The following is a 144,179-nucleotide window of genomic DNA, read 5'->3' as shown; positions in this document are numbered from 1 at the left end:
AAGAATACTGGAGTGGGTTGCCATATCCTTCTCCAATGCATGAAAGTGAAAAGTGAAAGTGAAATCACTCAGTTGTGTCCGACTCTTTGCGACCCCATGGACTGCAGCCCACCAGGCTCCTCTGTCCATGGGATTTTCCAGGCAAGGGTACTGGAGTGGGTTGCCATTGCCTTCTCCTCAGGTTAGTAGAGTTCCCTTCTATTTCTAGTTTGTTGAGTGTTTTTATCATTAAAGGGTGTTAGATTTGGGGGTGGATGTTTTTTCTTCATTTATTGAGATTATCATGTAGTTCTTGCCCCTTATTCTGTTAACATGAGATATTACATTGATTGGTTTTTCATATATTAAATCAACCTGTGTAAAGTTTCAGTTCAGTTCAGTTCAGTCACTCAGTCGTGTCCAACTCTTTGCGACCCCATGAATCGCAGCACGCCAAGCCTCCCTGTCCATCACCAACTCCCGGAGTTCACTCAAACTCACGTCCATCGAGTTGGTGATGCCATCCAACCATCTCATCCTCTGTCGTCCCCTTTTCCTCCTGCCCCCAATCCCTCCCAGCATCAGAGTCTTTTCCAATGAGTCAACTCCTCGCATCAGGTGGCCAAAGTACTGGAGTTTCAGCTTTAGCATCATTCCTTCCAAAGAAAGCCCAGGGCTGATCTCCTTCAGAATGGACTGGTTGGATCTCCTTGCAGTCCACGGGACTTTATCCCAGGATAAATTCATTCACTTCATTGTGGTATATAATCTTTTGTATTTGTTGCTGGATTTGGTTTTCTCATATTTTGTAGAGGATTTTTGGATTTTCTATCTATAGGAGATACTAGTCTGTGTTTTTTCTTTTTTTCTTTCTTGGCCACACTGTGAAGCTTGTGGGATTTTACTTCTCCATCCAGAGACTGAACTTGGGCCTTGGCAGTGAAAGCCTGGGGTTCTAACCACTGGACCACTAGGGAATTCCCTGGTCTGTGGTTTTCTTTTCTTGTGATGTCCTTGTCTGGTTTTGGTATCAGGGCAGTAATGGTTTCATAAAATGAGTTGGGAACTACTCTCTCTTCTGAATTTTTTGAAGAGTTTGTGAAGAATTGATATTAATTCTGCTGTAGATGTTTGGTAGAATTCACTAGTGAGGGCACCTGAGCCTGAGGTTTTCTTTGTAGGAGATTTGACTACTAATTCTATTTGTTATAGGTCTGTTCAGATTTCCATTTATTCAAAAGTCAGTTTGGGTAGTCATGTCTTTCTCAGAATTTTTCAGTTTCATGTTGGGTATCTAATTGTTTGGCATACGATTGATCATGTGGTTTTTAACTGTTAATATGGCAGATTACATCAATTGATTTCTTTAATGTTGAACCAACCTTGCATTCTCAAGATAAGCCCCACTAGCTGATGGTATATTATTATTTATTGTTGGATTTTATTTGCCATTATTTTGTTTAGGAATTTTTTGTCTTTGTTTATGAGGCATATTGGTCCATGGTTTTCTTGTGCTGGCTTTGTCTAGTTTGACTATCAGGGTAATAGTGGTTTTACAAAATGGGTTGGAAAATGGTTCTTGCTCTTGTACTTTCTGAATAAGGTTGTGTAAATTAGTATCTTGTGTAAATTGGTATCTTTATTAATTATTTTTCTCTTGATATTCTACACATGTGAAAATGTTGCTGCATCAGAAGAACTTCTAAATACTCCTGCTTTCTACAGTTTTCTCTTCAGCCCTTGAAAGAAAGTCTGTTCAAACACAATGCAACCTTATCTCTTATTTTCTAAACCTTTTATGAGAGAACTGGAAAGATTGAGACTTCTTTAAAAGTCTAATGTTGGTTATATTGGCTAAACATTTTAGTGTACTATTATTTTTCCATTTTTTGGCTATTTTTCATACATAATAGGTAACATAAAGGATATGAAAAATGTGAAATATTTTCTGTATGTATTGTATATATAAATACGTTTGAAGCATGGTTAGTGAAATCCTGTGAATGAATGGTCTAGTGTAGGACAGAGAACTTCTTTTAGTTAGGTTATAAGTATAATTTAGTAGGTGTGTGTGAGGGATCAGTTTAGTCATTTCCACAGATCCCTTTTATATCTTCAGTTCAGTTCAGTCACTCAGTCGTGTTTGACTCTTTGTGACCCCATGAACCACAGCATGCCACGCCTCCCTGTCCATCACCAACTCCTGGAGTTTACCTAAACCCATGTCCATTGTGTCGGTGATGCCATCCAACCATCTCATCCTCTGTTGTCCCCTTTTCCTCCTGCCTGAAATCTTTCCCAGCATCAGGGTCTTTTCAAATGAGTCAGCTCTTCACTTCAGGAGGCCAAAGTATTGGAGTCTCAGCTTCAACATCAGTCCCTCCAATGAACACCAAGGACTGATCTCCTTTAGGATGCACTGGTTGGATCTCCTTGCAGTCCAAGGTACTCTCAAGAGTCTTCTCCAACACCACAGTTCAAAAGCATCAATTGTTCGGCACTCAGCTTTCTTTATAGTCCAACTCTCATATCCATACATGACTATTGGAGAAACCATAGCCTTGACTAGACAGACATTTGTTGGCAAATTAATGTCTCTGCTTTTTAATATGCTGGCTAGCTTGGTCATAACTTTCCTTCTAAGGAGTAAGCGTCTTTTAATTTCATGGCTGCAATCACCATCTGCAGTGATATTGGAGCCCAGAAAAATAAAGTCAGCCACTGTTTCCCCTGTCTTCCCATCTATTTGCCATGAAGTGATGGGACCAGATGCCACTATCTTGGTTTTCTGAATGTTTAGCTTCAAGCCAACTTTTTCACTCTCCTCTTTCATTTTCATCACGAGGCTCTTTAGTTCTTCTTCACTTTCTGCCATAGTGGTGGTGTCATCTGCATATCTGAGGTTATTGATATTTCTCCCAGAAATCTTGATTCCAGCTTGTGTTTCCTCCAGCCCAGAGTTTCTCATGATGTACTGTGCATATAAGTTAAATAAGCAGGGTGACAATATACAGCCTTGACATACTCCTTTTCCAATTTGGAACCAGTCTGTTGTTCCATGTCCAGTTCTAACTGTTGCTTCCTGACCTGCATACAGGTTTCTCAAGAGGCAGGTCTAGTGGTCTGGTATTCCCATCTCTTTCAGAATTTTCCACAGTTTATTGTGATCCACACAGTCAAAGGCTTTGGCATAGTCAATAAAGCAGAAATAGATGTTTTTCTGGAATTCTCTTGCTTTTTCCAAATTCCAGCAGATGTTGACAATTTGATCTCTGGTTCCTCTGCCTTTTCTAAAACCAGCTTGAACAACTGGAAGTTCACAGTTCACGTATTGCTGAAGCCTGGCTTGGAGAATTTTGAGCATTACTTTCCTAGTGTGTGAGATGAGTGCAATTGTGCGGTAGTTTGAGCATTCTTTGGCATTGCCTTTCTTTGGGATTGGAATGAAAACTGACCTTTTCCAGTCCTGTGGCCACTGCTGAGTTCTCCAAATTTGCTGGCATATTGAGTACACCACTTTCACAGCATCATCTTCCAAGATTTGAAATAGCTCAACTGGAATTCCATCACCTCCACTAACTTTGTTCATAGTGATGCTTTCTAAGGCCCACCTGATTTCACATTCCAGGATGTCTGGCTCTAGGTGAATGTGAGTGATCACACCTTTGTGATCATGTGGGTTGTGAAGATCTTTTTTGTACAGTTCTTTTGTGTATTCTTGACACCTCTTCTTAATATTTTCTGCTTCAGTTATGTCTCTACCATTTCTATCCTTTACTGAGCCCATCTTTGCATGATATGTTCCCTTGGTATGTCTAATTTTCTTGAAGAGATCTCTAGTCTTTCCCATTCTATTGTTTTCCTCTATTTCTTTGCATTGATCACTGAGGAAAGCTTTCTTATCTCTCCTTGCTATTCTTTGGAACTCTGCATTCAAATGGGTATATCTTTCCTTTTCTCCTTTGCTTTTGGCTTCCCTTCTTTTCACAGCTATTTGTAAGGCCTCCTCAGACAGCCATTTTGCTTTTTTGCATTTCTTTTTCTTGGGGATGGTCTTGATTCCTGTCTCTTGTACAATGTCATGAACCTCCATCCATAGTGCATCAGGCACTCTATCAGATCTAGTCCCTTAAATCTGTTTCTCACTTCCACTGTATAGTTATAAGGGATTTGATTTAGGTCATACCTGAATGGTCTAGTGGTTTTACCCACTTTCTTCAATTTCAGTCTGAATTTGGCAATAAGGAGTTCATGATCTTAATGATTGTAATTCAGATTTTGTAGTGGGTGTGTTGTACAGTCAAAGGTAGCACCTACACTTTCTTCCATGTATATGGTTTATGTCCAGAAAAGACATATTTGCAGAAATTTTGCACATATCTAGACCAACTGTTATCTCACAGATGAAGAAATTAAAGTCTAGTGGGCATTATTAAGTCAAGGATATATCCATCATAGATGAGAAAAATCTGATTTCTTAAATCATTTAAAAAAGATAATATACTAGGAAACACTTTAAAATTTTATTCTTTCATGTAATGTTTTTAAGTGTTTATATTTCTGATTCATAAGAAGTTCTATAGTATTGCCCTCAAAGTGATTTTCTTCTCTTATTAACAGTATCAATATGAAATTTACCAGCTAGGAGAAAGTTGGATATTTTTTTCTTTTGCCAGTTGGTTCTTAAATAGAGCTTCCAAGTTCCCTGTGGTAATCCCAGTCTTGACAGGATACCCTTTGGGCTGAGTGATTCAGTAAACCAAGACCAGCTTTCCTCCCGCCCCCACACAGTCTGCTGCAGCAACAACATTCTCCATCTTCTGGCATTGTTTTTCCCATCATAAACCAGTCCTTTGGGGACGAGATATCTCTTCAGAATGTATATTCTCAGGTTCATATAGCCATTGAATCCTGGACACGCATATTATTCGAATACAATTATGGAGTGAGGCAAGTGGGAAATTCCTTTTAGGCAAGGATCCACACCACAACCCAGGTTTAATTTTAACCTCCTAATAAGACTCCTTTGAAGGACACACAAGAAGAGCTATGGCCAGGATGTCATCTGCCTTTTTGTAACAGCTTGCTTCTAACATAATTAGTATTTCATATGACAAATTCTTTGTAAGATCTAAAATCTCCCTTTAAAGCTGAAAATCATCCAAGTGTTGTTTTAACTAGTTGTAAATAACTAGTACTAAAAAAAACTAAGCTGTATTGGGTTAGCCAAAAAGATCATTTGGATTTTTCTGATGATGTTATGGAAAACTTGAATGAACTCTTTGGCCAACTCAGTATTATGTTCAGCATCAGAGAGTCATCAGCATGTTCCATTAAAGAGTTTCTTTTTTTTTTTTAAGATTATTTATTTATATGGCCGCATGGAATCTTAATTGCATCATGTGGGCTCTAGTTCCCTGACCAGGGATCAAACCCTGGCCCCCTGCATTGGGAGCTCAGAGGCTTAGCCACTGGGCCACCAGGGAAGTCCCCATTAAAGAGTTTCTAGTCTTCCTTGTGTTTCCACAAATACTTGTGTTTTATTTTGCTAGCATCTCATACCCTGCAGTCTTCAAAAAACACGTATAGTTATCTTGTCTTCTTCACTTTGTAGATCATATATGCTTCCCCTTTAAGCTTCCTTACTGTTACCCAAGTGTAATGATATTCTGTGTTTCTTTGAATAAAAGTGGTTTGAATAAAATACTAGTAAAAATTATTAATTCATTTATTTAAAAAAACTTTGATAGTGGTGGTGTATTTGTGGTCTTTGCACGTGAATTGAATAAAAAGTTTTGTTAAGCTGTGGGATCTGCAGAAATCCTTGACTTCTTCAGAGCTCTTGCATCCAGATGCTTTTAACCACAGGCAACAGGTTAAAAACACACATGTCAGAAACCCACAAACCAGAAAGTGATGACAGCAGGCAAAGTGGAAAGCTGTAAAATTTTTATCATCACATTTGAAGTGATCATGTTGCTAATTAATGGCAAAAATTCAAGTTCTAACAAGTGGCAGTTCCAGTCTGTGTTTAACCTTGCCATTTTGCTTTCTTTGTTGGGCTCTTCTTTACCCTCCCCCATGTTTCCCTGCTTTGAAGTTCTTAGGTTACTTCTCTTATTCTCTGATTGGTGTAAACCTCTTGACCTTGATCTGATCCCTTCAAAATTCTGATCAGTCAACTCTCCTAATGAGCAGCTGGTTTTCTGTTAGTTGCTATGAACATGAGGTAGAAACACAGGCCTTTGCACCTTCATGCAATGATTAAGGATCCAGAAAGGCAGAGTTGTTGATGGACCTCTTCCTTGCAGTCCGGCTGTTTCTGCTGTTGCTGTTTCTACTGCTTCTCTTCCTTCTCTTGCTCCTCCTTCTCCCCTCCCCTCTGTACCCCTGCCTCCTCTCCTCTTCCTTCCCCTTCTTCTTATTCTCCTTTTCTTCATTTTAAGTTTCCTGGAATTAGACAAAAGAACAACACCAACAACAATTTTTTAAAAAGAGGCCTAGAAGACTGCCCTATTCCAGTTAGTTTTAGGGGCTTTGAAAGAGAAACCAACCTGTGTTCTCTTAGGTTTAAGAGAAGAACTTGTTTGTTTGTTTCACAATCCTAGATTAAAATTTGGGATCCTAATGAAACTCCACTTTTCACATATTCTTTCTTTCAGACTTTTCAAGATGTCAAGGTTGGTAGTTTTTAAAAATTTGGTCTCAGGTATTTACTCTTAAACATTATTAAGGACCCCAACAGTGAAAAAGAAAAATGTATATTATGAAAATAGTTTCACCTCTAAAAAGGTGAAGAGATCTCTAAGAGTATGCCTACCACATTTTGAGGGCCACTGTTTAGAGATGTTTGTTTTGCACCAGAGAAGTTTTTGGGATTCTGTCTGAACAAAGGAAATCAAGAAATCAGTCTCAGGGATTGCTTCTAAGCTTCTTAATGTCTCTAGGGTTAGCTGACTTGAAATTTCCTGAGTTTTTCAAATGCAAACCACCCTCAGTGCAGGGACAAGATTGAAGGTGATGGGATGAAGATGAATACACCAGACTTTCCCATAAATCCAAACAGAAATATAATATTGTGCACTTTCTACAAAAATTTTAAAAACTACTAACACCACCCTTATGGCAGAAAGTGAAGAGGAACTCAGAAGCCTCTTGATGAAAGTGAAAGAGGAGAGTCAAAAAGTTGGCTTAAAGCTCAACATTCAGAAAACGAAGATCATGGCATCCGGTCCCATCACTTCTTGGGAAATAGATGGGGAAACAGTGGAAACAGTGTCAGACTTTATTTTTGGGGGCTACAAAATCACTGGAGATGGTGACTGCAGCCATGAAATTAAAAGACGATTACTCCTTGGAAGAAAAGTGATGACCAACCTAGATAGCTTATTCAAAAGCAGAGACATTTCTTTGCCGACTAAGGTCCGTCTAATCAAGGCTATGGTTTTTCCTGTGGTCATGTATGGATGTGAGAGTTGGACTGTGAAGAAGGCTGAACACCAAAGAATTGATGCTTTTGAACTGTGGTGTTGGAGAAGACTCTTGAGAGTCCCTTGGACTGCAAGGAGATCTAACCAGTCCATTCTGAAGGAGATCAGCCCTGGGATTTCTTTGGAAGGAATGATGCTAAAGCTGAAACTCCAGTACTTTGGCCACCTCATATGAAGAGTTGACTCATTGGAAAAGACTCTGATGCTGGGAGAGATTGGGGGCAGGAGGAAAAGGGGACGACAGAGGATGAGATGGCTGGATGGCATCACGGACTCGATGGACGTGAGTCTGAGTGAACACCGGGAGTTGGTGATGGACAGGGAGGCCTGGCGTGCTGCAATTCATGGGGTCGCAAAGAGCTGGACATGACTGAGTGACTGAACTGAACTGAATCCAGCAATCTAACAGTTCACCCAAGTCAACAGTGAAGTGAAAGAATAATATTATAACTACCCATATTTCATTCACAAGATTCATATTTCCCTTCATTTGTTTTCTTTTCCTTCCTTATACACACACATACACACTTTTTTCCTGAACCATTTCGATGTTGCAGGCCTATGACTTTTCACTCTATATCAGAATGTGTCTGTAAAGAAGAAGTACTCTTCTACAAAAACCTGTTGGGCTTAATGTTGATATGATAATATCATCCAGCACAAGTCCATAGTAAAATTTCCTCAGTGTCTTTGACTCCAGGCTCTGTTTAAGGATTCTGTGTAGCAATTTGTGGCCAGTTATTATGCTTTGCAAAAAAATGTTTACATTTGAGAAATACAAGAGAGAAAAAGCCATGCCTAATCCTATCATGCCAGAACAACTTACATGACCATTTTACAGATTCATTTTCAGGATTTATATAGGCACTTGTTGTTCAGTTGCTCAGTTGTGTCCAATCCATTTTGACACCATGGACTGCAGCACACCAGGCTTCCCTGTACTTCACCATCTCCCAGAGTTTGCTCAAACTCATGTCCATTGAGTGGATGATGCCATCCAACCATCTCATCCTCTGTTGACCCCTTCTCCTCCTGCCTTCAGTCTTCCCCAGAATCAGGGTCTTTTCCAAGGAATTGGCTCTTCAAATCAGGTGGCCAAAGTACTGGAGCTTCAGCATCAGTCCTTCCAATCAGTATTTAGGGCTTCCCTGGTGTCTCAGACTACAAAAAATCTATAGGCAGAGTTTTACATAATTGCAAAACTACAGTACGTAAGATTTGGTATTGTTTCTTTTTAAATATCATTATGTCAAACCATTTCCATATTGTTTTGAGTCTTAAATAGTATCCAGCCATTAAAATTATTGAAGAACAAGAGAGCTGCTGTAATTTAGCCATTGTCCTAGTGTGAGAAGATATCTGTGATTTCTACTTTTTTAAAAACTTAACTGTATAGTATATTGTTTATACTGTGATTAAACTGTTGGGAATAGTTAGATAAAAAGAGGGTAATTGAGACTGGGAGTAGAAAAAAGTGAGGTAGGCTAGAGAGCAGGGAGAGAATTTTTGTAATATAGCCTTTGGAGGGAGAAAGGCAGCTGAAACGAGATGTAACTTTGCTCTAGAAAGGTGATATAAACATTCAGGAGGTAGGGAGTGAAAGAGAGTTAGTTAGGTCAATGGCCTGTTTTGTTCCCCTTGGATTTTACAGGAAGTTATCATGATTACTTTTCATACTATTCAGGGGGTTCTCAAGGCAAGAATACTGAAGTGGTTTGCCATTCACTTCTCCGGTGGACCATGTTTTGTCAAAATTCTCCGCTGTGAGCCATCCCTCTTGAGTCACTGATTCTTGAAATGTCGATGTTCACTCTTGCCATCTCTTGTTTGACCACTTCCAATTTACCCTGATTCATAGACCTAATATTCCATGTTCCTATGCAATATTGTTCTTTATAGCAAAGGATTTTACTTCCATCATCAGTCACATCCACAAGGGCATTGTTTTCACTTTGGCTCCATCTCTTCATTCTGTTGACTAAAAAAGACATACAACTTGAGAGTTGTTCAAGTTAAGTTTTATTTGGGGCAAAATGAGGACTATAGCCCGGGAGGCAGCATCTCAGATAGCTCTGAGAAACTGCTCCAAAGTGACAGTTCAGTTTAGTTCAGTTGCTCAGTCATATCTGACTCTCTGTGACCCCATGGACTGCAGCATGCCAGGCCTCCCTGTCCATCACAAACTCCCAGAGTTTACACAAACTCATGTCCATCAAGTTGGTCATACCATCCAATCATCTCATACTCTGTTGTCCCCTTCTCCTCCTGCCTTCAATCTTTCCCAGCATCAGGATCTTTTCAAATGAGTCAGTTCTTTGCATCAGGTGGCCATAGTATTGGAGTTTCAGCTCATCAGTCCTTCCAAAGCACACTCAGAACTCGACTCTCAAGAGTCTTTTGCAACATCACTGTTCAAAAGCTTTAATTCTTTGGTGCTCAGCTTTCTTTATAGTCCAACTCTCACATCCATACATGACTACTGGAAAACCCATAGCCTTGACTAGACAAGACCTTTGTTGGCAAAGTAATGTCTCTGCTTTTAAATATGCTGCTAGGTTGGTCATAACTTTCCTTCCAAGGAGCAAACGTCTTTTAATTTCATGGCTGTAATCACCATCTGCAGTGATTTTGGAGCCCAAAAAATAAAGTCTGTCACTGTTTTCACTGTTTCTCCATCTATTTGCCATGAAGTGATGGGACTGGATGCCATGATCTTAGTTTCCTGAATGTTGAGCTTTAAGCCAACTTTTTCACTCTCCTCTTTCACTTTCATCACAATGCTCTTTAGTTCCTCTTCTCTTTCTGCCATAAGAATGGTGTCATCTGCACATCTGAGGTTATTGATATTTCTCCCGGCAATCTTGATTCCAGGTTGTACTTCATCCAGCCTGGCATACCCAGGGCTGGACGTCAGGGGCAGCGGCCGAGAGGAGCTACCCAGTGCCCGAGGTCAGGGCGGCGGCTGAGAGAAGTTACCCTGCGCCCAAGGTCAGGGCAGTGGCTGAGAGGAGCTACTGCGTGCCCGAGGTCAGGGGCAGCGGCCTAGAGGAGCTACCGCGTGCCCGAGGTCAGGGGCAGCGGCCTAGAGGAGCTACCCTGTGCCCGAGGTCAGGGGCGGAGGCCAAGAGGAGCTACCACACATCCGAGGTAAGGAGCAGCGGCTGCGCTTTGCTGGAGCAACCATGAAGAGAGACCCCATGTCCAAGGTAAGTGAAACCCAAGTAAGAGGGTAGACACCAAGAGACGGGATTAGAGGACAGACAGACTGAAACTACAGTCACAGACAACTAGCCAATCTGATCACATGGACCACAGCCTTGTCTAACTCAATGAAACTAAGCCATGCCTTATGGGGCCACCCAACATTGAGGGGTCATGGTGGAGAGGTCTGACGGAATGTGGTCCACTGGAGAAGGGAATGTAAACCACTTCAGTATTCTTGCCTTGAGAACCCCATGAACAGTATGAAAAGGCAAAAAGATAGGACACTGAAAGATGAACTCCCCAGGTCGGTAGGTGCCCAATATGCTACTGGAGATCAGTGGAGAAATAACTCCAGAAAGAATGAGGGAATGGAGCCAAAGCAAAAGCAAAACCCAGTTGTGAATGGGACTGGTGATTGAAGCAAGGTTTGATGCTGTAACGAGCAATATTGCATAGGAACCTGGAATGTCAGGTCCATGAATCAAGGCAAATTGGAAGTGGTCAAACAGGAGATGGCAAGAGTGAACATCGACATTCTAGGAATCAGCAAACTAAGATGGACTGGAAAGGATGAATTTAACTCAGAGACCATTATATCTACTATTGTGGGCAGGAATTCCTTAGAAGAAATGGAGTAGCCATCACAGTCAACAAAAGAGTCCAAAATGCAGTCCGTGGATGCAATCTCAAAAACGACAGAAGGATCTCTGTTCGTTTCCAAGGCAAACCATTCAATATCATGGTAATCCAAGTCTATGCCCCGACCAGTAACACTGAAGAAACTGAAGTTGAACAGTTCTATGAAGACCTACAAGACCTTTTACACCTAACATCCCAAAAAGATGTCCTTTTCATTATATGGGCCTGGAATGCAAAAGTAGGAAGTCAAGAAACACCTGGAGTAACAGGCAAATTTGGCCTTGGAGTACAGAATGAAGCAGGGCAAAGGCTAATAGAGTTCTGCCAAGAGAATGCACTGGTCATAGCAAACACCCTCTTCCAACAACACAAGAGAGACTCTACACATGGACATCACCAGATGGTCTACACCGAAATCAGACTGATTATATTCTTTGCAGCCAAAGATGGAGAAGCTCTATACAGTCAGCAAGAACAAGACCAGGAGCTGACTGTGGCTCACATCATGAACTCCGTATTGCCAAATTCAGACTGAAATTGAAGAAGGTGGAGAAAACCGCTAGACCATTCAGGTATGACCTAAATCAAATCCCTTATGACTATACAGTGGAAGTGAGAAATAGATTTAAGGGACTAGATCTGATAGATAGAGTGCCTGATGAACTATGGAATGAGGTTCGTGACATTGTACAGGAGACAGGAATCAAGACCATCCCCAAGAAAAAGAAATGCAAAGTAAAATGGCTGTCAGAGGAGGACTTACAAATAGCTGTGAAAAGAAGGGAAGCCAAAAGCAAAGGAGAAAAGGAAAGATATACCCATTTGAATGTAGAGTTCCAAAGAATAAGGAGAGATAAGAAAGCCTTCTTCAGCGAACAATGCAAATAAATAGAGGAAAACAATAGAATGGAAAGGACTAGAGATCGCTTCAAGAAAATTAGAGATACCAAGGGAACATTTCATGCAAAGATGGGCTCGATAAAGGACAGAAATGGTATGGACCTATCAGAAGCAGAAGATATTAATAAGAGGTGGCAAGAATACACAGAAGAACTGTACAAAAAAGACCTTCATGACCTATATAATCATGATGGTGTGATCACTCACCTAGAGCAAACACATCCTGAAATGTGAAGTCAAGTGGGCCTTAGGAAACATCACTACAAACAAAGCTAGTGGAGGTGATGGAATTCCAGTTGAGCTATTTCAAATCTTGGAAGATGATGCTGTGAAAGTGGTGTACTCAATATGCCAGCAAATTTGGAGAACTCAGCAGTGGCCACAGGACTGGAAAAGGTCAGTTTTCATTCCAATCCCAAAGAAAAGCAATGCCAAAGTATGCTCAAACTACTGCACAATTGCACTCATCTCACACGCTAGTAAAGTAATGCTCAAAATTCTCCAAGCCAGGCTTCAACAATACTTGAACCATGAAATTCCAGATGTTCAAGCTGGTTTTAGAAAAGGCAGAGGAACCAGAGATCAAATTGTCAACATCTGCTGGATCATAAAAAAAAGCAAGAGAGTTCCAGAAAAACATCTACTTCTGCTTTATTGACTATGCCAAAGCCTTTGACTGTGTGGATCACAATAAACTGTGGAAAATTCTGAAAGAGATGGGAATACCAGACCACCAAACCTGCCTCTTGAGAAACCTGTATGCAGGTCAGGAAGCAACAGTCAGAACTGGACATGGAACAACAGACGGGTTCCAAATAGGAAAAGGAGTATGTCAGGGCTGTATATTGTCACCCTGCTTATTTAACTTATATGCACATCATGAGTACCTCATGAGAAACTCTGAGCTGGAGGAAACACAAGCTGGAATCAAGATTGCTGGGAGAAATATCAATAACCTCAGACATGCAGATGACACCACCATTATGGCAGAAAGTGAAGAAGAACTAAAGAGCCTCTTAATGAAAATGAAAGAGGAGAGTGAAAAAGTTGGCTTAAAGCTCAACATTCAGAAAACTAAGATCATGGTATCTGGTCCTATCACTTCATGGCAAATAGATGGGAAGACAGGGGAAACAGTGCCTGACTTTATTTTTCTGGGCTCCAAAATCACTCCAGATGGTAACTGCAGCCATGAAATTAAAAGATGCTTGCTCCTTGGAAGGAAAGTTATGACCAAGCTAGCCAGCGTATTAAAAAGCAGAGACATTACTTTGCCAACATAGGTCTGTCTAGTCAAAGCTATGGTTTCTCCAGTAGTCATGTATGGATGTGAGAGTTGGCCCCTAACAAACCTGAGCACCAAAGAATTGATGCTTTTAAGCTGTGGTATTGGTGAAGACTCTTGGACTGCAAGGAAATCCAGCCAGTCCATCCTAAAGGAAATCAGTCCTGAGTGTTCATTGGAAGGACTGATGCTGAAGCTGAAACTCCAATACTTTGGCCACCTCATGGGAAGAACTGACTCCTTGGAAAAGACTCTGATGCTGGGAAAGATTGAAGGCAGGAGGAGAAGGGGACGACAGAGGATGAGATAGTTTGATGGCATCACCGACTCAAAGGACATGAGTTTGAGTAGGTTCTGGGAGTTGGTGATGGACAGGGAAACCTGGTGTGCAGCAGTCCATGGGGTTGCAAAGGGTCAGACACAACTGAGCGATTGAACTGAACTGATCATGATTACTGCTGCATTTATGGAACTTGTACTGAAAAGGGAAGTTTTCCATTTACTAGGTGATGCTGCTCCTGCTGCTAAATCACTTCAGTCATGTCTGACTCCTAGCGACCCCATGGACTGCAGCCTTCCAGGCTCCTCTGTCCAATGGATTTTCCAGGCAAGAGTACTGGAGTAGGGTGCCACTGCCTTCTCCATAGGTGATGCTAGTTATATAACTAAAATCTATAGGAAGCTTTTTTAAGACTAGGAAGTGGGATCATTTTTGTGAATACAGTATATTTTCATTATTTTAGATTTCTTTTAACATAATAACCCAGGTGAGAATGCTAGGTTAAAATATATATATGGCCCTTTCTGTTTCAATCCACATTGTCAAATTGTTTTCCAAAAGAATAGTAATAGTTTATTTACATACCCCCTCATATCCATGGACTGTCCTCTGTGTACAATTACCCCCCAGTGGGAATTTCCATTTTTAATATGTAAGAAATGATTCCTCATTGTTTTAATTTGCATTTCTGATTATGAAATAAAATCAATAGACATTTTTTATTCTAGGTTTGCTCTTTTCTTTCTTTTTTTAAAATTTAAATTTATTTATTTTAATTAGAGGTTAATTACTTTACAGTATTGTGTTGGTTTTGCCATATATCAACATGAATCCGCCACGGGTGTACATGTGCTCCCCATCCTCAACGCCCCTCCCTCCTCCCTCCCTGTACCATCCCTTTGGGTCATCCCAGTGCACCAGCCCCAGGCATCCTGTATCCTGCATCAAACCTGGACTGGCAATTCGTTTCATGTTTCCCTGGTTGCTCAGAGGTTAAAGCGTCTGCCTCCAATGAGGGAGACCCAGGTTCAATCCCTGGGTCAGGAAGATCCCCTGGAGAAGGAAATGGCAACCCACTCCAGTATTCTTGACTGGAGAATCCCATGGACAGAGGAGCCTGGTGGGCTTCAGTCCACAGGGTCACAAAGAGTCGGACACGACTGAGTGACTTTACTTACTTACTTACTTATGATATTATACATGTTTCAATGCCATTCTCCCAAATCATCCCACCCTCTCCCTCTCCCACAGAGTCCAAAAGACTGTTCTATACATCTGTGTCTCTTTTGCTGTCTCGCATACAGGGTTATCGTTACCATCTTTCTAAATTCCGTATATATGCATTAGTATATTGTATTGGTGTTTTTCTTTCTGGCTTACTTCACTCTGTATAATAGGCTCCAGTTTCATCCACCTCATTAGAACTGATTCAAATGCATTCTTTTTAATGGCTGAGTAATACTCCATTGTGTATATGTACCACAGCTTTCTTATCCATTCATCTGCTGATGGATATCTAGGTTGCTTCCATGTCCTGGCTATTATGAACAGTGCTGTGATGAACATTGGGGTACACGTGTCTCTTTCAATTCTGGTTTCCTCGCTGTGTATGCCCAGCAGTGGGATTGCTGGGTCATAAGGCAGTTCTATTTCCAGTTTTTTAAGGAATCTCCACACTGTTCTCCATAGTGGCTATACTAGTTTGCATTCCCATCAACAGTGTAAGAGGGTTCCCTTTTCTCCACACCTTCTCCAGCATTTATTGCTTGTAGACCTTTGGATCACAGCCATTCTGACTGGTGTGAAGTGGTACCTCATTGTGGTCTTGATTTGCATTTCTCTGATAATGAGTGATATTGAGCATCTTTTCATGTGTTTGTTAGCCATCTGTATGTCTTCTTTGGAGAAATGTCTATTTAGTTCTTTGGTCCATTTTTTGATTGAGTCATTTGTTTTTCTGGAATTGAGCTGCAGGAGTTGCTTGTATATTTTTGAGATTAGTTCTTTGTCAGTTGCTTCATTTGCTATTATTTTCTCCCATTCTGGAGGCTGTCTTTTCACCTTGCTTATAGTTTCCTTTGTTGTGCAGAAGCTTTTAATTTTAATTAGGTCCCATTTGTTTATTTTGGGGGCCTAATTAAAATTAAAAGCTTCTGCACAACAAAAGAAACTATAAGCAAGGTGAAAAGACAGCCTTCAGAATGGCAGAAAATAAATTAAAGAATATCTGTTCTTTATTCATTTTATCATTATGGTAGTGCTGTTTCTCACCAATTTGCTTGTTGTTTTTTGTTTTGTTTTGTTTTAAATGTAAATATTTTCTCTAAGCCAGTCTTTTCCCATAATAACCCTACTCTTATTATTATTATTTTGCAGTATAATCTGTTGCTGTTTTCCTTTGTATTTACTTCTAAGCTTAGGAAGTTATTGCCTCAGAGATCTGGTAAAGTTCCATTTGAAAACATGCTTTGTCATATAGTAAGAGATAAGGGAAAAAACTTTTTTCCAAATTATCAAGTCATCATTGCTATACTATTTAAAAAATACATTCTCTCTTTATTGTTTTGTGATATATTTTATTATAAATTATTCCATATTTGTCTGTTTCTGGGCTATCCAATCTCTTTTACTGATGTAAATAATTCTTATAGATGTTTAAGCATGGAGCATTTTCTTTTTTTATTACACTTTAGCATTTTTGTAAGTGGACAGTAGATATGTGATAGATCAAAATATGAATTGATCTCAGGCAGAAGAGTTGGGGCAAAATAGAAGAAACATTATTTTATATGGGTTTTTCTGACCACTTGGTCCTGTGTAGTTCTTGCAACATTTACTTAATATATTTCTTTCAGTGCTGCTTCAAATTTTATTTCAAAATTGAGGGGGAAATTTTGAAAATAAATGATAAAATGAATAAATTATATTTGTCTTTGTTATAGGTGGAATTTAAGGAAAAATTCTGATGATTATGTTTATTTGGGCAATCTCTTGTTATTTATTTATTTACCTATCCATCTATTTGTTTTATTTTTATTTGTGGTGAATAGTCTTTCCCCAGTAAGACTGCAGCTCTTTTGATTACAGAAGATATTCCTTTCCTTGCCATCGCACTTAGTACTGTGTTCTGTGTATTGACAAATATCTGAGTTTAATAGGAGGGTGGGGCCTTTAGCATAGATGTTATGTAAGGAATTGTCACCTTCTTTTAGAATCAGTCATCCCCATGAAGTCAAGAGAGGCAATAAGGCATAATGGGATAGGAAGTTTGTGTGGTAGCCCTGACTCCAACGCCAATTAATTACCTGTTTGGACCTCAGTTTCTTTATCAGTAGAATGAATTGGTTAGCTTAGTGGCCCAAATGTCTTTCCCATGCTCATATCCTGTGATTCTCTTTCTATGAGATTTTACCACTAAGAATCCTTGTATCCACTGTGCCTTCTAAAATAAGCAAAATGGAAAAGACAAAATGAAAACCAGAGCTTAATTACAATTTTGCTAAAGTATAGTTCTAGAGAACTATAACCCTGATTTGAATTTTAACTCCATCACTTACTGTAAGCTGTACAACCTTGGGGAGGTTGCTTTACCTCTGAAAGTTTCCTTATTTGCAAAATAGAGGTGATAAGATGGCAGAGCCTGCCTAATGGTATCCTTGTAAACACTAAGTGGGATGATGCGTCTAGATATTCACTCCCTCTCTAGTAATCATGAATATGAACTATGAAGATGATGAAGAGATTGAAGAACAGTTAGGTCTCAGACAAGCAGAAATGAGAAGAAATAATTCGCAGAGCAAGTGTTAATAATAAGGGTAGGATCGAGTTTGGTCTGTGTGTGAGCCCTGAAGAAGACGGCTAGTTTAGACATTTACAAGTGGGAAGTAGCAACCTCTCTGTGGTTTTGGCTGGTGATGCTGCCCAGGATGACGGAGCTGTCATGTGGGGATCACATACCATTCAGCTGGATCATGTTGGTTATGGTGCCAGATTGGGCGCCAGCAAAGTCTGGGGAAGAAACAGAGATGCGGAAAAAAAGTTTTTTTGTTTTTTGTTTTGAAAATTGGCTGCTTCTGTGTCCTAAAGATCCTGTGTCTGCTTATCCAAGAATTAACTGGAGGGAAAGGAGGAAGGCTTGGTGTGAGCTGGCTGTGCCTGTGTCCCCAAGCAAGTTGTATGAGAAGGGGACATAATGTCTGATTTGGGGCCTCTGTGTGTCAAACACGAGTGGGAGTGAGGGTTGGGTACATGTGGCCCTGTGTCCGGAGCCTCTTACTAACTCTTCTATCTTCCAGGGATGGTTCAGGCTCTTGCTGTTATTTGTCAGGATCCCCTGAGAACTATCTCTGAGTATGGTGAAATGAGTGGGGAATAGCAAATGAACTGCCGGAAGTCTCCAGTCAGATGACAGAACTAAGATGTAATCCATGGTAGAGTCCTTCCTCAGAGTCCTTATTTTGGCTCCTGGGGCTAAAATTGTAAGGCTTGTAGAGTAAACCTAATATTAGAAGCTGCATCATCGTGTTTTTCTTTCTGATAATTAGCATCTTTGCTGCTATTACTTGTAGCTAAGGATCATCTCTCTAGTCAAATTTTGCCAAAAAGCTCAGCCGTCGTGGTGAGTGGCCACCTCAGGGCCCACCAGCACGGCCCTCGAGGCTCCCAGAGCCCAGGCACGGGCCTGTATCCGCAGCCACCCTGTGGTCATCTTCAGCAGGTCCACGCGCAGATGCTATACTGAGGTAAGACTTTAACCTCAGAGGGTGGTGACAAGTTGCTGAATGAGAGAAATTCAACAGACATTTGAGCTCAGCTGTAAAAATTGGATTTCACCTTAGGAAGCAGGTATGTGTAAGTGTAACTTGCTTCAGAGTACTTGGAGATTGTTGATTTGAGAACAAAATATTGCTTCAGTAATCTTTTTCTTAGCCCTTGCAAAATCCTAGATGTTGTCAGGTAATCAAGATCAGGGAAGATAAGGTGGGGGAGTTAACCAAACTGGGTAATTTGCTGCCCTTTTAGATATGTCAATAGGGAATATTTCCTATGGAATTGTTATTTAAGGTACTCCTAGTTTGGATAAATATCTCTTTATGCTTTGGTTTTTTATGGACAAAGAATGAACTGTGCTTCCTATTTGGTTCATGATCTTAGATTATTAGAAAAGGTCAGTGATCACAGCCGTGGGGAGGATTAGTTTAATCCTCCTCAAATTAACTACAGATTGAAGTTGAGAATTTAAAGACAGACTTGGTCAGGTGCTTAATAGGAAGGTTGAGGGCATTTAAATATCACTGAAGTTTAGCTTTAAATTATACGCAGGGTAGCCCTGAAATTAGATACAGTGGACTCTTAAGTAAAGGTAACTGGCCATCTGTGCAGGTAATCATTAAGTTCAGTTTTCCCTCAGCTTATGTATCTCTTGACTTATTTTCCACTTCTCAGAGAGACTGAATTCAGAAGCCTTTTTTTCTGGAAGCCTTATGTAGAGACAGGCTTCTTTGTGTGTGTGTGTGTGTGTGTGTATGTGTGTGTGTGTTCTCTTTTTCCAAATATAAACGAAGGGAAGGAGGGCAAGCAGTGGACACATTTAAAGTAGGCAGGACCTTTCATCTTTGTTCTTCACCTTAACATAGTCTGCTTCATTGTCACCTACGGCCTCATCCCTACTGACGCCGTATGACGCCCTTTGTGTGGGACATATATCAGGAGTAGGGTTGCCCAGAGGTAGGAGGCATAGGTCCCATCCCTAGAGGGTTTATTCAAGCTGAGAAGGCAGAACATAGGCTTAGAAAGAAATATGATCTAAGATAACCAATGCTATTAATACATTCTAAATGATTAGTATAGGCAGTAAATGGTAGAGAATTTTAAAAATGACTGGGTCTTAGAAATCTGTTGCGTGACTCCTGCCCTCTGGAGGCTCAGTTATCAAGCTCTGGAGATTTTTTGAAATTCTTCTCCCTTGTTTAACCTTTAAAATGAAGAGCTGAGACTAGTTGATGATTAAGATGATTTTAGTTATGAGGTGATGGGGTTGTCTAACCTTTTGTGTTACCAAATAATGGTTAAGAGCCTGAACTCTGAAGTCAGAGTTTGGATCTTGGTTCTATATCCTATTAGCCATATGACCTTGGATAAGTTATTTACGTATTGTGCTTCAGTTTCCTCATCTGTAAAATATGGATAATAGTACTATTTGAGAAGGTTGTTGTAAAGGATTAAATTAATAAATATTTATAAAAGCTATAGAACATGCCTGACACATAGTAAATGCTATTTAGTGAAAGTGAAAGTGAAGTCGCTCAGTTGTGTCCAACTCTTTGCGACCTGTGGACTGTAGCCCACCAAGCTCCTCTGTCCATGGGATTCTCCAGGCAAGAATGCTGGAGTGGGTTGCCATTTTGCTGGTTAAATAAGAGAGTGTTAGTTACTCAGTGACTCACTCTTTTCGACCCCATGGACTGTAGTCCACCAGGCCCCTCTGTCCATGGGATTCTCCAGGCAAGAATACTGGAGGAGGTTGTCATTGCCTTCTTCAGGGAATTCCAATGAGGAATCAAACCCGGGTATCCTGCATTGCAGGCAGACCAGACAAACTATTTGCTCTTCCTGTTTTCCTGTCAAGACTTAAGACCTGGGATGGTGATCTTCCTTTGGTCAATTCTGAATCTTAGGAAGATGGCAATTAACAAATATCAGTCTCAAGCACAATTGACCCTATTAAAAACTGGTTTCTTATTCTAATCTAGCCTCTCCCTGCATACCTCCATCCTCACGCTGGTAGAGCAGAAGGAACAGCTGAATGAAAAATGCCTCAGTTTTCTTTCTGTAAATGTCAGTTTCCTCAACAACAGGGTGATGACGGCAGTGCCAGCTTATCTACTACACCTGTAAAACACACAGCTTCATTATGAGGCCCGGATAATTTCAAGTCTATGGAAAAGTACTTGGAAGCCTACCAAGTATGTTTTTATTAGGAAGCCCTAAATAAAATTATACATTTTAATAAGTGTGCAAATACTTATTAGTGTCATTATCTGAATAATTTCTGGGTATACCAGGCCTTCTGGACAAATGTCTTCTGGTTTTACCTTGACAAATACCAGTTCCTTAGCTTTTTAGAATATATATAATACATAAGCTGTTTTCATATTCACACCAATTAATATGGAAATTAATTTTCAACGTCTTTGGCCATGAAGGATGGTTGGGTACCTCTCTTGGTAAAAACAGTGACTTTCTTCTGAGAGGGGTACAACTTATATATTTGGCTGTTCACATTTGTTTTTTAAAAGTTTGCCTTGGAACAGTATTTCCCCAGGTTATTTTCTTCAGCTTTTATTTTTATCATCTCATTTGACAGTTGTGATGTGAGTGAGTCAGAGTGGAGAAACTTCATTTTTATATTTGTACTTGGCCTGATTGATTCATATTTCTCTCTAGGATGAGTAATGTAATTTGCATTAATTCAAATGGGGAAATACCCACAAGGAAATTAAATTCTACATAAAGTTATATAGAAGTTCATTTCCTGCTTGTTGCATAACACATCCTTACTATGATCCTACTGTGAAGTGTGGGTTTTATAGATACACCACCCCCCTGTCCGATCTTTTTAGAAAATATGATTTTTGTTTCAGTGGGCAGTCGGAAGTATGCAGTTGGGATTAGCAAATGATGTTTCATTATAATTTATCCACTGCTTGATATCTAGATCCACTGCCATTTTCCCATGTGGTTATTTTACAGACAAAATTTTATCACTTTCTAGTTTTATTAATAAGAATACCCTAGAAACTGGTACTTCTGATATTCAATACAAATCTTTAATCTTATACTGAGGAACAGTGCTTAAGTTTAATCAGAGTTAAAATAACTTACAAAATAGTTTCTTTTTAAAAAAATTTCTTTAAATGTTTTTGGTTGCCCTCAGGCTTCTTTTCTGTGCACAGGCTTTCTCTAGTTGAGGCAGGAAGGGGCTACTCTGCATTGCCGCACAAGGGCTTCTCATTATGGTGGTTTCTCTTGTTGCAGACCATAGGCTTTAGGTACACGGCTTCAGTAGTCGGGCATACAGGCTCAGTAGTTATGGCTCATGGGGCCCTAGAGCTTGGGCTCAGTAGTGGTGGTGCACAGGCTTAGTTGCTCTGTGGCATGTGGAATTTTCCTGGATCAGGGATTGAACTTGTGTCCCCTGCATCAGCAGGTGGATTCTTATCCACCATGCCACCAGGAAAGTCTCAAAATAGTTTCTTGAAGTGGGTTCATGGGTACTCTGAAATTTAGAGAGTATGTATTCTATAATTTTGCATATCATGTTTTGATAATTTTAGAATTTTGATAATTTACTTTTAGAACTTGCTTTCTAAATCTGGAAAACTTTTTGTTGTTGTTTTTGTAACAGACTGTAAATGGTTTACTTCTAAAACTAAGCAGATAAGGAAGTCTTAAGAGTCTATACTTTTATGTGATAAACTTTTTATTTAGTCTTAGAAAATGAGCATTAGAGTATTGAATTGACTTTTGTCCAAGCAGTCTTCCAGCTATAGCTTTCCTTGACCTTTCCTTTAAGTCCCTCTTTATATACCCCATCATTCTTTGAAAGGATTCTTGTCTTTTTAAATGTATGCTGCCAGAGAAGCTGGATTCAGACTGGGACACAGGTGCTGTTCAGAGAAGTGTAAGAGAAAGGCCACTGAGGTTGTGTGAATGAACTCGTTCTCTCATTTTTATCAAAATGCTATATTTAGTCCTATAGAAATGATAGACATCTTTAAATGTACTTCTGTATGATAGAAAGCCTACTGTTTTAGTAGTTACGTGAGAATGGGACAAGAAGACATTCTCTTTCTTTTAATAGGTCAATTTATTTTTTTATTTTGGAAAAAAATGGTCAAAAATGGAGACTGACACACAGTATCTCAAAAAAAAGTCCTCTTCTCCAAACCTTTATCTTACATTTCCTTACCTGGACCATAAGAGCCTCTCAACTGCTGTCTTTACCTGTGATCTCATGTGAATGTCCTTGCCTCTTCACCCTTCATCCCCCCTCAATTTCAGGAAAGTATTCAGACTCACAGAATCACTCTATGCAGCTACCACTAGGACTGTGAGCCTGCCAAGGCAGAGGCAAGATTTTCCTTAGTCATTCTTAGTCGGCCTGAATGTACACGTGCACTGAAGTCATCCTTGGATGGACCGTGTGCTGCGTGCTCTAGTTGTTCCAACAGCTGGAAATATCTCTAATTTAAGAAGATATTCTCCTCTTTGATGATTTCTATGAACTCCAGGCGAAAGTGGTAGTCTTTTTCATTTTACGCTGGAGGAATGTGGTTCTACACTTTTCTGAAGTATTAATAACAGGCGATTTGTAACTGGTATGTAAATGTAATTTTAAACTCTCTTTTATTCAGTAATTTCAAAGTTATTTAGTGGTAATTTTAAATATTAGTGAAATGTAAGCACCTTGGAAACAACAAGCTCTGAACTTGACTCCAGACTCTGTTAACATGCCTTGGACAAGCGTGCATATTTTTTACCTGTAAAATTGCAACAGTGACACCAATTTTATAGCACTATTTAAAGAATCAAATAAAATAACTAATAAAATGCCCCCGCAAAAGTTTTTTAGCATTATAAATTTGGCACATGTAACTCTTATTCTTCATGTAAAATTTTAAGTTTTTAATCTTGCTCATATGACTTTTGTAACAGATTTGTTGGTTAAAAGTTACTTGACCAAAAAATAAATAATAAATAATACTTTGACCATAGTAGGATGTGTTTTTTTCTCAGGTTTGCACATGTTTTGGAAACATTAAGTATTCCAGTGCCTTTTTAAACATGGTTAGTACTAAACCCATTTTATTGTGGAGTAGACTGAGTCACTAAATATGCAGAATATATTTTATGAAGGCACACAGGTGAATCACCGAAGACAGAAGAGAATCAACAGACTTCAGATACTCTTAAATATCTCACTGTCAACAGGGAGAATCTTGTTGGTTACATAAAAACGACTAAAAATTGTTCAGAGGAGAAGGCTGCTTGAGGAGGAAAGTAACAAAGTGGGTAAGAGACTCTACTGTTGGTTATAACTTTTTTTTTACATTTCTCCCTTTGTTTTTCAACTTCTTCCAGGTAAAGAAGTTATTTAAATCTATATCTGTTCCTTATTTTTTTGCTTGAACTTGATCAGGTAGGTAAGATTCTGTTTAATATGTAAATTATATCTGCTGACTGTACATTTTATTTAATCTATTGTGTCTGGCTTTTATTTTTATTCCTCAAGGTTTTTGTTGTTCAGTAATCTCTTACCAATTGATTCCTCTTACCTCTTAGTTCCATTTAGACAGGGCTTTCCACTAGGACCAATCCTATTTACCTTTAGTCTTTAGTTTATTATAGCTTAGGTATTACTCTGAGTTTCCCATTGTTGGAATCATTATTTCTACTAACCTTGAATCTAGTTACAAGTACAGCATATGCTAGTTTTATGGTAACTTTATTATTTTTGCAAATTTGCCTCCTTCCTGGAAAGTCATACCAAATAATATTTTTAACTAAATATAAATTGAGATGTATTCAGAAACTGTGTTAAGGACATATAAAGACCAGTGATGATAAAGATCCATGAAAGGGGCCATTGGAAAATAGTTGCATATGGCTAGAAATCCCAAGGAAATAAAGGTAGAGTAAAGTAGCCTCTTCCCAGGACCATGGTCTCAGTTTTTTGTTTATGGGTCAGAAAATCCCAAAGACTCAGTAGTCAAGCATTATGAAGAATCTGATCAAGAAGAATCTGATCAAGTGCACAGCATCATCATTTCTGTTGTAAAAAGGGGATCCCTCCAGGTCAGGAAGTATAGGTAGGTAACCTTCATTCCTAGTAGCTTGGGGAAGCAGTCCTAGGTATTTATAGTCTCAGCCCAGTCTCCAAAGGAATCAAATGACAGAGAAGAGACTCAGCTAGAGAGAGACATGGTAATTAGGATAGAGACCTCATTTCTAGGATCAGGAGGTAGTGGTGGGGCGGAAAACTATTACTTGATGCTTCTAAAGACAAATTTCCTAACACAGAACCAGATAATAGCTGTCACTTACTGAGTGCCTGCTGTCTCACAGAGACTGTGCTGGGTTTATACACAAAGTCACTAATACTCACAGGAACTCTTCAAGGAAGTTATTATCTATCATTACATTTTACACATGAGGAAATTGAGTCCCAGAGAGGTCAAGTAACTTCCCCCAGATCATAAAAGTAGATCTGTAACTCAGACACAGGCCTGTGTAATTCCAAAGTCTATGTTCTTTCCATAATACCATGTTATCTGTCTCTTCTAGCATGACCTTTCTATTCCTCTATCAGGGAAGACTCTTGCCCCTAAACACTCCATAGTATATGAAAGGAAATCTCAGTAATTAAAATTTCATTTGGGCCAAAAAGTAGCCTTTTTTTTTTTTTGAAAAAAAAATTTATTTCTATGCTGAGTCTTCAACGATGTATGTGTGCTTCCTCTAGTTGAGGCGAGTGGAGGCTACTCTTTGTTGTGGTGCGCAGGTTTCTCATTGCAGTGGTTTCTCTTGTTGCGGAGCAGGGGCTGTAGGCATGGGGGCTTCTGTAGTTGGGGCTCATGGCTCTAATGTACAGGCTCAGTAGTTGTGGCACAGAGGCTTAGTTGCTTCATGGTACGTGGGATTTTCCCTGCTCAGAGATCCAACCCCGTGTCCCCTACATTAGCAGGTGGATTCTTAACCACTGGACCACCAGGGAAGCCCCCAAAGTAGCCTTTTAAAAATAAAAGTTTTCTGGGAAAGTTAAGTCACGTGCAGCTTGGTGTGAATTAGGAAAAAAGTAATTAAACTAACAAGATAAAGCAAATGAACACATTAATTAAGGATGGGAAAATAAGGGAGGTAACATTGAAAGAGAATGGGCAGGCTGAATGTACCAAGTGGTTAGGGGGCAGGAGTTGGAAGGCAGGGAGATTGGCGAGTGTGCCAAAAGGTGGCTGGGGATCAGTTAAGGCAAGCTTCAATTACTCTGAAATTTTAATTCTGAAGCCACTAATCAGACAGAAGCTCTTTTCTTTTGTTGTATAAGTGGCAATAGATCTGTAGATCCCTGCTGGGAGTTTCCACTCACCCCTTGCTAAAGTCCTGTCTGAGAAAATCTGAAGTATGTGAATTGGGATATGTTGAAACTGTCTGTAGTTTAAGAATGGGAACCTCTTACTGGATGGTCCTTTGTGTCCTCACTTGTTAATTTGTAACACATTAAGAAGCTATCTTCCTTCTCTTTTTCACAGTCTGGGCAGTTTGCAGGGACAAATCAGAATTTGTAAAGTCAGCAATTCTTAAAATGTGGTCTGCAGACCTCTGGTGGTGCCTGTGAACTCTTGTGGTCCTCAAGGTCAAAACTTTTTTCATAGTAATTTTGAGATGTTATTTACCATTTCATAGTAATGTTGAGATGTTTTGACATTTTCATGGATAGTGCAAAGCAATGGTGGGTAAAACTGCTGATGGCTTAGCATGAATGAAACTAGGGGTATCAAACTGTACTAGTTTCTATCATATTCTTCACCACCACCACACGCACAGTGAAAGAAATGTCAATTTTACTTAAGACTAGCCTTGATGAAGTCATAAACATTATTAACTTTATTAAATCTTAACCCTTTGAGAATAGATCTTTTTAATATTCTGTGTGATGGGGAAAGTATGCATAATGAATTCTCTACATGAAGTATGATGAGTTTCTCAAGGAGAAGCACTTATGCAATTAATAGTTTGACTTGCAAACTGAACTAGCAGCTTTTTTCATGGAACACAATATATACTTGAAAAAATAACTGACAGTCAAACTATGGTTATTTGAACTTGAGTACTTGGCAGATGTTGGCCCCAAAATGAATAAAATGAGTCTGTCTCTTCAAGGATAACAATTGACAGTGTTTGTTGCCAATGATAAAACTGAGCTTTCACATGAATATTAGAATTTGGGAAGTTGTATCTGCCATATGAACTCAGTAGCTTTTTAATACTTAAAGACTTTTCTGGGACTTACTGGTGGTCAAGTGATTAAGACTGTGGACTTCCACTTCAGGGACTCTATCCCTGGTCAGGGAACTAAGATAAGGCATGCAGCTTGGCCAAACAACAACAACAAAAAGTGCAACAGGGAACTCTGCTCAATGTTATGTGGCAGCCTGGATGGGAGGGGAGTCTGGGGGAGAATGGATATATGTGTATGTGTGGCTGAAACTTTGATGTTCATCTGAAACTATCACATCATTGATTGTTAATTGGCTATCAGTTCAGTTCAGTTCAGTCGCTCAGTTGTGTCCGACTCCTTGGGACCCCATGAATTGCAGCACGCCAGGCCTCCCTGTCCATCACCAACTCCCAGAGTTCACTCAAACTCACGTCCATCGAGTCCGTGATGCCATCCAACCATCTCATCCCCTGTTGTCCCCTTCTCCTCCTGCCCCCAATCCCTCCCAGCATCAAAGTCTTTTTCCAGTGAGTCAGCTCTTCATATGAGGTGGCCAAAGTACTGGAGTTTCAGCTTTAGCATTATTCCTTCCAAAGAAATCCCAGGGCTGATCTCCTTCAGAATGGACTGGTTGGATCTCCTTGCCCAAGGGACTCTCAAGAGTCTTCTCTAACACCACAGTTCAAAAGCATCAATTCTTCGGTGCTCAGCCTTCTTCACAGTCCAACTCTCACATCCATACATGACCACAGGAAAAACCATAGCCTTGACTAGACGGACCTTAGTTGGCAAAGTAATGTCTCTGCTTTTGAATATGCTATCTAGGTTGGTCATAACTTTTCTTCCAAGGAGTAAGCATCTTTTAATTTCATGGCTGCAGTCACCATCTGCAGTGATTTTGGAGCCCCCAAAAATAAAGTCTGACACTGTTTCCACTGTTTCCCCATCTACTTCCCATGAAGTGATGGGACCGGATGCCATGATCTTTGTTTTCTGAATGTTGAGCTTTAGGCCAACTTTTTCACTCTCCACTTCCCAACACAAAAGAAAAAGTTTTATAAAAGACTTTCCTGATGAGGTTAGTGGTACTATTTATGAATATAATTATTAAAAAATATTCTGTGTTGAAATATGCCAACATCTGGAAGATTTGTGTAACTTAGTGAATGAATATTTTCTTAATGATCAATATATGACCTTACAAAGTCACTCGTGGCTAACAGAGCCTTTCAAAGTGTAAGACAAATGTGATAGAGTATAAAGATGTCATCCACATAGTTTCTGATTCCCCCTTGAACCTAACCTTTAATCAGCCACCACTTGTTGAGTTTTGGTATAGTATCAAAAAAAAATATCCACAATTATCTAAAAAAAAATCTATTAAATATTTATCATTTTCCAACTACTTGTCTTTGTGAGGTTGGATTTTCTTCATACACTTCTACCAAAACAACATATATCACAGTATAGTGAATGAAGAAGCAGATATGAGAATCATCTTTTTTTAAACCAAACACTTAAAGAAATAGCAGAAAATGTAAAATAATGCCAACCTTCTCATTATATTTAAGAAAATATAGTTATTTTAAATTAAAATGTTAAGATGTAATGGGTTTATTATTATTAATTTTAAGACAATACATATTTTTTAAATGTTTTAATTTCTAAATCAAGTAGATATTAATAAATGTAACCCATATAAACAAAAATTCTTTGGGATTCTCAACAATTATTTAAGAAAGTAAAGGGTTATTGATGCCCAGACTTTGAGGTTGTGTGTTCCAAGGCAAGGTGGAAGTGTGAGCGTTAATCCAGTCAGTTAATCTGGATTCTGTGAGACTTACTTGTCTGCAGCATAGGAGGAACACGGTCCAACATGTTGGGAAGGAGTGGGCTCAGAACCAGTTGCACAGGAGAGTTATGTGATCTTGTCCATGTCTTCAAGAAGCTTGTGATTATGGAGCTGAAATTGCTGATGTGATCTCTTAAGTGCTGGTTTCAAAAGATATAGCTTCTTATCTGTTTCTGCTTGACCCCACGAAGAACCATAGGCATGCCCTTCGCACTGGTCTTGGCTCCCTAACCCATCCAGTGCCTGAATTAAGAGTAGATTCTCAAATAATTAGAGGGCCAGTTGATAGTCAGGGGTATTTGGTATAGAATCAGATGGGTGCATTTATTCATCTAGCATGTTTCCTGAATGCTTGCCATGCTAGACTCTATACTAAGTGCTGGGAATACAGTAGGGAACCAAGCAGGTGTGTTATCTGTTCTTATGAAATTTACTTGTTTTTATTTTCCCTAGAAAACACCCTTAATCTTCCTTTAGAATTGAGGGCCTGTGGCAGCTAGTGCTGTGTACTGTCTAACTGGATTGGTAATAGAGTGAGTTCTGGTGTTTGCAGTAAGTACTATCAGCTCTCAAAGAAAATCAAGAAGGGAGGCAGGGAGGATTCTCTGGAGAAGGGAATGGCAACCCTTTCCAGTATTCTTGGAAATCCCATGGACAGAGGAGCCTGGTGGGCTACAGTCTATGGTGGCGAAAAGAACCTGCCATGAGACTAACACTTTCACTTTTTTTTAGATGAATTAAGGGTATTACTTGAGAACAACTGTCAAGGTGAACTCAGATCTGTCAGGGTTGGTATTGGAGAGAGGCACTGAGCATGGGCAGGCACAGCATTAGCATCTGTGTGTGGGTGGTGGGAATGGTCACAAATACCGTCCTCCCTGTGCCAGAGGCTCATGCATGCTCTCCTTTTTAATCCTCAGAATACTATCTGTGAGGTGCGTAGTGGCACCACCTTCATATGAAGAGGAAGCAAAGCATAGAAAATTATTGATAGAGAGGATAATTGACTTGCTAGTAAACACATTGGTAATTCCTGGCCCCTCCTGTCTACTTCCTCTGCTTCCCTCCTCACAACCTTTCGTGACTCACCCTACCTGCCTTGTGTGTGGTGTTCATAGTACGGATATCATGATAGGTATTCCTAGATGTGAAGATGGCTGTTGTAACCGGAGGTTGTGCAACCTGCCACCGTGACAGCTGTACCTTGGCTCTTCCTGTGTGGGAGCTGCCACTCACAGGGCTCACTGATATACGAAGTCTTGTAACTTGGTCTCGGGTGTCTGCCCAGTGACTTTGATATGTGTAGCAGACAACATCAAAGTAATCCTCTTAATTTGGTCTGGCAGCTGCTGCCATTCTTCAGCTATCGATGTAGAAAGCAGATATAAAGTCTGAGAGGACATGAGTGACAGTTTGCCACAAGTACGGATCTGGATGCTGTATGTTACTAGCCCAGGGGTTCTGAGATACGTCACCCTTGTCCCTCCAGGCTGCTTACAGAAAGCATGGCTTTAATGCCTTCAGCAGAAGGGAGAGGAGCTAACATTTGAGTTGCATTGATGAATTAACATTCCCTTTTCATGCCAGTGTTTCGCATCTCTCTCTGAATCCTCACAGTGACTTTGTGGGGCTGCTGGGTTTAATTCTGTTTTGCAAGTGAGGAAGCAGATGTTCAGCATTTTAGTAGCTTGTTCACCATTGCTGTGTCAACCCTAGGCCTGTCTGGTTCCTCATTCACTTCTTCAGAGATGCTTTTCCTTAAACAAATAAAAGCCCCATACAGGGACTTTCCTGGTGGTCCAGTGGTTAAGACTCAAGGCTTCCAGTGCAGGTGGTGTGGGTTTGATCCCTGGCTGAGGAACTAACATCCCACATGCCGCCAAAAACAAACAAAAATAAAGCGAGCCCTTTACAGGCAGAGGTGCCCAGGCTAGTTCAGATCTCACCACTTTGGTAACTGGTACGTATTTGTTCAGCAGATGTGTTCTGGGCACCTGTTTACATGCCAAGCACTGGCAGGAGAGGAGATGAATAAGGCACAGAATTGTTCTTTTTTAAAAATATATAAAAATATATATAACATCCTTCTTTGTCGCATGTAATCTTTTTTTTTAACATTTATTTATTTATATTTATTCTTGGCTGCGCTGGGTCTTCATTGCTGCATGCAGGCTTTCTCTAGTTGCAGTAAGTGGGGCATACTCTGTTGTGGTTGCAGGCTTCCCATTGCGGCCGCTTGTCTTGTGGAGGACAGATTCTAGGCTCTGGGCTCAGTAGTTGCAGCTCCTGGGCCCTAGAGCACACGGGCCTCAGCAGTTGTGACCCACTGGCAGAGCTGCTCTTCGGCACGTGGGATCTTCCCAGATCAGGGCTCCAACCCCTGTCGCCTGCATTGACAGACAGATTCTCAACCACTGGACCACCCAGGGAAGTCCCACAGTGCAGTTCTTTAAGGTCATTTTTCTCATTTGTTTCTGTCTCCTTTCTGAAGGCTGTGGAATCACAGAGTAGCTGTGATAGGGTGTTGGATAGGTGTTCTCCTGGTAGAAAAAAATAGGAAGGAATTGAAGGCCATAAACAAAAACAAGTTAGAAAACATCATGACTTGTTCATTTAGAGTGACCATACTAAGGAGGGTCTGATGGAGAAAATGATGAGAGATTAAAGTGTAAAAGTAAAGAGACTATCAATAGGAAGTGGGGAATCTCTGGGAAGTTTTTCTGTTTTTTATGAATGAGACTTAAATTTTATCTGCAGAAATGTTCATTTTAGAAAATTTAAGAGACTGTAGTATAATAAAATACAAAAATTACATATAATTATATCCAGAGATAACCACTATTAACATTTTTTGTGTATCTCTTACGTATCCTGTGTACTGTTTTGTTATTAAAGTATTTTGCATGTTATTACAAGTTCTTAATAATTTCTCCATTGTTATATTCCATGTAATATTTTTATTTATCCATTCCACTGTGGTTGGACATTTTCTGTTGACAATTTTTTGCTATTATGGAATAACAGGTTAGAAAATATTTTTCTTCAGGCATAAAATTTTTGCTGAATACTTAGAATTATTTTCTTAGGATAGATTATTGTAATTAATTTCTGAGTCAGAGTACAAACATTTCTAAAGTTCTAGAGCCTTTTAAATAATGTGTATTAATAACTCCACAAGTTCAAGTGGTCCTTAGGAAGCATCACTATGAACAAAGCTAGTGGAGGTGATGGAATTCCAGTTGGGCTGTTTCAAATCCTAAAAGATGATGCTGTGAAAGTTCTTCACTCAATATGCCAGCAAATTTGAAAAACTCAGCAGTGGCCACAGGACTGGAAAAGGTCAGTTTTCATTCCAATCCCAGAGAAAGGCAATGCCAAACAATGCTCAAACTACCACACAATTGCACTCATCTCACATGCTAATAAAGTAATGCTCAAAATTCCCCAAGCCAGGGTTCAGCAATACATGAAACATGAACTTCCAGATGTTCAAGCTGGTTTTAGAAAAGGCAGAGGAACCAGAGATCAAATTGCCAACATCTGCTGGATCATGGAAACAGCAAGAGAGTTCCAAAAAAACATGTATTTCTGCTTTATTGACTATGCCAAAGCCTTTGACTGTGTGGATCACAAAAAACTGTGGAAACTTCTGAAAGAGATGGGAATACCAGACCACCTGACTTGCCTCTTGAGAAACCTGTATGCAGGTCAGGAAGCAACAGTTAGAACTGGACATGGAACAACAGACTGGTTCCAAATAGGAAAAGGAATATGTCAAGCAATATGTCAATATGCTATATATTGTCACCTTGCTTATTTAACTTATATGCAGAGTACATCATGAGAAACACTGGGTTGGATGAAGCACAAGCTGGAATCAAGATTGCTGGGAGAAATATCAATAACTTCAGATATACAGATGACACCACCGTTATGGCAGAAAGTGAAGAACTAAAGAGCCTCATGATGAAAATGAAAGAGGAGAGTGGAAAAGTTGGCTTAAAGCTCAACATTCAGAAAACTAAGATCATGGCATCCAGTCCCATCACTTCGTGGGAAATAGATGGGGAAACAGTGGAAACAGTGACAGACTATTTTTTTGGGCTCCAAAATCACTATGGATGGTGACTGCCGCCATGAAATTAAAAGATGCTGGTTCCTTGGAAGAAAAGTTATGACCAACCTAGACAGCATATTAAAAAGCAGAGACATTACTTTGCCAACAAAGGTCTATCTAGTCAAGCTATGGTTTTTCCAGTAGTCATGTATAGATGTGAGAGTTGGACTATAAAGAAAGCTGAGCACCAAAGAATTGATGCTTTTGAACTGTGGTGTTGGAGAAGACTCTTGAGGCTCACTTGGACTGCAAGGAAATCCAACCAGTCCATCCTAAAGGAAATCAGTCCTGAATATTCATTGGAAGGACTGATGCTGAAGCTGAAACTCCAATACTTTGGCCACCTGATACAAAGAGCTGAATCATTTGTAAAGACCCTGATGCTGGGAAAGATTGAGAGAAGGAGGAGAAGGGGACGACAGAGGATGAGATGGTTGGATGGCATCACCGATTCAATGGACATGGGTTTGGGTGGACTCCGGGGGTTGGTGATGGACAGGGAGGCCTGGCGTGCTGCGATTCATGGGGTTGCAAGGAGTCGGACACAACTGAGTGACTGAACTGAACCGAACCACAAGTTCAATGAGTTTTCCCTGTACTTGGTATTAAGAAATAGTAATAATAGTTTCTTTAAAATTATTTTTTTGTTATACTAACCTAGTAATGATATTGTATTGAATATCTCTCATATGTGTGAGCTATCTTGTAGTTCTTTTTTTGTAAGTCTTTCATATTCTTTGCCATTTTTATTTAATTGAATTATTGGTCTTTTCCTGTTGACTTGTAACTGTTATATGTGTAAAGAAAATTGGCCTTGTATCTCTGACATGTTGAAATTGTAATACTGGTTTTGATTTAAAATTGAATCAAAAGCTAGGCTGAAAAGTGTTGTACTTAGAGATAAGTTGTTACAGACATGTGGTGAGGGAGCAGTGGTATTCAGTGTGATAAATACATCGCTCTGCCTTCAAAAAATTAGTTTTTGCCAATTTGAGGGGTAGAAATGTGTCTTTATTTCAGTCTGTATTTCTTTGATTATTAATGTGTAAAAAATTTTCCATGTGTTTTATTATATTATCTGAATTGTCTGTTCATGTTTCTCAGGTAACCCTTAAGTAGAAATTTCTATGAGCCACTGCTGTAAGCACTTCAAGCGTTAACTAATTTAGTCATGCTGTTCTGTGAGATAAATATTACTGTTATGTTCATTTCACAGCTAAGGAGATAAGACACAGAGACGTTAGAGAACTTGCTCAACGTCATACAAACAGTAAGTGATAGAGCTGGAACTTGACACTAGGGAATGTCTCCAAAGGCCAGGCCTTGCCGAGCTGCTCTCTGATCTAACCTGTGCCTATGCTCTTATTGGTCATGGTTCTCCCACTAACTTCTATACACACGCATGCGCACACACACACACACACACACACACGCACATGCACATCTCACACCAGGGCAGTTTTTACTCCTGTGTTAGCAGAGTTGGACACGACTGAGCGACTGAATTAGCACTAGAACGAGCACTGGTTTCGGAAACAACCACTGCATGGGTTGGGCTGTTCATGTGTGCTCTGCTTTTACATAAGTGGGTCAAGAGGATGGAGACTGGTGGTGGTATAGAATTCACATCAAAATCCATCCATATATAACTTCTATTCAAGTAAATTTCTGTCTTGGAATGAATGCAAGTAGGGAAGCTGATTATCCATTTAAGAAAACAATATACAGTTTATAAAAAAGAATTTCTCTTAAGTAGGAAGTAGAAAATCTATCTTTGTATTATGCAAAGATAATGGCTGGCTTCCTATCATGGCGAGTGGCACAGCGTTACTCCTCTTTTTGAGTTGTTAGAATTAAATAGGATGTTTATAATGCATCTAACATGGTGTTTAATTAATGTCCTCTTCTCAATGTGCTGAGATATGCAAAGGATAGATTAAGCTTTTTATAAGGCAAGTAAATCTCTTTTTAATTGCCAGATATACATTCTTGTAAATAGTTAATTCTTTTAATTCTTTCAACAGTTGTTGGAAGGCCTGCTTTTGTACATAAAAGACGTAAGTTCTGCCTTTCATGGGCTCATGGTCTATTGTGGCGCATTAGTCATCACAAGTAGAGGACTCTGCTTCTCTGAGCTTTTGTTTCTTCTTCTATGAAGTGATGATGTAGTGAGGTTGTATGTAAAATGCCCATACTGTTCCTGACACATAGTCAGTGCTTAGCAGTAGCTGCTGGTTCATGTAATATTATGCAGCCATTAAAAATGATTCACATAGAATTTTTAATAATAGTAAGGGGAAATTTTCTGTATTATAATGATTAATGAAAAAATAGAGTGTAAAGTAGTGTTTATAGAATAGTCACATCTTGCTTCAAAAAGTATATGAAAAGACCGGAAAGAAATGCGCAAAATGGGAATAATCACTTAAATATTTGTGCATCTATCTTGCCATGCTATAGGTACTGAGGAAACACAGGTGAATAAGAGCTGATTCTTCCTTAGGGGAACATTTAATTTATTCTGGGGGAACCTTTTTAGTAGGGGAGACAGATGATCACAATCCAGTATTGGCTGAGGTATAGGTATAGGTCAAGCTGCCTTGACCTCTGCTGTGAAGAGAGGGGATGGTGGTATCAGTCACTGAGAAAGGGGACGCAGTTTAGACTAGGAAACATGATGACTTTTGTTTTGGACACATTGTGATTGTACAGCATGGATATATATAGGCTCGTGGGTGTGTAAGTCTAGATGAGCAGGAGATAGAGATTTGGGAAGGCTTAATCGCCAGGTGAGGTTTGAGGCTGTGAGAATAGCCGGAGACACTCAGGGAAAGTTTGCAAAGTAAAGTGACAGTTAGGTCTTGATTACATACAGACGTGAAATTTTGAATAATTTTGTTTTCTTCCTTTGCTTTATTCATTTAAAAAATTCCTACCATGTAAATGTGTTTCCTATAATGCACATGTGTGTTGATTAGAATAAGGTTTGGCTACACGTGACAGCAGACCTAAAACAACAGTGGCTTAAAGTAGATCTAGGCTTATTTCTCTGTCGCCTAAGAGAAGTTTAGATAGACGTAAGGAGGTCCCACCAGGCCATTCTGAAGGAGATCAGCCCTGGGATTTCTTTGGAAGGAATGATGCTGAAGCTGAAACTCCAGTACTTTGGCCACCTCATGCGAAGAGTTGACTCATTGGAAAAGACTTTGATGCTGGGAGGGATTGAGGGCAGGAGAAGAAGGGGACGACAGAGGATGAGATGGCTGGATGGCATCACTGACTCGATGGACGCGACTCTGAGTGAACTCTGGGAGTTGGTGATGGACAGGGAGGCCTGGCGTGCTGCGATTCATGGGGTTGCAAAGAATCGGACACGACTGAGTGACTGAACTGAACTGAATACGTCCAGGGTTTAGATGGTACTCTACTATGTTGGAGACGATACCGAGTCCTCCTGTCTTTATGTTCCACAGTCCTGAGTGTTTGTCTTCTATCTCACATCCTGAGATGAGTGCCCCAACTCCAATCATCAGTTGGAAGAAGAGTTGAAGGATGACATGTCCTTTACATTTGAGAACAATTTCTGAATCTTGCTCCTGACAGTTCGCTTACATCCTATAGGCCATAATATAGTCACTTAGCCATATATTTGTTGAAAGAAGATGGGGACATGAAATCGTTATTTTGGGGAGCCTAAAATCAAGAATCTAGTTAGTGATACTAGTAACATCTAGGTTTTGCCTTTGGAAAAGCTGAGGTTGGTTTGTCTGAAGGAATTAGTACAATCATTTCCATATAAAACATACATCCATCTCCTACTTCAATCGTAATAATGAGGTACCATACTAAGGTCAAGATGGTAGTAAGTTGGAAAATACTTTGTCTTCTTAGAAAGGCCAATGACCAAACATTGAACCAGAGGCCTAGTAAACTCACTTAATGGTTAACATTGAACCCTGTCAAGATGAGGAGGTCATCTAGCTTTGTAACACAGCCTCAAGAGAGTTCCTGAGATTATTGAAAGATTGTTAACCTGTAGATAAAGGAGTTCAGAAATACTTTGGTCTGTCCTTAGAATGGAAAAGTTGGTCTTAATACATCTGAGGTTATAAATGAGATGTAGGTCACTTTTAATTCAAATCAGGCTCTGGAGTATTATTTACCAATCAGGAAGATTCAAGGTTGCTTTATGTGTGACCACACACCTCCACCAATGACTGGTCATCAAGTGTCTTGGGATTAATATTGATAATAAACTGTATGGTACTTATTTCATCTGTAAGATCTAAAAGCTGTTTACAACTATTAATTAATACATGACCCCTTGACTGGTGGTGAGGGTGGCTGATCTCTAGTCTTACAAGATGAAACGTATGAGGAACTTCCCTGGTGGTGCACTGACTAAGACTCTGTGCTGCCAGTACAGGGAGGATGGGTTCACACTCTGATTGGGAAACTAAGATCCCACATGCTATGTAGCCAAAAAAAGAGACATCTGATACCTGACTTCAGTAAAGCCTGTTCCTCCTGAGGTTCTGCTGGCCAGTTGTTTTCTCGGTTAAAAATGTTTTCTTTCCTCTAGAATTGAAATGGGACATCATGAGACCTAAAACAAATGGGGTGTGGAAAGGGAGTGTTTGTGCTTGTTCCAGTGTCTGTGCAGTATGCATGTGTGTACATGTAACACAAAATGTATGGACTGTTTTTTTTTAAGTTCCTCATATCTTTTCATTTTTTTTACCAAGTTGGTTGAGAAAATTATGTTTTTCTTCTACCAGGGAAAGAACAAGCTCTGAGCCATGAGAATGGATGACTACGAAAAATGACATGTGTAACTATATACTGCTAATTAAAAGATGAATAGGTTACCCCCTTGAATTAAGTTTTATACAGAGTCTAGTGTAACACATTTTAAACAGTTATTGTGGGAAAATCCTAACACTGAGGACTTCCCTAGATTTGTGCCATGCCTAAAGGACATAATGATGATAAGAACAATTCAAATATTGAATACCTATACCACATTCTGAGCCCTTTACATCTACTTACTTATCTAATTTCCACAACTGCCACATAAACTGCAGGTACTGTTTCTTTTTTTAAAAAAAATCACCATTTACAGATCAGTAAACTGAGGCACACAAAGGTAATGGAAACTTCCTAAGGGCATGCCACTTGTCAGCAGAAATGCCAGGTTATGTGACGTCAGAGGAGGCTCCCATAACTATTGCTCTGTACTGCTTGTCAGTAGAAAGCTGACCGAGGCTACGGGACCAGCTCAGATATTCACAGAAGAGGAGACCGAGGCACATTTGAAGGCAGAAGTGCTTAAATATTAAATAGTCCTGGATACAAGAGAAGGAGGTGATGTTTAAGGGATGTTGTGTTCCCAGTACCATTTGGAATTAGAATAGGTCATGGGGCTGTGGTAAAGGTGAGCTTTACTGTTAAATCCCTACCCTTCTGAGATTGCAAAGAAGTCTGGATATAGAGAGCTGCTGTGCAGAGGAACTGTAGGAGGGAAAGTAGTTTGTACCTGAGGACCTTGAACATTCAGGTGTGTGCTGGAACTGGTTCTTACTAGGTCAAGAGAGCCATGGTTAAACATCCAGGGCTTTTGCAATCAGGTTCGTAGCTTGAAATCAGCCTAAGTGGGGAGTTTTTATACCATGGAAATTGGCAAATGCTCCAAATGAGGGCTTCCCCCCACTACCATCCAAAGCTGGTTTCCCAGGACACCTTAGACTCTTTTCTCTACTTCACTAACATTTGAAAGCCTGCCATTCTACCAGGTGAATTCAAACCTCGAGTGAGTGCCTGCTTGCTATGGGGAAGGCACTGTGCCAGGTACTAGGGGTGCAAAAACCAGCCCCTGAGTGAAAAAGACTGTGGTGGAGAGAGAACATGGGGCCTGTGTCCTGGACTAGCTATCAGACCTTTGGCCACTAACTTATCCTTGGTTTACTATCTGCAAATGGAGGTGATGATACATCTCCCAGAAGGTTATTAAGATGATTAATGAGAACATGACACGTGAAGCTCCCGCCAGAGAGGTGCTCAGTAAGCGACAGTTCTGAGAGTGGCAGCCATGTAAACAGAAAGCTTTAATGTAGCTTGACGTAAAAAATAAAGATGGAGTGACTAATGCTGTGTTTGATCAGAGAAGGCTTCACAGAGATTATGGTCCCCCAAGCAGGATTTCAGAGTTTTCAAGGTAGATCTTTCATGGATGAATTCTGACCTGATTCTTGTCAGAAAATTCATCCTTTCTTTTGTCTCTAGAGCATGTTCCTTTTGCCTCTTTTTCAGCCCATACCTCACTATACATTACTGAATAGTAAGACAAACAGTAGATTTAGAAATAGGCACACCTAGATTTATATCCCAACTTCAGCACACTTGCTTTGTGACCTTTGGCAAGATTCTTAACTTCCTAGAATTTCTGTTTCTTATTTTATAATATGGTGTAATACTTGGATTATTGTGAATATTAACTGAAAATGTAGGGGACAGAGGCATACACTGAACTGCCTTGGGAACCCCAGACTGACCCTAGCATTTATTTATTGTTTCATCTCCCCTTACATTTCAGCATCTCATGCAAAAACATGCCGTTTCTTTTCTACTACTGTGTCTTTATACATGATTCCCTCTGCCAAGAAAAACTCAGTTCATGAGGCAGAAGAGCATCATGGTAACAGCCAAGGGCTGGGTATCGGCCTCAGCTCTGCCATTCATTAACGAGGTGACCATGGGAAGATGATTTTTGTCTCTATGCCTCAGTTTTTCCAGTTGTCTGTAAAATGGGGAAAATAATGGTATCTCACTCATCAGGTTATTATGAGGATTAAATTAGCCATATAAAAACCCAAGTCTATGCCTGGTACATGGTAAGCACTGAAAACCTCTCAGGACTTCATCCCACTCCCATTCCTACCACCTTTATTATTCCTCCAGATATAATTCAAATATCACCTGCTTTGTGAAGTCTTCTTCAATTTCCCTACATCTTCATTCACTTGCCCTCTGTGAAGTTGATGGACCACCACTTGTTTCAGGTACACTTCCTAGGCATATTGCAGGTGGTATTTTATCCAGATCACCCATATGTTCTTATTTACTATCCCAGCCACCCTCTGGGGTTGATCAAATTTTCAAAGGTCAAATTCACCTTTATAGGAGAACTGAGAATCTTTGATAGCTGACCCTGTCATGTAGAGACTCTCCCCTCCCCTTTTCCTCTTAAAAAAAGATTGAATCTACAAGTTAACTAGTCATATCCCTATTGTACAGATTGAGTCTTTCAACAAATAATTATTTTAAAATATTAATGTATTTATTTGACTGCACTGGGTCTTAGTTGGGCACATGGGATCTTTAGTTGTAGCATGTGGGATCTAGTTCACTGGGCCCCCTGCATTGAGAGACCTGAGTTTTGGCCACTGGACCGCCAGGGAAATCATTCAAGAAATATTTATTGAGAAGTTACTAAGTGTGGGCACTGAATTAAGTGCTGGGAAGACTGTGGGGGACATAAATAATCTCTGCCACATGTGGCTATTTACATTTAAATTAATTAAACATAAATGAAATTTACAACTCACATCTGTACTTGTCATATTTTCTGAGCATTAGACAGGGAGAAATCAAATGGAGATGCTGGGAATTGAACCCAGGGCCTCATACATGCAAAGCATGTGCTCTACCACTGAGCTACATCCCCAAGTGCTCTAGTTGTGTTTTATTTGTTCAATAACTACATGTGGTTAGAGGCTATTGAGTTGGACAGTGCTGATACAGACTATTTATATCATCACAGAAAGTTCTATTGAACTAAGCTATTCCAGAGGGGAGGCTGACATTGATCAAATATCCATACATGAAAATATAACTGCAACTGTGGTAAATACTAATCAGAAAGAATACGTGGTGACACAGCATTTCAGAGGGCAATTTGGCAAGACATGTTTGAACTAAGATTTGTTGAGTGAGTTAGCAAAGCCTATAGTTAGATTAATTAAAGAGATTGAACTTTCTTTGCTACATCTACTGTGGGAATGAACCATTCTCAGCAATCAGACTATTCCAGAAAATGCCAACGTTACTTTGAAGGCATGCACAGTTATTGTGAAGATTCCTAAAGGCACCCTGTGAGACTTCAGTCACATCAATGTAGAGCTCAGTCTCCCTGGAAAGAAAAAGAAGGGGCTCCAGGTTGATAGATGGTGGGGAAATAGAAAAGAATTGGCGACTGTTTGCACTATTTGTAATCACGCACGGAACATGATCAAGGGTGTAACACTGGACTTCTGTTACATGATGAGGTCTGTGTGCACTCGCTTCTCCATCTATGTCAAGAATGTTTCTCTTGTTGAAATCCAAATTTGGGGAGGTGAAAAATACATCCCCTTGGGGTTCAGATGAAGCAAGGTGTTGCTTGTTCAGTGTCTCAAGCCCAGAAAGATGAGTTAATTCTTGAAGGAAATAACACTAAGCTTGTTTCAAATTCAGCTGCTTTGATTCAGCAAATGATAACAGGTAAAAACAAGGATATTAGGGACTTCCCTAGTGGTATAGTGGCTAGGAATCCCTGCTCTCAATACAGGGGGTCTGGGTTTGATCCCTGGTCACGGAACTAGATACCCCCATGTCTAACTAAGACCCAGCACAGTAAAAAAAAAAAAAAAATTATTATTTTTTTAAACAAACAAGAATATCAGAAAATTTTTGAATGGGATCTATGTATCTGAAAAGGAACAGTTCAGCAAGCTGATGAATAAGATCTGAGTGGTCTGGCTACAGAAACAGCAAGATGCCAGATGGTTTTTCAGACTCATTTGTGGTATTTAAAGATGCAATAAAAGCTCTTTTGATTTGAGGGTGGAAAAAGAGATTGAAAAAAAGGCTAATGGCTAGGGCATAGAGATGGAGAGATTTGGGTGACTCTCCAAAGAGGTAGAAGGATCGTAGAAGACCTTGTAGAAAAAGGGTGAGAAAGCTGAGAGGCTTAGTAATTTGACTCTCTAATCAGTGATAGAACCCAGAATTGACTTAAGCCTGTGCTGCATAATGGATGTATATTCAAAGGACTTTACCTCTGTAATTTACAGATCTCACCTTGCTACTTTCCTTTTTGGAAATCACCAAATTTCCCTAGATTATTTCTTCACCAAAAATTATGCTATAATAATTTCCTTCTTAGACAAAACAAACCCCCAAAAACCCTCCTACATCCCTCTTCAGCTACTTTCCCATTTTTTTTTTTCCTTCTTCTGTTTTTACAACAAAACTCCTTGTAGCTCAAGTGGTAAAGAACGTGCCTGCCTATGTAGGAGAAGCAGGTAACTCAGGATCAATTCCTGGGTCAGGAAGATCTCCTGGAGGAGAAAATGGCAATCCACTGCAGTATTCTTGCCTGGGAAATCCCATAGACAAAGGAGCCTGGTGTGGGCTACAGTCCATGGGGTTGCAAAACATGACTGAGTACACACGCGTTACCTCCGTGTCCTTTTTTCCTTTTTTTCTGTTTCTTGTTGAACCTCCTCTACTTAGGCTTTCCTCCTCCCTCACACATCCTTATCATTTTCAATGAAGTCAGCAATGACTTTGCTGACTCAATCCTTATCTTGCAGGATTTCTTAGCAACACCTGATATAACCGATCTTCCTCCTTTTTGGAGCACATTTTCCTTGGCTTTTGATTTACCACATTCTCTTGGTTTTCCTTCACTGCCCTCCAGCTCCTTCTCAGCCCCCTTTGCTGGACATGTCTCCTTTGCGCTTTGCCAGGGCTCAGTCCTGGATTGTCTTCATTTCTCCAAATACATTAACTTACTAGGTAATTTTATGTAGTCCCATGATGGCTGATTTTATGGTACCCAGTTGTTTGATCAGACTGATACCAGTCTAGATATTGCTGTGAAGGTGTTTTTTTTTTTTTTTTGACATGATTAACAGCAAAATCAATAGACTTTGAGTAAAGCAGATTACTCTCTATAAAGTAAGAAAGCTTCCTATAATTAGTTGAAGGCCTTACGAGAAAAGATTGAGGTCTCCTGCAGAGGAAAACAAATTGGGCCTTCACGCTCAAGACTGCAACATTAAGACTGCTGGAATTTCCAGCCTGCTGGCCTGCTCTATAGGTTTCAGACTTGCCAGCCCTGACATCCTGAGAGCCAGATACATCTCTCTCTGTCTCTGTTGCTTTTGTTTCTCTGAAGAACCCGACATTATATACAATTCTATATCCATGGCATTAAGTATCTTTTATGTTTGACTTCCAATTTTTATTTCTAACCCTGACTTCTCCCTTGAATTCCAGATTTGCATACCAACTGCCTACTCAAAAATCTCCATTTGAATAGCAGTAGGTCTCTCAAACCACACCATGGATTTGTCTAGAACTATTGCTTTCCATCTCTCCCATCTTTTCTCCTCTTCCCTGAGCATCCCCACTTTTAACTAAGGATTACCTCCATCTATCAGCCAAGGTCAAAACCCTGGAGTCATCATTGATTTTTTTCTTTCTTTTACATTCCTCATTCCATCCATTTGTAAAACTAATTAGCATTATCTTCAGATAATATAGTCTCACCTCACTAATCCAAACCTTCATCATCGCAGCTTGTACAATCACAGTAATTTCCTGACTGGGCTGCGTTCCTCCGCTTTTGAGTCTCTATCTTAGTCTGTTCTCCACACAGCAGAGCAATCCTGTAAGGGTGCAAATTAGATCATTTCTCTCTCCTCTGTTGTGACACTTTGGCTTCTTATCATATTAAGAATGAAATCCAAAGTCCTGACTATGGCCTTTGGGATCCGACCCCTGGCTACTTCTCTGACCTCCCTCCCTACCACTTTCTCCCTCACTCATTGAATTATAGACACATTGGTTCCTTTGCAGATCCACAGGCAAATCAGGCAGTCTCCGTGTTTAGGAGTTTAGTATACCCTGTTTCCTCTGCTTAGAAAGATTTCCCCCTTAAGTCTTGCTCCTTCATTTCACTCTGGTCTCTGCTCCCATGCTGAATATTTAGATCTTTCCTGACCTCTCTATGCTACTGTATTCTCATGGTACAAAGAATTCGTTCCAAAAAGTTTTTTTTTTTTCCCCGCTCCTGTGAGGGGAGCAGTGAAGTTAGGCTGGTAACTACAGGGATTGGGCATATGGGATCATGGGAGATTTTAAAAAATGGGAACACTACAGTGTGTTCGTGTGATGATGGGAATGATCAGGTGAGAACAAAAAGCTGATGATGCCAGAGAAGAAGGCTAATTTGAGGAATGAAATTATTGAAGATTGAGAAGTCAAGAAAACATGAAAATCCAAACACAAGTGGAGAGGTTGGCCTTCATTAAAACAAGGATGAAGGCAGGGAATATGCCAGCTTGGTGGTTGTGTTGGAAATAGGTGGGGTTCTTTCTGATTATACTATTTTCTTAAAGTAAAAAGCAGGTCATGAAACAATGGCAAAGTGTAGGTGTTGTTGACTTAAAAACAGAAGAGTTGGAGTTTATTAAGTTTTATTCAGGATCTTATTGAGAACTATAGCCCAGAGACAGTGCTCGTGATGTTTTTTTTTCTTTTGGCTAGGAAGTCAATCGTGTGTGTGTGTGCTTAGTCGCTCAGTCATGTCCAACTCTTTGCAACCCCATGGATTGTAGCCTGCCAGGTTCCTCTGTCCATGGCATTCTCCAGGCAGGAAGACAGGAGTGGGTTGCCATGCCCTTTTCCAGGGGATCTTCCCAATCCAGGAACTGAACCCAGGTTCCTGCATTGCAGGCAGGAGCCACCAGGGAAGCCCAGGAAGTCAAGCATACGTCTTAATAAAAGATTACTGCTAATCACAAAGGACAGGTAGCTCAACTTAATGAGTTTAGTGCTTATCTAAGTGTGGGAAGATGCAAAAATCTAGGGTCATTGAAATTCTTCCTGGGACATGCCTCTAAATGTTTAAGGACCTGTTTATCCAAATCATAGAATGCTTCATCCTGCTTCCATCCTGAATTCCTCTCAGGTTTGTGGGCAGTTGAATTGGGTTGCAACTTAATCCTTATAGAACTGAGTGTTGCATATCGAGGAGGGGAAAATTTCCCAGTCTGACTCTCTTGAGTCCTTGTGGCTGGACTAATAATAAAATTGACACAAGACAGATTAACAGGAGAAAAAGAAACAAATTTTAATTCATGCCCATGGAGCTCCCAAAGAAATGGGATCCATGAAGTGGCCAAAGGAGGCAGCTTTTATATTTTTTTAGACAAAGAAACAGTACATTTGTGAAGAACTGACAGGACAAAGAAACTGAGGTTCTTTGTGCCCAATTAGTGGCAAATACAAACAGAGTATGGGCTTGGGGTATATTAAGTTCAGTTCAGTTCAGTCGCTCAGTCGTGTCCGAGTCTGCAACCCCATGGACCGCAGCACACCAGGCCTTCCTGTCCATCACCAACTCTTGGAGCTAGCTCAAACTCATGTCCATGAGTCAGTGATGCCCAAACAGGTTTGCTTCTATAGGCGTCCTGGCCCCACATTCCCTATCTTTGGTGATAAGGGTGTCCTTCTGCCTCCAGGTGCAGGAGTGTACTTTCACATGAGTGACTTATTTCTTGCTCTCAGAGGGACAGAAAGGAGAGTCAGAGTGTTCTTCTTGCCCTGGGGCCATTTCTTTATTTTTGCTGTGCTGTGTCTTCTTTGCTCTGCGTGGGCTTTCTCTAGTTGCAATGAGCGGGGGCTGCTCTGGTTGTGGTGTGCGGGCTTCTCATTGCAGTGGCTTCTCTTGTTGCAGAGCACAGGCTCCAGGCACGTGGGCTTCAGGAGTTGTAGCTCATGGGCTTCGTTGCCCCTGAGCATCTGGAATTTTCCCAAATCAAGGATCAAACCTGTGTCCCTGGCATTGACAGGCAAATTCTTAACTACTGGACCACCAGAGAAATCCTGGGGCCATTTCTTAAGTAATTAGTTAAAAAGAAAAATCAGTGTTGAGGCACATTTTGGGGTGGCGTAACCTGGTCCCCAACTTGAGCAATGCTCTTTATTTTCCTTTGTTCACCGTGTGTTAGAGGTTTGGTATGAAAGAGTCACTCTGGAAATTGGGAAAACAAATATATCAGTGATACAAAGGACTGCTGGGCAGCTTTGGAGGCACATTGAGATTAGTGGCCTTGACTTTAAAGTGAAATTACTTTTAATTTCGTGTTTTCTCCAGCTATGTTTTCTGGTTAAGTAGGGTACAGAATATGTGGATATCTAGATTTAACAAGGGTGGCCCTTGTCAAGTCAGTACAGTTGAGGACTTTGGACCTTATTTGGAGGTTCCTAGAGAGCCACTGAAGGTGTGAACAGAGAAGATTTGAGTGTCAGAAAGGGGCTCCAGCTCAGTGTGTGTTTGTGTGTTTGTGTGTGTGTGTGTGTATATGTGAGAAAGGCTTATTGAGGAACAGTAGTTTATTGAGTGCACTAGTACCCTTGATCAAACACTTACGTAGACCCATTAATAGTGTGCTTAGACAACAGCTCAGGAACAGAGGGTCTTTTCCAGCATTTTCTGCACACTTACTATATATATCAGGTTCTAGGAGGGCATATCAGAGACGGCAATGGCACCCCACTCCAGTACTCTTGCCTGGAAAATCCCATGGATGGAGGAGCCTGGTGGGCTGCAGTCCATGGGGTCGCTAAGAGTTGGGCAGGACTGAGCGACTTCACTTTCACTTTTCACTTTCATGCATTGGAGAAGGAAATGGCAACCCATTCCAGTGTTCTTGCCTGGAGAATCCCAGGGATGGGGGAGCCTGGTGGGCTGCCGTCTATGGGGTCGCACAGAGTCGAACACGACTGAAGTGACTTAGCAGCAGCAGCAGCAGGAGGGCATAATAAATAAGGCAAGATTTTGCCTTCTTAAAACTCTGTTGGATTTAGATGGTTTGTGTAATTATTTTTAGGTATTTGGGGACACCTAAGAGGGAAGGAATGATAAACACTCAGGTAGAAATCAAGCAAGCCCTCCCAGAGGAGGTGATATTTCAAATGAGCTTTGAGGGAGGAGGCCCTTAGGGAGGGAAGATAATTTTAGGCAGGTGGAATAACAGCAACCCAGTCAACAGAGGCAAGATGTACCACTGGAACAAATGCTACCTAATGAGAGATGGGGGACGATGAGGCTCTTTTCCCATTAGCCAGCAACTAAATAGAACTAAGGCATTCTCTGTATTTCCTGACAAGGATAAGATAGCTGGGCCTGGAACTGCAGCAAGAATCGTTTGAAAGGAAAGTGAAGCTTTTTTAAATAGTGATTAAAAAAAAAGAAACATAAAAAGTAACTACATGGGGCTACTCTTGGGATTTGTGTTGTTAAGATAATCTGCCCACTTAAGAATAGTGTGAAGGGGACTTCCCTGGTGGTGTAGTGGTTGAAACTCTGTGCTTCCAGTACAGAGGGTCATGGTTGCCTGCCATGTGGCCAGACAAACCAAAAACAGTGTCAAGTTAAAAATGCCTTATCTAGCCTTTTCTGGTAATTCTGTCTGTCTGTCATAGAAGGCTCTTAGAAGTCAACCTTTATCACTTGTTTTTAGCACATTAAGTTAAATGATTTTCAAGTCCTTCTGTATCCTAAAACATGCTTTTGAAATAAACTGTAGTTTCTAAAGATTTTTAAGAATGCAGAGTTATGACCTTGGTTCGTGGACTGTTTTGTGTAGCTTAAATGAAATAAGGCATCAGTTCAGTTCAGTTCAGTCGCTCAGTTGTGTCCGACTCTTTGCGACCCCATGAATCACAGCACGTCAGGCCTCCCTGTCCATCACCAACTCCCGGAGTTCACTCAAACTCACGTCCATCGAGTCCGTGATGCCATCCAGCCACCTCATCCTCTGTTGTCCCCTTCTCCTCGTGCCCCCAATCCCTCCCAGCATCAAAGACTTTTCCAATGAGTCAACTCTTTGCATGAGGTGGCCAAAGTACTGGAGTTTCAGCTTTAGCATCATTCCTTCCAAAGAAATCCCAGGGCTGATCTCCTTCAGAATGGACTGGTTGGATCTCCTTGCACTCCAAGGGACTCTCAAGAGTCTTCTCCAACACCACAGTTCAAAAGCATCAATTCTGCAGTGCTCAGCTTTCTTCACAGTCCAACTCTCACATCCATACATGACCACTGGATAAACAATAGCCTTGACTAGATGGACCTTTGTTGGCAAAGTAATGTCTCTGCTTTTGAATATGCTATCTAGGCTGGTCATAACTTTTCTTCCAAGGAGTAAGCGTCTTTTAATTTCATGGCTGCAGTCACCATTTGCAGTGATTTTGGAGCCCCCCAGAATAAAGTCTAACACTGTTTCCCCATCTGTTTCCCATGAAGTGATGGGACCGGATGCCATGATCTTGGTTTTCTGAATGTTGAGCTTTAAGCCAACTTTTTCACTCTCCTCTTTCATTTTCATCAAGAGGCTTTTGAGTTCCTCTTCACTTTCTGCCATAAGGGTGGTGTCATCTGCATATCTGAGGTTATTAATATTTCTCCCGGCAATCTTGATTCCAGCTTGTGTTTCCTCCAGCCCAGCATTTCTCATGATGTACTCTGCATAGAAGTTAAATAAGCAGGGTGACAATATACAGCCTTGACATACTCCTTTTCCTATTTGGAACCAGTCTGTTGTTCATGTCCAGTTCTAACTGTTGCTTCCTGACCTACATACAGATTTCTCAAGAGGCAGGTCTGGTGGTCTGGTATTCCCATCTCTTTCAGAATTTTCCACAGTTGATTGTGATCCACACAGTCAAAGGCTTTGGCATAGTCAATAAAGCAGAAATAGATGTTTTTCTGGAACTCTCTTGTTTTTTCCATGATCCAGTGGATGTTGGCAATTTGATCTCTGGTTCCTCTGCCTTTTCTAAAACCAGCTTGAACATCTGGAAGTTCACGGTTCACATATTGCTGAAGTCTGGCTTGGAGAATTTTGAGCATTACTTTACTAGTTTGAGCATTGTTTGGCATTGCCTTTCTTTGGGATTGGAATGAAAACTGACCTTTTCGAGTCCTGTGGCCACTGCTGAGTTCTCCAAATTTGCTGGCATATTGAGTGCAGCACTTTCACAGCATCATCTTTCAGAATTTGAAATAGCTCAACTGGAATTCCATCACCTCCACTAGCTTTGTTCGTAGTGATGCTTTCTAAGGCCCACTTGACTTCACATTCCAGGATGTCTGGCTCTAGATGAGTGATCACACCATTGTGATTATCCGGATTGTGAAGATCTTTTTTGTACAGTTCTTCCGTGTATTCCTGCCACCCCTTCTTAATATCTTCTGCTTCTGTTAGGTCCATACCATTTCTGTCCTTTATCGAGCCCATCTTTGCATGAAATGTTTCCTTGGTATCTCTAATTTTCTTGAAGAGATCTCTAGTCTTTCCCATTCTGTTCTTTTCCTGTATTTCTTTGCATTGATTGCTGAAGAAGGCTTTCTTATCTCTTCTTGCTATTCTTTGGAATTCTGCATTCAGATGCTTATAGCTTTCCTTTTCTCCTTTGCTTTTCGCTTCTCTTCACAGCTATTTGTAAGGCCTCCCCAGACAGCCATTTTGCTTTTTTGCATTTCTTTTCCATGGGGATGGTCTTGATCCCTGTCTCCTGTACATTGTCATGAACCTCATTCCATAGTTCATCAGGCACTCTGTCTATCAGATCTAGGCCCTTAAATCTATTTCTCACTTCCAGTGTATAATCATAAGGGATTCGATTTAGGTCATAACTGAAAGGTCTAATGGTTTTCCCTACGTTCTTCAACTTAAGTCTGAATTTGGCAATAAGGATTTCATGATCTGAGCCACAGTCAGCTCCTGGTCTTGTTTTTGTTGACTGTATAGAGCTTCTCCATCTTTGGCTGCAAAGAATATAATCAATCTGATTTTGGTGTTGACCATCTGGTGATGTCCATGTGTAGAGTCTTCTCTTGTGTTGTTGGAAGAGGGTGTTTGCTATGACCAGTGCATTTTCTTGGCAAAACTCTATTAGTCTTTGCCATGCTTCATTCCGCATTCCAAGGCCAAATTTGCCTGTTACTCCAGGTGTTTCTTGACTTCCTACTTTTGCATTCCAGTCCCCTATAATGAAAAGGACATCTGTTTTAGGTGTTAGTTCTAAAAGGTCTTGTAGGTCTTCATAGAACTGTTCAACTTCAGCTTCTTCAGCGTTACTGGTTGGGGCATAGACTTGGATTACCATGATATTGAATGGTTAGCCTTGGAAACAAACAGAGATCAATCTGTCATTTTTGAGATTGCATCCAAGTGCTGCATTTCGGATCCTTTTGTTGACCATGATGGCTACTCCATTTCTTCTGAGGGATTCCCATATATATGGTTAATACAGAGCTCAGCATTGCAGCCAGGAGTAAATGTTAAGTTTTCTCCCTTAATCCCAGCTTTCTTTCCTTCACATTTTCCATTCTTTGCTCTCTTAGGTCAGCTTGTTTCCTGAACACTTATGTGCTAGACCCATCCTCTCTTCTCAGGACTCCAGAATTGTCGTGGTCCATGCACAGGTTGGAAAAAAATTTCCAGACATTACACAGAATGAGAGGGAAATAAAGTTTATTAGAGTGGGAGATGCTGTTAGAACAGTGGGCCAGCTCAAGCAAGAACTGACATTGAACAGGGGTCCTTAGTCCACTTTTATACCCAGGGTACAAGGAGTGGGATAGGGGTCTTGCGGTTCATTTGCTGATTGGATGAAGCACATATACTGGGTGGGGAGAAGAGTAAGGCAAACACCTTCTCCCTGTGGGGTAGGAGGGGAGGCAGGTTGTACGGCTCAGGGGGATCTGAAATCCATTAATAGTTACAACATGGGGGAGAAATGACAATAAGGGTCTGGTTTTTCCGTACCTGCATTCCAAGACCCTCCTTGGTTTTATCTGCTCTTTCGTCTTTGGGTCACTGCAAGAATCAGGTGAGACATGCACATAAATAACCACCAAACAGGGAGAGTGTCAGCTTAGCATCTTGTAGGGGAACAAAACTTTTCACCCCAAAATGTGTCTCTTTGGTTTGAGGATTCTTTGGGGTCAATTATTTTTAAGAAACAAAACCTCAGGAAGAACTTTTTACCTTGTCCCCTTACCGGCCAACAGGGCCTATTCCAGGAAAAACAGTTATCATCATAGAAAACTTAAGTATAACATGAACTAGGTGTGGTAGACTGGGGGAACTCAGCAAAGCTTGTTTGATTGAGGTTCTCTCTGGGGCCTACTGTGCCTGCGTGAGTGTGTGCTCAGTTGGTCCGACTCTTTGCAACCCTATGGACTGTTAGCCCGCCAGATTCCCCTGTCCATGAGATTCTTCAGGCAAGAATACTGGAGTGGGTTACCATGCCCTCCTCCAGGGGATCTTCCTGACCTAGGGATCAACCCCAGGGATCAAACTCGCATTTTTTTTGTCTCTTGCATTGGCAGGTGGAGTCTTTACCACTAAGCCACCTGGGAAATCTGCATGCCTGAACAAATGTTTATCAGACATTTGCTCATTTTCTTCTTCCTGTAAATTTCCTTGCACTTGTAGTCCCAAACCCTTTTACCTCATTCTTCTCTGGGACAGTGTACAAGCTTCAACCTGCCTAACTTTTCCTTGGACCTCATATTCTCATGTTAATTTTGTACATATGTAATTAAATTTTATGTTCTCTTGTAATTTGTCTCATGACAATTTAATTCCTAGACCTCTAAAAGAACCTAGGAGACTGGAGATAAGGTTTTTTCCCCTCCCCCAAATGTATAACGTGTGTGTGTTTGTGTGCATATGCATGCGTCCGCATACATTCAGACTCCGAGAGGCTTCACTAAGCCTCTGCCTTGCACTGGGAAAGGGTCTCAAAGGAGCAAATTGTGGCTTCATGGATTCTTTAGAGACCAGCAACCCTTTCACCTGAGTGTGCTTCAATCAGGCAGTAACCATCACAGTGGGAAAGGCATTCAGTTATTTATTTATTCAGCAAATATTCATAGCCACCTACCAGTACCAAGTACTGAGTAAGAATTTGAGTAAGAGCAAGAAAGTATGAGAGAGTGTGGCTCAACTGGGCAGCTGGCTGCAGGTGGCTGGCGTGGCTGGAGTTAAATATACTCTTAGTTTTCCTTAAGACAAACATGACTAACCAAAATCTGAGTGGGATAAGGAAGAAGTATTGGAAAGCAAAGTTATGCTTGGTAAGAATTTGTCACTTTTCAGAATTAGTCAGGATGGACTGGTAGTTTCTTTTAAAAGACACATCACTTCCTTTACAGAATCACCACACTGACTAATCCATTACCATAGGGTGATGGATCCCAAACTACTGTTCACTAGAATCATTCAGGCAGTTGTAAAAACCCTCAGATGCCCAGGTCTCAGCCAATACCAGTTATTAATACATCAGAATATTTGGGAGTGTGTACCAGGTGTCAGCATTTTTAAAGTTCCTTGCCTGATGACAATCGGTAACGAAGTTCCAGAGTCACTGCCTGAGGGCATAGTCCAGTTCAGTTAAGGCACACTGTTTTGGTTCCGGTTCCACATATTTCCTTAAGTTGCGTTTGCACCTTTCTTGGGTTGGGGGCGCTGTGAGCAGGAAGAGGATGTGCTGTCACCCAATTAGGAGATCCCACTTTGCTAAACCCATCCGCGTAGTCGACAGGGCTGCACGAGGAGTGGATTTTTGCTTTGTCATTCTGACTCTGGCGGTTTGCCCGCCCATTTAAGAGGCGGGCGTGGCTTCTCGGAGCCACTGGGAACCCGCGGACCTTTCGCTCAGTTTGCTCCAGTCCCGCACTGCATCCGGAGCTGAAAGTGTTGGCACGTCCAGAGGACCGCCGGGTGTCCAAGGGCTCGCGTTCGTGTAAGCTTCGGGTTCACTGGAAACTGAGGAAGCCTGGAGCCCCCGAGCTGTGAGCTCGCCGGGCCCAGAGCATCCTCCTGCCGGATGCCTTGGGGATGCAGGGGGAAGGGAGACATTTGAAGGCGTGTCTGAGCAGGGGTGAGGCTTCTCCAGGCGAGGGAGCTTTTTGGCGTCGGTCATTGTTTCTCCCGGGTCAGTGAAAGCTTAGCGCGTCTGTAGGTGAGACCGGCCCTCTGTCGACTGGTAGTTTCCTGTCTAGCTTTCCTTTATAGGGACGGTTTGCAGAATATTGGAGAAAAATGGGGTTTTGTATCATTTCGTAGAGCACGAGTCTTGAAATGTAGGTGCAAATACGATGAACAGTTTGACAGAGCCTTGTCAGCCTTAAGCGAGTGTAACAATTTAAGGATGCCTGTCGAGTAATCTTCAAACCACTGAATCTTCAGGTATTGCGAGAGGTTGGCAAGTCATATGTGTCTCCGTGTGTAAAAGCGGGGAGACCACGCTCAGACTGCTGTGACTCCCCAGGCTGTTACAGGAGACAACCAAGAGGAACTGGTGCTCATCTCACTGTTATCAGGCAGGGTAGACGTTTAAAGGCTGCACTGCCGGGTTTGAATCCTGGCTCTGCTGTTGGGTAGCTTGCTTGAATTTCGCTAGGAACGTGTTTCTGTGCCTCTTTCCTATCTGTGAAATAGACCTGATAAAACATCATGAAACGGTAGTGGTAAAGATCCAGGATTAATATATGCAAAGCACTGCAGAATCGGTCCTGCTATTATTATTATCAGACTATACTATTGGGTGCTTGGGTGGTTTTTGTCTGATGAATGGACCTGATGTCAGGATAACTGGAGTCAATTTTTAATTCTCACTGACTCATTCTCTACCTGAGTTCACCCTTTTGTAAAATTGGACCAGTTGCACCCAGGCTGTCATGTAGGGTGTTGCTTTATTATTTCAAGGCTCTTAAATAAAAGCACCCTCAGTGGGCAGAGTGACCTTAATCTTGCTCCGTGGTTTCAGATTTCAAAGAAACTTTGGAAGTTGGTCTTCTGCATGCTTTAGCGATGCAGAGTTCAAAGGAAGATTAAGTTGGGAGGTGTTTTTTAATAAAAACTGAGATAATTGTGCCTTAGACTTCTTTATGAGGCTTTTCTGAATTCTGGACTTGCCGGGAAAGTAGAACGTGTATTTTAGCGAGACTTGTTTATCTTGAGTCCGGCCGGAACCCTGGGGTTTGTTGCTGGCCGCGATGCCACGTTTCCAGGCCGCGTGCAGGTGCGTGGGTCCAAGACCCGAGCCGGCGCGCGGCCGTGGTCAAGGTCAGGGCCGGGGCTGGGGCCGGGCGGTCGTCTGGGGGAGTGCAGTTGGGGACGCGGAAGCCCCGCCCTCGCCGCGCACTTCCCGCCGCGGCCCCGGGGCGGAAAGACTGACCTGCTCCGCTCTGCTTTTGTGCCACAGAGGACGGGCTGGGCCTCGAGGGAGCGCTGTCCGAACGGACCTCCAAAACCCTTGTGAAACGGAGAAAGATAGGCCACCATGGTCCGACCCTGAAGGTAGGTTGGGGACCTTAACGTCTGTTTTACCTGCCTGAACTGGGAACAAGCTCACCGAGCCGGTCGTGGTCTCAGACCCAGGATTGTGAGCGAACCTCCAAAAAGAGCACATCCTTAGACAAACGACGAAGAAACGTGGGCGCCAGCTCACGTGTGAATCGACGTGGATGAAACACATTTCAGAACTGGGAAGCTTGGAAGGGCAGAGGGACCTATTTTCATCTCCTTTCCTTCCTATTTCCCTCCCTCTCTTCTTCCAGTAAATCTAAATAACTTACTTTTTTCTTTTTTTTAGCAGCAGTGTAAACTGCTGAAAGTGAGTTGTTTAGAGAAGTACCGAGAAAAGCTGGTCAGGGAATGGTTATCTTTGTCTGACCCTATCATCTTCTTTTGTAATTCTCAGGGAGGGAAACCCAGAAACCCCAAGCTCGGGAGAGCAACCTCAAGCTCCTGGAGTGAGTTCATTTCCCTGCAGTGGTCTCTTCTCTAGCTCAGAGTTAACCGGGTAGAACCAAAGGAAAGAAAGAAATCTTTCCTTTGGGTGGTGGTGAGTTGGTGGCAGTCCTCCCTTAGGACCATCTGGATGGGTCATGGCCTGCCTCACTGGCCGAATGCTGGCAGGCAGTGTGCACCTACCTTTGGAGGGATATGCACCATGGATGATGTTCTATTAATACATCAGGTGTGGGGGATACTCAGAATCTTATCACCTTGATATATCTGCTTTAATTTTTGCTGATTTTTTTTTGGTCATCCTTGTTTAATTGTATCTGTAATTTTTAAGAAATGGAACTCATACTTGACCATTGCTGTCTTAAGTAAGCTTGAGTTCTCAGTTAAGTCTAACAGTGTATTTAGATATGTTTGCCTTCAGGATGACTGTAATAATTAATTTGCATTTTTATTTACTATCCTTTTTTCTAAAAGAATCATTACCTTTTTGAAGAATAGGTATAGAACATGGGGACAGACTTCAAAGACATAGTAAATAATGGAAAATAATTGAAATAAAAAGGCTTTTGTTATTTGTTGTTTAGTCGCTCAGTCATGTCCTACTCTTTTTGCTTCCCCATGGACTGTAGCCTGCCAGGCTCCTCTGTCACTGGGATTTCCCAGGCAAGAATACTGGAGTGGGTTGTGTTGCCATTTTCTCCTCCAGGGAATCTTCCTGACTCGGGGATCAAACCCACATCCCCCCAGTCTGCATGGGCAGGCAGATTCTTTACCACTGGGCCACCCCTAAAAAGGCTTTTAGCTTGATATAAAATATATTGTGTTACTCAAACCTTTAGTTTGCAAGTAAAATGAAACAAAGTCCTATTAATATTCCTTTCTATCTGATCTCTCTACTTGTGTCATAAATTTGCACTTAAAAAGGTGTATAGGCATTTGATCTTTATATGAATTCTATAGATGATCCTGGCTTTAATACCAATGGGAGTAAAAAGAATGTTTATGAATTTTAAAATAAGCTTTGCACCCACTTAATTGATAAGATCTGATGTTCTCAATTCTGTATGATCATAGTTAGTTTTAGCCATTTAACGAAGTGCAGTGCCATGAACGAAAAGCCTACCGCCAAATTATAATTAAAATTAAAAAAATTATTTAGCACATCTCTTCCAAGTAAACTTATCACTCTCCTTTGTATTATTTATTTTTGGTTTTTAATGAGTACTAAAAAATGGAAGAAGACAGCTAGGTAAGGACTACTGCTTTGAAATGTTTATGAATTTGCAGCAAATTGACCACATTTGGGGCTAAATGGTAGGTCCTAAATTCTTAGGGAAAATTGGGTTTGAGTGGAGAAAGGCATTTATTTAGTGGAGAATTGAGTGCTTACAGGATTAGTGCTAAATCCTAAAGTCCACACTTTAAAGGTTAAGATTTCCTGCTTTAATTGCAACCTAAATAATGAAGTGGGAGTTCATAAAAATGTCTGCTTTTCTTTTCTCCTCTTAATATTGTTTCTTCATTTGTCTTCCTTTCCCCTCAATAAACAGCAGCAGCACCAAAACAGTGAACTCTAGCAGACCAGGGAGTAGGGTCCTACTGGAAGGACCTGATAAGTTTAGATGACTACCTACATGATAAAGGCTTTAAAGAAGTGCCTTTCAAAAAAACTGCAGTCACCTGGAATGCCTGGCACCCCACTCCAGTACTCTTGCCTGGAAAATCCCATGGATAGAGGAGCCTGGTAGGCTGCAGTCCATGGGGTTGTGAAGAGTCGACTGGACTGAGCGACTTCACTTTCACTTTTCACTTTCATGCATTGGAGAAGGAAATGGCAACCCACTCCAGTGTTCTTGCCTAGAGAGTCCCAGGGATGTTGGAGCCTGGTGGGCTGCCATCTATGGGGTCGCACGGAGTCGGACACGACTGAAGCGACTTAGCAGGGCTATATCTGAGGTCTTCTTCATTGAACTCTCTGGAAGGGGCTAGGTTCTGCCTTTAAATTTATTTTAAACAAGCCCCCTCAGGTAATTCTTATGATATATATCCCGTTTTGAGATTTACTTTAATGTATGAGGTAGTTTGGTCAAGATTAGTTGCTAAATAATTAGAATTGAGGAAAACCAAACAAAAGATTATGGCTTATTTTATATTTTAGTTCTTAAGAGCAAGTTTGCAAATTTTCTTACGAGAAATCTTATATGTAAATTAGCATCTCCAGGATTCCAGAGTTTTGAAACCACTTATACAAAATGAATGCCTATTGGTGGTATTGAGAGGAAGAGCAAAGTGAGTGAAAAAGCACTTGCTGGAAAACAAAGGGCCAAACATAGTTAAGACTTAAGTAGTTTGAGAGAAGAACTTGGGGAGATAAGACTAAAACTTGCAACATGGGACTTAATTTATTCCAGGCAGTAAAGCCAGGAGACATGACAGACACGGAGCAGTGCGTTTTGATGAAGATCCAAGTGAATTATGGAGCCAGTGTCAGGGAAGCTCAGGGGTGATAGTGTGGTGGTCAGGCTGCGGGGCCTGGGGTGGGCACTGAAATAGGCAGGTCTCCTTCTAAAGTTACCAGAAACCAGAAACTCTTGACTGAATGGACATCAGGAAATGGAGCGGTAATTTAATAACTCTGACTAGTCCACTTTCTTTCTTAATACTCTACTAAAATGAGCAGAAAACTCAATTCTCTCCTCTGAGACAATCCCTTCTGGGGAGATTAGTAATGTCTGTGCTTTTCAGCCTAATTAAGGTTGAGGCCTAAGGAGTGTTGAAGGACTTCTTTGACCCTGGTTTCTTAAGAAGGTAAGAGGTAAGGACTAACAATGTTTAAAAGGGGCATAGATTGTTTGTACCGCAAATACATTTATCTGGTGCTGATTCTACATTACAATTTTTAGTAGCTGTGAATCTGTGGTGAGACCCAATGCCTTCTCCTCTCGCTTTAACCAATAGATGACTCAAACCTCTTCGCTATCTGTCCTTGTACAATGGTGTCACTGTTCTGGTCCAGGCTTCAGATTTCTTTTTGCCTTTATGTTATTGTGTTCATTTGCCAGGCCTGACTGTTTCCCATATATGTGCCTTCTCCCTCCGATAACTTTTGCCCAGGCTGCTTCAGGTATTCACTGCCTCCTGCCTCTACAGTCTCTTAACTGGCTGCCCTCTTCTCTTTTCCTGCCCTTCCTGTCCATCTGCTGCATAGTCATCTTCCTGACTGCTTGTTTGCTGCCCCCGGATCTGCATCCAGGATAAAGTGTACATTTCTTAATTTGGTTTTCTGTGTTCCCCAGGGTTTGGCCTCAACCTGCTTTTCTGGTTGTCTCTTGCTCTGCTCCCTTGCCTATACTGGAAGCTCATGAGAACATTTCCCTATAGTCCCTAACATTTCCCTCCTTTGGTCTGTTCTTTATTTTATTTCAAAAGTCATTTTCTGGCTTTTCTTCTTGCTCAGACCCATTTTTCCACCTGCCCACTTGGGTCAGAGTACAAGGCCAGATTTGCCTCTTTCCCCTCCTCTGTGCTCCCTCAGTACTCCCACAAATCCCCATCTCTGGGAAAAGAGGAGTCCTGCCAATATCAAGAGTGAAGAGCTAGACTTATTCTTAGTGCCTGTGTTTCCAGATCTGTCTTAAGATCTCATCAGATATTTAAATGAGCATGCCTATCAATGACCATGTATTGAATGTGTCTTCTGTGCTAGCTTCTAAATGCTGTGATCTCTAGTTGATTTAATCATCACAAGAGTGCTTTGAAGGAGGTGGTGTGATCCAGTTTTCCAGATGACAGAGTGGAGTCCCTCAGAACTTAAGGAGTATGCCCAGACAACACAGCAGCAAAGCCAGGATGGAGCGCAGTGAGTGAGTGAAGTCGCTCAGTCGTGTCCGACTCTTTGCGACCCCATAGACTGTAGCCTACCAGGCTCCTCTGTCCATGGGATTTTCCAGGCAAGAGTACTGGAGTGGATTGCCATTTGGCTTGTCTATAAAGCTCACTGTGCTGTTCTCACACTTCTGGCACTTGGCTTGTGTTATCTCTTTTGGGATGCATGCCTGATCTCTTGGGTGTGATTGTATGTTCATGACTCATGGTTGAACCCATGCAAATCTTGGTATTCCTAGCATAGTTCTGGCAAATTGGCATTGGTGTGCAGCATACGTGCAGACTGGAATTGCATTCCTCTGTGCCTACTATGTTGTACCTTCCTTTAGGACAAAAATGGTTTATTTTTGTGTCTTCCATGTGTTGTGTTAATACCTGGTAGGCACTCAGTAAATACTTGTGGAATGAATGGTTGATGGCAGAGCCAAAGGACTGACTTTAGTGAGGGATTTAGCTATGAGGTGTCTGATTTTGTGAAAGTGGACTGTCTCTATCAGTGATTATGCCCAAAGTGGTTCAGGAGAGGTTCTAGGCAGCATATAATGCAGTTCAGACTTTTAAGGAGCTGTGTGATTGCAGCATTGTCCACTTAAACAAGTTATGTAGCTATGTCCAGGTCAACTGAGAAGAAAGTCACATTATGTCTATTTAGCTAATGCTTATTGAGCCCCTATATTCTCGCTGTTGAGCTAGGCCCTGCTTTGTCATCTGTAACATCTGTAGGGCAATGTGTATATTTAAAAATACATTTGTCACCTGATGTTTGTAATATTTGTCACCTGAAGCTTTGTAATACGGTTTTTTGCAGAGTTACGGCCTCTCTGTATGACAGAGAAGTCATCTGATGGGTGACATTTACAGATGAGGAAAGTCAAACTCTGAAGAAAGCACTACTTTTAACTCTGGCCTCAAGGGCTGAGTTTTTCCAAGGCTGCCTTCTTTAGAAGCCACACACCCAGTGCTTCCCTACCTCTAGTCTATCAAAATGATGTTCCTGGTCATTGCTGCCTTCTGAGATGTCCCAGGAGAGTTGATAATGGCTCTTACAATGGGAAATGTTCTCTTTTCATCTCACACCCTTGTTTATGTTAATTGTTGGGGCTTGGCAAGTCAGCCAGTACTTGGTTTTCTGAAGTGTCAGTTAAATGTATGACTTTAAACCACAGAGCAAGGGCGGAGGTTTTATGTACTCTATCTCAGTGGGTGGGTCCAAGTTACTTTGTGGGACATGACTGTCATTTTATCTTTTACTTCAGCTAACAGTAAAGCCTTATTTGAATAGAACAGTTATTCAAATCCTCTTTTAGATACAGCGTATTTTCAAAGAATCTGCTGAAATCCATTTATAGAAGAATACACATAAAGAATTTTGCATATAATTTCAGACTCATTTTGTGGCCCAGATTTAGAATATCTAGTAGAGTGGTTTACCTTTCAAAGTGCTATACACAACTGTCGCCTCAGTTGTGTCCGACTCTTTGCAACCCTATGGACTATAGCCCATCAGGCTCCTCCATGGGATTCTCCAAGCAACAGTACTAAAGTGGGTTGCCATGCCCTCCAGGGGTTCTTCCCAACCCAGGGATTGAACCTGCATTTTTTTATGTCCCCTGAATTGACAGACGGGTTCTTTACTACTGGTGATACCTGGGAAGCTTAACTGAAGCCTTAGTAGGTTTTAAAATTTTATTATATAACAGATTTCACTGGTATTATTATAGTGAGATATATTTCTGTTTTCCTCCTATGGATTTAGCCTTTAAAACATTTTTCTGTTCCTAAACAATATCCAGGAGTGAAGCTACTGGTTGGTTACATTTTTTTTTTGTTTAGTGTTTTAATGTTTATTAAACATTTGCTACCTTTGGGATAACTGAAGATTTAAGTGACTACTCAGTAGTTGTAAATATTGTCAAATCTATTATGTAATTCTGATTCATTCAATACTTACGGTTGCTTTATGACAGAATAGCAGTATTCATATTTTACAGATGAGGAGACCAGAGGCTGACAGGTTAAGCAGCCTGTCTAAGGAAATGCTAATAGGTCATGACTGGACTTCCCTCATGGCTCTAGTGGTGAAGAATCCACCTGCGATGCAGGAGACACAGGAAATGTGGGTTCAGTCCCTGGGTAGGGAAGATCCCCTGGAGGAGGAGATGGCAACCCACTCCAGTATTCTTGCCTGGAGAATCCCATGGACAGAGAAGCCTGATGGGCTACAGTCCATAGGGTTGAAAAGAGTAGGATATGACTGAGCACGCATGCATTACACATGATTGGAACCCAGCTTTGCCTCCTTCCACTGTCCATGGAGTTTTCAGAAGCTCATTTTAAAAACAGATACACTGCCTTGATCATTGCAAAGTTTACCTTTAATATGAAAAGGCAAACAAAGCAAAAACATACACCTAAAAACATAGCCTTAAAGGAGATGAAAATGAAAAAGAACGTGTACATAACACCCTGCTACTCTGGCAAATCAAACTAGGCCTTCACCATGTCTCTTCATAGCTTATCCTGGCAGGATGAAGGGAGAAAAACTTCTGTGCAAGAAGGAACAGGAAAGTGTCAGGAGGTAGCGAATAGCAGGATATCTTTTAGCATGCAGGACTAACCCAACTGGTTCCTGGCTTGGCTCAGAGGTCTCTTAAATATCTCTTTTTTTAATAGGTTAATCGGGCAATAAAAACCCACTGGAAAAGATAGTGAATCCTGTATGACTTTTAAAATTTGACCATAGAGAGACCTGTAACATTCATCCATCCCATTATGTTTCTGTTGAACACTGAGGGTTGTGGAAGGAGCTTAAGAATGCTTGGAACGAATGAATCTGAACTCCTAGCAAAGGGACTGAACAGTAACACTGGAGAAAAATATTGAAGAAAAGAAGAAAGGAAATAGAGGCCTTATGGAGCCTTTAGCAGCAACTCCATTCTTCAAATGATCAGGGGAAATCATTAGATTTGAGATTTGTACTTTGTAGCCACATCTAAACTTTGTGCTCTCAAGGCAGATATAAAAAGGCAGAACATAATGCAAGTGTGACTTTCTGAGGATGCTCTATGTTACCGAGGTTCTTAGGAGAAGGATTTAGCAGAGAACAAATTTAGCACTGGAAGTCACAACTTAATAACATAATGCTTGTCTTGATGTGTGCTGTTGCTCTGAGCAAGCTGTGTGGGCTGTTATCTCCTGAGAAATCCCTGTAAATGGTATTAGTAATACTTTATACGTAGGTTGGGAAAATTCATTTACTTTTCTAAAGCATTTAAAAATTCTTTGATGAAAGGCTCTGTGTGGAGCAAATTGGTGCTAGCCTGTTTACCATGCTCTGAGCTAGGGGAAAATTAGACACCTTAGGGTGGGGAAGGTTGGCTTGTCTTTTGGAGTTCATCTATAAATTGCTTTTATTGAATCTGAAATGGATATCAGAAAGTCCCCAAAATATGGTTAACTATAAAACCAAACTTTTTGGGATTTGGAACTTGGGACTATGAGTTTTCACCAAAGATATAAAACAGGTTAAGTATTAGTTTGTACTTGGCCAGGCTTGGGGGTAAAATATAGCCCTTAGATGATCCTGGGCCCCAACTTTGTTTTCCTGTTGCTTTTTCTTCATTTCAGAGAAGAAATAAGGCTGGATTATGAAAAGCAGTTAACTTTTATTATCTATGTGTGAGATTTATTTCTTTCACTAGAAGAAGTTCATCTTTTGCTGCCAAATAAGTCGCAATAGGTGCTGGAACAAAGTTTTTCATCTATGCTTACACATTGAAATGTGTCTACTCAAATATATCCATGTGAAAACAGCTTAGCTTGGAAGATTTACAAATAAGTTCTTGCTTTAGGGGAGCTAACAGTCTAATTTGTTGCTATTCAGTAACTGCAGCACGCCTGCCTTCCCTGTCCTTCACTGTCTCCTGGAGTTTGCTCAGACTCATATCATTGAGTCACTGATGCCATCCAACCATCTCATCCTCTATTGCCCCCTTTTCCTCCTGCCCTCAATCCTTCCCAACATCAGAGTCTTTTCCAATGAGTCAGCTCTTTCTTTGCATCAGGTGGGCAAAGTATCGGAGCTTCAGCTCCAGAGTCAGTCCTTCCAGTGAATATTCAGGGTTGATTTCCTTTAGGATTGACTGGTTTGATCTCCTTGTGTCCAAGGGACTCTCGAGTCTTCTCCAGCACCAGTTTGAAACCATCAATTCTAAGGCACTCACCCTTGTTTATGGTTGAACTCTCATTTCCATACATGACTACTTGAAAAACCATAGGTTTGACTATGCTTACCTTTGTTGGCAAAGTGATGTCTCTGCTTAATACACTGCCTAGGTTTGTCATAGATTTTCTTTCAAGGAGCAAGCATCTTAAAAAATTTTCATGGCTGCAGTCACTGTCTACAGTGATTTTGGAGCCCAAGAAAATAAAATCTGTCACTGTTCCCATTTTTTCCCCATTTCCCATGAAGTAGTGGGACTGGATGCCACGGTCTTAGTTTTTTGAATGTTGGGTTTTAAGCCAGCTTTTTCCCTCTCTGCTTTCACCTTCAAGAGGCTCTTTAGTTCCTCTTCACTTTCTGCCTTTGGGGTGGTATCATCTGCATATCTGAGATTGTTGATATTTCTCTCTGCAATCTGATTCCAGCTTGTGAGTCATCCAGCCCAGCATTTCACATGGTGTACTCTGCATAAAAGTTGAATAAGCTTGGTGACAATATACAGCCTTGACCTACTCTTTCCCAATTTTGAACCAGTCCCATTGTTTGAACAGTCTAATAGAGCAGGATGATATATATGTACAAGTAACAACAATGCATACTGTTTTTGAAAAACAGATGTTTCTTTCTGAATTTTAACCCTACTTTAAAAAAATAATGGTGAACAAAAATAGTAATATAACTATTTTTGAGTAACTTAATACTAGCCTTGCTGGCATATTGAGTGCAGTACTTTCACAGGATCATCTTTTAGCATTTGAAATAGCTCAACTGGAATTCCATCACCTCCACTAGCTTTGTTCATTGTGATGCTTCCTAAGGCCCACTTGATGCTTGTTCCTTGGAAGAAAAGTTATGACCAACCTAGATATCATATTAAAAAGCAGAGACATTACTTTGCCAACAAAGGTCCATCTAGTCAAGCTATCGTTTTTCCAGTAGTCATGTATGGATGTGAGAGCTGGACAATAAAGAAAGCTGAGCGCCAAAGAATTGATGCTTTTGAACTGTGGTGTTGGAGAAGACTCTTGAGAGTCCCTTGGACTGCAAGGAGATCCAGCCAGTGCATCCTAAAGGAGATGAATCCTGAGTGTTCATTGGAAGGACTGATGCTGAAGCTGAAACTCCAATACTTTGGCCACCTGATGCTAAGAACTGACTCATTTGCAAAGACCCTGATGCTGGGAAAGATTGAAGGGGGGAGAAGGGGACAACAGAGGATGAGATGGTTGGATGGCATCACCAAGTCAATGGACATGAGTTTGAGTAAACTCTCAGAGTTGGTGATGAAGAGGGAGGCCTGGCGAGCTGCGGTTCATGTGGTCGCAAAGAGTCGGACACGACTGAACTGAACTGAATGCCTTTGCTGTTCACGCATTTACAAGAAACTGCTCTCAGTCCTTTCAGCCGTGTCTGACTCTTTGCGACCCCATGGGACTGCAGCCCACCAGGCTCCTTTATGGGATTTTCCAGGCAAGAATACTGGAGTGGGTTGCCATTTCCTACTCCAAAACTGTGTGCTAATGTCAAAGAAAAATGAACCAGTAAAGATGCATTGGAGGGAAGGTAGGGCAGACACTTGCGGATGCGGGAAACCAGAACTTTAGATGCACTGAGGTGTTCTCTCCCCCTCTCCCCTCTCCTTCCCCTCTCGTGACTAATGAGCTGAGTCCTTTCTCCAACTTCACGTGATTCCCCCGTGAACTAGTGGCAGTATTTTCCTACATAAATTTGTCACATGACTTAACAGCGTTCATGTTCATATCCTCGTAACAGATTGTGTTTAAAGTCTTCACAGGTTTCTCACCTTTTAGGGTTCAGATTTACTATCCACTCGGGGTGTGTGACCTGTATTTTTGCAGTTTTTCAAATAGTTCTTTGGCGGAGGCCCTGTCACTTTATTCTTGTACTCTTGGATGCTGGAGAAGCAGAGATCAGTTGCCTAACACTGGGGGACGGGGTAGGGGTCGGGTATGGCAGCGCACCTTTGCGCATGCGCCAGCCGGGACCCTTTCTTACCCACCCAGTCAGCCGCTCCCCCTCCCCCATTGGAGTAGATTGGCGAGGATTTGGCTTTTGAAGGCCTTCAAAACACAATTTACATTTGTATAGTGAAGACGGAGTTCCTAGCAACCACTTTGCAAGTGAACCTTGGGAGTTCAAGTCTTTCTGCAGTGGAGACAGTGCAGGCCGCGATCCTTGGCTTTGTTAGCAGTTTGTAATTTAGCTAGATTTTATTTTTTAAAACAACACCCCCCCCACCCCGCCCCATCTTTTAATGACAGTATGCTGCAGTATGTGACAGCCAATGTTTTAAAGTACGGGACGTTTAGTCTCCTCATAGTTTTGTCGTTAGATTTTGCAAGCGTTTCTTTAAAAGCTAGATGACACTGTCAGTAAACGCCAAAATAACGGCTGTCGCTTGAACCAACGGGTGTTACTTCAGTGTGACGCCACGAGCCGGTTCTTGCCGGCGTTCTACGCGGGCGGGGGCGGGGGTACTTATTCGCTAACTGAGGGGGGCGGGGCCGCGAGGCCGCCGCTAGTGCGCATGGGTAGCGTCTTCCTCTGCCCTGGGTGACCCCTGCAGTTTCCGTTGGCCGAAACGTCGCGAAGACCGTTACCTGAGTGCCACCCGCCGCCGCCATGGCCGATGAAAATGATTCCCTGAGGGAAGCCGACGAGACTAGAGCGCAGCCGATGGTGACCATCCCCAGTAGTGCGTACTTTCTGAAGCAGGTGGAGGAGGAGGAGGAGGAGGAAGCTTTGAAGGTGGAAGTGGCAGCGGCGTCTGACGACGAATCTTATACTTCCTCTGACGACGAATCTGATACCTCCTCTGACGACCTGAGCTGGGGGAAGGCCGAGATCGACCCCAGCCTGCTGGAGCGCGTGGATGAGGAGAAATGCCGGAGCATCCGCAAGCAGTACCGGCAGCTCATCTATACCGTCCAGCAGAACCGTGACGACATAGTGAACACGACGAGCGACACCTTAACCGAGGCTCTCGAGGAAGCCAATGTCCTGTTTGATGCAGTGAATCGAACAAGAGAAGCGGCTCTCGACGCTCAGTTTCTTGTTTTGGCTTCTGATTTGGGTAAAGAAAAAGCAAAGCAGCTGAACTCTGACATGAGCTTTTTTAATCAGGTGGCATTTTGTGACTTTCTGTTTATATTTGTGGGTCTAAACTGGATGGAAGATGACGGACGTGATCCGTTGAATAACTGTGACGATAACATAGCTCTTTCCTTCTGGGAGACAGTACAGAAGGAAGCGACATCGTGGATGTTACAAGCTGAAACATTCCACTTTCTTTTTGGTTCGTTCAAACCAGAGTCTGCGGCGCGAAAGCCGCGACTTAATCAGCGGAGAAAAGTTCAGAAAATGGAAGAGAATGGGGATATGCCTACAAAGCTGAGGAAGCTGGATCTGAGTGGTAACCAAGAAGCCACAGAAAAAGAAGTAGAAAGAATCTTGGGATTGTTGCAAACGTACTTTCGAAAGTATCCTGATACTCCTGTGTCTTATTTTGAGTTTGTGATTGATCCAAAGTCTTTCTCTCGTACTGTGGAGAATATATTTTACGTTTCTTTCATTATAAGGGATGGTTTCGCAAGAATAAGGCTTGACCAAGACAGGCTGCCAATATTGGAGCCAATTAATATTAATCTAGCCGGTGAGGGAAATGATCCCAGTTTCCACAGCAGGAAACAGGGAGTTATATCTTTGAGTTTACAAGACTGGAAAAATATTGTGGCAACTTTCGAAATTTCAGAGGCTATGATCACAAACTAAAGATTTTTGTTCTTAGCATAGGATGCAGTTTTGTTTATTTCTAAAGCATAACATAGTGGAGAGTAAAATCCAAACAGAAGTATATACTGTATTTCTTGTGAAAAATATTTTCAAGAAAATAAGTTGTTTTACTGTGCGTTGTATTTTTCTTGGTAGTTTTATAAAGTTGTCATGATCTTCTGTTGCTTAAAAAATTCACTGGCGTATTCATGCAAAAGATTTTTTGACTGCTCCTTAAGACTTTACTAGTAAAGACTGAACTCCATAAAATAAAAGGTGTTTAATAACTTTTAAAAAATGAGTTATGATGCTCTGTGATACTACATTGCTTTCTCTGCTACAGGGAACCAAGGGAATCCCATATGGGGCTCTTGAGCAGGTTGGGGGAAAGAATGGGTAAAAAAAAATGGTCAAGAAAGACTGTAGGGCACTGCATAAATCATGTTAATACTTTAAAAAAAATTCAGATGTCATGCTTCATTTCAAAGACGACTCATAAGATTAATGAGTGGGTGTCCTGGTTCTAAATAATTTCTACTGTGATGTGGGCTTAACAAAAGTAGACTGTCTACTGTAATAGGTGAGCCATCAACTAATTACTGAAAGGTGAATAGGAATTGATCAGAGATGGGGAGGGGAAATATGGAGGGTCAAATATGTGGAATTGTGAGAAGTTATGGCTCCAGAGAAATCTATGTTTTTTTTTGAAAACTATTCTATCTGATTGTTATACTAGGCAAAAATTGATTTACCACATGTTAGTGCCCTCTCTTTGTTAGATTATTTCAAACACAAAATCTTTTAACATCCAGTTACAATTTTTATCTATTTGTTTTGTTTCTTCTCTGGCCCCTAGTTTCCCTTTGTAATTTCTGCTAGTACACAGAGTGTTCCTCAGAATTGGTGATGTTTCATTATGTACTGGCCTTGAATATTTGTTCCCAACTCAATTTTGATTTCTCAATAGGACTTTGAATGCCTGGAAACTCTCCCTGTGTAGACTGAAATATCAGTATATGATTAATTTATCCAAATTTCCTTCACTTCGTATAAAGCTCTGAAGGCTTTTGTTGTTGCTTGTATTGTTTTAAGAATATAAATTACAACCTTATTTGGACACTCCTGCTGAAAATTTTGGTTTTTAAGGAAACAGTTTTTGAAGGTATAGTGAGCATCCTTGCAAGCTGTTTTTCTTGATCTCTGTAGAAACAGTCTTTGATAGTAGTGGGTCTTGCCATTAAACCTTACTTGGCAAGTGGATAAGGATCTGCTTTATGTAACAGGAATAATAAAATTTTCCTGGTAAGTATAATGTAGTACAGGGAAGGGAAATCTAGAGACTAAATGAATGACATCTAGATGGAGAGGAGATTGAGAAGTTTTTCAGTAACAGTGCAGGGGTTTTGTTTTGTTTTTTAATGAGAAGGGAAGTTTCTCATGAAACTTGGCCAGTTATTTTCTAAAATAGTCATTTCTTCTCCTTTTCTGAAGGGATGCTAACCTTTCCCAGTGCCTACAACCTTTTGATCTAGTAGTTGTGGAAGTCTCTCTGATCCTCCCTTTAGCATGCCTCTACCATCCGGGTTCTTTAGGTTTTTCAGACCTTTGCTTTTTGGGGAAAAGATAATCTTAGAGATAGCAAAAAGATCTTGCCTCAGGTTTGCTTACTACCAGATTGCTCTTTACACACCAGATGTCTTTACTAGGAGTATTTGAAGATGTAAGTGTTAACTAAAAGCATGAATGGAGAATGTGGAGGTTTAGGAGGAAGGTAATCTTTTGGGTCTTCTCTAAATTATAGCTGTTAAAATGTAAATCAGATTTGACCACTCGTTTCAATTTAAATTGGTTGTCAATGATGTATAGATTGGAAATTAAAGCCAATTATTTTCTAAAGTAGTCATTTCTTCCCCTCTTTACCCTGAAGGAAAAAGGGAAATTGGCTAATATATTGATAATTCATTTATAGAGATTAGATGTGACCCAAACTGCAAGTCTGCTGGTTTCTCAACAATATATTTAGAGTGGCTTTAATTCCACAGGTTCAATAAAATCAGCTGATAGGAAAATATCATGGAAATTTTCTAAACTAGGATTTTATTGTTTCACAGAACCACTTCTGATCAAAGGACCTGGGATCAGATCCTGCCTTTTAACATTCTAGTTAGACACTTTGAACAAATTATTAAACCTGCAAGCCTTAGGTTTTTTTATTTGCTTAGTGGGAATAATGACCTGTTAAATGTACAGTATGTGACAAGTACTTTGATTTACTGGGTATGATACAGTGAGAAAAGCAAGAGATTTGTAATCGTTTAGACGTGGGTTTAATTCTTGACTCATACACAAGTTTCTTAATCTCAAAAGGTTTCTTTATTGTCGTTTCTGAAATGGGAATGACATGTGCTTAGAAGACTATTGTGAGGATTAAATGAGATGATATGTACAAAACATTCAGCACAGTGATGGGCTCATTGTGAGCACTCACGTTAGTGCCTCACTTAGTAGATCAGCGTCAGAATGCAGCTGCCGCTTCCTTCCATGGTGGCTTCTCCGTCTTGGTTCATTCAGTTTAAGTCTAGACCTGGCTTTCTCAAATTCTTGCCCTTGTTTTGCGGAAACCATTATCAAGTGATTAGAATTAGCACTTGGTTAATTCACTCAGCAACTGTGCCAGGCACTGCACTAGCACTGAGGGGAAGGTGATAGATTGAAAATTGCCCTACTCTCAAGGAATTTATATTTTAATATGTGTGTTATTTCCCTATTGCTGCTGTAATGAATTACTATTTGGTGGCTTAAAACAACACAAATTATCTTAATTCTGGAGGTTGGAAGTCCAAAATCAGTTTCTCAGGGTGTGCAAGGTGTAAAGTCAAGGTGTCAGCATGGCCAGGTCCTGTTGAGGCTCTGAGGGGAGAATGCTTAGCCTTTTTGGAGGCTGCCTGCATTCCTTGATTCACAGTCTGTTCCTCCATTGTCAAAACTGCCAGTGCAACCTCTGTCTTTATTGATTTATGTGGTGTCTCCGTGTGCCTCCCTCTTATAAGGATACTTGTGAATAAGTTGGGCCTTGTGAGGGTAATCCTGGAAAATCTCCCTATCACCAGATTCTTAACTCACATCTCAAGAATCTCTTTTACAGGTAATGTATTTGCAGGTTCTGGGGATTTAGACTTTGATGTTAGGACTATTGTTGAGCCTAACAGAGTGGGAGACCACAGTAATTCTGTCAGTGATAACTGCTCTGAAGAAAAACTACCTGGAGAGTGGTTGAGATGCTATGTTGGGGGTGTGTGGGGGGGGGGGGGGGGGGGGCCCGGGCAGTAAGGCAAAGCCCTGGCAGGGCGCATTGAAATAGAGTCTGTTTGTTGTAAATAATTTGCCTGGATACTTGATTTAGAGTCCTTTAAATGTTACTGATTATGTGAAAGTGAAAGTCGATCAGTTCAGTCACTCAGTTGTGTCCGACTCTTTGCGACCCCATGAATCACAGCACGCCAGGCCTCCCTGTCCATCTTGATCTCCCGGAGTTCACTCAAACTCACGTCCATCGAGTCGGTGATGCCATCCAGCCATCTCATCCTTTGTCGTCCCCTTCTCCTGCCCCCAATCCCTCCCAGCATCAGAGTCTTTTCCAATGAGTCAACTCTTTGCATGAGGTAGCCAAAGTACTGGAGTTTCAGCTTTAGCATCATTCCTTCCACAGAACACCCAGGGCTGATCTCCTTTAGAAGTTGTGTCCAACTCTTTGCGAGTCCATGGAATTTTCTAGGTCAGAATACTGGAGTGAGTGTAGCATTTCCCTTCTCTTGGGGATCTTCCCAACCCACGGATCAAACCCAGGTCTCTCATTGCAGGTAAATTCTTTACCAGCTGAGCCACACGTGTTACTGTGGCCCTTAAGTATTTTAGGCACATGTTAGCTGAAGGTCTAGATAGTTAACTGGTCATGGAGAATCAGTGTCCCCAGTTCTCCTGGAAGAAAGGTAGTACAGCCAGTGTCTCAACTTCCAGAGCAGGAAGACAGTTCTTTGATTTGTGCTAACCCCTTAGTATTACTGTAGGGTACTTTTCATCCAGCACCACCTATCAGCATTGATTAAAATTTCCTTTAGGCCAGAAGTTGGCAATTTTTGTCCTGCAGAAAGCCAGATAGTAAATATTTTAAGCTTTGTGGGCCATATGGCCTTCGTTGAAACTAATCAGTTGTGCTCATGTTGCAGAAACAGCAGCCATAGACAATGTTGCAACAAATGGGCCTGGCCTTTTTCCAATAAGATATTACTTACTTAATGGATACTGAAATTCAAGTTTCATATAATTTTCATGTATCATGAAGTTTTACTCTTGATTTTTTTTTTTTTCCTTGCTTACAACTTTATTAAGAAGAACAATTCTTAGCTCAGGGACTGTTTAAAAAGAAAAAAAGAACTGCAGGCCTGCTAAATTTGCCCTTCAGACTATAGTTTGCTAATTGTTGTCATAGGCCTTGGGGCCCACTGGGCTCTTCTAGAAAGTTTGTAGCATTTAAACCATCACTTAGTGTTATTTCTCTCCTGGCCCATGGTCATCCAAAGCACAGAGGCTTGACTATATCCCCTAGTGGATGCTGCAGCTTGTTGGCAGCAGCAGCTGATACAATTTATATAACCATGTAGACAAGGAGCCCAGGCAGGAGAATTTAAGCAGTTTGCTCAGGATCACATAAATAGCAGAGTCAGATTCAGATGTAGGCTAAATCTGAGCTCCTAACCAATATGCTACACACCTGGCACCTTTTCTAGTGTTTTCCCACAGTTTTGTTTTAATGATGAGAAAACTGAACTGAAGCCCGGCCTCTCAGTACATGTAACACAGCAGGAATGAGCACTCAGGTCTTTTATTCTAAGAATGTTTTTGAACATCACATCACAGGCATGTGGAGTTGGCACTGGTGATGCCAGGATGAAAGAAAAGAACTATCCTTGTGGAGTTGATGGAATTGTTTGAAGATACCAGCAGGGGCCTCAGGAGAGGAGCCAGTCTGCCGTCAGCTAAAGGCTTCCAGCTAAATCTTGAAGGACAGGAAGTGGCTGGGGTGGAACAGCCTTCGCTGAGTGCTCTGAGAACCTGTATTAATCCAGTTGTGAGAAAAAAAGATAATGTTGTTTGAGAACCTTAGGGAAACAATGGAAGGAATAGCCTTATGTTGGGATCTTCAGATATTGGTAAAAGAACCTAAAGGAATGCTTTTGAAAGGGTGATGTTTTGTTTACATTGAATAGAAATAATATAACCTGCCGTCAATGTACTGGATCAGAATTTGGTGGGAAGAGGGCATTTCAGGTGAGCAGTGATGCAGGAAGTGTAGGGGATAACATCTGCAAAACACCAGAGCTTTTTGACTCAGCCCCTTGGGCAGGCAGGTTCCCTTTTGTAGGAAGGGGAGAATTAGTGAATGTAGGGATTTTTCCTTCCAGCCACTGTGCTATAATATGCATTATTTCAGACTCAGTAGTTGAGAGGGCATGGTCATTTTACAGAATGTGAAAACAGACTCCCAAGGATTAGGTGATAGCCAAGATCACCTAGCCTTGAGAATGGTAGAGCAGGTATTTTAACCCAGGTCAATCCGACACCAGAGCTCATGTATAATGGGTAAAAAACCAAAGACCGGTACACATCTGCCCAAAGGGTAGAGTCGTGTTTAGGGGGAGAATCAGTCAGTTAAATTCAGTTGCTCAGTCACGTCCAACTAGTTTGCGACCCCACGGACTGCAGCCCGCCAGGCTTCCCTGTCCATCACCAACTCATGGAGCTTGCTCATACTGATGTCCATTGAGTTGGTGATGCCATCCAACCTTCTCATTCTCTGTCATTCCCTTTTCCTCCTGCCTTCAATCTTTCCCAACATCAGAGTCTTGTCCAGTGAGTCAGTTCTTCTCATCAGGTGGCCAGAGTATTGGAGTTTGAGCTTCAGCATCAGTCCTTCCAGTGAATGTTCAGGGTTGATTTCCTTTAGGGTTGACTGGTTAGATCTCCTTGCAGTCCAAGAGACTCTCAAGAGTCTTCAACACCACAGTTCAAAAGCATCAATTCTTCGGCCCTCAGCGTTCTTTATAGTCCCAACTCACACATCCATATGCGACTCCTGGAAAAGCCACAGCTTTGACTAGATGGACTTTTGTTGGCAAAGTAATGTCTCTGCTTTTTAATATGCTGTCTAGGTTGGTCATAGCTTTTCTTCCAAGGAGCAAGGATCTTTTAATTTCATGGTTGCAGTCACCATCTTCAGTGATTTTGGAGCCTGATTTTGGAGGGGGAGAATAAAGATGACTTATTCTAATTTTAAAGAAATCTTAATTGCTTTCTGCATTGTGCCTTTCTGGGGAGTCTGGAGCAATGTTTACTAGAGGTGGGTTAGAGGAAGCAGATGGAAGAATGTACATTCTGTAAGCCTCACCAACAGCTGCTGGGGAGAGGAGGGTATATGTTTACATCTCTGTGGGTAGTTCTCAAAATGTGGTCCAGATCCCCACCCCCACTCCTACTCCTTCAAGAAGTCCTTTAGGTCAAAATGAGGTTAATAGTAACTTGCTCTCTGTCTTTTTCACTCTGATTCTCTTACAAGTCTGCCATGGAGTTTTCCAGAGGTTACATAGCAGGCGATGTGGTGCAGCAGACTGAACACAAAAAAGATGTGCACCCTCTGTTATCAACAAACATCAGAGAATTATGAAGATGTAAAATAATGCCACTTTTCTCACTAATTAAAAATGTTTTTAACCAGTTGTTTAACAGTACTGTTTTTATTAAAATTTTAAAGATATTTTAATATTTTTAAATATTTTACATATTTTTATATTTAAGATATTAAAATTTTTTTCTTAGTTTTAGTTTCTAATATTCAAAGCCCCATCCACATTATTCAAAGCTCTTTGTGGGAAATCCTAAATAATTTAAGGTTCTAAAGGTATCTTGAAACTGAAAGTTTGAGAACTCCTGTTTTTTATCAGCTGCTCTGGTCAGTGGCCACTGTTTCTAGCAATTGTAATTGGAGAATGGGGGACATTTTTTTCCCGTCTCTCCTTACCCCATCTGTGTGCTTCTTCCTTATGCTGTAGAGGAGGAGGAGATGTACGTCTGTCTGTCTGTGTTACATCTTAGAATTGAATGACAGCAGCTTCAGTTTTAAGTTGGATTATAATTTTAAAACATCATGTTTAGTTCTGGGGCCAGCTGAATACCTCAATTCCCTGTCCTTCTGATTTTACTTTACAGAATTAAAATTATTTAGGTTCACCCAGAGCTTTCTTTGTAAAACTGGTGCACTGGTTGATACAATTTTTCTTAAACTTGAACCATAAGAACCCAGGTCTGATACAGAATTTCAGTAGAGAGCAGGTTATGAAGGTTGGTGGAGGGAGCATGCTTTTCAGCATGACAGTTTCCTTCTTTGTTTTATTCAATAGTAGAGGAAGTGGTTACAGGAACTTGGTGGTTTTTATTTAGGCAGCCAGTGATTGTGTTCTGGCACCATCTGTGTTAAGGGCATGCAGATAAAATGAGGCTTAGATTAAAAATGGTTATTTTCCCAGAAGAACATCTAGCTTCATTTATTTGTTAATTTTTCTAAAGCAGCGAGTCAGCCCTAATTCTGTGAGATCAGCTGCTGCTGCGGCTGTTGCTAAGTCACTTCAGTCGTGTCCAACTCTGTGTGAGTTAACGCTTACGACCTGAAGCTCATATTGATTCTTTGATCGGAAGGGCTGTTTTTTCCCCCACAGTGCCTTGCATTGGAGGAGGAACCTCGCCATAATGCCAGTTGATGAATACTGGCTGTGTTTACCAGCCTCTCATGTTAGGCCTTTTGTGCAGACGGTCAGGATGATGCAGTCACGCCCCTGCTGTTGCTGGTTTCCAGGTGTCCTCCCTTTAGTCCCCGAACCGTCATGCTCACCGGCTGCAGGCAGCCACAGTGCCGCGCCTCCTCCACCTTTTCACACCGCACCCCCTTCCGCATCCCAAGCACCCTCTTCTACTGATACTAAGCTCTGCCTTTTGTCCCCCACATCTGATGGTAGGCAGGAGGAAAATGTACAGTCTGGGCTGGTAAGTCTGGGGGCTTTTTTGATTATGAAGGTTAAAATGATTTAAAAAAAATTTTTTTGTGTTTGGTAACAGCTGTTCCAATCATTCTCTTATGTTAGCAGATTTTTGTTTTAATAAGAAGAAATTTTAAATGCATCACCAAAACAATGTTCCACCCAAATGTGTAACTAGTGTGTTTTAAAACTAGTAGAAGGAAAGGATTTTGTAAAATTAAAAGTTTATATTATAAATGCCAAGTAATGGAAAGTAAATATAGGTAACTTCATGCATAGGCAGATTAAAGAAGTGAGCTATCTGCCTAAGGGTCACTTATTTATTTAACTCCCGCCCACCCCCCCACACCCCCCTGACCCCTCGCCCCGGCCGCCACCCCTGTTTATTTAAAACATCTTATGAAAGTAGGGACTTTTAACTTTTCCTGCAGGTAAATGGCAGTTAATGATTTTCTACTGAATTTCTGGATTTTATGCTTTACCTAAACACTGTAGAAAAATAAATACTTGGCTAACTTGTTTCAGTTGCCGTTTGCAGGGTCCTGTCTTACTCTATAACCTTAGTATACTCATTATTCTACCTTTGACTAGAAAGTATAAATGTTTGCCAAATTGTATTGAGTCTACTAAAAACATACAGTACAGGTGTTTTTAAAATCTAATTTAAAGCATAGTTTAACAATTCTAGGAAAAAAAGAGCTGATCAAACTTAGCTCAGGTGTAAGTTAATTCTTTTGGGCCATCAGGACCTTAGTTTCGTGTACTCTGCAGACCCGTTACAGTAGCTGTCTTGCCACGTGGAGGGGGCATGAGGACAGTCCCACCACAAAGCAGGTGACTGATCACCGCTTGAGGGAATGGTGAACATTTCCCATTGTGTGCTGTGATGTAACAAACTGTGTTTCTCCTTTGGAAGTGCCTTCTGTTTTCCTTCAAAGAAGGGTCCTTTCACAGAACTTTTCAGACATTGCTGCTTTTGAGTTAAATTTTTTTCTCTTCCATTGTTTTCTTCTTTAGGCTTCTCAGGAAAGCAGACTTCAAAATCCAGTGAAAATGAATGGCTCCAAGGATCTCCCCGAGCCCTATGACTATGACCTCATCATCATTGGAGGGGGTTCTGGAGGACTGGCAGCCGCCAAGGCAAGGCTCCTTGTGTGTCCTGGGATATGGGGAAAGTAGTCAGATCCTGACAACTGTAATCTGCATGTTTTTAGAACTACCCTTGTTTAATTTTTACGTTGGAGTTGCACTAATCATCTTGGTATATGAAATTCTCAGGTATTAATAATTGGTTATGCTTTAGACATTATAACTGTGTTAAAATAGCATTGATTTTTAATGGTCCATTTCCAGTCCATCATGTTAACCATTCCAACTCATTTTAATAATTTATTTTCCAGGAGGCAGCCAAATATGACAAGAAGGTGATGGTTCTGGATTTTGTCACTCCAACCCCTCTTGGAACTAGATGGGGTAAGCTTTTAAAATACCTTAGAAGTGAATTTGTAGGAGCAGATTTTTCCCTGGCTTTTGTTTGAATGACTTCTAAAATCCAATTTTGAAATTAAATAAATTAAAAAAAAAACAAACAAAACTCACTTGTGCTAGGTCAAAATGGACTCCAGTTAAATGTTGAATACTTAGGTTCCTTGGCACAGAGTCAAGATAATACAAAACCATATCCACAGCTGTTTTGATGATTTAAAGATAAATATTTGAGTAACTTAGTATATTTAGGGACTTAGTAAGTGAAAGTTTAAACTCTTCCTGGATTTCTGTTTCAAATCTGTCTCCTGTGTTCAACAAGAACTGGAATTAGATACCTTAATGGATAGCCCTTGCTTCTACTTAGTCTTGGTGAATTCTGTGTTCATTATTTATTTATTCAATAAATATTTATTGAACACTTATTATGAACAAGGGATGTGGAGATATAGCAGTGAATGTGTAGACCTGAAGTTCCTGCTTCTGTGGAGTTTACATTCTCGTGGAAGACAAAAGATGAACAAAAACTTTACTGATTGTGATACATGGTACTGAAAAAGTTGCTTGGTGGAATAGAGAGGAACTGGGTAAAGAAAGAAGTTTTAACTTTGAGGCCTTTATCAGTGGCGATCTCTGAAGAGGTGGCTTTTAGATGAAACCCAAAGAGTAAGAATGAGCCAGCCCTGCCAAAAGCTGAGGAAGAGTCTTCCAGGCAACTTTTCTCTTTCTCACAAAAAGGCACATACAAAGGCCCTGGGGTAGGTTTGGTGGTTGTGGCATGGGTAGTAGAAGCTGGAGCTAAGATTGGAGAGGAAGGCAAGTGTCAGACTGCACAGGTCCTTGTGGACCAAGGTGAGGGATTTGGTCCTGATAATCCAAGCATAATGGGAAACCTTTGGGAAGGGGAGTAATGGGATAGGTAAATTCCATCAGGTTGACTTGGCTGGAAATTAGGAGGAGGCAGGAAGTCTGGGTAAGCCAGTGTCGCAGTTTCTGATTCATTCGGCAGGTGCTTGTTAAGGTGTCACCTCTTGTCAGGCATGTTCTTGTGCTGGATGTAGTCCTGCTGGCCTGTGGAGCTCACACACTGCGGTGCCACTCAGCCAGCATTCTCCTTGGAGGGCTGCTGGTTTCCCAAGCTATGCAGTCCTCTGCCATCTTGCACTCTTGGTATTTTAGGTGCCTCCCCATTTTGGCTGCCTACATTATGTTCTAATGGAGACAGGTTATCACTGTGTTCTTTAAGTTCAGGGACACTAAATTTTTTAGGGACAGGCAAGGTGTTATGAGTCCTTTGGTGAGAATTGGTGGAGGCTGTGGACCACCTTTGTAAAAATTTGCTCACGTACACTAGACTATTTTATTACTTTTTGGCTGCATCGTGTGGCTGTGGGATCTTAGTTCTCTTAGTTCGACCAGGGGGCAAACCCATACCCTCGGCAGTTAAGTTGGAGTCCTAACCACTGGACTGTCAGGAAATCCCCTTTACCAAACTTTGCGTGTGGTTTCAGACCCACTGTAGTCCAGCCATCCCCTGCTCAGCAACCCCATTATCAGTTCTATTCATGGATTTAGTGGCAAGTGTAAGGTTGTACACAAAGTAAAATCTCAATATCTGGCTTTTTTGTCAGCAGTCAATTAATTATGAATTTTTGAAGTACATGGAAGTTGTGGAAGTCTGCTCCTTTTTGTTTTAGGGTAGTTTTGCCGTGTTTAGTCTGTAAGGCTCTCTGATCTTAGCAATGTCGTGAGACTTAAGAATAAACTCGTATAAACAGTGTTGACTGCATTAAACAAATGAATTGCGATGTTTCATAGAATAGCATTGGGGCTTGGAGTGGGCCACCCAAAATATGCACTATGGCACGTTGATTATTTTGAATTAAAGTTACTTAAGAAATGACCAGTGGGACACTCTGGCCCTCCTTTCTGTTGCCTGAAAGCAGGAAGTACATCCCATGAAAGGTGCACTCTCTACATCAAGAAGTAGAAAGACACCCTTATCACAAAAGATAGGGAATTCAGGGCTGAGAAGCCTAATGTAAAGAAAACTGTTACTTCTTTACCTGTTATTTCAAACCCATACTCTGTTTTGATTCTTAAATAATTGAGCACCCAAAACGTCAGTTTTTGTCCTGTCAGTTCCTCACAAATGTATTATTTCTTTGTCTAAAAAATAGAAAAGCTGTCTCTTGGCTACTTCTGAGGTCCCATTTCTGTGAAAGTGTCATGTGCACAAATTAAAATGTACTTCTTTTTCTCCTGTTGATCTGTCTCATGTCAGATTTGTTTGTCTAACCACAAGAACTGAAGAGGGGTAGATGGGGAATCTTCCCTCTCCCTTATGATGGTAATAACCGTTGGCCCTTTTCTTTAGAGTATTGTACATCAGGCTATAAACTGATTTTGCAATGCTTTTGCAGGTCTTGGAGGAACGTGTGTGAATGTGGGTTGCATACCTAAAAAACTGATGCACCAAGCAGCGTTGTTAGGACAAGCCCTACGAGACTCTCGAAACTACGGGTGGAGCGTCGAGGAGACAGGTACATGGGGGAAGCTACTCTTCCGTCTGTGCTGTTGAGAGGCTTGCAGTGCACCGTTCATTCTTACGAGACTAGCATATAACCGGGAAGTCGTTTCTGTTGTTTGTTTTTCTAATGGATAAAATCAGTGTGGTTAAAAAAAACCAGTGTGGTTATCCTGTGTCTTGTTGGCTGTGTAGTAACTATCAATGGTAAGAACAGATATTGTACTTGGGTTATCCTTTTATAACAGAAACCCAGAATTCTTTCAAAGAAATTCTCATAATTCTAGAGTTTCCTATGGGAATGCACATTACATTTGCTTTCCCTTGAAGCTGTTATTTTTCTCTCATCCAAGAAGTCTTGTTTCATGAACTGATATTTGGGAGCGTTATTTGTTGAGAAGGGGGTTTTGTTGGATTAAAAATATTCAAAGTACCATGGAAACCACATCCTTTTCTCTTGCCCAGCAAAAAAGGCAGTGAGGAGACTCAACCTAATGGAGTGTAAATTTACCACGTAATCTGCTGATGGCCTACCTCTCTTCCCACCTCTACCCCCACTACCCTGCAAGTTATTTACTCCTGTGTCTGAGTACCTGAGTCTGCCGTTGGTCTACTCTTTCCTTCCTGGGAGCCTACTGTCCATGTACCCAGTTCACAACAGAATCTCCTTTCAGTTAATGAGTTAGATTTTTTTCAGTAGACTTTTCAGAAATCCTCCTAGTGAAGTTATATAATATTACTATTGCTTACCCACTATTTGCACTTGGGTCTGTGCTGGGGAAGTGTATAAATAATACAAATCTGTAGATACACAGGTTCTGTTTTCATCAACGTGCCTCTGTCATTGATATACCAGCTAAGTGCCCTGGGTGCCCAGAGGTGGGGTCAGTAAATGATTTAAGAGGTGACTGCAGATGACTTTTTAGGTGTTGTGTCCTTGACAATAAGCAGAGGAGAGGATAGCCAGTTCATTTAGACAGAAGAAAAGGACCAAGGTTTGTACTTGGAGAATAGTAAATACATTGGCATCTCTAGAGCAGGGAGCATATGGGAACATAAAGCAGACAGTTGCTGTGGACTGAATGCCCTGGGCGGTTTGGGATGAGAGTAGGAGGAGGAATGTGGACCAGCTTAACGAGCTGCAGTTGTGCTGAGGGCAAGTTGGAACAGATGTTTCATGGTTCTTGGGACAGCAGGAAGAAGAGGGGAGAGCAGGTAAAGACCATAGCTATAGCAGAGAGGAAGCTCCCGTCTTTCCTCAATACCCACCTCATGGCTTCACTGGGGTCCTGCAGGTCAGGAGTCATGTTAAAGTCAGGCCGTTTTCCTTATTCTCCGTTCCATCTTACTGCAGTACGTATATGAGCCTGCTGTCCCTGGAGGGGGATCCTGTTGTTCCATTTGGCAGACAAGCAGACTGAAGCTCGGAGGAGGGGGTGAAGTGGTGCCCCCATATCATAGCTAAGAAGTTGGCAGCACTAGGGCTTCCCTGGTAGCTCAGCTGGTAAAGAATCTGCCTGCAGTGCAGGAGACCCTGGTTTGATTGCTTGGTCAGGAAGATCCCCTGGAGAAGGGATAAGCTACTCACTCCAGTATTCTTGGGCTTCCCTGGTGACACAGACGGTAAAGAATCTGCCTGCAGTGCAGGAGACCCTGGTTTGATCCCTGGGTTGGGAAGATCCCCTGGAGGAGAGCATGGCAACCCACTCTGGTATTCTTGCCTGGAAAATCTCGATGGACAGAGGAGCCTTGCAGGCTACAGTCCTTGGGGTCACAGAGTCGGACACGACTGAGTGACTCAGCACAGCACAGAGTTTAGATTGAAGTCTCTCTGACCTCAAAACACATGGGGTTTACACAAGTGGTCTTCTTTCAGTCCTCATGGCTTCAGTGGCAACTCTTCTAGAGGACCAGGGTTTTGGGAGCTGTTGTAGAAGCAAGTACTCTCAGAGCTTTTGACCTTGGTCTGTGTGTACCTCTCCTCATCATTCTCTCCCGCAAAAGGGCAAGTTCTGTGTGCAGTCTGCAGGCCACACTCAAATTTCCCTTCTGGGTCTTTGGGAGGAAAACCCAAGAACCACTCATTTTATTTGCTAACCACTCTCATAAGATCTGTGATCCACCCCTGACCTTCCACACATACTCTTTACCAGTATTCTTAGGGAGACTTCATTCCCTGGAGCCCCCAGGGATAAGATCCTTTCTTCACCTCATTGAAGTATAGGTTGTTAGAGTAGACAGATGAGGGTGGTAATTCTGACTTTGCTCTTTGCTGCCTGTGTGGTGAGGATTAAATACAATTCAGTTCAGTCACTCAGTTGTGTCTGACTCTTTGTGACCCCATGGACTGCAGCACACCAGGCCTCCCTGTCCATCACCAACTCCCAGAGTTTACTCAAACTCATGTCCATTGAGTCAGTGATGCCATCCAACCATCTCATCCTCTGTCATCCCCTTCTCCTCCCGCCTTCAATCTTTCCCAGCATCAGGGTCTTTTCCAATGAGTTGGTTCTTCGCATCAGGTGGTCAAAGTATTGGCATTTCAGCTTCAGCATCAGTCCTTCCAGTGAATATTCAGGACTGATTTCCTTTAGGATGGACTGGTTGGGTCTCCTTGCAGTCCAAGGGACTCTCAAGAGTCTTCTCCAACACGACAGTTCAAAAGCATCAATTCTTTGGTGCTCAGCTTTCTTTATAGTCCAACTCTCACATGCATACATGACTAACTGAAAAAACCATAGCTTTGACTAGATGGACCTTTGTTGGCAAAGTAATGTCTCTGCTTTTTAATATGCTGTCTAGGTTTGTCATAGCTTTTCTTCCAAGAATCAAGCGTCTTTTAATTTAATGGCTGCAGTCACCATCTGCAGTGATTTTGGACCCCCCAAAAATAGAATCTGTCTCTGTTTCTGTTGCTTCCCCATCTATTTGCCATGAAGTGATGGGACCAGATGCCATGATCTTACTTTTCTAAATGTTGAGCTTTAAGCCAACTTTTTCACTCTCCTCTTTTACTTTCCTCAAGAGGCTCTTTAGTTCTTCTTTGCTTTCTGCCATAAGAGTGGTGTCATCTGTATATCTGAGGTTATTGATATTTCTCCCAGCAATCTTGATTCCAGCTTGTGCTTCTTCCAGCCCAGCGTTTCTCATGATGTACTCTGCATTTAAGTTAAATAAGCAGGGTGACAATATACAGCCTTGACATACTCCTTTCCCTATTTGGAATCAGTCTGTTGTTCCATGTCCAGTTCTAACTGTTGCTTCCTGGCCTGCATACAGATTTCTCAAGAGGCAGGTCAGGTGGTCTGATGTTCCCATCTCTTTAAGAATTTTCCAGAGTTGTGGTCCACAAAGTCAAAGGCTTTTTAGATACAATAGTGTGATTAAAATACCTGCCAGCCTTAGTTTCGGTCCCTTCCTCCTGGACCTGCTTCTTCTAATTTTTGCCTTCAGAGTGTCAGCCAATTGGAGTAGACTCTGCCTGGCACTTTTCTTGGTTCTTTGTTTAATGGGTTATGGATCTTTAGGAATTTGTATGTTTGAATCAATTTATTTCCCTCAAAGAGAAGGACATGTAACAAGAATACTAATCTGAAAAAGTCTAGAGTTTGATGGAAAATGTATGGTTGCTCCAAGCAAATTTTGATTTATGCAGTAATTTAATTTCCATACAGTGTCGTCTTCTTCATAGTGAACGTCAGTGGCCCTTAAATTTCAATAATAGTTCTGGGGAGGTACAACTCATGATTATTAAAATGTTGTTCATTCATGGAAGGTCTCATACTTAAATTGGTATGTAGTTGATGTTAGCTTTAAACTGTCAACTCCAGAAAAATGAAGTAGGTGGAACAGAATAGCTTAGTTTGGTAAGAAAGGTAGGAAAGTACATGTAACAGGTCTTTAGAATCTTTAAGAGATAAGTATAGGCCTCTGCAGAATAAATTTTAATAACAGGGTCAGCAAAGTATAATTCTAATAAGTTCAGTAATCAAGTGAGTGATGAAATATAACTTCGTGAATTGACAAATCTTCTTTCCAGCAAAAGAAAAGTTTATAGTTGTCACGTAACAATAATAAGAACTGGCTTTACTTATTTACATTGACTTTATTTCTGAATTACATAAGAAACTAATAAATGTACAGAGATGAGGTGATAAAGCAGCCACTACTGGTGTACTGCGGCTCTGCACAGTAAAATCAGCAGGAGCTCTCTGAATTTTAAAACATAAACCAACTTAAAAGTTATCTTACTTGTGTATCTCTACATAAGTTATTTTATTCAACTAATTTAACAGTTTTAGCTCTTTCATGTTTCTTCCCCTTTTCCAGATTTTAAGATAGAAATATATATCTTTGTATTTTTATACCTTCCACCTCTTGTAGATCTGTGTCAGGGACAGTAATCCCAAAGTCTCTGTTGGGAGATGTGCCCTCTATTTAAATCCCTTCCCTATTCCTAAGTGGAAGCGTGGTGGCTTCTTTATTGTTGTTTTTCTCATTACTCCTTGTGCCTTATGAAGCAAGCTTTGGCCTCCCTGTGGGAACCAGAGCTGGATGCTGTGGAAGTGGCTGGTCCGGCCTGCTGGGATCTACCACCCAGGGAGCAGTCATTGCCTCCCTCCTTTTTGTGCTAAAATGTTGGTGAAGGATACAGTGGACTTAGACAAACACTTTATCATTAGATCTTTGAGGAAGAAAGAAACTGGAGGTATATTTTTTGAATGAGAAGCCACTAGAGGCTGCTGCTCCGCGTTCCCAGGAGATGAGGTGTGAATGCTTATTTTGCATTTTCGAATAGAAACGCATCTAATCTCATGCCCTTGACCGAAGAACAGTGCTTCTATTTTCTTGGAAGACTGTCTTCTCTGACACTGCAAATAGCTCTGAGCATGGTGAGGAAGGAAAGGCCCTTTGGACCTGGACCAGGCCGCACAGCTGAATCTGCCTGGTAATGGGGTGGGAGGTGGGGAGAGGGGGGGTGACTTGTCCAAGACTCAGCCTGCGCTCTGCTCTTCTCCTGAAAGCTCCAAGATGAGACTCTGATAAGAGAAAAATTACGTGAGCTCAGTTATGTAAACTGGAGGAATTGGTCCCTTCTGGAAGATTTACTGGCTTTGTATTTTCTTTAGATATATCTGTTTGAATTCTCTTGTGCTCAAGAATTAAATGTACCTTTTAAAAAACTGAGCATTTGTGAAGTTGTAGGATCCCATTGTCCTTAGAGAGAAAGCACAATTATTGGTTTGCACTTGGGGGCTTGCAGAGTTTCTAGATGCCTGTATTCTCCTCCCATGCTCAGCTGACGGTTCACATACAGTGTGTCTGTGCCGCTGTGAGTTCCCGTGTAGCCCTGGGCAGGTCGTCCATCCATCCTTCATTTCCCTGTGTATATACTGGAAGGAATTTGGGCCCCTTCAGGGTATTTGAGGTATAAGTGAGCAGGTGCAATGAAGATGAAAGGATGCTAGTAGCTCTGTTAGTCTGAATACTGTTGTCGAACCTAGGGGTGTATAGTAGTGGGGGGTGGTTCAGGAGCATGAGAGAATTGGCTTAAGACCCAGTTGCCAGGATGGGCATAAGGGCGCACCCAGGTGAAGTACAGTCCTTGCCTAGGTAGCTGGAATCAGCATTGCAGAGGCTCAGCATTAGGTTACAGCTGGTTGACCAGGCCAGTGGAATCAGGAGGCCTGGGGGAGGTGCTGGGCTGTGCCAGTGGGTGGGCTGTTTAGGAACGGGGAGTGTCCAGGTGGTATATGGGAATGCAGGAAGGTGGGGGATTTGGGGCATTACTGGAAAGCAGGGCAGCCCTAGAGAACTAGGGTTCCGGGCATGTAACCCCCACAGTCCAACAGGAATCTGGTTACCACCAGCAGCATGTAAAGTAGGAATTTGGATTTTGTGAGACTGAAACTCAGTTCTCAGAATGAAATGCAAGACCAGGACCATAGGAGCAGCTAGAGTATCTTGATGCTGAATCCCAAAGTAGTGGGCTGCAGCTTTTTTCATTTCTTCTGCCTGAGCATAACCACACTAGAGATTGGTGCCTGCCTACTGTACTCGAGGATGAAGGGACTTTGGTAGGGAAAAGGGGTTTGATGAGTTTGGAAATCACATGGGGCCTAACATTGACAAAGCTTGTCCCTAACAATAGAATTAGTGTTGAATTAGGTCTAATCACTGAATTTCTGTCATTGAAGTAATTTTTTTGTACAGTTACTTAGTCCCAACTGTGTCTTCTTTTCGAATATGGTATCTCTTGTAGGACTGGCAGAGCAGAATCCACTTAGTACTTCTACCACTGTAAAATTTCAGAGTGAATTCTGCGTTAGATCTTGTTCCTCCCTGGGGGTGTTATTGGCACGCTGTCCTGGACAGCTCCTACTTGTAAGGAACAAAAGTGGAGGATAGTTAGCGTCACTGGCCATCCCTGTGTCAGTCAGTTCAGTGTCTCAGACACGTCCAACTATTTGAGACCCTATGGATTGCAGCACACCAGGCTTCTCTGTCCATCACCAACTCCTGGAGCTTGTTCAGACTCATGGCCATCAAGTTGGTGATGCCATCCAACCATCTCATCCTCTGTCATCCCCTTCTCCTCCTGCCTTCAGTCTTTCCCAGTATCAGGGTCTTTTCCAAGGAGTTAGTTCTTTGCATCAGGTGGCCAAAGTATTGGAGTTTGAGTTTCATCATCAGTCCTTCCAATGAATATTCAGGACTGACTTCCTTTAGGATGGACTGGTTGGATTTCCTTGCAGTCCAAGGGGCTCAAGAGTTCTCCAACACCACAGTTCAAAAGCATCAGTTCTTTGGTGCTCAGCTTTCTTTATAGTCCAACTCTCACATCCATACATGACTCCTGGAAAAACCATAGCCTTGACTAGATGGACCTTTGTTGGCAAAGTAATGTCTCTGCTTTTTAATATGCTATCTAGATTGGCCATGGATTTTCTTCCAAGGAGTAAGCATCTTTTAATTTTATGGCTGCAGTCACCATCTGCAGTGATTTTGGAGCCCCCCAAAATAAAGTCAGCCACTGTTTCCACTGTTTCCCCATCTATTTGCCATGAAGTGATGGGACCAGATGCCATGATCTTACTTTTCTGAATGTTGAGCTTTAAGCCAACTTTTTCATTCTCCTGTTTCACTTTCATCAAGAGGCTCTTTAGTTCTTCACTTTCTGCCATAAGGGTTGTGTCATTTGCATATCTGAGGTTATTGATATTTCTCCTGGCAATCTTGATTCCTACTTGCATCAGAGTGACAACCAAAACCACTACCAATAAAACCACCACTGATAAAACCACATCTGGGATTTGCTTAAAATATTCTAGTTAGAAAGAAGATGTGTTATGTAATGAGATTGGTTAAATGTTGGTAATTGTTAAATATGGATGATTGGCACATGGGAGTGAGTTAATACTATTCTCTTCCATTCCTTGTGGGGAAACAGTAAGTCCTGTCTCATTTCCATGGAGGTGGATGGACATCAGACAGACAGGCTGGTCGAGGCTCTCTGTAACATCTGTTGGGCCCTAGCACCTAGTCCACCTGGCCTCATGACCACAGTGGCCTCCAAAGTTGCCCCACCCCAGCTGAACTCATATCTGAAGGTTTGCTCCAGTTTTTCCAGACATTTTTTGGTTCTATGAATTGAATCCCTATAATCTATTCTCTGGGAGGCTACAAACCAGTTTTTGTGCTGTCATTCCCACTTCCAAGAGGCCAGCTGCTGGTACCCACAGAATTGATTCTAGTACTTCTTTCCTGAACCAAGCTACTTAACCCTGACTCTAGGACTCAGACTGCTCATTTCTGTGTCAGAGGCTTTCAATTTGTGTTGATTCTCTTCTTCCTCCTTGCAAACCGCAGGTTTCCCAGAACCTGCCTTCTTCTACCACCAGAGTAGATTTTACCTGTGTTCTATTTTTTAGTCATTGTTGAAGTTGTTAATGAATGAATGACAGGATTTGTTTTTGTCCATTGAAATTCAATATTAGTGCCTTTGCTCAAAGAATTAATTTTATGATAGAATTTTAAGAATCTTCCTCTTTGGTGAGATAGGTGGTTTGGGAGATAATGAGGCAGACTCTTAAGCTTCTGTCTGGACCAGGCATCAGCATACTTCTGTAAAGAGCCACATAGTAAATATTTTAGGCTTTGTGGGCCTTATGGCCTATGTCAGAACTGCTCAGCTATGGAAGTAAATGATCGTGGCTGGATTTTAGTAAAGCTTCATGTATAGAGGGGGTGGTGGCTGAATTTCCCTGGTGGGGCCTTAATTTGCCAGCCTCTGGTCCAGACACTGTTTCCAGCTTATTAGTACTCCAAACCTGGCTATATCAGAATCCCCTGGAGATGGATATACATTCCAAATCCTAGGTCTTTTACTTACACATCCCATTGACCCAGCAGTCAGTGTTCATAGTCCAAGGTAAAATTCTTGTTTGTTTCTAGATAAAGAAGAAAAAAGTTTGGGTATAGTTATTTTCGTCTTAAAAATTTCCAGGATTTTTACACTAATTAATTGTTGGGTAGTTTTCGAAAGGGAAAAAATACTTGGAAAGGTTGTTTATGTGCTTGAAATGAAGGCCTTGCTATTTCAGATGAGTTCCCGGGAACTGACACTTGTCAGGCGGTTGAGAAGCTGAGCATGGTGTCTGTCTTTCTCATGCAGTTAAACATGACTGGGAGAGAATGACAGAGGCGGTCCAGAACCACATTGGCTCTCTCAACTGGGGCTACCGCGTGGCTCTGCGGGAGAAAAAGGTCACCTACGAGAACGCATACGGGGAGTTTGTGGGGCCTCACAGGATTAAGGTAAGTGTGTGACTGCCTAAGAAGGTTTTTTCGTTTTGTATCTTTAAGCTTTTGTTGGGAGGGGTGGGGAATGAAGGTGATTATCCTAGTAAAAACCTTAGTGACCCAGACCATCCAGTTGGGTGATTTTGCAGTCACTTCTTAGGGGCTTTCTCTTGCGGTGCAGTGAAGGATAAGAGGACTGGGTTTGGGGCCAGGTTAGCAGGATTTGCATCTTGGCTCTATGTCTGCTTCCTAGCATTGTGCCCTTGAGCAACCTCTCACTGCATTAGCAAATTTTTATGAAGATCAAATTGGTCACTGTAGTAAACAGCCTTTTTAATTAGAGTGTTGACAATTCTAAAGGATAATAACTTATTAAAAATTGATATATTGGTTCCTTTGTAGGCAACAAATAACAAAGGCAAAGAGAAGATTTACTCAGCAGAGAGATTTCTCATTGCCACTGGTGAAAGGCCACGTTATTTGGGTATCCCTGGTGACAAAGAATACTGTATCAGCAGGTAAGGACAAATTGGGGGAGAAAAGAGGATTTCTGCTTTTTCTTTTTTCTTCAAATCCATTTAATCCTCTTCCTAGAACTTAAGTTTTTCACCATGTTTTTGCTCAAGGGAACAGGGAATTAGGAAAAAGAGAAAGGAAAAAAATTTTAAACCAGAGAACATTTAAAAAATTCAGGATTATAAACATTGGTCATCTTATCACCCAGAGTTAATGTCTCTACTCATATGTAGATTATGCCTGCAGTATTTATATTTGAAATTTATATGTATGTGAATGTGTCTTTTAAATGTATACTATGTAAAACCCAGATGGTTATTTACAGATACTTTGGAAAATAATTGATACATATGTCTGTACCTTTTTTTTTTTTTTTTACAAAATTAGAATTATATATTTCCCTTTATGTTGGAGAAGGTGATGGCACCCCACTCCAGTACTCTTGCCTGGAAAATCCCATGGACGGAGGAGCCTGGTAGGCTGCAGTCCATGGGGTCTCGAAGAGTCGGACACGAATGAGTGACTTCACTTTAACTTTTCACTTTCATGCATTGGAGAAGGAAATGGCAACCCACTCCAGTGTTCTTGCCTGGAGAATCCCAGGGACGGGGGAGCCTGATGGGCTGCCATCTATGGGGTCGCATAGAGTCGGACACGACTGAAGTGACTTAGCATTACCCTTTATGTAGATACTACATGACTTAAAAGTGACTTAGCATTACCCTTTATGTAGATACTACACGACTTAGAGGATAACAGGCCATTTAGATTTCTCAACCCTAGTTTTTCCTTAGTCTTTGCCATTTGAATGGGTGCAGCGTCAATGCAGAGGGACCTCCTGAAATCAGTGAATCAGGCAGGGTTTTGCTGTGTGGCTTATTTTTGACCATCAAGTGGAAATTCTGGTGACATTATTGTTCAGGAGTTTTGAATTATGATGTTATTAAGGTAGATTATTGATAAATGTGTCTCCTTGGATGCTCTTTGCCCAGGAGTTTCTTATTATCTGATTATGTTATAACTACTTATTTTCAGGCTTTTTACCTTTGTAATATGAGTTTATCCTATGAACCTTTGTCCGGGGGCAGCTCAGTTGGCATCTCTCGTTTTCACTGTCTTAGATGAACTCCCTTGTCATATTTTAAAAAACTAGTCTACCAACAATACTTTTAGGATCTCTTATGTCTGATGTCCTCCTCAATCTACTAGAAGATTTTTTCAGGCTTTACTTCGAATGGTTTTTATGTTACAAAACCCACACATTGACAGCTTTTCTCTACCTCTCTCCCCACTGTTGGTGACTGATGTGTTGGTTGAGGAAAAGTAACACAGGTTTTCCACCTCAGAGAGAGCTGGAGTGGTGGGATGAGGGTGGGGGTTTGGGTTTGCACATGTGTGATTTTAAACATGTAAGTGGAGAATTACTCCAAATAGTTCAAGATAAACTTGTTTTAGTGGGAGTTGGACTAATGTCAGAGTTGCTATGGTTTGCTGTGCTCACCCATGGAAGCCCAAGCTGCTCCCACAGCAGTTGAGTGGTGAGAAGTGTCTAAGACCTTGTAAAAATTTCTCAAATATTATGTGTGTAGCTAATCAGGATGGTTTTAATCCTAAAAGTCTTGTTCTTAAGAAAGTAAAAATACCTCTTTAATTTGGGTTATTATACACATATGGATATTTTTTCTGTTCTTTTCTTCCTTAAAAAAAATTTTTTTTTTTTCAGTGATGATCTTTTCTCTCTACCTTATTGCCCGGGTAAGACCCTGGTGGTCGGAGCATCCTATGTTGCTTTGGAATGTGCTGGATTTCTTGCTGGTATTGGTTTAGATGTCACTGTTATGGTACGATCCATTCTTCTAAGAGGATTTGACCAGGACATGGCCAACAAAATTGGTGAACATATGCAAGAACATGGTATCAAGTTCATAAGACAGTTTGTACCAATAAAAGTAAGTGGGGTTGCCTGGAGGTTTGTTGATTCTATACTCAGATTAAAATGTGAGAGAGAGTTGGGATGGGTAAGGGAAGAAGCTCCTTTCAGCATTATGAACCATTGGGGATACTGTCATTCCTCAATTGTGTGATTTAGGTATATATACTGTTTCTACCTAAATAGGTCCTACCACCTAAATAGCTTTGTTCTTATTTGCAGGTTAATGATTTCCTCCCCCTTTCAACGTTACCGCCTTTTATTCTCTTCTGTTGAAATGCTTTGCTTTATGTGTTCCATTATTTTATTATCTTTGACCTGTTAAATTAATACTTATTTTTTTCTACATACCAGTGATTTAAATAAGAGTTTGAGACTAGACTGACTTTTTTTTCTTTCTTTAAAAGATGTTTCTCCTTAGTATACCATATAGTCCACAGATGCACTGTATTATTCTGGCTTCCCTGGAAATGATTATCGAATTTTGTTATGTTGGCTGGCCTTGTTTTGCTTATTTAATCTTCTTTTCAGTTCTTTTGAAAATGCTGAATAATATGCCAAATTATATTTGGTACTTGTTAACCACAAATGTTCTGATACACAAGAGTGACAGACTCAATCACTTGACATGTCTCTAACAGATTCCTTTAGGGCAAGTAAGGATAAGACTATATTGTTAAAATTAAGGAATTTTAGTTGTAATATTGTTTAAATTAAGGAATTTTAGCTGTTGTTTTTAAAATTGCTTAATGGGCTAGTACTTGGGGTTTTTTTGTGGGAGTATGAATCTCTTGATGCTGGTAAGTAACAGTGTAAGTGTGGGGAGTAGTTCTGCCAGTTTGTTGCCATGTGACTCTGGGAGAATGACTGCTCCAAGCCTCACTTTCTTTTGTGAAATGATAATTGATAACATCCATCTCACAGTTCTCATGAGAATTCTACTAGCATTAGGGCTGTGATTAGAAGAAACAGCTGTATATATATGCTGTACTGATAAAAAGTAGCATATTCCTTTCTAATCTCTGAACATTTTGGATATTGTGGGCCCTTTGAGAACATGGTGGACTATCCCTAGTGAAATAAGCCTGTGTCTGTGTACATAACATTCTGCTCAGTTTACCAGGGTGTGAAAGATTGTGGGCTTTCCTGGTGGCTCAGACAGTAAAGAATCTTCCTGCAGTGCAAGAGACCCAGGTTCAATCCCTGGGTCAGGAAGATTCCCTGGAGAAGAGAATGGCTTTCCACTCCAGTATTCTTGCCTGGAGAATTCCATGGACAGGGAAGCCTAGTAGGCTATAGTCCATGGGGTCACAGAGAGTTGGACATGACTAAGCAACTAACTTTTTAAATTTTTTTCCCCAGAGATTGTAGTGTGCTTTCTCTGGCTTTCTTCTTTGCTGATTTGCTCTCTGAATTTTATTCTATTTGCAAATTATTTGAAGGAAAGCCCCTCTAACAAACAGGAAACAATGAGAAAGAAGGGAATAAATAGAAGAATCTCATGTTGTCCTAAAGATGTTGGTGTGAGGGAAATGGGACATAAAAGACCTTACAAGCCAGATTTTGTATTTTAACTTGGGGTTAACCAGAGAGGAGAGGACATAATTATCCACCTTGATGTTGATATGTGTCTTCATTGTGGAGTGAAACCTTCTGTCACTTTCATAGGTTGAACAAATTGAAGCAGGGACACCAGGGCGACTGAGAGTGGTAGCTAAGTCCACTAATAGTGACCAAACCATCGAAGGAGAGTATAATACGGTAAGGAATGGACCTTGGTCCTACTTCACTAGAAAGCAAATCGTACGCTTATGCTATGTTTGCTGGGTTGCTGTTTCTAAACTGTTAGTTCTGTTCCTATTCTAAGACACCTTGATTACTTAGGATTTTGTTTTGGTACAGGGATGGATTTGAGTTTTTTCTACTATAACTTAAATATTATTTATCAAATGGTTATTGAAAAATATTAGCATGTTAAAATGAGCTAGAATTTCTCTGTCTCATGTTCTTGTATTTCCCCAGCCCACCACTTAAAAAAAAACAACTTCAGTGGTAGGCTATGCTTTGTCTCTGTACTTGGCTAAATTTACTAAGGAATTGTTGATTCCCTTTTTCTTAAGAAATGTGTACAGCTTCTTACTATATCATGTTTAGAAGATTTAATTTAAATGATTTTGATTTGTTTAAACTCTTGGCATTATTTATTTTCTTAATAGAATATTTCTTTCCAGGTCTGGAAAATGAATCACATTGGCTTAATGGAAAAAAATCTGATGAAATAACTCATACACAGCCTTTTTATTGACAGTCACTATATATTAATGATTTTTCAGGTATTGCTGGCAATAGGAAGAGACGCTTGCACGAGAAAAATTGGCTTAGAAAATGTGGGAGTAAAGATAAATGAAAAGTAAGAAAAAAATTTTAATATGTTTTATTAAATACTATTTCAGTAATTTATTAGTGGAGTTATTTATTTATTTATTTAGTAGTTATTTATTTAGTAGTGGAGTTTTAGGTGTTTGCTTGGTTTCTCTTTTGTTTGGCCATGCAGCACGTGGGATCTTAATTCCCTGACCAGGGATGGGACCCTGGCTCCCTGAAATGGAAGCATGGCGTCTTAACCACCGGACCGGCAGAGAAGTCCTTGGAGGTTTAGATTTTTAGTTAGTTTTTACCACAGTTGGAGTGTTCCCGTTTTAAGCTTAGAGGACTCTTCATTCAGTGCTTATCACCGTCTTTCCTGTGTGTCTTTTTTTTTTCCCCCTTTTTCAAAATCTAAATGAGAGATGCACTGGCTTTCATTTTGTTTCTTTAATGTGTTATGTACAGTAAAAGATCCAACTCCTCACTGAATTGCAGTTATGTGCTTTAAAAGCTTCACTGAAGATGCAGATTTGAACCAGGTTTAAAGCTACCAAGTCTTAGAATCACGAGAGTGGTCACTACGTTTCTAGTGACAGCTGCAAACATGAAAACTTTGCTGTTTTATTAGCTACAATCCTTTGCACTGTACCACTGTTCTAGATAATTGAGACTCTGTTGTCTGCTTCTGGAAGGGGCATGGGGTATTTTCCCAGTATCACCTTTCCATTTGAAAACAAGTGCTGTGAAAGGCTAGGTGCCTTGGAAATTGAAAATAGAGAGTCCCCACTACCGCCCCCTACCTCCCTTCCCTCTTTCAGGAGGAATAGTTATTTAGAAGAGATTTCTTAATCTTAATATGAGGATTTTTGTTTTATTCTTTTCCCCCTTGGGTTGGAGAGACAAGGGAGTTGATTTCCCGGACCAAGTGTTCCACCGTCTTGAAAACCTTGCCTGTGTGCACGTGGGACCAAGGTTTAGATTTTATTTAATATTAATAGCTTACATTTATTCTGGGCTTACCAGGGTCCATGGACTGCTGTGCTAAATGTTTTGTACACATTTCTCATTCAGTCCTCACAACCCCTTTAGGTAGATGATAATATTTTTTTCTTCTGGTATTCCCATCATCATCATCCCCATTTATAGGTGGAAAAATGAGGCTTAGAGATGTTAAATAGCCCTCCCAAGATCACAGAGGTAATAATTAACAGACCTAGTTACTGTAGTTCAGAATCCTCCTTTGTTCTTAACCACTGTGTTCTACTTTTCCCATTCCACGGTTTTTTAACATTTTCTTATTTCTTTGATTTTAAAAATAGCTAGAATGTCTAAGCTTTTGGCTCCTCTAAGCTTTGTTGTTGTTGTTTTGGTAATACATTAGAACATTACCCTCAGCCAGACTCCCGATTTTGGGTTTCTTTGGGAGAAAGGGAATTTTGTTGGACTTAATTAAGAGTGGTAATGGATAGTGCTTTTAACTGAATGAATTTGCAGGACTGGAAAAATACCTGTCACAGAGGAAGAGCAGACCAACGTGCCTTACATCTATGCCATTGGTGATATATTGGAGGGGAAGCTGGAGCTCACCCCCGTGGCCATCCAGGCAGGAAGGCTGCTGGCTCAGAGGCTGTATGGTGGCTCCACTGTCAAGGTGAGTGCTGGGGCTGTCACCACTGAGATGTTATTCTTAGTGGTCCTCCTGGTGCTCTGGGTAAGCTGGTGGTGAAGTTTTCCAGGTCTTGAATAATTTAGTTATTTTGATGATGGCATTCCCACATGTGCTTTAGTAACTATTCCAGGCAAGACATTGTTATGACCTCTCTATCTTTTTGATTTATTATGGACATTGTCACCCTCAGAATCAAACGAGGAGTAAAGTGAGCTTGAGTAAATCAAGTTTCAGCTGTGTTATATTCTGTAAATTCCTAGTAGTTGCATCTTACATCCATTCATTATTACCAATTGGTGTATAATGTTCTGAATCTGTTTATGACACCTGACTAGGCTATAAAAGGATTTGAAGATGTAGGTAGATAATATCAGTCTTCAGAGCTGTTTGAAGTGATATTCAGGCTTTATTCCCTCATCCTTTATAAAAATAGATCTCCTGCTCTTGGAATGTTGAATGTGTTATATGAATGTTCTAAAGTTATTTTAAAAGTCAGTGTAGGAAATTAAAACTCAACTTATGAGACTAGATGGAAAGAAAAGAATAAATATCCTCAATTAATTTTTTAAGACATTCTTTAAAGAACAGTTTTAGCTTCACAGCAAAATTGAGAGGAAGTTTGGTGGCTCAGCGGTAAAGATTCTTTCTGCAATATAGGAGACGTGGGCTCAGTTCCTGGGTCGAGAAGGTTTCCTGGAGAAGGAAATGGCAACCCACTCCAGTATTCTTGCCTGGAGAATCCCATGGACAAAGGAGCCTGGTGGGCTGCAGTCTATGGGGTGGGAAGAGTTGGACACAACTGAGTAACTCAACCACCACCACCATAGAGATTTTCTATATATCCCCTGCCCCTAATTATTATCAATGTTCCCTTCCTAATTATTTTTTTAAAAGGATTCTGGACATTATTTTTTTAAAAAGGATGGTAAAGAATTTAGTCACTCCCTATTTTCCTTGTGCATAGATCATTATAGGTTGATTTAGTTAGGTTATAGCACTGGAGCCTCAAAGAATACTGCTAATAAAATTTGTGACAAGCATTTTGAATGTATATGGGGTTAGTTTGGATTGTAGTATAATAAATCTTAATACTTTGCGATTAACAGGATTGAGGTTGAAAGAGTTTTTAATACAAGGTTGTCCTCATCATGCAGGAAATAGTAGTTGGTTCATAGTCCATGGGGTCACAAAGAGTCAGACACGACTGAGCGACTTCATTTTCATTTTTCACTTTCATGCATTGGAGAAGGAAATGGCAACCCACTCCAGTGTTCTTGTTTGGAGAATCCCAGTGACAGCGGAGCCTGGTGGGCTGCCGTCTATGGGGTCGAACAGAGTCGGACACGTCTGGAGCGACTTAGCAGCAGCAGCAGCAGCATATTACTGTTTGGAATAAACTTAACTGCCTCTTTAAATGAATTATGTCTTTTATACTTTTTGGAGTTTTTGAGTTTATGGTAAATCAAGAAAAGGTAATTCAGAAATATAATGAGGTGCATTTAATTTTTTTTTACCTTTTTTTATCTTTTTGATTTCCTAAAGTGAAAAGGAAAAAAATTTTATACCAATAATAATCAGAGGGCAAATATGCAAAAAATTGCTAGTAAATAAATGTGAAATTACTGTAGCACCAGTTTTCTTAAAAATCCAGTGAATCCACCTACTTTGGACATAAACTTCTTTGTGTGAGCAGAGTACTATATTCTAGCATCTCCCAGGTAGAGCAAATTCTTTCTTAAAGTGCCTTCAGCTTTTATCAGCATCATAATTAATGTAAATTGAAATTAAAGGACTCTTTTTTGTTGTTCCTTTTTCACGCCCTGTTTTTTAGTCTGACTAATAGGACAAGTACTTTACTGAACAGGAAAATAAACAAGTTTTGCTAAGTCCCTGAGTTTGAAATCTCATCAGTCTGTTTGTTAAGTATAGTAAACAAAACTGCAATACTAATAGATACCTAGGTCATTGTATTTGGAGAAATTACACATTGTTTTAAGAGCTGTGTAATCCTTTTAACTTTGTCCTGTGTGCATTAATAGATCATTCCCATATATCTGAGAACATTAATGGATCCACATCCACCTGCCTTCCTTCTGAAGGAGCAGCTAGCTGTCTGTTCAAAACTTCAGCTTAACATAAACACCTGCCTAAATTAAATCTGTTGTGGGATTTTAAGAGAACCCAAATTGAATAATGGGTGTTTGTGTCTTCCTCCAAAATTGATAACATATATTCATTGCCCTATAAGAGTGTTTGGAGAAAAGAGGACTAAGAGCAGCTATGTTTGTCCGTGCCTGGCACTGTGCTCAATGCTGTGTATGCACGCACCTCATTCCACTATAGAGCAGCTGTAGAGACTGATGACACATTAAAGGGAATTAGATAACTGTCCAAGGTCACAGTGCTTGGAAGCAGCCAAGGCAAAAATCCAGTCCATATCTGATTTGTAGGTGAGTGAGTGAGGTTGCTCAGTCATGTCCAACTCTTTGTGACCCCATGGACTATAGCCTATCGGGCTTCTCCGTCCATGGGATTTTCCAGGCAAGAGTGCTGGAGTGCATTGCCATTTCCTTCTCCAGGGGATCTTCCCGACCCAGGAATCAAACCTGGGTCTCCCGCATTGCAGGCAGGCGCTTTACTGACTGAGCCACCAGGGAAGCCTGCATCTTGTAAAGATGGCTGAAATGGTAAGAATCTACCTGCAGTGCAGAAAACCAGGGTTCCATCCCTGGGTTGGGAAGATTCCCTTGAGAAGGGAACGGCAACCCACTATTGTATTCTTGCCTGAAGAAGTCTATGGACAGAGGATCCTGGCAGGCTACAGTCCATGGGGTTGTAAAGAGTCGGACACAACTAAGCAAACTAACACAAAGACGGGAGGAAGATTTGGGAAGTATCAATTATAAAAGGTGATGAGGGTAGAAAATATGTCTCAAGACTTTAAAGACTACCACCAATAAGAGATGCTTGTACTAAATGAAGTGGAAAATATATTAAAAAAATTTAAATGAATCTTTTTAACAGTAGATTAAAGTCATTTTCAAAGCTGCTAAACATATTTGCTCTTAAATTTCTGTTACTTTGGGGAACATGAGGAAGGAGAAAAATATTTTTATCATTTCAAAAACAGAGAACAGATCATAAAGCTGAGTCAACCTGTAGGTGATGGACATTCTAGTAAGCTCTTTAAAAGCCAGATGATAAGACACATGTACCAGCTTTAAAAGATTGTAATGGGCACTCATTTGAAAAGACCCTGATGCTGGGAAAGATAGAAGGCGGGAGGAGAAGGGGACAACAGAGGATGAGATGGTTGGATAGCGTCACCAACTCAATGGACATGGGTTTGGGTGGACTCCGGTAGTTGGTTATGGACAGGGAAGCCCAAAGAATTGGACATGACTGAGCAACTGAACTGAACTGAACTGAATGGGCACTCCAGCTGTTTTCTCCAAGGAGCAGTAGATTTCTTGGATTTTAGAATTGCTCTCAAACACTTGAAATAATTTTATTATTACTTAAAATGGTGCTTTGTAAGCTCAATTTTATAGTAAATATAAAAATATTTTATGTCAGAACTATAGAGAAACCACAGTATGCATCTCTGCAATTTGAGGATGGATTGTGTTCTGAAAGTTTATTAACTTGGTTAGCCAAATAGAAGTATTGGAAAAAAGGACTACATTTCTCAGGCTAGGCCACAATAGTCAGTTAAGCCAATTGGAAACAGTTTGGGGACCAAGGAGAAAAAATATCTTTAATTTGGATCCAGGTTTCCATCAGATACATTATTTTCTGCCATCATTTAATGCACATCTGCTTAGGGTGAATTCCTTGTGGGGCTTTTGGTTGGTGTTTTAGTTTATTATGCCTTCACTTTATACTTTTTGGAATATATTTTTACTGAATAGAGAATTCTAGATTTACAGTGTTTATTTAAGTATTTTAATAATTTGCCCATTGTCTTCTGGTTGCATAGAATATGCTATTGTTTTTATCTTTGTTCCTCTTAAGATTTTCCCTTTCACTGTTTCTTAGCAATTTGGTTATTGCATGCTTTGCCATGCTTTTCTTTATAATTATTCTGCTTATGGTGTGTCAAGATTTGGGGATTTATCTGTTCATAGTTTTCATCAAATTTGGAATTTTTTTTTTAGCTATTCAGTTAAGTTTTTGCTTTCTTCCTCTTTTGTCCCCCCTCCAAGCCTCAAATTCAAGACTGGTGGTTCACTTGATATTATCCCATGGGTCTCTGATGCTCTGTTCATGTTTTTCCCCCTGTTTCTGTGCTTTTATTTTCTCAGAGAGCCTATTGCAATGTCTTCAAGTCCACTGATCTTTTCTTTTGTAGTCTTGGGATGTAAATCCCATTCTGTGTAATTTGCACTTCAAGTAGTTTCATCTCTACAAGTTACATTTTCCTTTTCTGTCCTCAGCAGACTGCATTTTTATCTACCTTCTTGAGCCTACAGAACACGTTTTTAATAGCTCTTTTAATGTCCTCTGCTAATCCCATCATCTCTTTTGCAGTGTCTATTTCTATTGATTAGTTTTATTCTTGATATTAGTTTGGATGGATGAAGACTTTGTGCCCTTTACACTGTTGGGTGCTGGGTTTTGTTGCATTCCTTTATATAGTGTTGAAGTTTGTTTTGGTGGCCTGTTAAGTTACACAGGAGTCATTTTATCCTTGTGTAACTTGCTTTTCAGCTTTTATTGGGTGTATCAACAGTAACGTTTCATTTAGGCCTAATTTAGGTAGAGTAGGTCATTTTGGGGCTCACTGCTTGCCGGTAGCACCTTCCTCACCCTGATTGCTTTCCTCTGGCATTGATTTACAGATCAGTGCTCAGCCCAAATCTCAGGAGGCCCTCTCTACTGATCTCGCTTTCTCTTTATGCAGCCTCACCCACTTTGCTGTTCTGCCCTGCAGCTTCCAGCCACGTTGGCATCCCTGAACCGGGATCTGTGTCACTGTAACTCAGAAAGACCACTCTGCACTCTGTTCCCTCTCCTTACCAAGCCCTGGAAACTGCTCTGGGCAGGAAACTCACCTCATTTGTTGCCCTTCTTGTTTCCCTTCTCAACAGCAGCCATGGTGCTGTGCTACCCATGGTCCAGTGTCTAAGAAGTGTTTCATATTTGTTTGGTGTTTTTTTTTTTAAGTTGTTTAAAGCAGGAAGTAAACCTGGTCCATTATGGGTGTAAGCAGAAGTCTGTCTTTATTTTTGAATCAGAATTCCAAGGATTTGTATTAGAGGAAAAAAAGACTATATATTGCTAATTCTAGAGGGAGGCACATTTTAAAGATTCCACCCTACTGTGTTAGAGAGTGAGAATTGTATTGTTCATATTTTAAGTTCAGAATGACTTAACCTCTTTGTCCAAATGTGACTGGGTAGGTTTTTACCAACTGGCGTTTGCAAATGTATTTGGCATCTCCATAACTGTGTTTTTCATAATTCACATCAGCATATTAAAGCCTCTGAGAAATCTGATGGTTGAGAAACCTATTTGCTTAATACAGCATTTTACAAACTTGTTTGACTTCAGAACCCTTTTGTCATCTATGACTATTAGAGTATGCTTTGGAAATACTGTCATAGTCGTGAACTTTTTTAAAAATAATTTTGTTTATTTATTTTTGACTGTGCTGGGTCTTTGTTACTCCACAGGCTTTTCTCTAGGTGCAGCCTGTGGGGGCTACTCTCGAGTTGGCGATGTGCAGGCTTCTCATTGTGGTGGCCTCTCTTGGGCAGCATAGGCTCTAGGGCACAAGGGCTTTGGTAGTCACGGCTCCCAGGCTCTAGGGCACAGGCTCAGTAGATGCGGGGCACAGGCTCAGTAGATGCGATGCATAGGCTTAGTTGCTCTGTGGCATGTGGAATCTTGCCGGATCAGGGATCAAACCTGTGTCTCTTGCATTGGTAGGCAGATTCTTTACCACTGAGCCACCAGGGGAAAGCCCATCATGAACTTCTTTTGTTCCTTGTGTTCTTGGTCTTCGTTACCATGTTAGTGGCTGCATAAGGTTGCATTGAGAATATGGCTGCATAAGATTGCACTGAGAATGTGTACTATAGAACCACTTTCTTATTTGAATTTTAAAGCCACTCTGATATATCCACTATTGATGAGAACTGTGACATTGCTCAGTTAATTTATGTAGCTTTTTCTATATATTAAATTATTATCATAGATTTCTAAAAGTGAGGTTATTGGCCCAAAAACTATAAAATATTTTTATGGCTCTTGATTTATATTACCTAATTGATTTTCCAGTAAATTCTGTTAACTTCTGCATTAGTAATAGACTTTCAACATTGGGTGCCTGAGGATTGTTTTTGCTTTATTTAAGGGAGAGAAAGCATGTGCTTATCAACATGAGTTGGTAGCTGGATGAGAAGCCACATGAGTCTCTCATTCATGACTACATGAATTCATTACATTCTCGACAGAATGTAAACCTCTGCTGAAATATTATCACATCAGTTAATGGTTCTCAGTACAGCAGGCTTTTATTAGTCTACTTTTCTCTCCTCATTTTGAAGTTTTTCGAAGTATATGTTCTTTTGAGTTATAATCTCTCCCATCATAACTCCCTTCCTCTGTTTTGAAACAGTGCGACTATGAAAACGTCCCAACGACTGTTTTCACTCCTTTGGAATATGGGTCTTGTGGTCTTTCTGAGGAGAAAGCTGTGGAGAAATTTGGGGAAGAAAATGTTGAGGTAAGTTTTACTCTTCACTACTTACTACTCTTTACCCCAAAATTTAAAATAATTTCTAGCATAAAGAGAAGCTGAAAAATAGTACAAAGAACTTTTGTATACCCATTTTCCAGATTCATGTATTAGTAACATTTTGCCCATTTGTTTTATCCTCTTCATAGTCTTCTTTATCTCCATGCATCTGTGTATTTCTTTTTCCTGAACCATTTAAGAGTAAGTTGAATGCCCCTTTACCCCTAAATGCTTTAATACCATGAACAAGGACATTTTCCTATCTAAGCACACGGTTGTTACTACTTTTAGACAGTTTGCTGTTGATATAATATTGTTATCTGACCTACCTTCCATTCATCAGTTGATCCAGTAATTCTTGGTTCTGTTTTTCAAAACCACTTTTACTGGTTTTCTTTTTATTATTAATATGGTTTAAAAATACAGGGAAAAAGACTAAAAAGTACCTACATTTCTACTGTTCTATTAGCTTTTTTTTTCTACCATTAGCCTTTAATTTATAGCTAATGTTGCCAGTCACTTTATCCTATATATAGTCAAGGAAGGGATTCCCTCCTAGCTCAGTTGGTAAAGAATCTGCCTGCAGTACAGGAGACCCAGGTTCAATTCCTAGGCCAGGAAGATCCCCTGGAGAAGGAAATGGCAACCCACTCCAGTATTCTTGCCTGGGAAATCCCATGGACAAGGAGCCTGGTGGTCTAGTTTATGGGCTCACTAGAGTCGGGCCCGACTTAGCTACTAAACCACCACCAATGTCAAGGAAACTGCACATGAAGTAAACTACTTTTATATACACAAATAATGCCACACAAAGGGTCTGCTGTTTTAAATCATTTGGGAAAAAAAGTTTGCAGTAAAACCTAAAAGACCAGATTTGTGAATCAGAGTACATTTTGTAATATGAAAGTCTATTTTAAATTTCTCAACAACTTCTTTTCTATATTTTAGTAATAACACGTAATATTGATCTATCAGTAACACATTATTAGCATTTTTTCTGGTTATAAGAATAGTATACTCATAGGAAATTTTCAAAATATTAAAAAAGGAAATTTTAATTCATGAAAAGGTAACTGCTATTAACATTTTTGCATGTTCTAGTCTAAGTATTTTATATATATATAATTTTGTGTTGGTATACATAGCTTGATTTTTAAAGTGTGATTAAGTTACATGCAATTTTTTGTTGTACTTGACAATTAGTGTTAGATCACAAGCATTTCCCTCTAAAAGCACCATTTTAAAAAATGACTTGCAATATTTCCTTTCAGGGGTGCTACTATACAGTAATTTTTTGAGCCATTTTATTAGATTAATGTTTCACTATTATGAATAGAATGATGAACATCTTTGCTACTCATTGTCTCTTTCTCTGATTATTTTCTGAGGATATATTGTATCAAAATATAACTTAAATTTTAAGGTTCTTAATCTGTATTTTTTCAGATAATTTTTTGTATTTGTTTGATTAGAATTGGCATTTTTCATTATGAAGGCAAGGCATTTGAGTTGAAGAAATCTTGAAAAATACAAAGGAAATAGGAAACAATCACTCATAGACTTATGTTTATAACACAGCTGTTGTTAGTAGTTTTTAAAATCATTTTTCCCCCTGTGTAATTGTCATAATACTATGATACTATACATTCAGTTTTGTAACCCACATTTATCAAAAAATTTATATCATATTACAAGGTAAAAGAATGTTATATAACATTTAGATAATCACTGTGTTTTTAAAATATCCTGCCAACCTTGTATGTTTTGAATCGAGGCTAGCAGTTGAAGGAGAAAAAAATCTTAGTCATCCAAGACTTAAGTTTATGAAATGTCAGTAAGGATGTCTGTGTCCTTTGATCTGTCTGTCATCTTTCCCTCCTTCATTCCCTCCTTCGGTACTTTTGGTGGATAATTTCAGAGAAGGAGATGTCTTTGGAAGTATTAAGTAAGAGAAGTAGATAATTGCTATAATTGTTCCTGGCACCTTACTTGTTTCTTGCCCAAAGTTGTCATTCTTTTGAGGTAACAAGATAGCGTTGGTTTCTTTTTTTTAATGCAAGACAGAAAGTAATTACATGGCTTCTTTCTCTCATTTGCTTGCACTTTGTTGTTGTTACATAAGGTTGATTCATTGGAGCCTGAAGTATAATTAAGGGATGAGATTATGGCAGAAGGGTTGTCAACTATGAGTTTAAAGTTATTTACCTTCTGACCAGGTTCTTATATGTTCTATGAATTTTTTTGGTTAATAAAAGTCTAATTATTAAATATTAAAGAGCATCCACTGTCTTCACACCACAACTAGTGTTTGACAGACATACTTCTTGGTACAATGGGTCTAAATTGTGCTTCTGTCTTCCTAGGTTTACCATAGTTACTTTTGGCCATTGGAATGGACAATTCCATCAAGAGATAACAACAAATGTTATGCAAAAGTAGTCTGCAATATCAAAGACAATGTAAGTGCTATTCATATTTACTCCTTTCTGCTGATTTCATTTTATTTTTACTATGCAGCTCTGTTTTGATCACATGATACACACATTGCATTCTTTTAGTATTTCACCTGTGAGTCTCCCCAGCTGTGTGGACATCACACTAGGGTGAGGCCCATGATGACACACGTCCTCACTCCCCTCTGCATGAATGTGTTGTGGGCAGGCGGTCAGAACCCGTGAAGCCATTGGCTATCTAAAAATAATGACAGAACAAGAAAGGAGTAACCCAAGTTCGTACACTAAGCAGCCAGCACTAGTGAGAAAGCTGGAATGGGGGAACTCTTAATTGGGTTCTGATTTAAGATTTCATTGCTTGCTGCTTTGTGTAACAACTAGCAACAAAGACCTAAGGATAAACCCCCAGAGCTCACAGGCTTTGTTTCCATACCTACAAAGGGATGATTGGTTTTCAGACTTTTCTGACTACTGCCCCCATTTCTGTATTGTCACCCGGGACAAGTGTATGTCTGTGCACATGCTCTGTAAGTGTTGCGTGTGTGTGATGAGAACTCAGGATTTACTCTCTTACCAACTTTCGTATCTAACTGGCAGCAATGTTAGTTACATTTATCCTGCTGTACATTACACCACTGGGGCTTCCCAGGTGGCTCAGGGGTAAAGAATCTGTCTGCCAGTGCAGGAGATGTGGGTTTGATCCCTGGGTAAGGAAGATCCCCTGGAGGAGGAAATGGCAATCCACTCCTTTATTCTTGCCTGGGAAACCCCATGGGTGGACAAGCCTGGTAGGCTATAAAGTCCATGGAGTGGCAAGAGTTGGACATGATTAAGCACACATGTACACACATTATACCCCGAGTGTTTCTTTAGTCTTATAATTGGAATTTTGTACCTTTTGACTAGGTTGATCCGTTTCTCCCTTCCCGCATCCCCTACCTCTGGTAACCACGAATCTGATCTCTTTTCGTGAGCTTGTTTTCAAAGTATTAATGACTCACAGCACTGTGTTAAGTCCTGGTGTAGAACATAAAGGTTTGATTATTTGATATTTCTGTACATTTCAAATATCACCATGATAACTCTAGTTACCATCTGTCACCATTCAAGTTTATTACATAATTACTGACTGTATTCCCCACACTGTACATGACTGTATGGTGACTTATTTATTTTGTAACTGGAAGTCTGTACCTCTTGATCTCTCTTACCTTTCTGGGTTGAATCTTAATGAGAATTGGTATATTTTTAACTTAGTTGAGATCTTATTTTTCAAAAAGTATCCCTAGTGAAAATATAAACAACTAAAAGAATTCATATGTTAATAGCCTAATGAATTCATTTTTTTTCATTTTGGGATTTGAGTATAATTAAGTGATGTATTCAGAGAAGGCAATGGCACCCCACTCCAGTACTCTTGCCTGGAAAATCCCATGGACAGAGGAGCCTGGAAGGCTGCAGTCCATGGGGTCACTGAGGGTCGGACATGACTGAGCGACTTCACTTTCACTTTCACTTTCATGCTTTGGAGAAGAAAATGGCAACCCACTCCAGTGTTCCTGCCTGGAGAATCCCAGGGATGGTGGAGCCTGGTGGGCTGCCGTCTATGGGGTTGCACAGAGTCAGACATGAAGTGATGTATTGGTTTAGTAACTGCTGCTTTACACAGTAGCACAGTTGCAGATTGCTTTTTTGCAGAGTGCAGAGTTCTAGGAAAACCTGGATTCGCTACAAAAAACATCAATAGATGCATTTAATAAATGGACATACTAGGATTACCTCTAGCAAGCTATACAGAATTGACATAGAGAACAGTTTTATGTAGAGTTTTGTCTTTTTAGATACAGTTTTAATAAAGTCATTTGTATGAGTATGCATTAGATACCATGCTACTAGAGTCAAAAGGAGAGAATGTCACCCATTCACGCTGGCAGTCTGACATCTAGTAGGAGATACTTCATTTGCATACAGCAGTCGGTGAAACCTCGAAAGTTTCCTTTATATCAAGCAAATCTATTTTAACTGTACTCAGTTCTCCTGTTCTTTTTTTCTTTTACTGCTGTGTCATTTGTTCAAATGGCATTTTTTTATATAATATGAAAAATAACTTACACTACCAGTGAAAACTCATTTTAATTAAAATAACTGAGGATGGTATTGTTGTTGGATGGTATTGCTGTCAATTATTTTCATAAACAAAGACAGTATTACAAGAGATGAATGCTTGTCATTGCTCTTTTGTCATAAGCCATCTTATATAAAAGCTTGCTTCTGGTTTTTGACCATCCTTGGGGCAGGCTGTATTCATTTTTAGTTCGGTCACTTCACAGTGACTGAATGTGCTTGGTTTTAAATAGTATTTGCTTGCTAGGCTTTTATTCTTTTTGTATGCTATACTTTTTATACACAGTGTATTTGAAATTTTCAGAAAGGAATAGGGCAAGTACGTACTGCAGACTCTGACTATTAACATGTTGGTGTATTTGCCCAGAGCTTCTCTTAATGAGAGACAGACATTTACAGCACAGAGGCAGTTCATAACGCGTATGTGCTCAGTCGTATCCTACTCTTTGCGACCCCATGGACTATAGCCCGCCAGGCTCCTCTGTCCATGGAATTTTTCAGGCAAGAATATTGGAATGGGTTGCCATTTCCTCCTCCAGGGGAACTTCCCCACCCAGGGATCAAACTCTGATCTCCTGCCTTGGCAGGCAGATTCTTTACCCCTGAGCCACTGGGGAAGCTCACAGTTTATAATAGGCTATATTTACTTATTGAACATGTAAAATGTGTCAGCCATTACTTAATGATCTACATGTACTAACTTATTTAATCCTTGTATAATCCTGTGAAATACTGTGCTATTGTTATCCCCATTTTATAGACAAGGAAGCTGAAGTGTGGAAGTTAATTGTGCTAGGAGCTGGAATTCAGTCCAAGGCAACTAGAATCCATGCTGTTAACCTCTAACCTAATCATCTTTCACATTTCTTCTTGGTCCTCCACCCCCATTCCTTCCCTGCCTCAGAGGCCATACTCTCCTCACGTTGGGCTGTCTCATACTTTTATGAGACATACTGTTCATACTTTTATATATTTGCTGCCTATTATGTCCTGTAAACATCATACATCGTGGTTTAAAGAAAGGTGGTATCCTCCGCTAAATAGAAGCCTGTACCTTTTCCTTTTTAATCTCGCTTTTTGAGATCTATCCATATTTACATCTAGTGTATTTTAAGAGCTAGTGTATTTTGTGCTTTATTTATCCATATGCACAACCCCTGATTGCCAAAATGAATAAAGCAAGAGTCTAACATGAAGTGGATTACATACAGAAGGCCCTTCCTGACTCTTTTCAGGGAGCCATTGAACATCAGATAAGGCTCTGCGCCTCATTGCCTGAGCTGCCTCGTCTGTTACAAGAGGGCTGGATTGGATGGGCCAGCCCAGAGCTCGGAAAGTCTGCACAGTAGAATGCAGCAGGTTTCGCTGCTCTTGGCAGGGGTAGCCTGAGTTTGGATTTAGCGTTTATTCAAAATGATTCTCACACAGGTATTTTAGAATTGCCAAATATTTTTCTCTTGCTTTCAAAAATGTTTTCACATTGGAAGGCTCTCAGGTTCTTCTGTCTACTCCCAAAACTTCAGTTTAAATGGTTTTTTAATTTGAATGGCTGCTCTTAAATGTTTCAGCTACCACAGGTGGTTTACCTGGAGCTTTGAGACAACCAGATAGAGATGAGGGGACCACTGGACAGCCCTTTGAAAACACTTTCCAACAGCCCTTTGAAAACACTTGCCAGAACATTTTGGTGCTTACAGGGTTGCACACATTTTTGCTTTTGCAAAGTGTTCTTCCTCATCATCACCAATGGCTGGTTCCTTCTCTTCCTTCTTACTTAATATGACCACAGTTCTGTATTAGCCCATGTTGCAGTACCTTCAGCCTACACAGTTTTCAGCAGCAAGCATCAGTATTTCTGAATGGGTTTTTTTTTTTAGATTAGACTGGAAAAATATTCCAGGCTGTTAAGGAGGGAAAATTCTACATAATCGTATCACTTTTTTGTATCTTAGGAACGTGTTGTGGGCTTCCACATACTGGGTCCAAATGCTGGAGAGGTGACCCAGGGGTTCGCAGCGGCACTCAAATGTGGGCTGACCAAGGACCAGCTGGACAGCACCATCGGGATCCACCCTGTTTGCGCAGAGGTGCGTCTCCACAGTTTCTTCATTATTATTATGTTTTCTCCACACTTTCTTATTATTATGTTTTCTCCACACTTCCAATTAAGGCTAGATAGTGCCTCTCTGTGTGTGCTCAGTCATGTCTGAGTCTTTGTGACCCCCATGGGCTGTAGCCCACCAGGCTTCTCTGACAGTGGGATCCTCCAGGCAAGAATACTGGAGTGGGTTACCATTTCCTACTCTAGGGGATCTTCCCGATCTAGGGATCGGACCCGAGCCTCTTGTGTCTCCTACATTGGCAGGCGGATTCTTTACCACTACACCACCTGGAAAGCCCACTAGATAGTACTGTCGTGCTGCTGAATAGTAAAAATGATGAGAGTGATTTATATGGATATGCTTCAAATCGTTTATTTATCATGTGTCATAAATTATTTTCATGGCAATCAGCTGATGATGACATTCGTACTCAAAACGAGCGTCAATGCTAGTTATCCCTGAGCTACCTGGAGGCTAATGATGTTGTCTCCCTTGTTAGCTTTCAGTGTCAAAGGATGAGAAAGCGAAGCTTGTGAAAGAAAGATCAAGCCATTGACAGTAGAACTGGAAGCTTCCCAGTGGGGCCTCCGGGTGTCAGTGTTTGTCCACACCCGTCAGTGCTCATCCATGCGCCAGTTACTTACCGTGCTGCCAGTAAGTAGGGCTTGTAGGCCAGGCACGCGTCCACTGGAGAACCTGGAGGCCAGGGGAGGTACACATCAAAAGGCTTAGGAACGGAGCTGAGAAGTGCAGCTTGGAAGGATGTTCTCATTTCCTTTTGCTCTGTCTTTTCCCTGAGTGTCTTCCTCTATACTAATATGCACCTGTTTAGTGACCAGGTCATTATTCACAGAAAACTTTGTATATGTTGTTTTGTTCTGGGTTTTATTTGTTGTTTTGTTTTTGAAAACTTGTTTTTGTGAAGTAAAACTGAATTTCAAAAAATGATACATAAAAATTGAAAAGAGAATAGATTTTTAAAAGCTCTTGAATATTGTGCAGTGTATCTTTTATTCAGTGTCATGACTAAGACTGTCTAGGGAAGGAGAGGAGCCAGTTAGTGTCATTCTTTTTCAAAAACAGTATGTTGGATTCTTGGGGCTGACATAACGCACTGTTGCAACTTAGGCGTTTAGAAACAGCAGAAATGTCTTCTCTGAGAGTGCTGGAGGCCAGGGTCTGAAAGCAGGGCCGTATTCCCTCCAGGGCCCCTGGAGATGAGGCCTTCCTTGCCTTTATAGCCTCTGCCTCTGGCTTCATGTCGCCTTACCTGCTGTGTGTCTGGATCCAGATTTCCCTCCTACTGTAAAGGCATGGATTAGGGCCTGGCTGATCCAGCATGGTTTCGTTTTCACTTGGTTACATCTGCAAAGACCCTGTTTCCAACCAGAGTCACGACATTCACGGGCACTGAGGCCTAGGACTTCAGCTTCTCTTTCTGGAGGACTTTATTCAACCCACAACGGTGGGTATGGTTAAAGTCTAGGATACTTTAAAACAACAGTCATCCTCAACCAGGATAAAGACATCCCTTCCCAACTTGGTTATGCGAGCGTCTAGTTCTTTAATCCGAGTGTGGTTCTCAGCAGACTGGTTAGAAGGCTGACGTGAGCATGCTCCTGCTGCCTCCTCTGGCTGTGTCGTGTCATGACCCAGTGGCAACACGCGGTACTGTCTGCAGGCTGACTGCCAGCTGGGCAGAGCAGTGCGCTGGAGAAGGCAGGCGTCCCCCTGAAGTCCGGGGCCGCGGAGAGGTCAGCCAGAGGCCCGTCGCCGCGGTGCACCCGGCATGCTGGAAGCCCGCCTGAAGCAGGTGCCTCTGTGCCTCTCCATGTGTTGTTTCTCTTATAACTTTGAAGATCAGAGGTGAACATTCACGCTTTTCATAGGGCTTTTCTCTTTGTCTTGTTTCCACGGTGGCAACTGATTAATGAGATTTAAAAACTGGCTGCCGTTGTCTCCCTCTGAGTGCATTTGCTGTGCAGCTGTGTTTCTAGCTCCGTGCTGGGTGCTGGCGAGCAGCAGGGGTTTGAGTCAGAGCAGCGAGGCGGGTAAGGGAAGGGCCGGGCACACATCTGGGTGGTGGGGGCTCAGGACAAGTGCACCGTGGCGTTGGGGGCAGTTCTCGCACAAGAGGAGAAGCATGTATTCGTGTCAGCCAGTCCGAGGGAGCACCAAGTACGAGAACCCTGTGTGGCAGAGATCATGGTTTACTCGGGGACCTGAAGGCCCTCAGGACTGCTGTCGCAGTGCCACACCAGCTGTGGGTGGCTTGTACCATTTCAATAAAAGAACCTGGATGATTGCACAGCCTTTGGCTCCGAAGTAGTTCCCTATAGGAGTTGACGCATTCCTCGGTGGAGGCTTTGCTTTTTGGGGGGAAAATAGTTTCCACGGGGTTTCCTTCTGGAGTCGCTGTGGGAGGAGGAGAGACTACTGGTGTTTTGACTGAAAGCCCCTCGGTGTTGGTGACAGAGGGATTCTCAAGGCCTGAGGTGTCAGTGACGCACGAGCGTTATTCAGTTTGAGGTTGGTGTGATGGTTATTTATCCTGGACATCTGAGCGGTAATAATTGAAGAAACTGATCACATATGATTTTGAGTAGTAATTTCAACTAATTAAGTTTATCTGTAAAGAAAAAATAATGGCTTAAGAAGAAGGAGCATCAGAGACAAGACCTGTGAAATGTCTTAAATGAATTTTAGTGCCAGACAGCGAAAGTTTTGTTTCATTAATAGTCAACATAATCCCAGTCTGCAGTGAATGGGGTGGGGGGATCTTGTAAGGCTCGGAGGGGTTGGCTCAGTAAGAGACGTACATGCCTCCCATAGTGTTTATTTACCCTTTTGTTAGAGTGTTCTTTGTCCTGGGATCAAGAAGCTGCCTCTGCTTGTTTTTTTTCAAGTATATTTTTAGGACAATTGTAAATCAGGTCTGTGCGTATAAGATCTATGTAGGAATTGACCCTGTTTGTTTTTTTCCATATAGACTAACCAGCAATGGCAGTTTGGCTTCCCCTGTGTCTTTAACATGTTTCCAGTAGAAGAGAAATAGATAAGAGCTCTTTCTTTCCCTCTTCATTTCTTTCCATTTTTGATGGGTTTAGTTTTTTATCCTTGGAGAAGGCAATGGCAACCCACTCCAGTACTCTTGCCTGGAAATTCCCATGGACGGAGGAGCCTGGTAGGCTGCAGTCCATGGAGCCGCGAAGAGTCAGACACGACTGAGTGACTTCACTTTCACTTTTCACGTTCATGCATTGGAGAAGGAAATGGCACCCCACTCCAGTGTTCTTGCCTGGAGAATCCCAAGGACGGAGGTGCCTGGTAGGCTGCCATCTACAGGGTAGCACAGAGTCAGACATGACTGAAGCGACTTAGCAGCAGTTTTTTATCCACACATCCTACAAGTTCTATTTCTAAATTAATTCCTGAGAAATAAAACATAAGCTTGCAAATTCACAAGCATGAAATTGGCTTTAATGTATTCCCTTGCTCATTATTTTTCTTTCTTTAGAAAATTGGAAAGAGCATGTTTGATGGTATTTTAAATTGCCTGTAATACCAGCATCCGAACATAGCTATTTTCATTATTGCATATTATCTTGCTGTTCTCATCCACAGTCACACATTTTTTTTAAACAAAGGAGTTATATTGCTCTTCAAAAAGAGTTGTACTAGTTTATAGTGTCATCAGCTTTGAATTTGAGTGCTCGTGAAAATGTTGCAAAATTCAGTGTAACTTTTTCAGTAATAAGTTCAAAAGAAAGGACTATTTCAAGCCTTTTCACATATCTTTGTTAATAAGGATGAACTTCTTATAATTATTATTTTGGGGAATGTGAATTGTTCTCACATTTTCTTCTGGGTTCATGCTTTAAATGTTTTACTAGCCATTATTACTTGGGTCTGACTTTTTTTGCAGTTCTGCTGATAAATTGGCATAGAGGGGAAAAAAGGCGTCGTCACTGCCTTAAGGCTAAATAGACTAAGGATTTTTCTCAGTATTGTTTCTCCTTTACACAGAAGTGTTTTCCCCTCTTATTCACAAGTATTTTTGATGCTGATTCCTATTGCTTTAACTTGTAGAAGTCAAAATGGCCTGAATTTCTTGTGCTTTCCTCTTTGTATAAATCAGGAAACCAAATATTTCTTGAGAATCAAAGATGCCGCTGACCAAAGAGGGTGTCCAGGTATGCTGACAATAAGTCTTGCTTCCACTGGGGACTCTCCCAAATCAGCCATGGCTTCTTGTCTCAGTGAGACACTCACTGGCTTGCTGAAGTGAAGTGAAGTGAAAGTCGCTCAGTCATGTCCAACTCTTTGTGACACTATGGACTATACAGTCCATGGAATTCTCCAGGCCACAGTACTGGAGTGGGTAGCCTTTCCCTTCTCCAGGGGATCTTCCCAACCCAGGGATTGAACCCAAGTCTCCCACATTGCTAAACACAAAATTACTTTGTTTTCATGCCTGAGCAGTATGGATAGTCACTTTGGGTGTGGTTTTGGTTTTCCTGTATGCCTTGTGGGGCTTTGAGGTCATTCACGGATCAGCTGCAGCCCAGCTCCCATGCTGTCGTCACTCCAGGACCCAGCTGATGGGGCAGCTTCTTCTGGGGCCACTGTGGCTTAATGGCAGAGAGACAGGAGGTGCAGGAAGAGCACCTTGGCGCTCAGGGCTTGTGTTCCCAAGTGACGCTTTCCACTTCCCCTCCTTGGCCAGAGCAAGCCCCTGTCCTTGACATCCATGTCCAGTAGGGCAGGAATGTATGACATGTGTCCATACAGGGTCAGCGCAAGGAGGTGAAGGCACCATTTGTTTTGGAAACAAAATGATCACAGTAGTGTTAACACGAAGAAGGATCAGATTTGACAGAAAAGAAGCAAGATACCTAAGACTTACTAATTGATGATATATCAACAGTGGTGGAAATAGAGGAATTAAGAATCAATTCCAAGCGCATGGCCTGAGCAGCCAAGTAGTGGTGATGCCGATCACTGGGAGGAGCTGGGTTAAGGGAAGACAGGGTCAGTGCTGGACAGAGTTAAGTCTGAAGAGGTGTGGGTCTGGTCTTACTGTCGTGGAGCTCAGGAGAGACGGGGGCTGGAGAGGCCCAGCCTCAACGGATCTCTCCAGCTGATTCAATCTGCCTGAAAGGGAGTAGTCGACTGAAGGAGATCATGATAAGAGTGTCTAAAGGGAGAGAGGATCAGCTCAGGAGGGGGGGACACACACGGGGTTCTAACCACATTATGAGGCTGTCTGAGCTGGGTGGGCACAAGGGTATTTGGAATAGTACACTTTATTGCTTTCTGTGTATCCAGAATATTTCATGGTGCATTTCTTTTAGAGAATTAATAAGCAACAAGGGAGATTGTTGTAATCACTTCATAAATCACATGCTAATAATAAGTGCTTTATTAGATAGAGCCTACATTTTCTCTGCTTTACATTGGTGAAATCCTTACCTTGGTCGTACTATCCTCTGTTGTACACATTTTAAGTACTTGGCCAAGTCATCCTTTGTACATATGGTGTTATCTCAGCTGCTCTGCTAACTTTCGTCCCAGTGTCTGAAACTCTCGTGTTGTCTCCACCCCTGCAGGTGTTCACGACTCTGTCGGTGACCAAGCGCTCCGGGGGAAACATCCTCCAGACCGGTTGCTGAGGTTAAGCCCCAGTGTAGATGCTGCCGCCTATACTCCAAACCACCGATGTGTTTCTTGCCCAAGTCCAAGGCGAAGTGCTGTGAAAGGCTCTCGGGTTTGGCACCTGCGTGTCCGTGCTTACACTCCCCGAGGCCCCCTTGGATCTCACGGGTGGGAGATGATCCATGGAAGGCAGGCAGCATTGCATTGGGGTTACCGTGATGTACTCAAAACTGGCTTTTGGCAGAGCATCAGAGTGATGCATCCATGAAGTCACCAGCCCCAAGCCCCTCGCGGTGGGTGGTGATGGAACCGTCAAAGCAGTTTTCTCTTGGTCTTTCCTTTGTGGGTTTTCTTACGCTCACCGTCAAGCTTTTTAATGTTGGTTCTTTTTTTCACTTTTTCTCCTCGGTGTTAGTGATACTAGAGATGATAGCAAACAATTTTGGTTCCAAAGCAAGTCATGGCTACCATGTGCAAATACAAGCGACTTATCACCGAAAACGCATGGGGAAGCTCCCAGGCTTGTCCCGGGAGAGACCGCCCTGTGGCCCAAGTCTCCTCCCAGAACCAGGGAAGCACGGTTGGCCAGTTTGTTCACGTGCCACACCACTGGTGATTGTTTTTAGCTCTGTTTGGAAAAGGCAGTGGCTACCCGGCCAGCCTATCTGAAGGAGTCTCCACCACGGAGGACTCGCTAGTGCAGTGTGGTTTCCACGTTCTTCACTATGGAGGCAGATGTACACCTGAAAAGGGGAAAAACAAAAGACGTCTTTATTTAGCCTGTTGTGTGCTGGTCTAAGTGAGCTGAGATCTGTTGCAATGGAAAACATTTAGCGCTTATTTAAAACTGTTTTGGGGAGTAGCTTTTGCTTTAAGCTGAAATCACAAGATACCAGAGCTTTATTTTTCATGCGTGCTAGGTATCTATCCCTTTGAGAACTATATTCATAGGAAAAAAAGGCTTTCTACACTTGACAGTTTAACTCTTGTGGTAATTGCTTTGTTTTTAAAAGGAAGCTGTTAATATCATAATTTATTATTTTTGAACACAGGTGGATGTGAAGGATTTTCATTTAAAAACCAAGTGGTTTTGACTTTTTCTATTGACCGTACTTGGTGGAATTTGGGCAGAAGTGTTTATGCTCTGCTAGCATTCCAACTCAGATTATCACAAAGAGGTATTAACCCTGCAGTTAGAGATTTCCAGCTACAGCTACTGACAATGCATTATATCTAGGCCGTTTCCCCTCTACAGAAGTAGGCTGTTAAACATGCTGTGGACGGCAGGCCTCCCACCAGCAGTTCTTGTAGGCCCCCAGCCCTCTTTTTGGGTCTTCGCTCTGTGTGTGTTTCTCAGCCACAACACTGAGCGGTCGATTCAAAGTACATTTCTCGATCACCTCAGGGAACTTGGTGTCTGCCCAGCATTCGGTCAGCAGGGCCCCTGACCTCGCCTGTCCCACGGCCCTGCCTCACCCCACCCCATCTGGTTGTGTGGAGAGAAGGGAAAAGGAAAAAGAGAGGGGAATTGAGGCAGCTGACTGTGTTCGGTTTTATTTATTATTTTTTTAAATTTTTTATTTTCCCCTCCAAGTCTGCCAATTTCTGAAACTAGAACACAGGCAGTATAGGGTGATCAAGCCTAATCATGTTGTGATTCTGTCTTCTTCGTGGAATGGAATATTCTGCCCCCACAAGAAGAATCCCACCTTACAGACTTGTCTCTGTAATCGCCCGGTGTATTGAAACTCATTAAATTCCATGTATTTTTGTTATAAATCTTCTGGAAGAAAGAAAAAGCAATGTGAAACATTAAAAGGTATTAATATCCACTGTGTTGTGCCTTCTTACTGAATGGTAGTCCCGGGCTCGTTTGCCTGAGAACTGAATGGATGTCAGGGCTCATGTTGGTGGTGCTGAGAATTCGGTGCTCAGTTTCACTGATGCTGCACTGCAGGGCCTGGTCGACATGCGAGGTTCATAGTTTAGTCTTGTTGACCCCTTGCCGATGGCAGGTAGCGTGTGAGACTTCTCAGCCTCCGTATCTGGGGCTTCCCCAGTGGCTCAGTGGTAAAGAATCTACCTGCAGTGTGGGAGACTCAGATTCGATCCCTGGATCAGGAAGATCCCCTGGAGAAGGGCATGGCAACCTACTCCAGTATTCTTGCCTGGAGAATCCCGTGGACAGAGGAGCCTAGCAGGTCACAAAAGGACATGACTGAAGCAACTTGGCACTTAGCATGCACATATTTGCACCAGCCAATTCTTTGTAATGAATCTATTACCTGTATCTATCTACCTACCCATCCCCTACTGGTCCACTTTATCTAGAGAACTTGGACCAAAACAAACAGATCTCACCTCTGAAGGTGTGTGTGGTCAGGTAGGGTAGGTGAATGTACTCAATTACTCCTTCATCTCCTCCACAGATACTAGTTACCAGGTACTGTTCTAGGCAGGAGAGTTTAGCAGTCCACAAGAAACATTAGTAATCCTCGTCAAAAATTACATAGAAGGAAACAAGCAAAAATAAATAGGTCAATTGTTTTGAATGTTAGATGGTGTTAAGTTCCCTGGAGAAAAACCTAAGCAGGGAAGGGAAGAGCTCTGTAGGGTGTGGGGAGTGGAATTTTAATGAAGGTGGTGGAGGTAGACCCCATAGAGAAGGTGACATTTGAAGACAGAAGTGAAAGCAATCCTGGGGGAAAGCATTCCAGGCAGAGGTCACCAAATGTAAAGGCCCTGAGGCAGAGAAGGACTGGGCTGGGGAGATGTCAAAAGTGTAGCATGGTGGGTGAAGCAGAGAAAGAAAGAGTCAAGGTCAGAGATAACAGGAAGGGGCAAGTCAGGTAGGATCTAGAATGGGAGCCATTGGAGGGCTCTGAGCAGAGGAGGGTTGACACCACTCCCCGGTGGCCAGGAGCACTGGGGTGGCTGGGCTGAGGGCAGCCTGAGGCTTTGCGCCAGGTGGAGGGCGCTGCAGTGATCGAGGGGAGAGGGATGATGTTTTAGCTGAAGGTGATAGTAGAGCAAATAGGACAGATGGAGTTAATTTGAGAGTAGAGCCAATAGGACGTAGTGTGGGATAGAATGTGGGGTGGGAGAAAGAAGGATGATTCCCCCGTTTGGGGCTTCAACACTGGAAGGATTGAGGCTAGAGGTGCCATTTCACTGAGATGGGAAAACTGGAGGAGGGGCAGATTAGAGGGGAATATCAGAAGCTCGAGTTTAGGGTGGTGGGTCTCAGGTGCAGGAGGCAGAGGTGGTGCTGGGTTTGAGTCAGTGTCTACACAGCAGGTGTAATGGCAGCCATGAGATGAGTTGGTGTTGAAGGAGGGAAGGGTGTTAAGGGCAGGTTTGGGCCCTGTACAACTCGAAACTAGACTCTACACCCTCGGCTCCTCACTTTTATCCACTGCTGCTGCTGCTGCTAAGTCACTTCAGTCGTATCCGACTCTGTGCGACCCCAGAGACGGCAGCCCACCAGGCTCCCCCATCCCTGGGATTCTCCAGGCAAGAACACTGGAGTGGGTTACCATTTCTCATCCACTAAGTACTATGAAAAAAAGACCTAGTGTTTATAAAGACATTTGAGACCTTTTACAAAATGCTTTAAAATATGAAGGGGAAAAAAATCAATGCAGCAAAATTGTAATGGACAAATCTTTAAATGCCTCTGGTAATATTATTTTAGCCAATCAAATACCATTGGGTCCATTGCCCCTATATTTGGTTTTTTGTATTTGGTTTAATTTTGTTTTCTTCGCTGCACTGGGTCTTCATTGCATTGCGAGAGCTCCAGAGCATGCAGGCTCAGTAGTGGTGGCCTGTGGGCTTAGTTGCTCCCTGGCATATGGGATCTTAGTTCCCTGACCAGGGATTGAACCTGCATCCCCTGCATTGGAAAGCGGATTCTTAACCACTGGACCACCAGAGAAGCCCCCACTGCTCATGTATTTGTAAATGTTAGATCGAACACAGGAAGGGCTGCCTTCATTATATTTGCAATGATGTGGGAGTAACTCAAGCAAGCACAAGGGCGTGGGGATAACAAAGGCCTTAAATTGGCCGGGAGCGGAGCTATAAAGAGATGAGACATTATTAATGAGAACTGCAGTCAGAAAGTAGAACTGTACCTTCAGGTCACTTTATGTGCAGTGACTTGTTCTGTTAATCTTTGTAAGATTAACCCTCAGAACTGTGGTACCCGTTTTTCAGGTGAGCAAAGTAAGGCTGTGACTCACTTGGTCTTTTATGCCAGCTCATGTGGCTTGTAAAGCACAGAAAGAGAAGGTGTGCTGCCTAGTGTCTACCTCTGTGAAGAGCAGGCTGCTGCTCTGCAGCCCCGTTGCTACTGCTGCTAAGTCGCTTCAGTCGTGTCCGACTCTGCGTGACCGCAGAGATGGCAGCCCACCAGCCTCCACCGTCCCTGGGATTCTCAAGGCAAGAACACTGGAGTGGGTTGCCATTTCCTTCTCCAATGCGTGAAAGTGAAAAGTGAAAGTGAAGTCGCTCAGTCGTGTCCAACTCTTCGCGACCCCATGGACTGCAGCCCACCAGGCTCCTCCATCCATGGGATTTTCCAGGCAAGAGTACTGGAGTGGGGTGCCATCGCCTTCTCCGGAAGAAACAAAGCCACAAAGCTAAAAAGTTGCAGAAAATCAAAAGAAAAATAAAAATACCTTAGCAGATAATGTCAGAGAAACTTAATTATTATATGTATAACTATAAAACAGCATCAAAACTAGGCATAAAACAGAGTAAAGACCTAAATATATATCGTACAACCATAAAGTTTATGTGGTAAATACTGAAAATATCTCTGTAATGTAGAGGTGGAGAAAAACTTCATATACCATGGCCTCAAGGTATAAACCACAGGGAATGTCCTGGCAGTCCAGTGGTTAAGACTCCATCTCTTACTGATGTGGGCCTGGGTTCAATTCCTGATTGGGGAATTAAGATCCCACAAACTGAATATTGTGGGCCCCCCCCAAAAAAAATCCACAAAGCATAAGGCAAAATGACTGCATCAAAACGTCTGACCACAAAGACCACCATGGAAAAGTTACTAGACAACATCAGGCGAAGACAATTTCAGTGTCTAAAACTGACAAGAGATTTAGACCCAGGTGACAGCGAGGAATTTTGGGTCATCAGTAAGAGGACAGGAGCCCCAAAAGGAGGAGGCAAAGAACACTGACTTGGTTATTCCTCGCAAAGGAAACCCCAGAGTCTTAACAAGAGGGGTATGTGTGTGCTCAGTTGCTCAGTCATGTCCAACTCTTTGTGACCCCAGGGACTGTAGCCCACCAGGTTCCTCTGTCCATGGAATTTTCCAGGCAAGAATACTGAAGTGGGTAACCATTTCCTAGGGGATCTTCCTGAGCCACAGATCAAACCTGTATCTCCTATGTCTCCTGCATCAACAGGTGGATTCTTTACCACTATGACACCTGGGGAGCCCAAGAGATGAGGTCTGTGCAAACTCATGAGTGATTAAGAGGCGAATGTAAATAACGAGAGGCCACTTGATGCCTGACAGACCTGAGACAGAAAGCTGTTTAAGGCCGAGTGAAGGGACTCCCAGGCTCTGCTGGTGCGAGGGTAGACCGTTGGCTTCACGGTGTTTAGACAGATCAAGCATTGTGCACTGATCTAGCAGTCCTGCTCCTGGGCATCAGCCCCAGCGAAGTTGACGGATCTCTCGTGTGTCCTTAAGGCGTCATTTGATGGTGCTGGGAGGTTGGACTCAATCCTGACACCGCTCACTGAGGGATGGACTGGTGGGCCAGGAGGAGGCAGGATGATGAAATAGTATTATGAGAGGTACCATGATATGGGTGGAAAAAAACAACAGGGAAGAGAATGAACCCGACAGCCACTTGTATACATCGTAAAGATGCTCGAACACCCACCAAGGATCCCTGCAGACAGCACACTTTCAGCAGATCAGAGCAGCTGACTGAGGAGGAGCACGGAGTAGGAAACCATGGCAGTAAAGGGAAGTTGAAGAAAGAGGACATTGCCCTGATGCCGGCTTTCCTGTATGCGGGAGTCCCTGACAGGTGAATCTTAGCTTTTCAGTGGCCTTCTTCCCCATTAAACAGGGGTAGTAACAGTGCTTATCTCCCAGAGTTGCTAGAGGATTAAGTTATTTACGCACATGGTCAAACGCTTAGAATAGCAGTGGGCACAAAGAGGGTGGTGGGTGAGTGGGTGCTGTTATTATTATTTGAATATGAGTAATGCAGTTCTCAGCATATGAGATCTGAAAATGTGAACAGGCAGCATTGTCAAGTTCAAGACAATTCCCTGTCTCTACTCCAGTCTGGCTCCCTCCTGCCTACAACAGCTTCCAAATGTCATTCCAGGGCCCCAAGCCAGGGAGTCCTTTGGGAATTGGGGAGCATACTCCACATTTTAAAATACATCCCAGGGGACCCTGAGCCCAGCTGGTGAGTGTGTCTCAGAGCCTCAGCTGATGCTCAAGGATGTGAGGGTGACCCCAGGGAGAATGCGGGGTCAGCCGGAAGGAGAGGCAGAAGGAAAGGCTCGCCTCTGCCCCAGGGCCACGTGCAGAGAACAGGAAGAAAGGCCCCTTCATGCGCTGGGCCCATCGCCAGCAGGATCCCTCACAGGCCTCATCTAAGTGTGTGTGTGCTGGGTGCTCAGTCGTGTCCGACTCTGCAATCCCACAGACTGTAGCCCACCAGGTCCCCCTGTCCATGGAATTCTGCAGGCAAGAATACTGGAGTGGGTTGCCATTTCCTTCTCCACCTCATCTGAAAGTAGTTACAAAATTAAACAAAGGGAAACACAGCCTTGCCTTGTGTCTTCCCCTGTAGGAACCCTGTAAGGTGATGGGGTGCTATCAGGAGCTAATACTCCCCACCCTCCCCCAAAACCCCTGTATGGGAAGGGGTTTTGTGTGGGCGCTCTAGGGCGTGTGTGTGTGTGGCAGGGTGTTGCTTCTGTCGCAGGCACCTCCTTCCTGGCCCCTTTCCTGCTGTAGTGAATTTGAGCCTAATAGTTGGTGAGATGAGTTTCTCATGGTGAAAATGAGGAAACAGGAACATGATTTGGAATGCAATTACCTTGCCTCCTGTGTGGCTCGCACAGCTCAACAACTGCCTTCTAAATTTCTTTTTATGATTCTTGTGGCATTCGGCCGGAGTCCACACTGAGGGCCATTAAGCAAAGGAAGGGGAGGAAAGATCAGGGCTGGGCCTGCCCGGGGTCACTTCTGGTGTGTGTGGGGTCCCCCCTCCACCCCATGGGAATTTTAAGAGTCGTGCTTCACAAGGGCTTAGCTCACTGTCACTGTTATAAACTCTGCTCCTTCCCTGAGCCTCTGAAATAAGGATATTCTAATAAAAACACCCCCTCTGCCTCACGCGATGAGGTGCTTACACGCACTGTTTCATTTGACTCCCAGACGGACCAAAAAGCTGGGCATTATTGTCCCATTTTCCAGAAGCACCTCTGGGTGGTGACATGTGCACAGAAAGGGGACAAACAATCTGGTTTTAGCCAGACTGAAACAAGAAGGAAGGACCCAGGAGGGTCCCTGGATGGCCAGCCCCAGAGAACCCTGCCCACCTCCACCTGCTGAGTGAGAGAAACACACTCGTGTCCTATCTGGACCACTGTTTGAAGATACAGCACTTTGGGGCCTCTGATCCAGCAGCTTAGCTGTCTGTACTTTGACTAATAGAGCTATTCAGTTTTTGTTTTCCAGAAAAGATTTAATGATATGAGGAAAATCTTATAGGTTATAGCTCAGGGGGAACAATCAGTATATGAAAAGAGGATTCTTAAGAAAAGAAGAGAAGATTCTTAGGGCAGTGAAACCGTCTATATGATACTGTTATGGTGGATACATGTCATTAGACATTTGTCTAACTAAACCCTTGAATGTACAGAACCGAGAGTGAACCCTAAGGGAGTCCATGGGCTTTGCATGATAGTGATGTGTTAGTGTGGACGGTAATGCATGTGCCATTTTGGTGGAGGTGCTGATGGTGGGTTGGCTGTGTGTGTGTGTGTGTGTGTGTGTGTGTGTGTAGGGGCAGGGAATATGTGGGAAATTTCTGTAACTTTTGTTCACTTTTGCTGTGAACCTAAGACTGCTCTAGGCTTCCCTTGTAGCTCAGCTGGTAAAGAATCTGCCTGCAATGTGGGAGACCTGCATTCGATCCCTGGGTTGGGAAGATCCCCTGGAGAAGGGAAAGATCCCACTCCAGGATTCTGGCCTGGAGAATCCCATGGACTGTGCACAAAGAGTCAGACACGATTGAGCGATTTTCACTTCACTAAAACTGCTATAAAAAAATAAAATCTTTGTTTTAAAAAACCCCAGCTACATAGGTATACACCAAATGTGGGAGACCCACGTGTTTTTCTGGGGTGTGACCTCGGCCTTCTCACAGCTCACTGAGAGACACACACATTTATCGAAGGCAATGCTGGGACTTGGAGTTTTGTGTCCCAGGGAATAACTCTCTATGTAAGATGCGCAGGTAGGTTCCCCAAGGTTCAGCTGGCCCTGAGGACCTCAGCATCCCTCCAGCCAATGAGAGAGCAAGAATCCAGGGATCGCAAGAAAGTCAAGCCTGTTACTATGTAAGCGAGCATCACGTGACAGGGTATACCACAGACTGACAGTTATGACAGCACCAGGCATTCCTGTGCATGTTTTTGAAATTAAGCTTTGCATCCTGTGCAATGGTAAGCATGCCCCCCTTTTTATTAATTCAATGCGGCTCCTAAAGCTATTTGTAAGAAATACACGCATCGAATTATAAGGGCTGGTTTTGAGGGTCTGTGGATATCTCCTGGAATCTGAGTTTAGTTATGAATAATGACAGGATGTGACTCTCTTGAAACTTTCTTCATTAGATTCACAAGGTGTTGTGTCTGAGATGGATAAGAGCGTTAACTGTATTTATAATGAAATTCATTAGAGAATAAATAAAATGCATTAATATTTTATATGTTATGATAAAGGGCTGCAGGGCAGGCCAGTGCTGTGCTGGGGACAGGGAGTTTGAGCTATCGCTCCATTTCGGCACTTTCCCTGCTCCTTTGTTCAGATACACTGGGGCCCAGGGGCACTCACACAGGCACGCTTGTGCTACACGTCTATACCGAGGCCCCTCGTGAAGCAGGAGGAAGAATAGTGTCCACGTGACACATCCTTTCTGGAAGCAAACACATGTCAGGCGTGATCTAATGGAACCTCCATTCCTTGGGTATAACAATAGAAACAGAGAGACCCCAAGCTGTCTGACATTCTGTGGGAGACAGCAGGCCCAGGTCCTACTGAGAGATGCCCTGTGTAGCTGGGAGCCTTCTCGGTAGGGTCTGTGCCCTCTGCCTGAGCTCCCCTTCCTTCAGGAGAGAAGGGGTCCTGGGAAGGGGCTGCTCTTGAAGCTCAACAAAGCATCTTCCAGCCTTCTTCATGGGGGAAGGAGAAGGAGCAGGGGAAGACCCTGCTCCCACCCACCCCCTGTTCTGCGGAGATCCCTGTGGACTTCCTGTGTGTGTCATCCCAACCCCGATGCACATTTTTGTCACCTCTGTGTATTTATTTGGGCTCCTCTCATGGCTCAGTCAGTAAAGAATCTGCCTGCAGTATGGGAGACCTGGGTTCGATCCCTGGGTTGGGAAGACCCCCTGGAGGAGGGCATGGCAACCCACTCCAGTATTCTTGCCTGGAGAATCCCCATGGACTTGAGCCTGCCAGGCTCCTCTGTCCATGAGTTTGCAAAGAGCTGGACATGACTGAGCGACTACGCACTGCACAGCATACCTTACAGTGGGCTTCCCTGGTGGCTTCCTGGTAAACACATTTATTTGAAAAAGAAAACATATGTCAAAATCATAAATGGGAAGCAACCTCATTTGCCATACATAGAGATTAACTTTTTAAATGAATGCTTCACTTGACTGTCCGAGCTGCCAAGAGGACAAGTGAAACTAACCATCCTAACGCAGTCTCCTTTCCCCCTTTCCTTGCTGGAAGGCTTGGATGCTAGTTAAACCCTCATTAGGCTGTCTCAGCATCTGCTTGAAAACCTCTTCTCTTGGGATCCTCCTTGTTATGTTCGTTTTTTGTTCTCATTGCGTCCGGGACCAGTCAGTTCTCTCTGTGAATAAAACCAGAGAGAAAACTTACTTTGTACGTTTCAAAGCATACAGGGCACAGAGAATGCTCGCTGGGCTGAGGTGTGTTAATTCATCAACGGGGAGGAAAAAAAAAACTCTTGTCAATATTTGCAGAGAAGAGAAGTCTCCACAAAGTAGAAAGGCCACATTATGGAAATGGAATGTTTTGTGCGGAGAGAAGTTTTAGAATCAGAGAAGGTCAGTGCAGAGGCTCAGAGGGCGGAGTACTTGTACATAGAATAAAGCAAAGACCAGTCCACTGACTGAGAAATAAAATGAGACTTTGTAACCTAGCCCTACCCATGGCCCCAGAGTCCCATGTGAGGAAACAACAGGCATTTCCCAGGGATGGTTTTGTGGAAAGATCTAGATGTTTATGCCAGAAGGAGCTCGGGGAGAACCACCGCTATGAATCACCACAGTGTCCTGTGTTCTGAAATGGATGGGCTGCTTTGTTCCTCTTCAGTCAAAAAGGATTTAAGGAAAAAAATAAAAAAAGGATTTAAGGGAGGGTGGCTGAACCAGTAGCTTCTATTTTTTAAAATGGAGTTTAAAAATATTTATTTGTTTGCTTGTTTGGCTGTGCTGGGTCTTAGTTGTTACACACGGGATTTTTAGTTGAGGCATGCAAACTCAGTGGCAGCTTGTGGAATCTAGTTCCCTGACCAGGGATCAAACCTGGGTCCCTTGCATTGGGAGTGTGGAGTCTGAGCCACTGGAACCACCAGGGAAGTCCCAATAGCTTCTTAAATTTTGGACAAGCTGTGTTCAAATCCTAGCTTACTGTTTGCTGTGCGACTTTGGGCTTGTTATTTAGCCTCTCTGGGCCTCAATCACCTCAGCAGTTGAAACGAGGTGGAAACATCAGTACCTCCCTCCTGTGGCTGTTTCGAGGACTAGATCAGTTAACCTGTCGGTAGGGTACTGACAGGGCTTCCCTGGTGGCTCAGACAGTAAAGCGTCTGTCTGCAGTGCGGGAGACCCGGGTTCTCTCCCCGGGTCAGGAAGGTCCCCTGGAGAAGGCAGTGGCAGCCCACTCCAGTACCCTTGCCTGGTAGGCTACAGTCCATGGGTCCCAAAGAGTAGGACACGACTGCGCGACTTTAATTTTCTTTCAGGGTACTGACAGGGTCTTCCCAGATGGCGCTAGTGGTAAAGAATCCACCTGCCAATGCAGGAGATAGAAGAGATGTGGGTTCAATCCTTGGGTCAGTAAGATCCCTTGGAGAAGGAAATGGCACCCCATTCCGGTGTCCTTGCCTGGAATAAACTGCATAGACAGAGGAGCCTGGTGGGCTATGGTCCACAGGGTCTCATAGAGTTGCGTCCGACTGACCGCACACACAGAGGATACTGACAACAGAGCTGGCCTTAGAAAGTACTCCAGTGATGATGCTGTTCAGTCCCTCAGTCATGCCTGACTCTGCAGCCCCATGGACTGCAGGACGCCAGACTTCCCTGTCCTTCACTTATCTCTGGGAATTTGCTCAAACTCATGTCCATTTTCAATGATGCCATCTGACCCACTCATCCTCTGTCTCCTCCTTCTCCTGTACTCAATATTTCCCAGCATCAGGGGCTTTTCCAGTGAGTCGGGTCTTCACATCAGGTGGCCATTGGTGTTAGTGATCATTATTGTTCATGAGCCATCGGCAGGCTCAGATCTGGCTGGCAGGAGACACTGGCCTTTTCCCAGCCATGCTTGTGAATGTCTTGTGTGATCAGTCAAATGGAACATTTTCTCTCTGGTAACCGGAGCAGTGGCTTTGCAAGCAGTTGTGCATCCTCAAGAAGGAGGGCACGAGAGCCGGGGGTGGCTGTGTGCTGACACATGGCATGGCACAGAGGCTAGGAATTCGCACTCTGTCATCAGACACGCTGCGGTTTGAACTTGGTCACTGCTACTCACCAGGGCGATCCTGGAGAAGTTATCTACCCTCAAGTGTAAAGGAAAGTTGGTAAATGCTCCTGGCTCAGAGGGCTGCTCAGAGAATCAGCAGGACGATGATGAAGAAAAGTTCTTGGTACATGGTAAGGCTTGAGTAAGTGAATTTAGTGATGATAATTCAGTCAAAAGCAGCCCGTGGCTGAGGGATTGGCCTCCTGATTATGAGCCCTGTAACCCGTCATCCCACCAAACGGCAGACTCAGACCAACCGCAGGGTCAGTGTTTTACTCCGGTCCTGACTTTGGGTGACATGCTGCCATTTTCCCTCCCCAACCATTTCCGGTCACCCCTCAGCCTGCTGACGGGGTCCCAGAGCCCTGGAGAGCCAGTCCCAGGGGCTGGGCTTTGAGAGGGGCTGGGTGTCAGGAGCAGGTCTTGGGGGGAGATGGGGGCTGGAAGCAGGAGACTGGACCACCTCCCCCCTGCCGCTGGAGCCCCCACTCCTGCTTCCATGCCGCGAGGGGGTGGGCAGGGGCCCCAGCTGCAGTTGCAGCCTTCCCTCTGTTAGGAGAGGAGTAAGTTGCCCGACGCGGGGCCTGGAGAGAGGCGCTGAGCACGCTCAGCACATCTTCTCCTCCTTGAGAACAGCCTGTCCCCGAAAGAATACTTCCCGCCCACACTGCAGCCCACTCCCCAGCGGTTTAGAGAGGCAGGACCCTGGTGGGAGTGGTGGCGGGGAGAGGCCTGCAGAGGCCCAGACCCACCCTGTGAAGGGCTGCAAGTTCATGCCCCAGTGGCCTCTCAGGCACCTGGCACGTGGTCCCTGATCTCCTGCCCCATGGCTCCTGTAGGGATGAGCTGCTGTGTATGGAATATTACTCAGACAGAAAAAGGAACACAAGTCAGAAAATTATTACAGAATAGACTGTTTGGCCTTTGGGACAGAGACTGTGTCTGTTTGTTCACTTACCCCCTGGGCCTAAAGTTATAGGTATCCAATAAATCTATATTGAATAAATAACAGAAAATTATGTAGTTGGTCTGTGAATATACCACCTGTACAAAGATATTTGTGGCAGCATTATTTATCAATGTAATAGTGAAAAATGATTTTTTATAGTCTGGTGAGAAGTTTGTGGTATTAAATATGATGCTGCTGCTGCTAAGTTGCTTCAGTCGTGTCCAACTCTGTGCGACCCCAGAGACGGCAGCCCACCAGATTCCCCCGTCCCTGGGATTCTCCAGGCAAGAACACTGGAGTGGGTTGCCATTTTCTTCTCCAATGCATGAAAGTGAAAAGTGAAAGGAAAGTCGCTCAGTCGTGTCCGACTCCTAGCGATCCCATGGACTGTAGCCCACCAGGCTCCTCCATCCATGGGATTTTCCAGGCAAGAGTACTGGAGTGGGGTGCCATTGCCTTCTCCGGAATATGATGAAATGGATGCTATTATTAGAATCAAGGTGAGGACTATAAAAAACCATTAGAAACTGTTATAGAATATAAAGAAAAAGGGTATAAATGAAATCTAATAATACTGTGATTAAAACAATATGAACATGGAAATTTGTATGGATTAAGATTGGAAGGCATGTTTAGAAATAAAGCTATTATTGTGTAAAGTCAGTGGGCTTATGAGTGATGAAGAAACACTTTTGATAAAGTTTTATAGTGGATTCTGGAATATTTTCTAAAAATCTTTTAAAGAAATCCTGGCAGTACTTTCTAAACAGATGAGCCAGTTGTTTGCTGTTTTCCAGGGTCTGTTTGGTGAGCTGTGAAAGGTCCCATTGGATAGGGGGCTTCTGAAAATTTCCATCTCTGCACATCCTGGTGCAGAGCAGTTAGGACCTGACAAAGTTATTCTTGGCAAACATGATCTGTCTGAGTTCTCGGCACAAAGAGCCTCCAGCAGCTGAGGTGCTAGAATCTGTGCTGGTAAAACCTGGTCCAGAGTGGGGATCTAACAGAGGGCTTTTCAGGCTTTTATTTCCAAGTCTGTTCCTTCTCCTCTTCCTCTTCTCTCTTTTCGACTTTGGTAAACAACCCAGGGGTGTATCCTGCACTCTTTCAGGTCCATGTGGTTGGAACACGGGGAAGGATGGCTTCTCCTGATTCCTCCCCTACCCTGCTCTGTCCCAGCCCAGCCCAGACCTGTGCCCTCCCCCCACCCCAGCCACGGGGCTGCCCTCATTCACCCCTCCCACCCTGGCACCCGCCTGTGGTCTCCCAGAGGACCCCAGCCCTCTGTGCCTGCTCTCACACCTCCTCCCGGTGGGCCACCCATGTCCTTAATGCCACAGCTCGATTCTGTGGGACCTGCTGGTGTCTTGCCCGAGCACTTGGGGAAACTTACTTCTGTAACTGCAGCTTCGCACTATCCTGGGCTTCATTTGCAGCAACCGCACCCTGGACACCGAAATAGGTCTCTGAGGAGGTCCAGGTGGGGCCGGCCTGGGCACTGCCCCACACAGCCAGGGCGCCAGGGCACAGAGGGCCCCAGCATCACCAGGTCGGGCAGAAGCCAAGCGGGGCCACTGGGAGCAATTCCACCATGGCTCCTGGTGGGCCCTTCCTTCTCCCCAAATTTCTGGGCCTTCCACTTAGGTGAGTTAGAGTAGACTCCTGCAGGTCAGCTTTGGGGGCTGACAGACGCCTGGCATCACAGGACAAGCAAAGACTTTCATTTCCCTTTTATTTCCCAGTGCTGCTGTTTACTTGGGCAAGTTTGTATGTGTGATTTTTTTTTTTTTTTGGCTGCGCGGCATGTGGAACTTTCCCAACCAGGGATCAAGCCCACAACCCCTGTATCGGAAGCATGGAGTTTTGACCACTGGACCACCGGAGAAGTCTGCCTAGGCAAGTTGAATAGCTGCTCTCACATAGTCAGTGCTAGCTGGGTATATGCTGAGAGTTTTGTATGCTCAGTTCTCTGCAGTCTTCTCCACAGCTCTCTGCTCTTCAGAGATGAGGCCCAGAAAGGGCAAGCTACTGGCCCAGGGATACCCAGCTTGCAGTTGGTGAATCCAGGATCCAAACACAGATGGATTTTCCTCCCAAGCTGCTGACTTCATCCTTACCCTGCCTTCCCTCCTCTTGTCCCGCTAAGCCAGTTTCCCTCACAAAGCATCAGAAAGACTACAGACCATGGTTCTTTCTCCAAATATCTGAGCTACAAAAATTCTGGCCTCTGCAAGTTGTTTTTTTCTTTTTTAAACATACTTCTAGCTCTAAAACTTATCTAGTGGCCAAACCTGACCTGAGCTGCCACAAGGCTCTTTGTGGTCTTGAATTGTCTCATTTACTGTCAATCTTCATGTGTTTTACTGAGGAAATCATAATGAGTTGGATTGTGGGTCTGCCCTGGAATCTTCTGGAGGTACAAGATGGCGCATAGAATATACACTGTGGTGTTTCTCTAGAATCCAGAAAATTCTGAATTCTGAAGTACATCTGGTCCCAAGGGATTCAGATAAGCGCCATGGATCTGTATTAAACTGCCCACTAACCTCACAGTGCCCGGTGCTCACCCATCCCCTGCAGGAACTCGACAGATGTAGGCAATTTGATCATAAAGGTCAAAAGGTCAAAAGTTGATATGTATGTGCTCTTTGACTCAGCAATTCCTCTTCTAGCAATTTCTTTAAGGATTTAGGAATAAGGATATTCATCCCAGCAAAAATCTAGGGACAGCCTAAACATCCCAAACTAGAGAAACAGTTAAAATAAGAGCTGGTACATTCATACAGGGGAACGTGATGTAGCCATTAAAACCACTTCTTGCCTTATAAATTTAGCACTGTGGAAAAATACTCGCTAAGTGGCCAGGGCGTGGGGAACCCAAATTTACAAAATGGTCCATACTATATGGTCCCATTTTTGTTAAAGGGGGAGATAAAATGACAGGAAAGAACAGTGTCAGTACATTTCCACTCCTGGAAGAACCATTGTCTGCTTTGCATCTCTCTCCTAGAGAAACGGCGGCCCGGGGCTGTCAGAGTGCTGAGCTGGCTGAACTGGCTTTTGATCTGTGATAATGAAGGACACTGTCTGTCCATCCTTTATGTCACTAGGACCCTTCCTGTCCTCATCCCTGCTCTCCCGGAGTGAGGGGCCCAGGCACAGGTGGCCAAAGCCCCCAAACAGATTTTAGTTGGGCAGTTTCCATAACCTGATGGGTCATTCAGGGATTCTTTTCACCCATTCCTTCAACAAAGGTCTTTTCTTTGCGGAGCACCGCGCTTGATGCCAAGGGTGCGGAAATGAACAAGACGAGAGAGGCTGTGGCTGCGTCTATTCATCTCTGTCTGCCGTGTTTAGCACGGGACCGGCCACCTCCTAGGTGGGGCTGGCCAACGAGTGATGGGTGAACAGGGTCCCTGTCGTGGTCTAAGGAGGGAAAGAGACGAAGAAATAAGCTTGAGAAAGCGTTGTTAGTGGCATGTCCCGGGGCGGGGGGCTCGGGGCATGGGAGGGAAAATTTATTCTGGGGGAGGGGGAGGGGACTCCTGGTGCTAACTCAGCCTTTATTGGTTTCACAAGCACTCTCTCTGGAAGGATGATCTCATCACACCGAACTGCGCGGTTAAGTCCAGCGCAAAGAACAAGCTTATTCAGTGCCTCAGAGCAAATAGGGTGAATGAATGCCTGTGAGGAGCTGGGACAAAGGGGCCCTCCTGTACATCCCTAGTAAAGACTGCTGACAAAAAAAAAAAAAAGACAATTTAGTGTCTTGCCTATTCAACCCAGCTGGATCTCTTCTCCTTTGCTCTATCAAGTCAAGAGGACAGTGGGGAGGGGCGGAATCCTGGGGAATTCACAGGTGGAACCAATTTACTTTTCAGAATCCTTTCCCTGCCGTAAAAATTCCTTGCAATCTGTTTACCCCTCCCTCCCCAAAACCCCTGACAACCAGTGATCTTTGTGCCATCTCCATAGTTTTGCCTTTTACAGAATATCATCCAATTGGAGGGGCATCCCTGGTGGTCCAGTGGCTAGGACTTGCCCTCCTAATCCAGGGAGTTCGATTCCTGGTCAGGGAACTAGATCCCACACGCCGCAACTAGGAGTTCAAATACTGCAACTGAAAAAGGATATCCTGCCGCCACAACGAAGACTGAAGACCCCAGGATAGGGTCTTTTCACATGGGCTCCCTTCGCTTAGTAATATTACGCCTTCGATGTTCCTCTCTGTGTCTTTTCATGGCTTGATGGCCTGTGTCTTTTTAGTACCGAATAGTATTCCATTCGGAGAGGCAATGGCTCCCCACTCCAGGGTTCTTGCCTGGAAAACCCCATGGATGGAGGAGCCTGGTGGGCTGCAGTCCATGGGGTCGCTAAGAGTCGGACACGACTGAGCGACTTCACTTTGACTGTTCACTTTCATGCATTGGAGAAGGCAATGGCAACTCACTCCAGTGTTCTTGCCTGGAGAATCCCAGGGACGGGGGAGCCTGGTGGGCTGCCGTCTATGGGGACGCACAGAGTCGGACACGACTGAAGCAGCTTAGCAGCAGCAGCAGCAGTGTTCCATTGTCTGAATGTACCACAGTTTATGAGTTCCTCCACCTGCTGAAGGACATCTTGGTTGCTTCCAGGTTTTAGTGATTACGAACAAAGCCTCCATAGACACCAGCGTGCACGTTTTTGTGTGGACGTAAGTTTCCAACTCCTTTGGGTAAATCCTGATGGAATAATTTGGTTCATGGCCATTCTGCTTCCTGGTTCATGACCCAGCAGGAAGGACCTGGAGAGGAGACGCACAGTCAAGGGTAGGACCAGAGGTGATGTGGATCTGGGCACCGACAGACAACTGGGACTTTAAAAGGTTTGTAAATCAAAGATAATATCTTCATTACCTGCTTCATAGAATTGTGGGGGGTGGGTGTGTCAAATGAAATAACAGATACAAGAATGCCCAGTTAAATGTAAACCTGTGAGGTTTTAGGTTTTACATTTGTGCAGTACCCATTTTGCCACTGTATGGAAGCACTTGATAAATATTATCAGCTTAACTTTATTTTCATTTCAACCAGTTTTTAAACTTTGTTGAATTTTTAAAATTTTATTTTTTATTAAAGTGTGGTGGTTTTACAGTGTTGTGCCAATCCCTGCTATATAGCAAAGTGACTCAGTTATACACATATACTTGGTTAAAAAAATATTTATGCTTATTAAAATTAGTCTCTTAACAAGTAGTTCCAGAGTGCCTGCTCTGTGCTAGAAACCAGGTTCTGGGGTTTCAGTGATGAACTGAAGGATTTACTCACCTAGATCTGACTTTCCACTGACAGCCCCTTGCCCCCTTCAAGTGACAATACATGTGGAGGGGCAGATGTAGGCTAGATGCTCTGAGGACACCAGAGGCACTGGGGTACCTGGCCTTCATGGTGCAATGAATAGCGGACACATGCAGGGGGGGGACGTGGGCAAGGGAAGCCCCATGTCAGCCTGGAGCCTTCCTTCATTGCCCTCCCAAACCTGAAGTTTCCTCTTGACCTTTTGGAGGTAGTCAGAGAGACTGGCGTCTATCCACCAACCAGAAAATACAGCCACCTGTAGGCTCCTGATTGCCATGAGGCCACTTCAGTTCTTTAAATGGGGTTTGTGGGTTCCCTTCCCTTAGTAACAATTCTAGCTATGGCATTGAACGCTCTAGATGGTATTCCAGGCACCATGCTAAACGGTATACGTTCAGTAACACATGTAAAATTCTCACAACTCCATGAGGGTAGGTCCTGTATTATTCTTTCCATATTCAGTTTTTTCAGATGAGGATGCTGAGGTAGAGAAAGGTGAAATAGCTTATCAAAGGTCCCAGCTGATAATCTGTAGGGTTAGGATATGAACCCAGGCAGCCTGAACTCAACATTCATTCTCCTAACCTCTAAGCTTTGGCATCTTTGATGATACGACAGTGTATAGAATACAGTCCACGTACAGGAGGGGTTCAGGCCTAATTGAGGGAGACAGGCCTATAAATAAGTAGCTATATTGTGATGTAGTCAGAACTGTGATCATGGTGTGTGTCTGATGGTGGAGTAATGTTAAGGGGAGGCTGCCCAGCAAGTGTCTGTCTGCCTTCCTCTCTCCCCTTCCTTCCCTCTTTTGCTCTGTTCCTGCCTTTCTGTCTTCCATCTCCAAATATTGATTGAGCATTTATGATATACAAAGATATGGACCAGGCTATAAGATACACAGGGTACTGCCCCTGTGGATCTCTGTCTAATGGGGAAAGCAGAGAGTAAGCAGTAATTACACTGATCCCATGAGGCTTGTGTAGATTTATCAAATTGACTTGGCATAGTACATAAAGTCCTCAATTCTGGGAATGCCCTTAGTCCTGGGCAAATGGGACCATTGGTTATCCTACCTGTGTGAAAGGGGAAGCATGAATTATTAACTTCTGTTTGGTTTACTTGTAAATTTGGTCATTTAACTTTTTTTTTTTTTTTGGCTGTGCCACGTGGTACTCGAGATCTCAGCTCCCTGACCAGGGATTGAACCCAGGCCCTGGCAGTGAAAGCCCAGAATCCTAACCACTAGGGCCCTAGGGAACTCCTTCAATTACTGTTTTTATGTCAACTTTCTTTTGATTATTAGAGAGGTTAAATGACGCTTTTGATAGTTTTTAACCAGATGTATCTACTTGTTTGTGAATCCGTGGCTTCTGTCTATTGGCAGAATTTGTCAACTGAGGCAGGAGACTGGACATTAGAATTACCTGGAGGGAGGAGGGCTCTTAAATTAGCCTAAAAAAATCCCAAAGATTTTCTCCTGTCTTTTCCTGAAAGTTTTATGTTTTGCATTTAAGTCCATGACCCATTTTAGAGTTAATTTTTATATTAAGTGTATAGTTTAGGTTGAGAGGGAGCTTTTTATTTTCAATTTCTTTAACAGTTGTGAAAGTGAAAGTCTCTCAGTTGTGTCTGACTCTTTGTGACCCCATGGACTGTACAGTCCATGGAATTCTCTAGGCTAGAATACTGGAGTGGGTAGCCGTTCCCTTCTCCAGGGGATCTTCCCAATCCATGGATCAAAGCCCGGTCTCCCACATTGCAGGCGGATTCTTTACCAGCTAAGCCACAAGGGAAGCCCTAACAGTTGTAGGCATATTCAAATTATCTAGTGCATATTGAGTGAGTTGTAGTTATTTGTGTTTTTCAAGGAATTGGCCCATTTTTATCTAAGTTGTCAAGTAATCTGTATTCTCAATACAGATTTTAAAATTCACTTTTTAAATTTCACTTTTTAAAATTCACCTTCCTCTATTAGTTCCTTTCACACTGAAAAGAGATGCCAATTCCTACCCCAACAGATAGATACCTTCCCCACCCTCTTTCAGGGCATGGAGCTGAGAAATGACAAAAAGCATTATTCTGTATCTCAACCCAGAGCCTGCATCTGGGCTGCCAGGCTGAGCCAGGATGCAGCAGTCCCAATGTGAGCTGACAGGTTTTTAGGGAAGCAGCTGGCTTTGGGGGCTTCCCAGGTGGCACAGTGGTAAGAATCCCCCTGCTAATGCAGGAGATGCAAGAGATGTGGGTTCGACCCCTGGGTCAGGAAGATCCCCTGGAAGAGAGCATGGCAACCCACTCCAGTATTCTTGCCTAGAAATTTCTATGGATACAGGAGACTGGCAAACGACAGTCCAAGGGGGCCCAAAGAATCAGACATGAGTGAGCACACACAGTACAACACACAGCAGGCTTTGAGCTTCTCTAAAGTGTCCTGGAATCCTAGAGGGATGAGGACCCTCTAAGTCTGGGGTCCCCAACCTCTGAGATCTAATTCCTGATGATCTGAGGTGGAGCTGATCTAATAATATTAGAAATAAAGTACACAGTAAATATAAAGCGCTTGAATTACTCTGAAACCACCCCGCCCCCATTTCATGGAGCAACTGACTTCCAAATTTTTGGCTCGTGCCAAAAAGTTTTTGGGGACCACTACTCTTAAGTCACCCAAGCCTCCGTGGAATGACCTCAGAGGAAGGGAGATACTCCAGGCCCCTTCCTCTTGACCAGGTTTGAGAAGAAATGCTGGGGACCTTGGACACCACTAGGTGGCGCTCCACACACACAGTTGCTTGCAGTGGCCAATGGCTCCAAGAAGCTCAGCGTAGTGAGAGGAACTCTATAGAGTTCAGAGCCTGCAGAGACCCCCCACGCACCCCTCTAAGAGCACTGGGCTGGTGGAATTTGCAGCATTTCTCAGACTTCCCCTACAGACAAAGGTGCTAAAAGCTTGAGAGGGTGGAGCTGGCTTTGAGACATCAGAATCACCAAAGAGGAGCTGCAGAGACGACGTCCACCAGGAACCTCTCTGTCTGATTAGGAAAAAGTGATGCCCAGCAAGTCCTGGAGCAGAATCTGGAAGAGTCTACCCGAGTCTTCATCCAGGTCTGGGTCCCCCACACCACCCTCTTGCCCTGCTACCATCTGGCCAATCTAGCCCCCTTATTAAGGAAAGAGTCCCCTGGAGTCCATGGGGAGGCTGAGATTGGCTGTTTTTGCATCTGTCTGTAACCGAGCACCTTGGACAGGTGTTATGCGTGCGTCATCTTTGCTAGACTCTGGACTAAGTCTCAATCCTGACTCCACCGCTCACAGGCTGTGCAACCTTGTAAAGTTCCTCAACCTCTGTGAGCCTCAGGTTCATGTCTGGCGCGTGGGGATGATGGCACCCGTCTCACAGAGTCGTGACACTCTAGGTTGATGTGCAGGACAAGTAAGTGAGTAAGCAGAGAAAGTAAGCCCTCGCAGGAAGTCGGTACTTTTATTATCACTCTTATTACTGGTTTTTGTGCCTGTCCGGCTCCAGCCCCAGCAGTACATGTATCTGTTTCCTCCTGCTGCTATAACAAATGTAGTGGCTTAAAACAGTGCAGATCTAGTCTCTTAAAAGTTCTAGTGACCAGAAGTCTATGATAAAGGTGTTGGCAGACTGAGTTCTTTCTGGATCCTTCCCAGAAGCATTTGTTTCCCCAGCTTCCACAAGTCACCCACATTCCTCAGCTCAGGACCCTGTTCTCACATCCCTCCAACCTCTTGCTTCTATTGTCACATCTCCTCCACCTAACTCCCATCCTGTATCCTTCCTTTAAAAATAAAAGTCTTCACTGAATTTATTACAACATTGCCACTGTTTCATGTTCTGGTTTTTGGCCACGTGTGAGATTTTAGCTCCTTGGCAGGGATTGAACTGGCACCTCCTGCATTGGAAGCTGAAGTCTTAGCCACCAGACATCTGGGGAAATCACCTTCCCTCCCTCTTTTAAGGTTATTTTTTACCTTGGACCCCTTCAGATAATCCAGGATAATGTTGCCATCTCAAGCTCGGTACCTTAATGATGTTACCCAGTGAGCAAGGGAGCAGTTTGTGAGAGGCTCCAGGGAAAGTTCTCTCTTCCACAGGGCAGAAATGAAAATGACAATCACTCAAGCAGTGGGTGTGTAGAATATGACATATGCAAAAGATTTTCATCACAGCTTTGCCTGTAACAGTGAACAGCTCGAAGAAACCGTAGAATTTGGTTAAGTACCTGTTGGCCTATCGATAAAAGATGACCTGCTGTTACTTGAGATTATATGGTGTCTATAACACATGAAGAAAAGTTTAGAGAATAATATTAAGAGCAAAAAAGATGCTCAAAACTATGTATGTGTGTGTGTGTGTGCATGTGCTGTGATTATGACTATGTAAACATTATGTGGGTTTATCAGAATTAAATGAGAAGGCCTTTATTAATAAATGGAAATAATTACTTTCTATGGCTGCTGGGATTTTGAGTAGTTAAAAATACACTTTAAACTATTCTACAGTGGACTCTATATTTTATTTTCCTTAAAGACATTCCCCCCACCACCATTTATTAATAAATGGAAATAATTAGTTTGTAAGGCTGCTGGGATTTTCAGTAGTTAAAAATACACTTTAAACTATTCTACAGTGGACTCTATATTTTCCTTAAAGACATCCCCCACCACCACCATTACTGCAGTAATTTCTGAACAGGCGGACCAATTGGTTGCCATTTTCCAGGCCATGCTAGGTGGTCACATTATCCTGATTTCCCTGGCAGTCACACTCCACTCTCGTGGATTCCAGGCTTCAGAGGGACGCTGCATGTGGTAGAGTGGAGGGACAGAAAGGGACCAGGTGTCCCAGGATCTCAGTGAGCTGCTGGCCTGCGCTCCTGCCCTCCTCCCTGGTGGGCCAGTATACTTCCCAATTGTTCAACACAGCTGGGATTGGACCTTGGGTGGAGCCAGAAAGCACCTAAAGCTCAACCCTTTCCGTGATTTCTCCTTGGCTTTCATCTCATTTTAACAGCACTATAAAGTCAACATATTACCTTTAAAAGGTGTTGAAAAGAGCCACTTTTGGAAACTGTGCTCTTTAGAAACAACTTTTTATTATGCTCCCCTCCCGTACGGCCTTTTCCCCATCTCTTGCCCATTTTTTCCTACCATGATTTTTTCTAGAGATGTGACCCTCAAGTTTAGGCTGTGTTGGAATCATGAGGAGGGACCAGTTTTTTTTTTTTTTTTTTTAATGCAGATTCTTGAGGCTCACTTCCAGAGGTTGCTTTAGTCCAATTCCTGAGTGGGTCTTTGTATCTACATTTTTACCAGTCTCTGCAAGTGACTGTATAGCCACTGGATTTGAGAACCACTGTTTGGCTGCATTTTAGGGGTGCTCTGGGCAAACCCAGAGAAGATAAAGAGATGAGACCATCTGAAGAGAATCAACACTGCTTGTTTCCTTTTCCTTCAAATGCATAATTGAACACCTGAACAACAAATGAAAACAGTATTTGCAAATATGTATCCAATGCAGGGTTAATAAAGAATCCAAACAACTCAATAACAAAAAAGCAAACAATCTGATTTAAAAACTGGCAGAGGGTTTGAATAAACACTTCTCCAAAGAAGACATACAAATGGCCAACGGGTATATGAAGAGGTATTCAACATCACTAGTCATCAGGGAAATGAAGTAAAAACCACAATCAGAGACTTCGCTGGTGGTCCAGGGCCTAGGTTCAATCCTTGGTCAGGGAGCTATATCCCACATGCTGCAACTAAGACCCGAAATAGCCAAATAAATAAAAACCATGTATGGAGTATGGAGGTCCTTCAAAAAATTAAAACTAGAACTACCATATGATCTAACAATTCCACTTTTGAGTATTTATCTGAAAGAATTAAAAATACTAATTTGAAAAGATATATGCACCCCACATTCATTGTAGCACTGTTTAAAATAGCTAAGACACAGAAGCAGCCTAAGTGATGGATGAATGGATAAAGAATTTTGTTGTATATTTATACAATGGAATATTACTCAGCCATAAAAAAGAATGAAATCTTTCCCATTTGCAATAACATAGGTGGATCTTGAGATCATTATGCCAAGTGAAATAAGTTATACAGAGAAAGACAAATAAAAATAAGGATGATATCACTTATATGTGAAATCTAAAAAAGCAACAATAACAAAAAGCAGCTCAGAAGCAGGGGAAGTGGAGAAATGAATGGGTGAAGTGGATCAAAACATTCAAATTCCAGTTACAAACTAAATAAGTCATGGGGATATAATGTACTATATATTTGAAAGCTGCTGTGAGAGTAATTTTTAAAGTTCTCATCATAAGAAAAAATTCATATATTAACTAGACTTATTGTGGTGATTATGTCATAATATATACACAGTATTGTGAAATACAATGTATTTAACAAATATTGAATCATATTGTACACCCGAAACTGATATTTCGCATGTCAATTACATCTCAATTTAAACAATGACTTGTGACTTGCCCATGCAGAAAAACTTTGGTAAAGATTTATATGCATCTGATTTGGGTCAAAATTAAGTAGCCAAGCTGAAAACTGCCCTCGTGGAATGACAAATTGCTTGTGCTCAAAAGATGCTTTTACACAAGTGCTTGAGATCTTGACCAAGGTTCACAGTTTCTTTACAATTAGATGAAGGCATAGACTTTGATGATTCAGTCATTTCTAGTATGCTTTGTCTGTTTTTTTAATAATGAGAATGTAATACTATTTACATATTTTCACTGATTCCAAGATGCTGCCCCTGCCCCCTCTACACATACTTTTAGCAGCTGTGTGACTGGAATGCCTTATGATCAATGTCTTATTGTCATTGACACAAAGTCATGACTTGGTTGTCATTGTCATTACCTCTGATCACATTCAGAGAGTGGCACCCTTGAAAGAAACACTCTCTCATTGATGCCCTTGATCACCTGCAGGGCAACTTTGGGTTGAAAACATGAACCCTGACAGCACTGAGTTGAAAATCACTAAGATTCGGATTCTGTGAAGAAGTTTTGAGAATAACTTAACCCATTTCTTTCAGTTACACTTTCCTCTTTAGGTGTGCCCAAGGGCCACATGCGATATGTCTAAATAAGCACTTTTGATAAGGCTAAAATAAAAATGTTAAGAGCTAAAACACTGGGTCATATTTTAGTTGGCAGCATTTTTTTTTTCTTTCTTAGTTGTACATGAAACAGTGGTGCTTCTTATAACAGATGGCATCTTAGATACAATGAAATGAAGGAACAGCTCACACACAGCACTCCTTGCTTGCCAGGCATGAGCATTCTGTACGCACGAACTTATTCAAATCCTCATGATTGTTAGCCCATTTTACAGATAAGGAAACTGAGGCACATAGCTAAGGTCACATAGCCAGAGACTGGTAGAGCTGGGTGGGGTTCCCACTCAGGCAGTCAACTTCAGGGTTCAGACTCAGAAGCTGCACTGCAGGACCTCACGTAGAAGAGTGTAAATTTATAATGTGTCAGGTAGTAACTAGTGAAGCATTTTCAATCCAACTGGTATTTTAGCATTTGAGCCAGCATAGAATTAATTAGGGGGAAAGGTGCAAATGTGTTGCAAAGACAAGGTCAAGTCTGTGACGAGCAAAAAAGATAGCAGAGGTAGCCTGCCTCCAGGTTATTTCTTACCCTGAACTCCCCAGCAAGTCCTGCCTCTTTCACTGTGAGCATCTCACATTGGAAAGTTTCTCTCAGTTTCTCATTGCATTCAGTGGCCTACTGAAAAGAGCAGAAACGAAAACTGTTTGGCTGCTCATCTTTTTCCATCCGACATGGAAATGGGGAGTGACTCTAAGTAAGACTTTTGCACAGATGTTTGCTACCTTTGTCAGGGGAAGAGACAGCCCCAGTCTTCAGGGATAGGATTTGGGGTTGACTTCCTCTTCTTTGTGAAAGATTAAGTTGACATGAAGACAAAGGGTAAAAATGTCTGTTCAGTGTTGGACCCAAGATAAAGGCTACTGCCCCTCCCAAGTTTCCTTTACTTCGCAGATATTTTTAAAAGCCTGAATTAGTGCAGATTTTATATTATCTTACTGCTCTTACCAGCCACGATAAGATTGATCCCATGACAATGAAATTTGAGATACGGGTGACTGCAGTTGATCAGGAAGACTGAATCTTTGAAGGTGAAGACTGAATCATTTACAGGGGACAAAAGTTATAGTCTCTGTGATAAAACAGGAACAAAAGAATCAGTCTTTGTTCATGGAAAATTTCTTTTGAAAATTGTCTTTCTTCCAAGGTAAAAACAGCCATCAAAAACAGACACTGGGATTAGAGACCTTAGAGCTATCGTTTGACCCAAGCTTCTGGCCCTCTCAGCAAGAGGATGTTCACAGACTGCCTTGGGACAGGAGCCCCAAAGAGGTGAGGAGGCTTCACCCCCATCCCCACCCTGCTACAGCAGCACTGTCCCTGTGACTTCCCTGCCACCACCTGCCATCTAACTTCTGCAACCCACATCTTTATGAATTCTCAAAAGCCATGCAAAGATATTGCCTGGGTTCTGAATCTGCTATGCAGCATATACCCCGTCAATTCAGCCCCAATTTTTCGGAACTTTAGCCTTGGTACTGTAGCACTGACTGAAAAAAAAAGGCAGAAATTGTTAGGAAACAAATAATTTAAGGCATTAGTTTTGTATTAAGAATCAGATGCAGCTGTTTTACTGAGGAAAATGTGACTTTTAAAGAGAAAATTAAAATTAGCAGATTGGTTTTTGTCTTCCTGGTAAGCTTCAGATGAGATATCGCCCCCAAAATACCCACCCACCCCCACCGTGCCCCTCCTTTCCCGAAGCCCCCAAGATTGAGTATTCATTTTTAGTTGCCCTGCGGGATACTGTTGTGGAAAAGTTTGAGAAGTTCTGCTTTACAAAGACTCCCTTGAGCCTCATAGCCATTGGTCATTAGGCAAGAAAATACAGCCAGTTCCTTCTGTCCTGGGCTGCCTTCCATTGCTGTCCACCCATGACCATGGTCTGTGCATTGATGGCCAGGGTCTTCGGAGTTGAGGTCTCCCTTGGCAGAATATCCCCTGTAGTTTTAGCCCAGGAGCCCATGTTGTGTGGTTTTTCAAGGCTAAATTAGAGACCACCCTAGAATTTGGGGGCCGAAATGAGGCCTTTTCCTCTCTCTGTCCCATCTGCTTTGGGGGTAGTGGGGAGTCAGAGCTCTGACAGGCTCGGTTTGGGAGCCCAATGAAGCAACCAACAGAATCCACACCTCTGTGCATAAGTAGAATGGAATCTTTGCAAATCTTTGAATAAAATTTTTTCTTATTGTACTGGGTTTTTAAAAGGAGAGAACACATTTCCATCGTCCCTCCCCTGTCCTTCACTCTCTCCCAGAGTTTGCTCAAGCTCATGTCCATTGAATTGGTGATGCCATCCAACCATCTCATCCTCTGCTGCCCCCTTCTCCTCCTGCCCTCAATCTTTCCCAGTGTCAGGGTCTTTTCCAATGAGTCAGCTCACTGCATCAGGTAGCCAAAGTATTAGAGCTTCGGCTTCAGCATCAGTCCTTCCGGTGAGTAATCAGGGTTGATTTCCTTTAGGATTGACTGGTTGGATCTCCTTGCTGTCCAAGGGACTCTCAGGAGTCTTCTCTAGCAAAGGTGTGAGAGAAGGAAAGAAACGGGAGAATTCCAAGGGGAGACAGCCAGCTTCTGACATGGCTCCTAAAGACCCCCGTCTCCTGGCTGTCACATCTCTGTATAACTCTGTTCCTCTTGAGTCAAGGCTGGACCAGGTGACTTGTTTCTGATGACTAGGATATGGCAAAGTTGATGGAATGGCACTTCTGTGATTAGGTTACAAAAAACTGTGACTTCCTCTTGCTGGCAGATTCTTACTATTGCCCTCTCAGCTTGCACCCTTCAATGAAGCAAGATGCCTTACTTGTGAGGTCCACATGTCAAGGATCCAAGGGTAGCCCCTGGCCAACAACCAGTGAGGAACTGAAGCCCTCAGTCCAACAGCCCATGAAGAACTAGATCCTGTCAACAACCACATGAGCTCAGGGTGGGTCCTTCTCCAGTTGAGGTTTGACTTCAGATTGCAGCACCTGCTGATACTGTGATTACAACCTGTGAGAGACCCTGAAGCTGAGGGCCCAGCTAAGCCATGTCCAGATTGCTCACCCACAGAAATGGAGAGATAATACATATATGTTTCAAACTGTTATGTTTGGGGATAATTGGTTATGCCATGATGTATAACTAATACACAAGGGTTTTTGGTCTGGGCAACTGGAAGAAATAGTGATCATTAATCATATCATAATGTAAGTGTAGATAGAAGCACTTTCTGATTGGAAAATAGTCAATTTGGTTTTGAATATGTACAATACACACATATTTCTGTTTCTGTGATTGTGTTTCAAATGGTAGTTAGCTACCAGTATCTATGATCTAAATGCTCTCCCAAGAACCACTTTAAAAAATGTTAATTAATGCATCTTCAGAAATCAGAGTCTATAATAATTTTAGTCACAATTATTTCTAGAAACAGAGAACATCAAATCCAGTACCAACCTATTAATTCTGGTGTCTCATTTTCGGAGATTTTTTTTTTTAACTTATGCAAAAACTGGGATAATTCATCTTTTTTATCTCTTTAAGGAAAAGATTTGCTGGAACAAATTGACAGTACAAACCATTTAACTGAAAGAATCTTTAATTTTTAGCATTTAAGAAGTGTTTATTTATATGTTAACAAAGTTATTCACTGTTAGTAGAAATTGCCAGAGGCTCTGAATTATGATAGCCTAGATGGAGACCAGAAGCCAGGCACGGAACCAAGAGGAATGAAGGAGGTAAAATTGGCAGGCTGGTGGTGATCGGTTGGGTGTTGGAGTAAGGAAGAAGGAACTGTGCAGACAGTGTATGCTGCTTATCCACTGCCTCATCTTTCTTGCCCAAAGAGCACCATCTTGGTTCTGGTATTAGGTGGCCAGTGTGACGAGAGAGAGGGTCTCTACAGGACCCCAGAAAGTGAATCATTGTTAATCTCAGCTGTTGTGATGATTCCATTCCCTTTGCCCATGACTGGCTTAGGGATGGATATATGACAAACTCCTGGCCAATGGGATGTGAAGGAGATCACATCCTTCACAGATGTGGGGCACCTCTGTGGAGGGTTTCTTTGCTCTTTAGAAGAGAATGGTGAGGGGAAACTTCGCTTTCCCGCTTCCAGACATTGCTCTCCGCTTGTGTGACTTGGAACCAGGGAAAGCATCTTGGGAGAATGAGGGGAGTTGGGCTAAGAGACCGAGTCAAGAGCCTGAGGGTGGCCCAGTAGAAAGGCAGAGGAACTTGGGTCCTCCGCACTGTGTTTGCTCCACCACATTGACCAGTCCTAGAGCTGCTGCATTTGTGGGCCTTGTTTTTATATGAAATGGAACATTTCCTAGTGGTTTAATATATTTGGAGTTAGGTTTTCTGTTACTTGCAGCTGAAAGCATTCTGCGGTGGGAGAATTCTAGGCTAAGATGTAATTTTCTGGCTTGATTGATGGACTCATTTACTGACATGGGGAATTCAGGAGGAGAAGGTGCCAGGGTTGGGGGTGGAGAGGAATGACAGCCTGGGTTTAGAACCCATTTGTTAGAGGTGTCTGTGGGACAGCCAGATGAGGACATCTGTGGAAGTTCTGCTGTGCAATCCTGTAGCTCAGGACTGAATTCTGAGTAGAGAGAGAGCTGTGAGAATCCTCATTCAGCACACAGGTGATGGTTTTATCACAGCCTTGACTTGGGCTGGAGTCTAAGCTTTACTGCTTGATACCTATATAAGCTAAGGCAGTTAACTTAGAGTGTTAAGTGGAAATGTGTATCTTAGTGCTTCTCAAGGAGGAATTTTACTGCAGTATAGCAGTGTGTGTGTGTGTGTGTGTGTGTGTGTGTGTGTGTGTGTACTGTGCTCAGTTGTTCAATCATGTCTGACTCTTTAAAACTCCAGGGACTGTAACCCACCAGGATCCTCTGTCAATGGAATTTTCCAGACAAGAATACTAGAGTGGATTGCCATTTCCTCCTCCAGGGGATCTTCCCAACCCAGGGATTGAACCTGTGTCTCTGGCGTCTCCTGCATTGGCAGGAGGATTCTTTACCACTGTGCCACCTGGGTAGCAGAGACCATGCTAGGTCTTCACTATACCTGTTTTCCTTCACCTCCTGGATCCATGGGTAAACCTCCCATCCCAGTGTCCCATGCTGTTAGGTGGGGTCATGTGGATGAATTCTGACCAATGAGATGCGATGCTCTCCCTTCCCTTATCTGCCAGCTGGATGCAGAGAATCCAAGGGTGGCCCTGAGGCTCCAGGAAATGATGGAACCTTTAGATGCAAAAAGCCTGGGTCCTGGAGTGACTTTGTGGAGAATCCCCACCTGCCCATCACCTACATAAAATGGCGACATGACAATGAATAAACCTAGACCATGTTGTTTCTGCAATAATTGACATTCCCTGCCTTGACTCACCTACCCAGCATTCCCTGCTTTGACTCACCTACCCAGCATTCCCTGCTCTGACTTACCTACCCAGTATTCCCTGCCCTGACCCGCATACCCAATATTTCCCAATGTCTGATAACAAAGATGATTTAGATGGTATCCAGTTACAAACTTTAAATTGTAACACACTTATTTTATAGGTATTAGAAAAAATATAGATATTCACAGAAAATTAGATCACCAGTCTTATGATTTCAGAGATATCATTACTTGGGACAAGGGCTGATTTAATGAATTGAGTCAGTTAAAAAC

General features: G+C 42.1%; 2 protein-coding genes, 1 non-coding gene and 1 pseudogene across 4 annotated transcripts; 3 read left to right on the top strand and 1 right to left on the bottom strand.

The window, feature by feature from the left end:
* Positions 1-40,397: 40,397 nt before the first annotated feature.
* Positions 40,398-40,469, bottom strand: TRNAA-UGC. Its single transcript has one exon. It is a non-coding gene; the product is annotated as a tRNA-Ala (tRNA).
* A 344-nt stretch (positions 40,470-40,813) lies between these two features.
* Positions 40,814-41,700, top strand: LOC120858648 (annotated as a pseudogene).
* A 10,785-nt stretch (positions 41,701-52,485) lies between these two features.
* TXNRD1 (thioredoxin reductase 1) lies at positions 52,486-114,814 on the top strand. 2 transcript variants are annotated; one of them, XM_040234831.1, is made up of 15 exons: positions 52,486-52,612; positions 54,077-54,171; positions 75,628-75,750; positions 76,011-76,083; positions 78,519-78,638; positions 87,297-87,439; positions 87,827-87,942; positions 89,664-89,889; positions 91,539-91,631; positions 92,204-92,280; positions 93,732-93,888; positions 100,529-100,636; positions 103,012-103,107; positions 107,178-107,312; positions 112,937-114,814. In XM_040234831.1, exons 3-15 carry the CDS (start codon positions 75,664-75,666, stop codon positions 112,997-112,999), a joined length of 1,494 nt encoding a protein of 497 aa, XP_040090765.1. In that variant the 5' UTR covers positions 52,486-52,612; positions 54,077-54,171; positions 75,628-75,663; the 3' UTR covers positions 113,000-114,814. The 2 variants fall into 2 exon arrangements, with proteins under 2 accessions (XP_040090765.1, XP_040090766.1); XM_040234832.1 differs by having other exon boundaries at positions 52,487-52,563; positions 112,937-114,775.
* EID3 (EP300 interacting inhibitor of differentiation 3) lies at positions 64,992-66,824 on the top strand. Its single transcript, XM_040234834.1, has one exon. It carries the CDS (start codon positions 65,375-65,377, stop codon positions 66,521-66,523), a length of 1,149 nt encoding a protein of 382 aa, XP_040090768.1. The 5' UTR covers positions 64,992-65,374; the 3' UTR covers positions 66,524-66,824.
* Positions 114,815-144,179: the final 29,365 nt, after the last annotated feature.

Source organism: Oryx dammah, unplaced genomic scaffold (genome assembly GCF_014754425.2).
Source record: "Oryx dammah isolate SB20612 unplaced genomic scaffold, SCBI_Odam_1.1 HiC_scaffold_29, whole genome shotgun sequence".
Classification (NCBI taxonomy): Eukaryota; Metazoa; Chordata; class Mammalia; order Artiodactyla; family Bovidae; genus Oryx; species Oryx dammah.
Note: the sequence above shows the minus strand (reverse complement) of the source record. Positions and strands in the feature narration are given on the sequence as shown.

Bases quoted from the DNA above. Each gene is read 5' to 3' on its own strand.
- EID3 (XM_040234834.1), top strand. From the start codon at position 65,375: ATGGCCGATGAAAATGATTCCCTGAGGGAAGCCGACGAGACTAGAGCG.
- TXNRD1 (XM_040234831.1), top strand. From the start codon at position 75,664: ATGAATGGCTCCAAGGATCTCCCCGAGCCCTATGACTATGACCTCATC. The intron at 87,943-89,663 runs GTAAGGACAAAT...TTTTTTTTTCAG, and splicing joins AAAGAATACTGTATCAGCAG to TGATGATCTTTTCTCTCTAC. The intron at 107,313-112,936 runs GTGCGTCTCCAC...CCACCCCTGCAG, and splicing joins TCCACCCTGTTTGCGCAGAG to GTGTTCACGACTCTGTCGGT.